The sequence below is a fragment of the Panicum virgatum genome, chromosome 9N (genome assembly GCF_016808335.1).
Source record: "Panicum virgatum strain AP13 chromosome 9N, P.virgatum_v5, whole genome shotgun sequence".
NCBI lineage: Eukaryota > Viridiplantae > Streptophyta > Magnoliopsida > Poales > Poaceae > Panicum > Panicum virgatum.
Genome location: NC_053153.1, coordinates 30,522,884 through 30,664,536, shown reverse-complemented (window position 1 = coordinate 30,664,536; position 141,653 = coordinate 30,522,884). Strand labels below are relative to the sequence as shown.

At 45.1% G+C, this 141,653-nt stretch overlaps 8 protein-coding genes and 2 long non-coding RNA genes across 43 annotated transcripts in view; 3 read left to right on the top strand and 7 right to left on the bottom strand.

Moving 5' to 3' along the window:
* Positions 1 to 271, bottom strand: part of LOC120691612 — a 6,216-nt gene extending 5,945 nt beyond the window's left edge. The window contains exon 1 of one of the 4 annotated variants that reach the window (XM_039974750.1): positions 1 to 271. This exon is cut by the window's left edge and continues 193 nt beyond it. The gene's annotated coding sequence lies outside the window, so the exon portion shown is untranslated. The other 3 variants (XM_039974747.1, XM_039974749.1, XM_039974748.1) reach the window with 3 other exon arrangements.
* Positions 272 to 37,251: 36,980 nt separating this feature from the next.
* Positions 37,252 to 39,749, bottom strand: LOC120690901 (cyclic dof factor 3-like). Its single transcript, XM_039973788.1, has 2 exons — positions 39,450 to 39,749; positions 37,252 to 38,731 (listed from the first exon to the last, which is right to left on the bottom strand). Exons 1-2 carry the CDS (start codon positions 39,714 to 39,716, stop codon positions 37,520 to 37,522), a joined length of 1,479 nt encoding a protein of 492 aa, XP_039829722.1. The 5' UTR covers positions 39,717 to 39,749; the 3' UTR covers positions 37,252 to 37,519.
* A 30,716-nt stretch (positions 39,750 to 70,465) lies between these two features.
* LOC120687212 lies at positions 70,466 to 81,846 on the bottom strand. The gene is made up of 3 exons (XR_005680656.1): positions 81,306 to 81,846; positions 81,140 to 81,227; positions 70,466 to 70,596 (listed from the first exon to the last, which is right to left on the bottom strand). It is a non-coding gene; the product is annotated as an uncharacterized LOC120687212 (long non-coding RNA).
* A 19,722-nt stretch (positions 81,847 to 101,568) lies between these two features.
* Positions 101,569 to 105,908, bottom strand: LOC120688223 (probable glucomannan 4-beta-mannosyltransferase 2). Of its 2 annotated transcripts, XM_039970418.1 has the most exons (8): positions 105,843 to 105,908; positions 104,796 to 104,894; positions 103,368 to 104,176; positions 103,103 to 103,239; positions 102,891 to 103,004; positions 102,613 to 102,812; positions 102,335 to 102,532; positions 101,592 to 102,229 (listed from the first exon to the last, which is right to left on the bottom strand). In XM_039970418.1, the coding sequence occupies exons 3-8, from the start codon at positions 103,513 to 103,515 to the stop codon at positions 102,067 to 102,069; spliced, it is 960 nt and encodes a 319-aa protein (XP_039826352.1). In that variant the 5' UTR covers positions 103,516 to 104,176; positions 104,796 to 104,894; positions 105,843 to 105,908; the 3' UTR covers positions 101,592 to 102,066. The 2 variants fall into 2 exon arrangements, with proteins under 2 accessions (XP_039826353.1, XP_039826352.1); XM_039970419.1 differs by lacking the exons at positions 104,796 to 104,894; positions 105,843 to 105,908 and having other exon boundaries at positions 101,569 to 102,229; positions 103,368 to 103,516; positions 103,924 to 104,133.
* LOC120688967 (probable glucomannan 4-beta-mannosyltransferase 2) lies at positions 103,898 to 106,112 on the bottom strand. Its single transcript, XM_039971307.1, has 3 exons — positions 105,970 to 106,112; positions 104,796 to 104,946; positions 103,898 to 104,176 (listed from the first exon to the last, which is right to left on the bottom strand). Exons 1-3 carry the CDS (start codon positions 106,110 to 106,112, stop codon positions 103,898 to 103,900), a joined length of 573 nt encoding a protein of 190 aa, XP_039827241.1.
* Positions 106,113 to 108,449: 2,337 nt separating this feature from the next.
* On the top strand, positions 108,450 to 114,327 carry LOC120688222 (protein HGH1 homolog). The gene is made up of 7 exons (XM_039970417.1): positions 108,450 to 108,934; positions 109,636 to 109,714; positions 110,222 to 110,370; positions 111,195 to 111,308; positions 111,815 to 111,946; positions 113,529 to 113,642; positions 114,100 to 114,327. The coding sequence occupies exons 1-7, from the start codon at positions 108,545 to 108,547 to the stop codon at positions 114,151 to 114,153; spliced, it is 1,032 nt and encodes a 343-aa protein (XP_039826351.1). The 5' UTR covers positions 108,450 to 108,544; the 3' UTR covers positions 114,154 to 114,327.
* A 3,013-nt stretch (positions 114,328 to 117,340) lies between these two features.
* LOC120689500 lies at positions 117,341 to 118,960 on the top strand. Its single transcript, XM_039971780.1, has one exon. It carries the CDS (start codon positions 117,404 to 117,406, stop codon positions 118,619 to 118,621), a length of 1,218 nt encoding a protein of 405 aa, XP_039827714.1. The 5' UTR covers positions 117,341 to 117,403; the 3' UTR covers positions 118,622 to 118,960.
* Positions 118,961 to 122,675: 3,715 nt separating this feature from the next.
* Positions 122,676 to 123,401, top strand: LOC120689503. The gene is made up of 2 exons (XR_005681282.1): positions 122,676 to 123,008; positions 123,091 to 123,401. It is a non-coding gene; the product is annotated as an uncharacterized LOC120689503 (long non-coding RNA).
* LOC120689502 (pectinesterase 31-like) lies at positions 123,267 to 125,685 on the bottom strand. Its single transcript, XM_039971781.1, has 6 exons — positions 125,275 to 125,685; positions 124,811 to 124,915; positions 124,640 to 124,717; positions 124,344 to 124,531; positions 124,006 to 124,179; positions 123,267 to 123,726 (listed from the first exon to the last, which is right to left on the bottom strand). The coding sequence occupies exons 1-6, from the start codon at positions 125,536 to 125,538 to the stop codon at positions 123,564 to 123,566; spliced, it is 972 nt and encodes a 323-aa protein (XP_039827715.1). The 5' UTR covers positions 125,539 to 125,685; the 3' UTR covers positions 123,267 to 123,563.
* A 1,073-nt stretch (positions 125,686 to 126,758) lies between these two features.
* On the bottom strand, positions 126,759 to 139,095 carry LOC120689499. 30 transcript variants are annotated; one of them, XR_005681256.1, is made up of 20 exons: positions 138,825 to 138,891; positions 138,094 to 138,167; positions 137,570 to 137,724; positions 134,116 to 134,149; positions 133,928 to 134,031; positions 133,427 to 133,517; positions 132,832 to 132,984; positions 132,636 to 132,708; positions 132,374 to 132,436; positions 131,632 to 131,825; positions 131,234 to 131,502; positions 131,097 to 131,153; positions 130,816 to 130,964; positions 130,458 to 130,721; positions 130,126 to 130,173; positions 129,502 to 129,603; positions 128,993 to 129,398; positions 128,040 to 128,372; positions 127,716 to 127,835; positions 126,759 to 126,901 (listed from the first exon to the last, which is right to left on the bottom strand). XR_005681256.1 is itself a non-coding variant. In XM_039971778.1 (18 exons), exons 1-3 carry the CDS (start codon positions 138,969 to 138,971, stop codon positions 137,636 to 137,638), a joined length of 303 nt encoding a protein of 100 aa, XP_039827712.1. In that variant the 5' UTR covers positions 138,972 to 139,095; the 3' UTR covers positions 127,938 to 128,372; positions 128,993 to 129,398; positions 129,502 to 129,603; positions 130,126 to 130,173; positions 130,458 to 130,721; positions 130,816 to 130,964; positions 131,097 to 131,153; positions 131,234 to 131,502; positions 131,632 to 131,825; positions 132,374 to 132,436; positions 132,636 to 132,708; positions 132,832 to 132,984; positions 133,427 to 133,517; positions 133,928 to 134,031; positions 134,116 to 134,149; positions 137,567 to 137,635. The 30 variants fall into 30 exon arrangements, 3 of the variants coding, with proteins under 3 accessions (XP_039827712.1, XP_039827711.1, XP_039827710.1); XR_005681279.1 differs by lacking the exons at positions 126,759 to 126,901; positions 127,716 to 127,835 and having other exon boundaries at positions 127,929 to 128,372; positions 131,234 to 131,385; positions 131,462 to 131,502; positions 131,624 to 131,825; XR_005681276.1 differs by lacking the exons at positions 126,759 to 126,901; positions 127,716 to 127,835 and having other exon boundaries at positions 127,929 to 128,372; positions 131,234 to 131,385; positions 131,462 to 131,502.
* Positions 139,096 to 141,653: the final 2,558 nt, after the last annotated feature.

Sequence of the window (141,653 nt, the reverse complement as noted above, 5' to 3'; positions counted from 1 at the left end):
CTTGTCCTCAGGAAGGGAGCAGGAGGCGGGCGGCCTACGGCGCGCACGGACGCAGGCGGGAGTCCGCAGCGCGCAGGGAGGTGGCCGGTGCCCGCGGCGCGCGTGGAGGCCACCTGGAGCCGGGTGGCTGGCGGCGCACGCGGAGGCGGGCAGGTGCTGGGCGGCCGGTGGACGCGGAGGCGAGCGGGGGCCGGCGGCGGGCGGGAGCCAAGCAACTGGCGGCGTGCGCGGATAAGAGGAAAGAGAAGGGAAGGAAAGGAGCATAAAAACATAAAATGCACCGTGGGTACATGAATTTGCAGTGCTGCGTCAAATAGGTCCACAAATTTAGAAATCAGACATCTAGCCCCTTGAATTTGCGAACCCGTTCACCCCAGGTCCAGTCCGGTTTTGCATGGCTTGCATAGCACTGTGCGCCCGCGATTTGCTACCGTAAACCCGGATTTGCTACAGTTACCGCGGCTTTGTTTTTCTTTTTCTAATTTATTTCGGCTGAATCTTTGAAAAATCATAACTCTTCGATACAACATCGGATGAAGATGATTTTTATATGAAAATTGTAGCCCTCGACGAGATCTACAACTTTCAAGTTTTGAGTTTTTTCATTTGATGAAGTTAAGTTGCCCAAAAAAATTATACAAAAGTACAGCACCATAAAAATCACGTATTTCTGCTTGTCGCACTAGAAAATTAATATATTTTTCTATTTGTTGTCAAATGAAGACACTTATATACTAAAATTTTAGTACTCTAAAAGATCTAGATTCTTAGAGTTTTAAATTTTTATATTTGAAGTTGTTAGAATGTCGATAAAACAGTATAAAGCAGCATATTAAGTACGCAAAAGACGTTGAGGCTTTATACTATTTTATCAACATCTTAACAACTTTAAATGTAAAAACTCAAAACTCTAAGAATCTAGATCGTTAAAAGTGTTAAAATTTTGGTATACAAAGTGTCTTCATTTGACAACAAACAGAAAAATATATTAATTTTCTAGTGCGACAAGCAGAAGTACGTGATTATTATTGTGCTGTATTTTTGTATAATTTTTTTGGACAACTTAACTTCATCAAATGAAAAAACTCAAAACTAGATAGTTGTAGATCTCGACAATTTTCATATAAAAATCATATTCATCCGATGTTGTATCGAAGAGTTATGATTTTTCTAAGATTCAGCCAAAATAAATTAGAAAAGGAAAAACAAAACCGCGGTAACTGTAGCAAATTCGGGTTTACTGTAGCAAATCGCGGGCGCACAGTGCCATGCAAGCCATGCAAAACCGGACTGGACCTGGGGTGAACGGGTTCGCAAGTTTGAGGGGCTAGATGTCCGGTTTCTAAGTTTACGGACCTATTTGACACAGCACTACAAGTTCATGTACCCACAGTGCATTTTACTCTAAAAAGAAAGGGCGGGTTAATTGGATCCATGCAATTATAATTTTGCAAGTTTTGTGATCCGCCATTACAATTCACCTATTTCGAACGATGCCATTACAATTCTTATATTCTCTGAGACATGCCATTTTATACGTATTTGATGCCCTCGGACCCACCTGCAGGTGCCCATATTACCGTATAGACCAAAATGCCCCTGCTGCTATAATTCTCTCTCCACTCACACAGCCGGCCCCACATGCCATCCTCTTCCTCCGAACGCGTCGCCGCCCTTGCTCCGCACGCGCGATGCCGTGCCGCACCTCGGCCCCTGCTCCACACCGCCACCGGGCCGCGCTCCGCGCAGCACCGGCACCGCCGTTCCATGCCTCTGCCCCTGCTCCGCGCACGCAGCGCCTGCGAGGCCCGCGCCGCCGCCGCCGTGCCGCGCCTCCGCCCCTGATCCCAGTCCCCCTCCTCCCCGTCGGGGCTGAGCGCGCGGGACTCCGCAAGAAACAGTACGCAACGGCGACGACGGCCCCGGCGGCCAAATCCCTCACCAAATCCAGCACAGCACAGAGCTCGCCGGCGGAGAACGGCTCGAGCGGCCGGGCGGAGCCTCTCCCGAGGGACGAGGTCGTCCGGCGCCTGCGCGTGCTGCGGCAGCACACCAGCCTCGCCACCGTCGACATCAACAAATGCAGCATCGGCGCGCACCGCTCGGCCATCCCAGAGCTGGTGGGGCTCCTCTTTCCGCCGCGGTGGCCCGCGGGAGCGCCGCGAGGCGGCCACGACCCTCTACGAGCTCTGCAAGCTGCCGAAGAACCGCCGCCGTGCCGTGCGCGAGAGCGCCGCACCCGCGCTCGCCGACTTCGCCGCCGTCGGCTCCGCCCGCGCCGTCGAGGTGCTTGGCCTCCTCGCCAAGTGCCGCGAGGGGCGCCAGCAGCTGTGCATCGAGCAGGCCGTGCTCGTCCTCAGTTCCTTCCCTCTCTGCTCTACTCCGTCTGGCCACTCTGCTCCGGCCTCCGGCCACATATGAAGGGGACTTCCAATTCAGATGCTTGGGAGATCGATCCAGTAGGGAAACTAGAAATTCGATTGCTAGGGAGCTCGATTCGCTGGCCAATTTTGTCTCTCTGTCCTAGTTTGATTGATTTGTGAGGAAGATTTTGATTAATTTGGCAGAGAAGGTGAGGAAGCACTCCTCCCACGCCATTGCTGTCCGCGCTTCTGCCTGTCGCCGCGTCGGGGCTGCCTCCTCGTCCGCCGCTGCAAGCAACGGCGGATCCCGGGCCCCGCCGCCGGTGCCGGCGCTGGAACGGCGGTGCCGGCGCTGCGCGGAGCGCGGCCCGGTGGCGGTGTGGAGCAGGGGCTGAGGTGCGGCACGGCATCGCGCGTGCGGAGCAAGGGCGGCGACGCGTTCGGAGGAAGGGGATGACATGTGGGGCCGGCTGTGTGTGAGTGGAGAGAGAATCATAGCAGCAGGGCATTTTGGTCTATACGGTAATATGGGCACTTGCAGGTGGGTCCGAGGGCATCAAATACGTATAAAATGGCATGTCTCAGAGAATATAAGAATTGTAATGGCATCGTTCGAAATAGGTGAATTGTAATGGCGGATCACAAAACTTGCAAAATTATAATGGCATGGATCCAATTAACCCAAAAAGAAAAGGAATTTAAGGAAAAATGGGCATTATGAATATTATAATTGTCCAAATTAACTGATCCACCATTACAATTTGTTATATTCAAACCATACCTTTATAATTTTACAATTCTTCGAAACATACCAATACTTACACATTCCATGCATTTCTTAAAATTCATATATCAAAACGGAATACCCCATCTTCTTCTTTCTCTCATCCCCTGTCCCTGTGCCCTCCGCCCCCACTCCCAGATCTAATCAATCTCTCTCTCCTCGCCCCCCTCTCTCACCACCCCTCCCCCTCCACTCCCACTCAAATCCCTATCTGCCACCTCCTCGGGCCTCAACTAGATCCAGCCATTGCCTCCCCCACATCGGCCACCAAGGGTCCACTGTGTCGCCTCCGCCGCGGTCGCTGCCATGGAGAAGCCATGCTCCCTCCTAGTCCCATGTTGACAGTCGTTAAGTACTAAATTTGACTGTCAACTAGACTCAATAATAAAGGAAAATCACACATCTTACTCGCATATTTTGTATCACTAACCTAGTTCCACAGTTATTTTGGACTTTAGCTATTTCAGATGAGCAAGAGCGGAATAAGATGAAAACAAGATGAAGACGCCATGCAACTACGCAGAAAATCGCGTCCAGGGTCACAAACTTACAAAGACGGCCCACATGGCAGAGCAAACAGGGTGCCACGAAAGATGCACGTCATGGTTAACACCTGGGCCCACGTGTCAGCCTGCCAGAAGAGGATAAGGACGAGCTGTTGCCAGGTGGGGTCGGCCGAACCTGGCCGGCATCCCGTCCAGGTGCATCTCGAGGAGGAGTCACGGCCAAGCAACCTGATTACCTTCCTTGTATGCATTTGGTGGGAACCGACCCTGAGCACTATAAATAGGGCCCTCTCTCCCCCTTCTCAACACATACACACACACACACACAAATTTTCTCATACTCTCGCTCAAGGCTCTCTTGCTCTTAGTGTAGGGTAGTGGAGCTAGGCTAGTTTTCCCTTTAGCGAATCAAGTCGTCCTCAGAGTCGTTGAGCGATCCTCGGCTTTCGGTATGGCTTTGTATTTTTTCTGTCAGTACTCTATTCATAATATAGAGCTTGATCATGGTTGTTATGCTATCTCGATAGTTTATCAATCCATACTTCTGTTTATCATGAGCTATGTGACGAATATGGTTAGGCTAGATGATTCGGGTACGGATATCAGTTCGTTGTGCCTTTGGGCTTGCTCTGGCGTTATGCTTGTCCATCTGGAGGGTGGGAGTCCTAGGGACGCTGGAGTAGTGACCTCATACACGAGTGTGGTGCTCGGGTATGCAGGATCCTTCGGATATGACCATGCTGCAAAGTTTGACTGGGGTAGACGACAGGTGGTGACAGCCCTGTCCGTCTGCCGTAACGTCTTTGTTGCGGTTAGCGTAGTCCCCCGACGTTCGGGTTCAGTATAGGAGTTCATGCAAAGAGGTAACATCTCTAACAACACCTGGGATGGGACCTTCTCCCCGTTATCCCATTTTCCTGGCACCTGCAGCCCTAACCATGGTTCTAACATAATCTTTGCTTTGAATAGATGCACTAGGACCTCTAATCTAGCCTAACCTCCAGCTAACTTAACATAGGATAGTTTAGTTCTTTCTTTCTTTTATTCATTTCTTTGAGTGTAGCATTGTGCTTTGTCGCATTACCCTGTTTATCTTTCTATCTGTGACGGCTCAGGTTTTTAAATATCCACTTCAGGGTAATTAGCATCAAATCATGCACCATTAAATAGGAAACCTTGAATTAATGCATGTGTATGCATGAATGTCTATGTGTATGTGTGTCTGTGTGCATTTGAAAACAGGAGAGAAAACTTAAATAATTTCTAAAATGATGCAAGTTTGCATATGAAATTGCATTAGCATGTCACTAATGTCACGATAAACCAAAGTCTAGTTGAGGTCAAAGTGAGGAAGTAAAATTTTGTACATGAAATGACGAGTTCTTCAAATTACAGGTTCGAAACGTTTAAATTATCTTTCAAATTGTAACAAAAAGGTTTTAAAAATAAATTTTAAACCATTGTTCAAATGGAATTTTTCCTAAAACCAAAGTTATGGGTTTTCAAAAGACGAACAACTTTTGTGTTCAAAGTTTTTCGAGCTGCCACACAAAAATGGGAGAAAAATTTGAATTTCGAAGCATATAGTACCTTTTCAAATGCACTCAAGTTTCAAATTTTATCTTTCAAACCATTGTTCAAATGAAAAAGATCCTAAAACGTAAGTTGTAGATCTTGAAATTTTAAGCAAGTTTGGTATTCACAAATTTTTCATTTGATGTCAAGAAAATGGAGAAAAATTGAGTTTACAAAATGAAGTTTTGGAACTTCGTTTTAATTACAAAACTGCCCTCAACTCTATCACTCTCTCTTCCTCACGGCGTTCGCACGCCGGCGAACATCGGGAACGGCGCCCGTCTCTGGCCGTGGCCACGCGCCGCACCCTCGACCCAAACCACTCTGCGCCCCTGGTTTCCGCAAGACCGGCTCCCCTCTGGCAGCTCCCGCGCTCGCCACGCGCCCCCACCGTCCTCCGCTCGCGCCGTCGCCGTCTCGACGTCGGTGCCGTCCTGCGTCGTCGCGCCGTTGCCTTCCCCGCCGCTCAAGCCGTCCCAATCCATTCGTGAGCCAAGTTCGATTTCTCCTCTCTGCTTCACCTTGTCCAGAGCCGAACCCTCTTCCCCATCGCCTGAGCTAGCCTCGTCGCCGCCGTCGCCATGGCCGCCGAGCTCAGCTCGCCGCGGAACTCCACCCTCCGCTCCCACTATGCCAAAATCGAGCGCACCACGACCTTCCTCACGTCCTCCCGAAGCTCCTCGGCACGGCCACCGTCGCCCAGCCACGCCGGAACGCCGCCGCCGGTGAGCAGGGCCGCCGCCGCCCCTACCTCTCCATGGAGACCCCTCCTCTGCCCTCCCTCGGCTCCAACCGACCTCGGGAACGGCTTCACCTCGCCCCAACGGAGCTCCCAAGCCCAGCCACCTCCGCACATGGCTGCCGGAGCGCCGTCGCCGCTGGCCAGACCCGCCGCTGCCCCTTGCTTCACGCCGGCGAGCCCCGTCCGGCCATCCCCGCGAGCCCCGAGACCACCCACAGGTGCGCCTCGACGCCCTCTCCCTCCCCCCCACATCTCCCTTGCCGCCGGCGAGCAAGCACGCCGGAAACCCGGCCGCCGCCGGTCCTCTGCTCTGCAAGTCCGGCCAGGGACCCCCCTGCAAAGAAAACAAAACTTCTAGGGTTTAAACTGCAAAATAGACATGAACATTAAGTTGCAAACTTTGAAATTCAATAACAATTCGTAGAATAATATGAAAAATGCAAACTCAAGTGTTTTGGAATCCTTGAAACTAGATCTACAACTTTTGTTACATCCACTTTTGCTTTTGACCAATAGTTTTATCTGTAGATTAAATATTAGTTTAATCCACATTTGTATGTATCTCAAGTTCTACTCATGATCTTTAGCTTATTTTCAGAAAGTGTACTGCAACCTAGATGAGTAGATTACTATAAAAATTTGAGGACTTTTTGACAACTCTAGCTATAGGTTTTATTAGATCTTGTTTTATGCCTATGTTAAATAAAATTAAATCCACAGGGTGCTATACTAGTTTTATTAAGCTAAATTTTTTTTAAAGTAGCCTTACCTTAGTTTCTAGATGCTATAGAAAATTTTTGGGAATTTTTAGTAATGTATAACTAGTCCTTTTGATTTATTCATGAATAAACTTTGTAAATCGAAAGCCCTAGTTTCCTTCATTAGAAAAATCTCATATTTTTACTAGAGCTTGGTTTTCAGTACATGAACATGCCTGTAAAATTTTAGCCACTGAAACTAAGTAGTTTACTCTGTAGATTTTTAGTTAGATATATGCCTAGTAAAGGAATCTAAATTCCTATGCTTGCTGTATAGCTCAATAAATTATGAAAACTTTACCACAAGCTCATCCTAAGGAATCCAATCTTTAGTTAAAATATCATTACCAACACTTATATTCCCTAGCCTGGAGAATTATTTTTGGGTAGAAAAGTTTTTCTGTATTTATATAAAAGAAAAGCAACACACCCAGCTCTTTTATGAGTTAGTATAGATAAAATTCCTACTCTATATATGACTGCCCAACTGGATGAAAAAGAAAGTAGTAGCACCCTCCAACTTGAGTTTGGTTGACCTCCATCTATGTCAAGAAATAAATGCATTATATTCGTCTCATACATATGTATTGTTGCATTTCATTTAGGTACGATAGATGTACCACGTGAAGGATGTGATGTTGAAGCCGAGCCAAAAGACGGTGAATGGTGGACACGTCTAGAAGATGGACGGATGGATCCCGATGTGCACGACCGAAGGAAGATGCTCGCTGAGCAGTTATTCTCTAACTAACACTGACCTAGTGTTATTCCCAGGCAAGCCTCGGAGCATGTCCTATATATTTTAAATTTATGCAACTTATTATTATTCCTATCTACTTGCACATTTAAGTTGACAGGAGTTGCTTGGAACTTTAGCTGCATGATCCTAGGTACCTATGCTTGAACACTAGTATGTGTAGGTCGCTAGTTGGCTAGGCTAATGGTTCGGTAGAAGTCGAGTGATTTCCTGTCACTCGCGAGAATTATAGGAGTTGAATGTTTACTACATGCTGCAACTATAAGGCCTACGGGCGGGGTCAGGGCACTATATTTTTGGATGAGACCCCGTCTGTTTAGTGAAAAGTTGATAAGGTCGCAGTGTGTGGTAGTGGTGGTTAAGCGTTTGAACGTACTAACCACATGCCGAGAAATATGGTAATTGGTAAGCTTAAGTACTGGATTGCATCGAGGCTGGAACACACTCCCCACCGTCTTTGAACGTTGTTCTCATGCGGCCACATGCGGGTGCAAGAAGGCTCACGACCCGGCGTCGTACCGTGGCGTGGATTCTTGTAGTCGAGGGCGGTGGGCCTGTTCCGTGCAGCGGGAATTGAAGGGAAAAGTCATGTGGGCGAAGCGAGACGTCGATCCTCATGTGTGTGTGTTAGGTCTGCCTGGCCAGGTTAACAAATTCGATTCGAATCGTCCGCTTCTCACGGTTTGGGACTGCTTAACCCTTTTGCCACATAGAGTAAGAAGTGAAAGATGATGATGATGAATATAGTTGGTTGGATGATGAAAGATAATTGTTTCCCACCATGTATGCTATTGGATATATGCTCACCTAGAATGGTTAATTGAACTAGAATTTGGAAGCTAAAACCTGAAATTAAGGATCTACTCTTTACTGCTTTTGGACAAAACAAACCCCTCAAGCCAAAAGCCTTGCACGTCTAGATTAAGGGCTAAGTATACCCTTAATCAGGTAAGCCTTACTGAGTATTAGTATACTCAGCCTTGCTTGTGGCTTTGTTTTTCAGGTGGTACATCGGAGGTTACGGTTGATGTCATGTACGGGCTTCATCATGACGTCTGGTTTCGACGCTAGACTATCGTTTGTTTTTCTTCAAACTTGAACTCTGTTGTACTTTTATAAATTCAAACTCGGTTTGTAATAATAACAATCAGTTTTCATACTCTGTACTGTAAAATTTGTGGAATGTTGAATTCTCTGCACTGCTTTGTCGATCCTGTTTCAAGTGGTTTAATCGGGATTTTACCCGACAGCACTGCCGGATTACTCCGTTTTAAGTGCGTGTTAACCCTAGTTACCGTTTCGGTGATGGTTAGCACACTTAAGCCGGATTAATTTAGGCGGGACTGCCACACTATCATGACTTACCCCTATCAGAGTTATGTCTATTACTTAAAGAACATTGTCATGATTATTACTAAGTACAGTACCTTTGCCACTGTCATCCTTTGCGAAAAATATAAATAACGATAGCCGAATACTCATGAGTGAAATGCTACAATGGTATGTCCGTGCGCTTGCGGATCCTTTCTGTAATCGTTAAGTTATACCCGAATGTCATTTCTGGCGCCGTTGCTGAGAACTACCAACTCCTGGTAGCTACGCTAAGAAATGTCAACATCCCCGTCAACAAGGGCTCAGTCGCGATGGCCAACGTCATCAAGGTGGATCTAGAGGGTGGCGAACGGCCCCGCCAAGATTAACGCCATGTGTCGCGCCATCTCCCTCAACGGTGAGACGCTCCCATAGCTCTTCATCACCACTGTCCGCTACGTGCTCCCCTCCGAGGACCACATTGTGTAGAAGTTGCTAAAGATGATCCTCATCTGCCAAAACCTTTGCAACAACCTCTAGAGCCCCAACGAGTACATCCGCGGTGTCACCCTGTGGTTTCTCTGTAGGCTCTCCGAGCCCAAGGTGCTCGAGCCGCCCGTGCCATCCGAGCACATGCACCACTTCATCCGGAGGCACACCTTCTCCGTGGTATCTGTGGTCTACCAGTTCCCGCTCGGGGACCAGCTCATCCCCGACGCACCAAAGCCCGTCGAGCGGTTGCTCGCCTCTGAGTAGGACGCCTCTGCATGGAGGAACACATTCCTCATGCTCTGTGCCTGCGGGCAAGAGCGTGTCGTTGCTTACTGCACAATAATGTGAAGCTCTTTCTCCTGGATCATCTCAATGATCTTGGCACCACGCACCAGGATAGCCGGAGTGCCGGACGCTATGGAGAGAGAGGAAGGAGGGAGGGGATGAGAGGAAGAAGAAGATGGCGGGTACTTTAGTCCTTAAATATTAAGAAACATATTGAAGAGGTAAGTAGTGGTATGTTTCGAAGACTTCTAAAATTGTAATGGCATGGTTTCAATATGACAAATTGTAATGGCAGGGCAAATTTGCCTAATGTTCTACAATGGGACAAATCAAAGAAAAACGCTCCATAGGAGGAGCCGCAACCAGAGTTGTTTCAGCTACAACCGGAGATTCACCAAACTAGGCCTTACGTAGTTGTAAAGTTGGAAAAAGCATTTGCGCTAGGTGAATGACTCGATAAAGTTTTTGATGTTTACTACCAACAAGGCAACATGTAATTAGCTATGTTAAGCTATCAAAAGCGTCAAATGATACCAAACGGAGCAAGTATTTGACATAGCTATTTTCTGGTGGAACATGCTGGAAAATAAGTATGGTATGAATCACAATATCTCTTTCTTAAAAAATTCTTAAATTGTGATCAGCACAATCAAAATATCAATTGTCCAAACAAATCCAACCCAAAAAAACAACTACTTATATTCTATTTCGAGTAAATTGCACCCACCATATATTCTAGAATGTGTAAACAAATGCATGAATGTATGCATGCTGTAGCTTAGATCACAAATATTAATTAACGAGCAGGAGTGCTAAAAATGCAAAATTGGCATCTCTAAACCCCTTCCTCACACTTCAAATCCTTACATCATTGCATAGAGGGAGCCTCTAGAGTAAGTTGTGGCTGTCGCAGCAACTTGCAGTATAGCAGCAAGTTCTAATCCTTACATCATGTGGTTGTATATGTACATATTTGATAAGCTCATGCATCACTTTGCACGTTTTATAACTTGTTGGATCAAGGTGAACCATATAAGCTGTTGTGTGGTGGGTGTTATTTATTTACTCTTCCTTTTATAGTTCATGCATGCATTATAAGATTCAAATGTTGAAAGAAACAACCTATAGCTTTAGCTTCGTTGGGTTCATAGGTTAAAGTGGTAAGTTCATGTTTTCAGTATAAGAGAAATTAACAACCTATAGCTTTAGCTTCGTTGGGTTCATAGGTTAAAGTGGTAAGTTCATGTTTTCAGTATAAGAGAAATTAACAAACAGAGTGTGATCTTTAAAACTGTATTGCAATGAACTACGATCAACATTTTGAAATAGAGACCAACATATACTTGCCTAATGTTAAAATCCAAGAGCACATATCTATCAACTATAAAATTTTTAGAATAATGTAATAGAAAGAACAGAATGAGTGGTGTGAGGAACTCATGCACAGACAGTCTGCCCGTAGGAACTCAATAGCAACGCAACCATGGCCGGAAGTGGATAGGCAGCAAAGTTAATTGAGTTAGTGGTAGCATCAAGGAAGGAGAAATCTTAGCTTTCACTTATTAGTACCCTAATGTTTTATATTTTCATTCTATAGCAAGATTGGTAAAGGTAAACAGGGTAACTCATCTTTTTTATCCTCATAACGGTTGGCATAAATAATGGATATTAATGTTATTTTTAAATCCTTCATGAGTAGTTTTTTAATCTTACTTTCTTCTACTCACGTAGATCACTTAGAAAATAGGTGTAGAAGTTTTGAAGAAGAAAATTAACAGAAAATCATATGTGGATGAGGTCATACTTGCTACAGAACCATACAAAACTTTAATTGAACCTTGATTATGTTGTGAAATAAATTGACAAGCTACAAGAAAAAAAAAAGATTTAACCTTAGCGTAGACATTACTCATCCTTACTTATTCATGTCGACTCGTATATCCACTAAATGTCTTGTAATGAATTTTAGTTTGATATCAAATTTGGTTGCAGCGGTGATGATACTAAAACATTGGTTGCAGTGTGGCATGTTTTAGGTTCAAAAGTTAGTAGATTAGAGGCAGCATAATACCTATGAACATATTTCATGATATTCAGTTACAATTTCATAACCTAAAGGATAAATGGACTTAGATGGGGACTTATGCCAAACGTAACAAAAAGGTCCTAAAACTATTTTAGGATGGAGATGCCTTATCTACTCCATTTATAAAAAAAATCACTTCTTTTATTTACCGTGTCATGTCATGTATCACAAACTATCATTTTGTTATATTTTTTGTACTTCTGGAGATCAGGATAAATTATAGACATGGAGGATGCATCAAAATGTGATTGAAGTATGTTGATATCACCACAATTTTGTGAAAGATCTGATGAAACATCATACAAAATTTTAGGAAAATTAGTGGATCATGTACAAAAGTAATATTTTTGCAAGTACAACTAGCTAGGATCTGGCAAGGAGCAGCCTTGATCCAAGAGGCGAGGAGCTCCTGCAGACGACCCTAACCCAGCCGCTGGTGCCGCAGAGTAGCAGTGCCTGAAGATGAGCGGAGGTGTTCTTCCTCACCACCATCGGCAGTGACATCGCCGTCTTAAGCTCCATGTTTGCTTGTTGTGGGCCTGTCTGTGAAGAGGGGTGGAGGTGTTCCTGAATTGTTGCTCTATTTCATGGTGATGCAGTCTGCCTTTCTATCTGATCAAAAACTCATTGCACAATTCCGCTGGTTGCTGACACACCTTGCTAGCAGCTATTCCTTAGTTTGATCATCCTTTTCACATGTTGAATATAAATGCAAAAGATCTAGAATTCAGGGGGTGATACATGGAGAAGGTAGCATATTTCCCCATTTTTAGTGTTCCGACGGAATCAGGCTTATTTCCTTCAGCAATAGTCAATAGTTCTAGTGTTGCAATGCTGAAAAAGTAGTCTGAGAAAGCAGGTTTCATGTTGCAGCCTTTTTAAACCACTATTGATAGGGTCTCCTCTTTGTAGAATCAACCGTCAAATAGAAATTCATTTCTTCTATTTAGGGGCTTTAGTCCATGTACTTAATATATACATTGAGTAGCATTCTGTTTCTCGGTTTAGGTATTGTGTTGGAAGAAACTTTAAAGTATCAAAGCCGCTCACACACACCTGACAAGGAAAATTACTATCTGTAAATTCTGTTAAAAAAGGTATATACTATAAAAAGGAAAAGTCCAGTTTACACCCTCGAATTATTACAAAGTCTTATTTTCAACATACAACTACAAAACCAAATAGTGAGACCCATTCAACTATTAAAAACAGACAAATTTGGCCCTTTGAGTGGTTCAAATGTGATTGTTCATTTTATGGAAAATAAAAATATTCAAATTTAAACTAAAAAAATATAATTAATTCATTTTAAATCAGAAATATATGAAACAAATGCCAATAGTTTTCTAAAATTAATGTTTAAAATAGTGGTTTCATGGAGCTGCCGCTATCCCACGCTATAGCTGGCTATAGCAGCACTAATAGCGTTTTTTTGGATGCTGGCGCTAAATCCCATAGTCCACAATTTAAAAATTGCTAAAAATATAAGCTATCTGTTTGTACTTTAATTTTAGTTATTTCGATCTATTTTTCTCGTGTTACTAGTATTTATTAGCTTGTAGTTATACCCATTACTTTTGAATAAAGAAGATGGAAATAGAAAATTAATAAATAGTTTACAATTTTAGAACTATTTTGGTATCACTTTCATATTGTTCTGATTTAAAATAAATCATTTTTGATTATTTAAGGTATACAAAACCACCTTTAAAACCAATCAAAGGACCAAATTTGATGGGTTTTGCCAATTGGGTGGTCCCTGTTGTCTAATTTTGTAGTTGGAGGTTGAAAATTAGACCATTGTGCTAGTTTGAGGTTGCAAATTGGAGTTTTCCCTAAACTAGATCCATGCCCATGCATTGCTATGGGTGATAAAAAATATCACAATAATAAATATAGCATCAGAATCACATGATATTTTAAGCTTTATTAATATCCATATGAAATCGTGATCCTAATCCACATAACCTAGTTTCAAATGGTTTTTTCTACAATGCGGCTAAGATATTTCTTAACACATTGTGGAAGTATTTTCCAATATGCATTCACATCAAATGTCAAAACGTCGATCACGGAGTTCTTCCTCAGTGCTGGGCCATCCTCTAGTTAAGATTGGTACATACATAAATATCTTTCACTAAATGAAAATAATAAGTGACTGATCACGTAAATTAGAAATTTGAAGCGTCCAAATCGGTACAAATTAGCCAGCTGTTGTTGTTTGATATACAGACTGAAACTTGAAAAATAGATAAGAAATTTACTGGTGAGCCCAAAAGCCTGATAAATTGGAAATTAACAAATATACTTGATGGGGATGGAGCCGATCTGATTAGAGCCGGTGCAGGTGCAAGATCCTGGAGCCAATCTGGTTGGAGCTAGTCCAGATGTGTGTGAGTGCAGGTGCAGGTTTAGGTGCTGGTGAAGGTTCAAGATTCGATTGGAGGCAGTGCAGCTGCAAGGTATGAATGCAGGTGTAGGGGCAGGGGGCGAGAGCGCGAAAGCAATCTGCAGGGTGTGGAGGCGAGGGCGTGATCGGTGGTGGAGGTGGTGGCTGTTAGATTTATGGGCTTGGCCCATATAAATAATCCTAATATATCTCAAAGGCCCATTAGCGCTAAGAGTAGGTACACCATCTATTAGTCCCGTATTGCTAATGGACGAGGGTGTAAGGGGTTTTTCTCCCTTTAAATACGGACCACTTCCCTCATGGAAAAAGTGCACCATAGATCGTTATACGTGGAGTCCCCAAGGTTTGGGAATTCATAAGAAGATCTAATCTGAGTTAGGGTTTTGCCTCCTCTCGTTGCTGCGCCGTCACCGTAGTCTTCTCCATCCCGAGCGCCGGCGTGTACCGGCGAACGGGAGAGCAGGTCTCCGGAACCGCTCGCTCTTGTGATCCTGCACCGGGAGAGGGCAAATAAGGTTTTTGGGAAGCACATCTGGTTTAAGTCCAAGGTTCGCCTCTGGTTTACTGCTATGCACATCTGGGACATGAGACTTGGCAAACCTGAGGGCGTACTTACTGCTGAAGAGCAGAAGAAGTACGATGAGGCCAATAATCTCTTTGTCGGATGTATCATTAGCAATCTGTCAGACGGATTAGTCCGTGTGTACATTGATGAGACAGAGGCGAAGATGATGTGGGATGCTCTGGTTGCTAAGTATGATGCAACAGATGCGGGCAATGAACTGTACCTCATGGAGAGTTTCCATGACTACAGGATGGTGAATAACCGTTCTGTGGTGGAACAGGCGCATGAGGTGCAGTGCATTGTCAAGGATCTTAATCTCCTTAAGTGTCATATTCCCGACAAGTTTGTGGCTGGATGCATTATTGCAAAGTTGCCTTCCCAGTGGAGGAACTTCGCCACAACTCTGAAACACAAGAGACATGAGATATCAGTTGAAAATCTGATAGCGACTCTTGATGTTGAGGAGAAGGCTCGGAAGAAGGACGTACCTGAGAAAGGAGATCAAGGCCAGTCCAGCGCCAACCTGGTCCAAAAGTTCCCACATGGCAAGAACAAAGGGAACAACAAGCCTAACAAGACCACTACCTTCAAGAAGAAGAAGAACAAGGCTTTGGAAAAGTGCTATGCATGTGGTAAGCATGGACACTTCTCCAAGGAGTGCCCAGATCGGGCAGACCGCAGGGCCAAGAAAGCAAATGAGTCCAAGGATGTCAACATGGTGACCATAAGCAACACTGGAGATGGGTACGGTAATTTACCTACAATTCTTTCAGTTTTTCAATCCACGAGTTGGTGGCTTGATACGAGTGCTAATGTTCATGTGTGTGCTGACATCTCTATGTTTTCTTCTTACCAGACCGTCCAGGACTTCTCCGTGCAGATGTGGAACGATTCACATACTTCTGTTCATGGTGTTGGCACGGTAGATCTGAAGTTTACTTCGAGGAAGATCGTGTAGCTGAGGAACGTTCAGCATGTGCCCACTATCAACAAGAATCTGGTCAGTGGGTCAGTCCTATGCAAGGACGGGTTTAAGGTAGTGTTAGAGTCCAATAAATTTGTCGTGTCGAAACATGGACAATTCGTTGGTAAAGGCTATGATTGCGGAGGCTTGTTCCGCTTTTCTCTTGCTGAATTTTGTAATAAGTTGGTGAACCATATTTGTGGCAATGTTAGCGATGATGCAAGTGTTTGGCATTCACGTTTATGTCATGTTAATTTTGGTTTGATGTCTCGGCTTTCCAGCATGTGTTTAATTCCGAAATTCACCATTGCTAATGGTTCTAAGTGCCATAGTTGTGTGCAATCAAAGCAACCTCGAAAGCCTCACAAGGCTGCTGAGGAGAGACACTTGGCACCTCTAGAACTCATACATTCTGATCTATGTGAGATGAATGGTGTGTTGACAAAAGGTGGGAAAAGATACTTCATGACGTTAATTGACGATGCGACTAGATTTTGCTATGTTTATTTGTTGCGAACTAAGGACGAAGCGTTAGACTACTTTAAAATCTATAAAGCTGAAGTTGAGAATCAACTAGAGAGAAAGATCAAGCGTCTAAGGTCAGATCGTGGTGGCGAGTATTTTTCCAAAATATTTGATGAATTCTGTGAGGAGCATGGAATTATTCATGAGAGGACGCCTCCCTATTCTCCCGAATCAAACGGGATTGCCGAGAGGAAAAACCGCACGGTGACTGACTTGGTTAACTCCATATTAGACACAGCTGGTCTTTCTAAGGCATGATGGGGGGAGGCTGTATTGACTTCGTGTCATGTCTTGAATAAAGTTCCAAACAAGAATCAAGATCAAACTCCATATGAGATGTGGAATGGGAGAAAACCATCACTTTCTTATCTGCGCACGTGGGGGTGCTTAGCGAAAGTTAATGTGCCTATTCCAAAAAAGCGCAAGTTGGGACCTAAGACAGTGGATTGTGTCTTTCTAGGATATGCTCAGAGGAGCATTGCTTATAGATTCTTAGTGGTTAAATCTGAGATACCGGATGTGCATGTTGATACTATTATAAAATCTCGTGATGCAATATTTTTTGAGAATATTTTTCCTATGAAAGATATGCATAGCAATTCTAGATTTTCGACAGAGATAACTCCTCAACCTGTAGTACCTATCGAGTCTTCTGAACAATCCGATGAACATGAGCATGTCCTAGAGAAGGATGACAGTGAAGCTCCTAGAAGGAGCAAGAGACAAAGGATTGTAAAATCCTTTGGTGACGATTTCACTGTGTACCTTGTGGACAATACTCCCACGTCCATTGCAGAGGCATATGCATCTTCAGATGCAGATGATTGGAAAGAAGCAGTCCAAAGTGAGATGGACTCAATTCTTTCTAATGGAACATGGGAGCTCACTGAACGACCCTATGGTTGCAAGCCAGTAGGATGTAAGTGGATATTCAAGAAGAAGCTTAAGCCTGACGGTACTATTGACAAGTACAAGGCTCGGCTTGTTGCTAAAGGGTACACACAAAAGGAAGACGGAGACTTCTTTGATACTTATTCACCTGTCGCTAGATTGACCACTATTCGAGCATTAATTTTCTTGGCTGCCTCATATGGTCTTATCATTCATCAGATGGATGTTAAGACAGCTTTCCTAAATGGAGAGTTGGATGAGGAGATCTACATGGATCAGCCTGATGGATTTGTAATGAAAGGTCAAGAAAACAATGTGTGTAAACTTTTGAAGTCTTTGTATGGGTTGAAACAAGCACCTAAGCAATGGCATGAGAAGTTCGACAGAACTTTAACTTCTGTGGGCTTTGTCATTAATGAGGCTGATAGATGTGTGTACTATCGCTATGGTGGGGGTGGAGGAGTGATATTATGCTTGTATGTGGACAACATACTGATCTTTGGCACAAACATTGATGTGATCAATGAGGTCAAGTCCTTTCTTTCAAAGAGCTTTGATATGAAGGATCTAGGAGAAGCTGATGTTATCCTTAACATCAAGCTTATTAAGGTTGAGAATGGGATTACTCTTTCACAATCCCATTATGTGGAAAAGGTCTTGAGCCGTTTTGACTATATCGACAGCAAGCCTTCTCCAACACCTTATGACCCTAGTGTGATGTTGAGAAAGAACAGGAAAATTGCCAAAGATCAACTGAGATATTCGCAGATTATTGGTTCACTCATGTACTTAGCTAGCGCAACGAGACCCGACATATCTTTTGCTGTGAGCAAATTGAGCGGGTTCATGTCAAACCCGGGTACTGATAATTGGCATGCACTTGAAAGGGTTATGCACTATCTAGCAGGTACTATGAGTTATGTGATTCACTATTCTGGACACCCTGCTGTGCTTGAGGGATATAGTGATTCAAACTGGATATCTGATGCTGATGAGCTATGTGCCACGAGTGGGTATGTGTTTACCCTTGGAGGTGGTGCGATATCATGGAGGTCTTGCAAACAGACCATTTTGACGCGGTCAACCATGGAAGCAGAACTTACTTCTTTGGACACAGCCACTGTTGAGGCAGAGTGGCTGTGTGAGCTCTTAATGGACTTGCCTGTGGTTGAGAAACCAGTGCCGGCCATCCTTATGAACTGTGACAATCAAACGGTGATAGTCAAAGTGAACAGTGCTAAGGATAATGCAAAGTCATCAAGACATATTAAAAGACGACTAAAGTCTGTCAGGAAGTTGAGAAACTCCAGAGTGATAAGTGTGACTTATATTCAAACAGACAAAAACCTGGCAGATCCCTTTATAAAAAGATTATCATGAAATGTGATAGATAGTGCATCAAGGGAGATGGGTATGAGACCCGTATAAATTGCCACAATGGTAACCCAACCTATGTGATCGGAGATCCCGTGAATTAGAACTTGGGGAGAACAAGCTGATGGTGAACTGAGGAGAGTAATGGTTAAACCCTCTCTAAGAAAAGATACAATATTCTCAGTTGCTGTAAGGCAGGTTGGCTATTTCCCTTAATGTGTTTCTATTGGCTCTAATGAGCAAAGGTGCTGTCCTACAGAGCATTCTTGAAAGAACACACATATATGAGTCTGACTGTCTAACGTCGCAGTCTGTGAGATTTGGGTGATCTCTAGTAAACTCATGAAGAGACCAGGGAGTACGACGTATATGCTCCACCCGCGGAGAAGGCTACTGGCAGCCATGTACTGGTTATGACTTTGAGTGAAACTTGTTCGCACCAAACATGCAATTCAAGGCGTAGTCTATTGTTCAAGTTGTGGATAAGTGTAGCTTGGAGCTCTAGGTGAGAGTTCAACTTAACAGTCCTCACTAAAACACTGGTATATCAAACAGTAGTGAGAAATAGGCAAAATCTATAAATGGGTATTTGAGATCTGGTAGGTGATTGTTAGATTTATGGGCTTGGCCCATATAAATAATCCTAATAAATATCAAAGGCCCATTAGCGCTAAGAGGAGGTACACCATCTATTAGTCCCGTATTGCTAATGGAGGAGGGTGTAAGGAGTTTTTCTCCTTTTAAATATGGACCACCTCCCTCATGGAAAAAGTGCACCATAGATCGTTATACGTGGAGTCCCCAAGGTTTGGGAATTCATAAGAAGATCTAATCAGAGTTAGGGTTTTGCCTCCTCTCGTTGATGCGCCGCTACCGTAGTCTTCTCCATCCCGAGCGCCGGCGTGCACCGGCGAATGGGAGAGCAGGTCTCCAGAACCGCTCGCTCTTGTGATCCTGCACCGGGAGAGGGCGAATAAGGTTTTTGGGAAGCGCTAAGCACGACTGCTCATCTTCTTCGCCACGGCTCGTCCTCCGTCCAAGTCAGAAGCTGCGGCGTACCGTCGTCTGCAACGCCGGTTGCTGCGCTCCGTTCGAAGGACCGTCTTGGTCTCGTCTGCACCTTTCATCTTCCCGGCAGCTCCCGCACAGTACGTATTTTGTGATCAGATCTGTTTCATAATCATGTTTTCTGAGATCATGTTTATGATATACGTACTGTCTAGTATGTTAGAGTCATGCATGCTAGGTTTAATTCTTGTCATGATAAATCTAGTTCGGAATTTAAACTTAAAGTTGTCTATTTTTCCAACAGTGGCGAGGGCGATAGGTCGTGCGAACGTGATCTGCAGGGCATGGGGGTGATGGCACATGGGCACTATCGGTGGCACGGGTGAGGGCGATGCAAGGGGCTGGGCGTGGGTGTTGTGTGCCTGTGTTGTGCCGTGCAAGGGAGACTTGTGGCCCGCCTTGGAGGCTGGAAGCGGCCGCGTCCTCAGTGGAGCAGCGGACCGTGGCCCCGCACAATGCCGGCGTGGAGGCAGGGGCGGCGCCCGCTGCCTGGGAGGCTGGAGGCTGCCGCGTCCTCGGTAGCAACGTATGGGGCAGAGATGATGCCAGAGAGGGAGGGCTGGAGGTAGCCCCGTGGGTTGGTAGAAAGATGGCGGAGAGCATGGGCATGGGGGGGGGGGTCGATGTGACAGTGGCATGGTGGGAGCGGTGTCGACAAGCTTGGGGGAAGGCAGCCGCAGTGGCGATCTTGGGTGTGACAGACAGCGCAAGTGGGGCTGGGAGAGAGGCAGAGTGACGGTGGCCTCGGTGAGCGTGGGGTAGGAGTGAGACGGTAGAGTGGAACTGCTCACAAGTGGGGGAGGGGGAGGAGGAGGCAAGGCTGGGCGCGGGGACGACGGTGTGGGTAGGGAGGGACGGGGTCGGAGGTGCAGATCGCTCGCGAGCGAGATTGATTCGATGGCTGAGATACAAAGTTGTCAGACCCACGGGAGGCAGACCTAGTAGATGGATAAACTCTACTACGTTATTTTTAGTTGTAGACTATAGAGATAGAATGACACTCATATACAATATTCTCCAAATTAATTGCTGGCATCATATATTTTTGAAAGCATCAAGATTGAAAGAAATGCTGAAAACAAGAGATCAGAGGACGGTACCTGCCACTGCTTCTCTGATAGCAGCATTATACAGCTAAGGCCTGGATTTTGTATCATACTCATACCAGGAGTTAATATGATTGTACGCCTCCATGGCTTATCCAGTATCATACACAAGTGCACATAGATTCTATCTCAATAAAGTTGCATGGGAACATTGCTTTGTATACACAAGTTGCAATTCTTTATGAACAACTGTAGCATTATAAGAGGATAAAGGAATCAGTAGATTAGGAAATGGCATATCACATTTGAAGCGACCCATATTGCTATATGTCTCTGTTTATATCATTCCGCTAGCAACCTAGCAAAAATGTTAAGAGAAAATTACCTATTTGACACCACTAAAATTGGCAATTCCTTATTTAACACTAAAATATTTTAACTTCCCTATTTGGCACTAAGTTGAACTTTCATCCCTTATTTGACACTTCCGTTCATTCCATCAGTTAACTCAGAGTCTTGGACGAACAGTGACGTGTGTTTTCTGTTAGAATACTTTGGATCGAGTAGTGGTAGATCGAGGGGGTGACGTACTTTGCCAAGAGGAATACCTTTCTGTTTCCATGGTGTGACCGCATTCGTCGATGAAGGCAGCACACAGGCAGCGACGGGCGGTGTGGATGTGTCGTGGTGAGATGCCGGAGTAGCCATGGGCCCGCCTGTTCAAGTCGAGGACGACATGGTCGCAGAGGCATGGCGGGGTGACAAAGAGGCGGCGATGTCGCAATGCAGTGGCCGGCGCTGGTGGAAGCTTCTCGTCGCGGTCAGCTCTTCCCTCTCGATCGGACTAGGGTTAGGACGGTGGGGAACAGTGGCAGCGACAAACCTCGTGTCAAGTGCCGCAGTCCCCACCTCCTCTATATATGGCACTGCGCGACGGGGGCCCACCAGCCGTCTATTGGGCTGGGCGTCCCCGATCAGGACGCGAGTCAAGGTTGGCCCAGTCGTTGGACTGGTCCGGTGGAGATCAATACTAACATTCTCCCCCTTGATCTCACTTTTGTACTTTAAAATTTCTCAATTTGAACTTAACTCTTTACTTTCTCTTTAGTCGCTTTGCTATTGGTCTCATCTCATTGCAGATCAGTATGTAGGGCGTGCCTCATCACGGCGGTTATGAGTTACTGTCAGACTTAACAGCCACAATGCACCTTTCTGTATTGAAACAAGACATTAACCTTTCTTTGGGCCCTTTAGTAATCCAGAAATCATAGGCCTCCCGTAAAACCCATGTCGACTTGGGCGGTAGGCCTTTTGGTAAGCGGATCCGCAAATATTTGTTTGATACTTTGGTGCTCCATGATTTCATATGATTCTGGATTTTCTCCTTTGCAACATATAAGCCATTGTCAATGTGTTTGGCAGCACACTTAACATGTTGCCATAGGAGTGAAAACATTCGAATGGTATATTGCTGTTGTCTACCATTATCAATTCCGGGTAATGGTTTTCTTAACCATTTTGCCTGTCCAGTAGCCTCATATAATGCCAAACTTTGGGTACACAACCCATGAATCACAACTATTTTGCTTTGGAGCTTTTCCATAATAAAACTCCAAGCGCGAGTGTTAGCTACTACTGTGGGCTTCACTAAACATCTCGCCAAAACTTAATTCTTTTTACTCACATCCTTTTGAGAGTACATGTTCCTTTCTTACTTAGCATGAGGCTGACAACATTTTGCAAAATTGCAAAACATTCTTTAACTCCATTCCAGTGATCTATTGCTGGACTGGACTTCTGCCAAAATGTCCCGGATACTTGCACTATGTCAGGGTAAAATCTTTTAAGCACTAATTTTGCTTCCAACAGCTGAAGCACATGGAACCTTTTTCTTTTGATCGATCATATAACGGTTCCTGGAATTTTGAAAATTCCAAAACTATTACCCTTGACAATAGAACAGGCGTAGGCTTACTCGCATGCATACTATATATCTTTAGAACTCTTTTCTTAATATGCTTCTTGCGATAGTCCTGATACCCCGTTTTCTTTTATTCCGGTGAATTTCCTTTCCTAGAGCGAATGACTCTTTACCGAGATTATTCTTATCAAAACTAGAGGTCAAAATAACCTTCTTTGAATCTTTTCAGGAAAAGGATTTCCCATCTTTTGAATTTTTGCATATTTGCAAATTGTCATTTTGCATTGACCTTTACTTAAAACCCAACTTTTCTTTATTCTCATAAAACTTTAGATACTACTATTCTATGATCTGATATCATCAAGTGATATCGCAATATTCTTTTCTTTTCACAACAAAACCATTTGGTTATGTCATGTATATCCTTTCTTGTGCAAATCTCCGTCGGGAGATATTGCTCTAACATCCATCTGATGCAATTTAAAAGCAGTATGTCATTAATTGCATTATGATTCTAAAAGAATCCTTTTATGAGACTGAATAAAATATCTCATTATAACTTATTCTTTTCTTTGCACAAAACTTTTTGCCATAAGTCGTGCTTAGCAACTTTTCATGTTCCCTCTGGAGTCACGTTTCAATCTTGTAGACCCATTATAGCCTACTGTCTTGACTCCATTAGAAACTTATTCCATGTTCCAAATTAAATTTAGAACTTTTAGGTCTCATTATATCTTCCATGGCTTCTCACCACGTCGATGAATAAGACAACTCAATTTATGATATTCATACAACGTCAAAACATATGTTGAGACAATTTCAGTGCTTGAATCATAGGAGTGAATATACAGTCCCACTTCTCTTCAAGCCTTAGTTCTTGGTATACTTTACTCCCCCAGATTATCCCATCTATTGCAAAGATGGAATATCTTCAAACTTTTGTTTGGGTTTGTTCTTTACAAGCCTCAAAGGGTGCTTTAAGCACCACCTTTTTCTTTCGGATGTTACTGAGGCTCAACTTTCTTTTCTTCCTATTTAGAGCTAAAAAACTCCAAAAATCTTGCTTATTTTTATGGTTAGGGTATCAACATTATGACCGTTGTACTCCCTTTGCGGTCATATTCACTTTAATAGATCATCCTTACTTTTAAAAATGCAACACATTTATCTTTACGGGGAAATTCTCTCTAAATTTTAATCTTTCTTGTCTTTCTAATCTTTCTCCCCCTCGAAATATGGCACAAACTTTGCTGCCATAATTTTGAAACTATTTTTAACACTTGTGAATGTGAAGGAGGAGCCTTTCATTACTAGAACTTTATTCATATGACCAAGTCATACAAAATAATGGGAGTACCATCTCCTCGTTCCTTTTCAAGAGCTCCTCAGAGTTCTTGATTTGTTGCACTTTCAAGAACTCATCAAGTTCTTCGTTTTGCTATACTTTTGCAAGTCATGTTTGCAATCTTGGTTCGCATACAACTTTCCTTTTGTCTTTCGACTCTTTTCAAGTCACTATTCAACATGTCACTATAAGAGTGCATGATAATTGATGGGATAGCTTTAAAAGCTCCCCCAGACTTCTTCACTTTTATGTGATACTCAAGCAGCATATGAGTCATCACAATTTTTTTTTCTGTCATGCAGGATATAAGTGACACAAGTGCCAAAAACTTTTCAGACATGCGGTATAAAACTTCAAAGGCATTTGCAATGCATGTTTAATTCAACGTTGGTCAAATTGAACGTGCATCAAACTCATTTCAACTATTATTATTACTATTGAAGGACAAGGTAAAAACATAATATAGTGATAAAACTTTGGTCAGGATGACTAAAACATGCACATATACTTTCTTTTCTGATTAAATCTTCCCGTTGGTTCCAATTTAATCAAAAAATTTAATGAATTACAATATTCGCAAAACTTTAGTGAGAGAAACCAAAAAAACTTTTCGAAAGCAGTTGCATCTCTTTTCCATATCAATTAAAAGTCAGAATGGAAACAAGCATTTTTCTTTCTTAACCTCAACTATACAGCTGAGTGACCTCAAAACTTTATCTGTGGCGTTGATCGGAATCAACTTTTGTCTGTTAATTTCTCTCTACTTGGGAAGAATTGTATGTCTTAATTTAACGTTGGTCAAAATTAAAACATACAACTTTCCTTTACTTTCAATTCTATATCACCGTTGGGCAGAAATAGAACACATGACTGGAATAAAATTTATAATATTGTCATCATCAACTTTGGTCAGAAAATGACAACATCATAATAAACTTTAAATTTATTTTCTTTTAAGAGCAAACTAATGCTCAACTTGACACTTACAATGGCAAAATATGCCAAAACAATCTTTCTTTGACTTACAACAGCGGAAGCTTTTCTTAACCTTAAACTTACAGGCTGTCTTTTCCCACAGGGAAAATCTCATATGAGTTTATCTTTCTTTATTGCAGCGGAGAACTTTTCTTTCTTTCATAAGCTTTTCTTTGTCTTTCTCTACTCTCTGAAAAATTGATCACTTTGATGCAAAAAAGTCAGATATTTAACCTTAAACTTAAACTCATAAAAAAAATTATAATATTGCTATCATCAACGTTGGTCAGAAAATAACAATATCATAATTTAACTTTAAACCAATAGCTTTCTTCTCCTCTATTTAAATTATCCCGTTGGTTCTAATTTAAATAGAGGATGAGACTTTTACTTTGCAGCGGAAATATGAAAAATTCTATATTCAGAAGCATTGTTGTACTCTTTATTCTCTAAACAATATACACGTTGGTGCAAAATTGAATAGAGAACAAATTACAATCAAAATCATCAAATAGAAAATCGTAAAACTTCTTTGCTGTGCTTTGCAGCCCATACTGCAAATTTGGCTCGCGGCCCTTTCTTCGCGCGGCCCAGCTCGTGTTCGCTCGCGGCCCGGCTCGCTTGCCTCCGCGCAGCACCCGCCTGGGGCTCTGGCCCAGCAGCAGCGCATCGCGCGCGCGCGGGCCAGCTGCCCTTGCTAACTCCTCGCGGAGAGGCCAGACCAACTCACCTGGCGCGCTTGCTTCCGCGCGGCAGCTACCGGCGGCCCAACTCGTGGTGGCCCCCCCCGGCCCGCCTCGATCTGAGCTGTCGATCTCGATCAGACGGCTCTCCGTTGATTTTGCGGCGGTAAAAACGGCGACGGCCGGCTTCCCCGCAACCCTAGCTCGCCCTTCTCTCCTCCCTTTCTCTGAGCTTGAGTCCGGCGGCGCCGCCGGCGTCCTCTGGCCGCCCCGCCGCCCGTTCCGCCCACCGCACCATGGCCTTGCCGTGGTTGAGGTCGCGCAGCCCCGAGCTTTGCTTTCTTTCTCTCCTCCCCTTCTTTCTCTTGCTTTTGCCCCAAACCGCGGCGGCCATGGATGGCTGGGGAAGGAGATGGCAGCGCCGCCGTGGCGCCCCTCGCCGGTGCACGCGTGCGGCCGGAGCCGCGCGCGGCGCCGTCGAGCGGCACCTCGGTGGTGCCCTTTGGGGGGCCCGTGCGCGCGCACTCAGAGGCGGTGGCTCGGCTGCGGTGGTGCGTTGGAGATCCGGCGCCTCTGTTCTTTCTCTCACGGCGTCGAGCGACTACCGTCGGTGGTGACCAACACGGCCGACGGCCGGCGGTGGTGGCGCAGCAGGTATGTCCCACGGACCTTTCTTGGCTAGGGTTTGTGATCCTTTCTGTCGATCCGATTCGAATTGAAATCTTTCTTTCTTCTTCTTTTCATTCTGATTTCTTTACCCAAAAACTCGATCTACTCGCTAGATCGGCTAACTGATACCATTGTTAGAATACTTTGGATCGGGTAGTGGTAGATCGAGGGGGTGACGTACTTTGCCAAGAGGAATACCTTCCTGTTTCCATGGTGTGACCGCATTCGTCGATGAAGGCAGCGCACAGGCAGCGACGGGCGGTGTGGATGTGTCGTGGTGAGATGCCGGAGTAGCCATGGGCCCGCCTGTTCAAGTCGAGGACGACATGGTCGCAGAGGCATGGCGGGGTGACGAAGAGGCAGCGATGCCGCAATGCAGTGGCCGGCGCTGGTGGAAGCTTCCCGTCGCGGTCGGCTCTTCCCTCTCGATCGGACTAGGGTTAGGACGGTGGGGAACAGTGGCGGCGACAAACCTCGTGTCAAGTGCCACAGTCCCCACCTCCTCTATATATGGCACTGCGCGACAGGGGCCCACTAGCTGTCTATTGGGCTGGGCGTCCCCGATCAGGACGCGAGTCAAGGTTGGCCCAGTCGTTGGACTGGTCCGGTGGAGATCAATACTAACATTTTCCTCTCTCTTTTCTAGACTAAAACAACTATCAAATCATCTCCGAGATCCATGAACATTTTTGTAAGAATACAAAGGAAGGAGATGAACCCATTTTGTATAAAAACACATATTTAGGATTTAAGGTCTTAAAACTAAAATTCACAAAAGTGGGCTACTTTCGAAACTTATCTGAATTTTTTTGGTACAAAAATATTAACCAACAATTATCAAAAATCTAACATACCTACAGTGGGACGATCTAATATTGTAAAAGTACATTACATCATAAGTTACAGAGAAAATTTCAACTCTTAAACAAAAACAAATTTAAAGTTATTTCACAAAATTAAAATTTGAAATAACTTCAAGATTCTCTAAGTAATGTGTCATTAAAAATAATTTTATAAAATATTTAATGCCATCATAGGACTATTATGTATATTTCCATCACATTTGAAAGTAATGTTGTCACTTAAAAATTTAGATGTCTTAAAAAGTAGCCTATTTTTGGTGAATTTTAATTTTAAGATTTTAAACTTTACATATTTATTTTGTGCAAAATGGGTTCATCTCTATTTTTATATCCCTAAAAAATGTTTATAAACTTTGGAGGCAATTTGATAGTTCTTTTAGCTAAGAAAAGAGAGGAGAAAGTCCACAAGTTAATGTTCATGTGAGATAACTGGTGGAATTGATAGAAGTGTCAAATTGGAATGAAATTTCAACCTAGTGTCAAATAGGGAATTTAAAAATTTCCAGTGTTAAATAAGGAAGCATCAGCTTTATCTGTGTCAAATAAAGAATTTTCTCAAATGTTGATCGTCAGCTTTGAACTAACCCGATGATGATTACTTGGTTGCAAACTGAACTGATAAGAGCACACAAGGTCAGAACTTCCGAGTTCAGATGTTATATTTGAACAACCTGTGTATGCATGTATACGCATAGACTTACGGAGTTACAGTGGTAGACTTTCCGGTGTGCAAAGATGCATAGGTTCTCACAATAACAACATATTTCATTCTTGATAAATCACTAAAGTACCACATCACAATTTTATAGTGCGAACAGTCCACTTTACACCCGTGAACTATCACAAAAATCTAATTCTCAACCTTCAACTACAAAACCATATAACGAGGGCCATCCAACTGTCGAAGCCGAACAAATTTGGCCCTTAGGCGGTTTCAACGGAGGTTTTGTATTTTTTTTGAAAAAAACAAATTTTAATTAGATATATAAAAATCAAAACTAATTTATTTTAAATTAGAAATACTAAACTTGTACTAAATTTTTTTCATAAAAAATTAACCTATTTATTATGGATCTATTTGAATCTTATTTATAAAAAATAATAGCTATAACTACAGGCAAATAAATACTATAGATATAGAAAATAGATTCAAATAAGTAAGAAGTAGAGTGCCAATAGATAGGATACACTTTTAGAAAAATTTTGGTACCAGCTTCATATTTTTAATTTGAAATGAATTACTTGTAAATTTTTTTAGTTTTCAATATTTTAATTTTTGAAAAATGAAAGACCATCTTAGAAACCAGCCAAACTTTTTTTTTGATAGAAATACTTTAAGGGAAACCCCTAAATGTTAATTAGGTGCGGCACCCAGGGTTTGAACCCTGGGCGGGAGCACCCCGACCAGTGGCCTTTGCCACTGCACCGTGAGCCCCTTCGTAGAAACCAGCCAAACTTGCTCGGTTTCATAGTTGGATGGCCTCCGTTATCTAGTTTTGCAGTTGAAGGTTGAAAATTGATTTTTTTTTTTGAGGTAGTTCGAGAGTGTAAACTATACTTCTCCCTATATTTTCTGCATCTGAATTCATCATCCAAATTGACTTGCAGGCATGTTTCTAAGTACAAGATGGACCTCTGACTTTTCCTGAAAACCATATGAACCATGAGCATGGGCCCTAGTTTCCTTTGAACGCTCCATTCCTCCATGTATATATCAGTTAGACCTTGACCAATTCTACAATTAGATATTGCCTGTTATCAGCTTGTATGATTAGAAACAAGTTACTGGTACATATCAATTGAGTCAATTGAAAGGCATGTTCACCTTTGCGGTCGGTAGTGCAGTGGCGAGCGCGCGTGCCGCGTTGGGGGGCACTGCGTCCACGTTTGGGTGCCGCTTGTGCGGTAGGTGGCTGGCCTATCCATGTGTGGTGTTGCCACGGGCCCTCGGCGGCTCGTGGAGGTGAGGCGGTGGTCGGCAATGGCCTCGCGGCAGTGTTACGTCAGTGCCGAATCCCCGACCAATGTGGCCGGATCTGGCACAATGATGGGGTAACTTGGTTCACCGGTGGAGGCTCGGTCCCTCGGCTCCCATAGAGGATCGCTCTTGGGGTTGTGGTACCACCCGACAGACATTATGGGCGAAAGCCCTTCCAGATATTATGTCTGTATCGACAACAACGGTGGCGCTTTAGGCGCCATTTCCTGGTGAGGCGTTGTCGGGGGTGGCGTCTGCAAATATTGGTGGATTTTCGAGTGAAAACCGAATTCTGGCTTGCTAGATGAGGCGGCGACATCTTTGATGTCATTTTCTTCTTGGAGCATCGTCTTGGAGGTCCTTCGATCTAACTTCATTACCTCAACGGCATCAGACAGAGCAGATATCGGGCATCGGATCGGACATCGAGTTTCTAAGTAAACGTGAGATGTGATGATTTGGTGCTTCCTAAAGGTTTTGCAAGGACGAAACGCGGACAAAGAGAAGGATTGAAGTTTAGTCTTCTTGATTTCTTTTTTTGTTTTAGAGTTTTCTTTCTTGTGTTTATAGATCCTCGTTTGAGGTTCAGACTCTAAGAACTCTTGTAACGATTGGTTGTAGACATTCATTTGTATATGTTCAAGGCCGCAATTTTTCCTTTATCTAAAAAAATGTTCACCTTTGCAGCTTTGCTTTCATATGCTCTTTCCTTTTGGAGAGCGACATGTGTAAAAATCTGTGCGTGTCCATGGTGGGTTGGTTGGTGCCTCACTATCTCCCCTCTTTTCTTATGCCCTTTCCGTATTTAAACTTGACCACACGTAAAAATACCATTCAAAACAATCATGATAAGATTGTTAGCTAGTGACTCGTGAGTCCTCTCAAGCCGCTGTATGGGTATGGCTACTTTTTTTTTTCTTCTTGCCTTTGATGGGAAAGTGCACTCAAAGCTTGTTCAAAGTTTGTTTTTTTAGTAAAGTCTTTTTCGGTGCATCACTTTGAAAAGGTGCTCGGAGGCTTCACACATGTCGACTGCCTATAGGGTTTGACCTCCAGGTCTCCAAAAATGATGATTTCACTCATTTTGTAGCATAGCCGAAAGTTACTGAAGATATACGTACGTTACATGAGCAAGGTTGGCTGTTCTCTTAAGTTGCTGCGTTTAAAATTTTGCTGTGCTTCTCAGCAAACATAAGTTCAATATTTTTTATCACCACGTGGACAGGAAAAGGATCCATCTTTCCTCAAGGTATGTGTTGATTGCCCAAATAATGTTCAATTTTCGAGCGTAGTTATCTTTTGAAAAGCTTAAATGTTACCATATGTTTGTCTCAGTTATGGATGCAATTCGTTGCCCTTTTTATCTACTAGTGGATGTGCACATACCTGTGGCACGTGTTTAAAGAACAATTATATTTAAAATATCACATGTTTAAGAAATAATTATATTTAAAAATATTATTATGCAATAGCTATTATATTATAGAGTACAAAATAAAAGTAGTAATAACAATACAGAGTAAATGTAAACTGAGGCACAAATATTATTATGCAGTAGCTATTATATTATAGAGTATAAAATAAAAAGTAGTAATAACAATACAGAGTAATTGTAAACTGAGGCACAAAATGATGCTTCAAGAAATGTGCAAACTTTTGTTGGCTGCAACACTGGCTATAATATCAGAATAATTGATAGTCCTAGTTGATTGCTTGTTGGCATTTTTTCTTAGCCTTCTGATCATCTGTCATATTAAGGTACCTTTTGCTCCACCTTTCTCTATCTTTCGCCCTCCGCCGCTCGACCAGAGACAATTCCGGAAGAACTATCACATGGTTAAAAAAATGTAAGAACGTTAGTGAATTGATACTATGCATATGATCCAGCTATAATACGAATAATTAACAATACCATATGCTCTGTATAGAGTGCTGGTACGTTCCATTGGAATTGTTTGGAAAGTATCATTGTGATGCAACTATGAATCATCAAAATCATCTGTAGTTCTCTCGTTTAACCCAGAAGTTAGATGATCAACAACACCATTGGACGTATTTGTTTCATTAATCACATGGGCAACAGCTACATAAGGTAAATATATTTGAGTTAGCAGACTCACACACTGATGGGTACAATTTTTTTTTAAATATACCTGTTGTGGTTCTCCCGTCTAACTCAGAATTCGGTTGCTCAACAACGTCATGGGACGTATTTGCTTCATTAATCAAAGGAGCAACACCTACATATGGTCAATACATTTTGAGTTAGCAGACTCACATACTGATGTGTCGGGTTGTAAAAATTATACCGAGATTCTGTGTATCATTCTGAGCAGCTTCTGTTTCGGCCTTTTTCCGATGATAACTTTCTCGCCTCTTAGCATTCAACTCGGCTTTTTTTTATTAGCTTGCATGCTTGCATATTTCTCCATAGCCTTTTGCCACTTAACTTCCCTTTGCTCGGTGCAATCAACTGGAATTTCAAATGTTATGGTTTATGAATTATGTGCAAAACTAAATGAAATAGTTATAACAAGATCATACAAACATACTATTTTGCACAGCTTGGTTATCATGTAGATCATGTGAATGTCGTTTACGACGATTCAAGGTATTTGTGATATCTCCAAATGGTCGACGACCATCCATTTGCTTCAACCCATCAAAATATGTCACAACAAAAAATAAATAACGAGTCATCTCGGTGCTGGTTAATCAAACGAAGAATCACCTCTGTGAGCAAACATGCAGGAGGGGGGAGACATTTAGAGAACAATTATGAATCAAACCTCGAACCTCTATGCTCCGAGCAGGCGGACAGTCAGGAACGCGGCAATGTGGATCGGATGGAGCACTCCGAGCAGGCGAGGCCACGGCTGCAACGAAGCAGCTGAACGATCAGGCGTGCAATCAAGAATACGGCAGCATGCAGTAACGTGGGGCGAAGGGAGAGCGCCGAGGAGGCAAGGCCGCGGCCAGGCAGGTAGCACGCGGTGACGTGTGAGCACGCCAAGCAGATGGGCAGGTAGCGCGCGGTGACGTGCGACAAGAGCAACGGAGGAACGGGAGGGCACCCAGCGCGTGGTGCTGTGCGATGAAAGCGGTGGCCAGAACAAGACGAACGTGACAATCAGCAGAGGAACGTGACCGTGATCTCCCTTGCTTCCATAAATTCAGTGATCCTCTCTTTTTTACTACCAAAAAATCAGTGATCCTCTCTTTACTTCCAAAAAAAAGCATCCCCAAAAATCAACGATCCTCTCTTTTTTACTTCCAAAAAATCAGCGGTCCTCTCTCTTTTTACTTAAAAAAAACAGCATCCTCCAAAAATCAGTGATCATCTCTCTTTTTACTTCCAAAAAAACAGTGGTGGGTACGGTAATCAGCGATCCTCTCGCTTTTCTTTCCAAAAAAGCAGCATCCCCCAAAATCAGGGATCCTCTCTCTTTTTACTTCCAAAAAACAACATCCTCTCTCTTTTTACTTCCAAAAAAATAACGGTGGGTATGGTAAAACTTTTGGTGAAAAAAACAAGACTTTTGGGTGGAAACATTTTCTATCTATCAAAAAATGAGACTCCACCCCTTTTCGTCAAAACTTTTGGCATGACAAGTGGGACCTCCATGAGGGGTACAGTGGGCCTAACTTTGGTGAGAAAAGATTTCAAATGTTTCAACTTTTATAGTATAGATTTGATTGGGTTGTGGGTGCACTATGTATGGACTCACACTACTGAATGCCCCGAAAGCTATCTGAGTGGCACTTAGTTGTAAGCACACCATTCTGTCTAACTTTTTGATAAGCATGCTCTAACACCCCCTGGTGTTAATCTTGTACATTAGCCGCTAAGCATCGCTTAATCATGATCATTAGTTTAAGCTTTGTCATTAGTGGTAATTGTGCATGCATAATTATATTTTGAATTCATGTCATCACATGCATTCAAGTTTAATTATGTTTGCGCAATTTCTGCTAATTACAAACCAGCAGTCAAAATCCAGTCCAATCTCTGTCTGAACCCCTCTTTGCGCTGAGTCTAAAATTAGCTTTGATCTTCTTTTGACCCAATTTTATCTCTCAAATCGTTGATCAAAACAACTTTTATCCAGTACCAATGTTGTAGATCTTTTCTTCCTCTACAACTTTTATTTTGGCCAAATTTCAAGTTGCAGTGCAAAAAGTTTAGTTTTGGGCGCTCCAAAATTGAATCTATTTTGCCCCAAAACCCGGAGGTTTCAGGTTTGGAAACCGAAAGTTCCGGTTTTGCTCTGTTTCACCTACTCCGGCGCCCATACCGGCGACTGTGCCGCCGGCGACGCCACACGTCGGCCGTCGCGGCGAACTTCGCCCTCCGTGCGTGTCGCCTTTATCCTTCGCGAGCATGGGAAGGTTCTCCTCCCTTCTATCCCTTTCTCCTTCCTCGCGCTCACGCCGAGCCCGACACGAGCAGAGCTCATCGCCGGCGCCCCTCCGGCCAAACCCCGCCGCCCCCGCTTCGTTTCTTCGCGCCCAAGCCGCGCAGCCTCACCCCACACCTCCTCCGCCCCATCCTAAGCTCGGCCAAGCCCTATCCCGGCCGAATTGGCCCCTCCTCCGTCGACCCGCCATTGCCGTCCCCGTCGAAGCTCCGCCCCTCACGCCGAAGACCCCCTCTCCGATCGTCCTCCGCCCGATTAGAGCCCGTGGTGAGCTTTTCCGCGAGCCCCTCATCCTCCCCGACCCTTTTCTCCTTCGATCCGGGCGCCGTCGGCGTCGGAACGCCGCCGCGCCGCCGTTGCCGCCGAGCTGTGCCGCCGGCGCACGCCGCGGGCTGCTCCTGCGTAGGCCCGGCCGCCACCACCGCAAGCCCTGGGGCCGCAGGGCTCCCCTGGCCGCGGGCCAGCCCCGCCCACCGCTGGCCGGCCTCACCGCCAGCGAGCGGCGCTCCACGCGCCGGCCATGACCTTGGCCTGGCTGTCCCTGTTTTTGCCCCAAAACTGGAACTTCTGGTTTTGGAATCCGGAGGTTCCGGTTTCCAGTTAAATTCCAGTTTCAGTTTTGTGTACTGATCTTGTAAAATGCATAGTAAATAGCAAAAAAATGTGAAAAATACAAACTAAATTTTATTAGGTTTCTAAAATCAAGATCTTCAGAGGAAAAATAGTCATGCATGTGAAATGGCAATTTTGCCCCTGCTAAAGTTTTGGTTTGTGCTTAAGCTAGTTTATTTTGTATCTGTTTTTCTGTTGGTCTAAAAATCATGAAATTTTTGTGGTAGACTACTCCTTGCATGTGTAGTTCACTGAAAAATTTCATGAGCATAGCCTATGTGCATGTTTGTAGATTTAATATTGCTTGATTTTCATTCTAAGGCAAAATAAATGTTTTCAGTCATCAATAAATGTTGGTAAATTTTTGTTGCATGTTCTTTCAATATCTTGGCTTACTGGTAACTTTTGGGTGGCTCAATTAAGTTTGTAAGCTTGGTTTTTCTTTTATTTCGTTCCTAGCTGCAGCTTTTCTTTTTGTTGTTAAGTGATGCGTTGGGGCTTTCAGTATTTTGTGATCAGTAATAATTGATGCTAGTCATGTCTTCCTTTTTAGTTACCTCGCATTGCATCGTGAGTACCTTGTAGCATTTTCTTGCATTGTTTTAATTGTTGCATGGCATCTTTCTTTACGTATAGACGTCACGAGCGAAGCCGTCTACGAGTTGGTCGCTGAACCGATCCAGGAGCCGCAAGCCGGGGAACCACAAGCCGATGAAGCAGCTGAGCAAGTTACGGAGGAAATTGCTAACCCCGCTGACCTGCAAGGGAAGCCCCGGAGCATAACCCCTACTTTAAAACTTATGCAATGTATTATTTAAGTACTTGTGCATTAAGTTCTAGGAGTTACTTGGAACATTAAATGCATTATCTTTAGGAGACCCCGGTCTTGTACTAGCATGATAGGTCGATAGCACTACCATGCTTAAGTAAGATACGGTAGAAGACGGGTGATTTCCTGTCACCCGCGAGATATAGGTTTGGTACTTCAGTATGAAAGTAAGAAATAATGCTATGAGAATGGAAATGGAGACCGGGCGGAGGGAAAGTTGGACATAACCATGGAATAAAAGAAGTTGAGTCTCCGCCTGTGTCGATTGAGGACCGTACCATTGCTGGCCGTGCTGACCAAGATTGAACAGTACTAACCGCATGCCGGATGTAGGAGGTAGTCGAAACCGGTAATCTGATTCTCGACCCGTGGTGCTGGGCAAGGGTTGGCGGATGGTGAAGTCATCCACGGGTTCACCGGGTGTTCGCACGTGCGGGGCTCATCATCCGGGTGTTTCCGGGCTTGACTCAGGCTTCGGGGTAATCATGGGAACAGTTGCTCGGTGTGACTCGCCGGGGTCGCACTTGGCGTGTGAGTTAGGTCCACCTTGCAAGGTTAAATCGGATCGATTCGCCGTGACTCGCGGTTATGAGAACCTTGGTCACTTCGTCGCATCATAGTAAAGAAGTGGAATGAGACTGGAGTGGAAATATTGAGTTGTATGTTACTAAAGGTTAATATGATCAACCATGTATGCTCTAGAGAAATAGGCGAACCTAGTTTGTAGCTATCAAATCAATTGGTGCTAAAATATTGAAAGTAAGGATTCAGTATTAGTAGCTTTTCAACAAAACAACTCCAGAGCCAAAGAGCTTTGCATGTCTAGGTAATGGGCTAAGTATATCCATAGACGGGTAAGTCTTGCTGAGTATTAGAATACTCAGGGTTTTGGTTATACCCCTTCTGAGCAGGCTGTGTTCCGAAAGACTTCGAGGAGATCTGCGCGTCTTGGATTGGTCAGCCTCTTCCTCCGGGTTGGACTATCGAGTGGGTCCCGTCTTCTCCGTAAAGTACGGGCAGATTGGCCTCACATCAGTGGGCAAGATGTGAAGCTCGTCTTTTGTCGTCGATGACAGTTATCGTATTGTATTTTGGGTCTCTGTTTTAAACTCCGTTTTATTTCTGCTGTGTTTGAACTCTGATGTTTGAAATGTAACCGTGGATTGTAAAACTTTGTTGTAAATTATTTATGAAGCTTGTGTTAAACTCTGTTGTAAATTAATTTGAACTCTGCTTTTACTTGTAATCACCTGTGCTCGTCTTTTGTCGAGAGTTCTCATGTAATCGATCCTGGTTACAACAGGTAGTCTGGGTGTACTGGTTGAGTGCAGAAGCTGTGGTTTAAGCTTAAGTTGTTAATTATTGCACTTGATCAGTATTATTTGGACTGTTATGTGACACATGCTTACTACTAGGCATTGATTGTCCAGCACTTGGGCAGTAGTGTGACCAGCCTAGTTACCACTAATCACCTTTTTAGAACTTTGTTTCTGAATCTTCTGATCACTAAGTTGACAATTTGACATGTGGGTGGACTTTGGGTCTCACAGATCAGATAAAAAAATAATACCCTGTTAAATTGGTTGACCAATGTGCAAGTGGAGATAGCACCACCCAAATGTCAACTCCCAAAAGAGCAGTAATGGCGGTAATTATTCATGTTTTGAAGCATTGAAAAGATGGTTTTCTGCTTGACAAACAGCAAGTTCGTTGACCATTTTATCTTGAACAGTCAGTTTTTGAATTATTTTAAAGTGACTCCACCGGTCCATGGCACATGTGCATGTTCTTTTCAGTCAACAACACACGTGTATGTTTCTTCTCGTTAATATTAGTAAAATTGGGAAAGCAACATTCTTGATTCCATATAACAATTTTGTATTTTTTATTTTCAATCATATTATCTGTATATTCATGAGATTAGCAGTACCTAATACTGAATTAGTAAACGTGTATGTTCATGTGTCCCTCTCCCCCATCTCACTCACAAATCCACTGCTAGATCTTGCATTCCGCTCTTTTGCTTCAATTCTTTATCTATCCTTTTTCATATTGATTGGACTGTGTTTGTAGGAGTGGGCTGGCACCTGGCAGTATGCAAAGGAGCTAACAATATTCAGCTTTGGCCTTTAAGGTGAGTGGGGGAAATTGCACAGGCAGTTGCATGTCACTTTCCCTCCTTTTGGCCATGCCTGCCTCCACTTTTTCGCATCACTTTCTTGGCCCAATTATCCCAACTAAAAGAGCAAAAAGGAACAAGAAAAAGGAAATTGCAAAAGGACTGATGCACAGAACACAGCAAACAAAAATCTGATACTGTTTTTCATGCTCCCTGCCTATCCTGATTTCAAGAATAAAATTCATAAGTATGAGGTATACTTTTAGAATATATCCTGAATCTAGTGGACTAGTGAATGCACATGTACCTATTTTCTTTTTGCTGTAGCAAGTCCTTGTGAACAAGCTGCTGAAGAATAATGAAATACTTCAAGCAATATATTCCTCCTTCATATTATTTATTATCTACAACCAGGGGCCATATTGATCTCCTGGTCTTTCTCCAACCCAAATAGCTAATTCTATGTACATGCGGCTATACCTATTACAAGTCCACAAGTAGCTATGTTACACATACACTCACTCTGTTTCCTTCTTCCCCCCAATACCTATATTACAATCCTCTCTCTGATTTACAAAAATTTCAGTAGTGCCGATCGATGGGCTTCAAGATCCCTCCTGGAAGGTCACCGAGCGTGTCAGCGCGACGGGGTTGGTGTGCAGGAGCGGCGAGCTTGCGATCATCGCCGGTTGCTTCTTGGCCTCCCGCTTCTGCTCGAACACCGTCCCGTGCTTGTGCCCGGCAGCGCCGTGATGATCCGCGGCGTCCTGCTTCCTGTCGCCTTTGATCCCGATGAGGGACCAGATCGAGCTCCTGGCCACCTCGTCGGCGTCGTCGATCCGGATCGTCTTGGGCGCCCACACCTTGCCACCACCATGGGCGCTTCTCCCCTCGTCCCCCTCCCTGGGGTGCTTGCCCAGCGTGAGGTCGGGGTCAGGCCCCGATGACGGGAGTGAAGGAGCACTGGTGGGCAACGAGAGGCCCTGCACCGACCATGGCAGGCTCCAAGGTCCGGGGGCGGGAACCATGCAGCCCCAGTAACCCGGTGCGGCCGGGTATATCGGAATCGCGATGCCCGACGAGAAATACGCCGCCGGAGATGGCGCGCAGCCGCCGTACGGCCACACGGTTGCTCCGTTCATGCTTGCCGGAAGCTGCGGCGCTCCGTTTGCAGGCCTGTCTACGGCGGGCTTCTCCTTGATGCCGCCGCCATGGGCCTTGTCGTCCGTGCTGCTTGGTCCTTCGCTGCACGGACCCACCGGCGATGGGTCGCCGGCGTTCCTTGCCGGGACGAGCAGCTTCTCCTTCAGGTGGGTCACCTGCTCGGCGAGGTCCTGCAGCGCCGCGGGAGGCGCGCCGTGGCCGTGGCCGCCGAAGCTGAGCACCGTGGCGTTGGCCCTGAGCGGGTCGCCGGCGGCGGCGGGCAGCGCGGCCCGGACCCTGTGCAGGAAGTGGGAGGCGGCGACGGCGTGCTTGTTCTTGCGGCGGCCGGCGCCGACGGGCACGTTGCGCATGGCACCGCCGGCGGTCCAGTAGCGCTGGCAGTTCTTGCAGAAGTGGCGCGGCTGGTTGACGTTGTAGTTGTTGAAGTAGCAGAACTTGGTGTCCATGCTGTTGCAGCGCGGGCACGGCAGCACCTTGTCGGGCCTCTTGAGCTTCTCCCTCTGCCCGGCCAAGTCGCCGGCGCCGGGCGGCGGCTGCGTCTCCGGCGAGCTCTTGGGGTCCTCGGCGTCCACGACCTCCGGCTGCGGGGACGGCTCCGAGGCGTTCTCCGGGGTGTCGGATTCGGTGCAGGAGCTGATGCTGCTGCCGCTCTCCTGGAATGGAACAGAGGAATTGCTGTCTGATCAGCTGCTAGAATTGACTGCAAATTTGAGGAATTTCCTTTGCCTGAATTAGAAGCCTACAGATCTAGTAGTCGGTGCTATATGTGTATATACATACATGTGTGTGTATGTATGTATGTATTTGTAAAAAGGTAAAGAAAGAGAGGAAGACACATCTGCTTGTTTTATTTATGTTTTCGTTTTGCGTAAGAATTACACATCTAATCCCCCACTGTTGTTATTACAGCACTGGTTTAAATTAGTAGATTAGATGTTGTTGCTGTATTTGGTACTACTGGTTTCTACTATTTGTGAACCCTACCGGAAGGTCAGAAGTTGTTTTCTTAATGAGGAAATGTCCTGAGATCCAGGGAGTTGAGTGGATAAGCCTCTTATCTGGAGGGACCAGAAAGAGCTTCAGAAACCTCCAAATCCGCACGGAATTCAGCCATGCCACCATGTTTCAGAAGAAGGGGATCATGCATGCAATTAACTTTGAAAAGGAATTAGTGGAGAAGAAGAAACGTATCCTAGCTTTCATTCGGGCGCTCACTGGTACTGAAAACTAAGCATGACGACGACATGCTCTGTTTCAGAGAACGCCCACCCGCAAGCGAAACCCCCCAAATCAAGAAACGATCCGGCCAAGAAACGCTGCGCGCCGATCGAGAAGATGGAAATGGAGTCAGGAGAGCAGCAAGCAACGAACCTTGTCGGCGGCGGCCTCCGGCACGGGGATGGTCTTCCCGAACAGCTTGATGAGGCAGTCCCCTCCGCCGCCCCCCGCGGACTCCACCACCATCTTCGTCGTCCTCCTCCCCGATCCTCCGCCGCCGCCGTTAATTGCAGCTCGCTGCTGCCCTGCCAGTGAAGGATCGGCCGACGACGACGAGGTCCCGCAGGTCCGCTGGCGCCGGGGAAGAAGAAGAAGAAGGAGAGACCGGCCGTGCCGTGCTGTGCTGTGGCTACCAGCCATGGGCCGCCGGGGGGGCGGTATAAGAAGGGCGGGGGTGGGGGTGGGGGCCACGGCGAGGGGTGCAGAGCCACAAGCGGAAGCTTGTGGCCTCCGGGGTGCGTTTTTTGATTCGCCTCCTCGCGCGCGTCGCCGTCGCGCCACAGTCCCCCTCTCCTCCCTCCACGGTCGCCACGCACCTGGCGCCCTCCCATTGGCCCCTCAGCCAAGTCGCAGCTTGCCCTTTTTGCCGCTACGCTAGCCCCAATCCTGATTTTCCAAATGACTGGACGCATTCCAACTCGCGGTCAATTAGAGGGCCCCACAACGTGAATATATCCGTTCTCTTCTGGCGTCTCTATCTCTTCCTGTTCCCTTTCCCCTTTCCTTCTGTCTTCTCTCCCTCTTTCCTCTAGATCTCGACAGCTGGAGCTACAGGGCGACAGGCCGGAGGTGCTGCGCAGCAGCCCGGCGGTGCAGCAGGCCGCAGATGCGGCGCGGCAAGTGGTGCGGCAGGCTGGAGGTGCGGCGCGGCAGCCCGACGGCGGAGAGGTCCACGAGCTTCCTGAGGCGAGCGGCGAGCTGGACCGAAGCTCTGCGCGGGCCGTCGTCCACGAGCTTCCCGAGGCGAGCGGCGAGCTGGAGCGAAACTCCGCGCGCGTCATGATGGCCCGGCGGCATTTGCCTACGCTGGAGGCGGCGAGCCCCCTGCTGGGTAGGAGCGTTTGTTTTTTTTTCTTTTTTTTAATATTTTTTGATGCAAAATTTTTCCTCAATTTTTTTAATTCTGGATGCAAAATTTTTTTCCTCCATTTTTGTTCAATTTTTCTCTTCTATTTTTTCTCCTTGAAATATTTTTTGTTTCTCTCCATTTTTTTTAAAAGTTCCCTGAAAATCTTTTATCCTCAATTTTTTTAATTCTAGATGCAAAATTTTTTCCTCCATGTTTTTTTTCAACTATTTATCTTCTGAATTTTTTCTCCTTGAAATAGTTTTCATCGTCTCTCCAATTTTTTCTTTTTGGAAAGTTTCTCTAAAAGCTTTTTATCACAAAACGACAACAGAATGTCAAAAGAGAAAAAAAATGGCGATCGACCGTACGGTGCCGTCCTTACGGTCGCCCGTAAATTATAATTTCGCTACGCTAGCTCAGCTGAGAGCTCCATTTCTGCGTGTGGCGCCCGAGGTTGAAATAAAAATTTATTGAAAGTCATGGATAAATAGGATATATGGACAAAATCGGATCAAATTTTAAAAAATTCAAATTGTTTCAAAAAAAATAGTAAAATTTGACTTGAAACTATTTCTAAGCTATTAAACATCACTTGTTCACGGATAAAAATAAGAATAAAATATTATGAGTGCAGGATCGTCGTGCGGGTGAATTTCAGCCATCTATGTAGAAGCATGAAAAACTTGAAAAATTTGGCCGATATCTAATTTTATCGGACCATATGGATAGAAGGGAAATTTCAAAAATATTGGTGAATTTCGGCCAATAAAGGAAACCCGTGCTGGATTCTCACAATGCTCAAACATGGGCTGAAACTAACTTTCCTAAAAAAACTTACTTGGATAATAAAAACTAGGGTCGGAGGGTGTGATCGAGGCCAGTGCCAAACTCTTGTTTGCTGCGGTGGGCAGAGAACGGGAAGAGCACCGCACCTTGATTGGCTCTAGCATTAGGATTTAGGGAGACGTCCGCGCCTTCAAGGTAAAAAGGTGTGTTGTTCCCGTTCAATTCCTTGCTTGACAACCGGGAGCCAGTTTGGAGAAATTTCAGAATTTGCATCTCAATTCGTGAGTCTTTCACGAATTGAGATGTAAATTCTGAAATCTCTCGCCAGTTTGTGGCTACGGTTGGAACTAGCTTTTCCTCGATCTGTTCCAAGGAATATTGTTTGGTAAATAAACTCTTAGCTATATATACAAATACAAAAGGTGAATGGAAGGTAGAGAAAGGTCTAATTAACACATATGTACCTTGACTGTTGGTGGTCACGAGGCGGAGCTAGGAATAAAGTATGAGGAGGGCTATACAATCCAAGTACATAGTATAGTGCAAATTTTAGAGTTAAATACACCAGCGGCCCTCGAACTTGTCCTGATGTGCCACTTAGGTCCACGAACTCGCAAAATCGAAATCTAGCACCCTGAACTTGTTAAGTTGTGCCACTTTGGTCCATACCCCTCCACATGGCACCACGTGGCATGCACATATGCAAAAAAAAATCCTCCAAAGTTACTATCTTCTACCTTCACCCCCTCACTCCCCTCCTCCATTCTTCTCCCTCCCAAACCCCGGCCCCTGCTCGACGCGCCGCCCTCCCTGCCCCGGCAGCGAGCCGCCGCACCCCCCCTCCCTGCTCCCTCGCCGGCGGCGGCGCCTGGGAGCGACAGCGCCGTCCACGCTATGCCCCATCTCTGCCCTTCTCCGCCGCGGGAGGGAGGACCGGGCGAAGCACGCGGCAGCTCCACGCCAGCGCCCCTGCCTCCCGCCCTATCTCCTCCGCCTTGGCTTGGCCCCAGCGACGGTGAGTTACTGCAGCGGCAGGTGGCCGGCCCCTCCTCGCGAGCTCCGGTGACCGTGGCCACATCCGGTGGTGCAGGGGCTCGCAGCCGCAAGTGCAGGGCTCGTGGCGGCGGCAGAGGAGCAGGGGACGGAGGTGCGGGTCCGTGGCTGCGCGAGCTTGGGGCCACGGCGGCGGGCGTGGATCTACGGTGGCACACAACGCCGGGCTCGGGTCCATGGCGGTGCGAGGAGCTTGAGGCCGTGGGGGTGGGGCGAGTCTGCTGCAGCGCACGGCGACGGGCTCTTGTCCACGGCGGCGTGAGGATCTTGGGGCTGCGGCGGGCTCGGGTCGGTGGTGGCGGGCGCAGGTCAGTAGCGGCGCGAGGATCTAGAGGCCGCAACAGCGGCGTGCCAAGGGCGGCGTGCCGTGGCGCTGGCCCTGCTCGCCACCGGTCCTCCCCCGCCGCTCGGATCTGCTCGGCGTGCAAAGTGACGAGAAGGACGTAGATATAGAAGATGAAACAACTCAAGGGTTTTTTTGCATATATTCATGCCCCTTGAAGGGGTACGGACCAAAGTGGCACAACTTAACAAGTTCAGGGTGCTAGATTTCGATTTTGCAAGTTCGTGGACCTAAGTGGCACATCAGGACAAGTTCGAGGGCCGCTGGTGTATTTAACTCCAAATTTTAAGTATCATTAGGGCAAGTACATTGGTGTCGTCTTAAAGACGGTCTCATGCAGTGACACATAATCTTGAGATGACCTATCAAACAACTTCTATAATAGCTTATCTTTTTAGTTGTCTTATACCACACCCCATGATTTGTGGATAAAATAAAAAAATATTTTGAGTTGCATGGCAACAACAACTTGTACAATAGTGGGAAGTAGTCTTATACTCCTAAATTTTAATCTATGAGATGGTTGTTTCGCGAGGCAACCACATTTTTCTCTAACCTCGCTCTCTCTCCTCCACATCACCAAAAGTTCTACGTGGCATTGTATGAGATGATCTATGAGACCGCTGACGTGTAGCAATGTACTTGCCCTTAGTATAAACCATATTGATGTACCGTAAGAAAATTTTCACTAAATATGCTATCATATAATTTCAAATCCAACAATTTTACCAAATACAGAATCTAATTGTAAGCATGTGATTTTAGGAAGTGATTCATCTTAATGATAGCTTCATTGCTCATTGCCTAATGGAGCGATAGAGGCTCCAGGCATCTCAAGAAAGTTGGGGGGGGGGCGCTCTCTTGCGGTCTGGTAGCCTCGATATGGCACAGCTAGAAAAACACATATTAGTACCGGTCTTATGGCTTTATTAGTACCGGCTGCTCCAATTGATACCACTTGGTCGGTACTAAATGCACCACCCAGAAAAATAAAAAAAATGTTGCGACCTTCCGAGAGGCCCGCGCACGCGCATCATCACAATCCATAAGTCACGCGTAAATGCGCGTGCATGGTCGAAGGATTCAAACCCATGACCTCTAGCCTCGCGTGTAGTTTTCTTACCATCCCACCTATGCATCACATGTGTCTGGGTGGGAGATGTTTTCATTTTGAAGTAACCCATGGAGGACCAATTAGTACCGGACCAAAACACCAACCGGTACTAAATGTCACATTTTAGTATCGGGTGATGTTATTGACCGGTACTAAATGTCACCTTTTAGTACCGAGTAATGTTATTGATCGGTACTAAATGGCCGCGCCATTTTAGTATCGGATCAAAACACCGACCGGTGCCATGGCTTGGTACTAAAATGGCTCCGGGGGCTTTTAAATTTGGATTTGTACTAAAATCGTTCGGTGCCACATTTAGTACCGGACAGCGTGGGTGACAGGCTATTCACTACATGCAATTGAAGTAGGTTCGGCTTAGAGGGCGCCTAGGAGGCGCGGCGAATTTGGGGAAGATGAGGAAGTACGGGCGCACGGCGAAGGGTGAACCAAATGTGCAGCACGTTGGATCGACGCAACTATGGGATAAAACGTTAGATTGATCGAATTAGTGGAAGACAAAAATCAAAGATGTTGATCAGTAATTAATTAGCCCCATCGTCTGAACCACTTGGGCTTAACAGACCAATAGCTCATCAGCAACTTAATTTGATCTAGGATTAAATATACTAACAAAGGGGTACAATATTTGTTGTCCCAGCCCCTCCCTAGCTCCGGCACTCATATGGTCCTAGTACTTTTATCTATCTATATATCTCGTTGCATTGCATTCATGTGTTATGTGTGCCAAGCATTTCAACACTATGTAGCAAACCTATTTACTATATATATAACTCCTAGCTATATATATATATATATATATATATTATGAATTACTTATTTCAACACCAGGGCTTATATATGCTAGCTGTTATATATATTGGTACTCCCTCCGTCCACAAAAGAATGCAATTCTCACTTTTTGATTAGTCAAATAGCACCATTAGATTAGTTATAGAATATGTTCTTATGATAAATTTATTCGGAGATATAAGCGCTAGTACTATTTACTATAAATTTGGTCAAACTTGAACTAGTTTGAATGGTACGGATCCTATATTTCATTCCTCTGTGGACGGAGGAAGTATGACAAAAAGGTGTGGCTGTCAGGGCTTCCCTACAGGATTATACATAGCACTGCCAGAAAAAGTGGCATTAGTACCGGGCGGAAACCCCCGATTAGTACGGTTCCCCGCCCGGTACCGCTCCTCCGGTACTAAGTGTGCGTGCACTTAGTACCGGTCACCACGCCAGGTACTAAATGGCTAGTTTAGTACCGGTTGGTAACACCATCCGGTACTAAACTGCTGGCCACGCAGGCAGCCAGGCCAGGCATTTTAGTACCGGTTGGTGATATCAGTCAGTACTAATATAAGTTTTATTTATTTTTTTGCCCTTTATGTTTCTTCTCTTTTCTTCTCAATTTCAATTAATTAGTATTAGTACTCCTAGCGGTTTGTGTATTCGTACTCATATCAAGCATTCGTATTTGTATCGAGCAAATAAAAGAAATTATATACATATTATATTTATATACACTTGAAATATTACAATTACTTCTAATAATAGAGAACTTGGGTTTACTAAAATATTTACAAGTATGAATGCTCATAAGTTTTTCCTGACAAATTTTTAAATATTTCTAGTCATCGTCTTCGTCGTCGCCGTTGCCGCGCTTCTTTGGATCAGCTCGAGCCACGCTTATGCTTTGATCTGAATAAAATTCACCTTTTGGATTTGTCACCTCATCCAACAGGAATCCACAGAGTGATTCTTGAATTGCCCTGATTCTTGCCGGTTTGATGAGGTCCTCTTTCATACACCAAATCTGTCAAGTACAAATAAAAAGCAATGTTTTCAGTTAGTACCTACATGGAATTAAATGCAAGAAATTGTTATTAATGTTATACGTACATCGAATGCATGTTGTGTCATCCTTGTTGTGTCTCTGTAAAAATAATGCATGTGCTCGCATACGTAGTATCCATAGAGGTTGGTTATGAAATATTCATGTTGTTTGAATAAATGAAAGTAGATGTGCGATATGTATTATATTCGTACCGGCTTGTCAAGTTTGAATTCAAGTTCACTCAGCGTTGATGTGACTCCTAATTGTTTTGTGAGGAACCGAGACCATGCCCTTTGCATGATGTTTATGAGATCTTGATATTTTTCTTTTGGCTTCCTCAATGAGTCGAACACCGTGACTCGGGACCGATCGATTTCGATCACAAGTAGGATTCAGTGGAAACTATTGGTACACATGGTTAGAAGAAATGTTGGATATATATATACTTATATTATTGGAAAATTGAAGTGATTAAAAAAAGTCAAAGGACTCACTCGAAGTTGTACGGCAACAGAATGAATGTGCGATCGTGCTGCCCATTCAAGGCCATGAATATATTATTCTCGGTCCGATTTGGCCAGGTGTGTACACTCTCCTCATGTATAACATTTGGGTCCATGAAGCCTATGTTGTAGGTCCCGTTCTTCCGGCATTCTTGCGCTTTCATCCTGCACGATTACAAATAAAAGGAGGGGATGAGAAAGCAAAGAGACTTAGTGGAGCTAGAGTATAGAAATGAGAGGAAACACTTACATAGCCCATACACTGACGAGCTACTTGTCTAGGGCGTCTTGATGGTATAGAAACCAAAGATGGTTAAAATCAATCCATACGTCATCCATCCCTTGATGGAAATGGATATCTTTAATTCGAGTAGGAAGCATTACATACCCCTCTGCCGATGCTTTCATGTACCATTGATGCAACTCATGCATTCTCATTGGTAGCATGTCAATCAACTCTGGCCACATAAGAGGTTGCCCCATTACAAATAGTTTTCTGCCTGCCCCTGGGTGAATCGCAATTTCATCACCTTGGAGCTGACCTTTTGTGAGGCGGGTTTCCTCAACAAACTGAGCAGTAACTTCATCCTCTTTTGAAAGCACCTTTAGAGGGGGTACCATTTGGTTGGGTTGTTCTCCGAGCTGGGGAACTGTCTGGTTCTTTCGACGGTTACTCTTCTTCTTGCATGACTTTGTGATCGAGCGATCGTTGTTCGATAGGAGTTCTTTCTGCTTTGGTTAGCACATCATGGAGAGAGAATTTCTTCCCTGCTGGATCCACTGGTTCCTTCGGCTCAGGCTTCTTTGGCTTGAAGTGATCGTGCACATTTTTCGCACATGCGCTGTCAATTTCTCATCAGTTGTAACACACCTGTGTTAATTGTGCTCACTAATCACGTGTTTAATCACTAATCGTGGCTTAAACGCATCATTAGCGTTAATCGTGTTTGCATAGTAAACATCGTTTTAGCCATGTTTGACCCCGTTTTTCTCGATGATCCGAACCTCAAATCAATTTTCGCCCAAAACCAAAGTTGTAGAACTACTCTTCCTCTACAACTTCTATTTTGGCCAAATTTCAAGTTCCAATAGGAAAATTTGAGTTTGGGAAGTTCAAACTTCGAATCTGAAATTTCGAGCTGGGACCGGTCAGACCGGTTTGGGGCACCGGTCAGACCGGCGAACCCCTATTTTCCCAGTTCACCGCCGATCTCGGCGTTGGCACCTCCACGCGTCGCCGTGTGCCGGTGAAGCCTCTCACCGCTTAAGCGGTGCAGCCACATCGTAAGCGAACTCCCTTTTCGCTTCCTCTTCATCCTTCTCGCGCCCGCGTGAAGCAAGCAGGCGGAGCAGAGCCGCCGCTCGCCGCCGCTCATCGCGCCGGCCGCTTCGCCGCTGTTCTTCGGGCCCGAGCCATCCCGAAGCCCATCCACCTCACCCCGCACCTCCACAGCTCCACCACGGGCCCGATTTCGCGCTCTATTGGACGGAATCGAGGCCGCCGCCGTCGACCACCCAAACCCTACCACCGGAGCTCCGCCCCTCTCACCGCCGATCCTTCTCCGCCCTTCCCCGACTCGAATCAAGGTCGCAGTGAGCTTCATCGTGCCTTCTCCTCCCCAGCCACTTCTCTTTTCGATTTGGGTGCTGCCGCCACCGGGAACACGGCTCGCCGCCGAGGGCGCCCTGTTTGCGCCGCCGTGCCGCCGCAGGGCCGCCCTGCGCAGGGCTGCGCGCCACCGCCGCGCGCCCCGGGGTCGCCTGGGCCCCTGGCCGCGGTCGCGTCCCGCCTCCGCCGCCGGCCGGCCACGGCCGGGCCGGAACGCCGCGCCTCCGCGTGCGCCCCTGCATTGCCGCCGCGCGCGCGTGCGCGGGCTGAAAGCAAGGGAGGGCTGGGAGCTGGGCTCCCACTGACATGTGGGGCCCGGCTGTCGGCCCTATTTAGGTTTTGATTTTCAAAAATTATTATTTCGGCTGAAACTTTGAAAATGCATATCAATTCGCAGAAAAATGCTATAAATGCAAACTCAATTTTGTTAGTTTCGTGAGGTTCAGATCTTCAGAGGAAAATTATCCATGCTTGTGAGCAGTCAGTTTTGCTTGTCCTATGTTTTGCTTTGTGTTTAATCTTAATTAATTTATTCCTGCTAGTTCGTTGTTCTAAAAATCATGAAATTTATGCAGTAGCCTAATCTTTGTATGTGTAATCCACTGTAAAAATTTCATGTGCTGGTACAGTGCACTTTTATGTAAATCTATTTATGTTTAGTTTAACTTGCTAGAGTTAAAATAAATGGTTTCGGTCAGCAATAAATGTTGGAAAAATTGTGTGGCATGCTTAATCAAAATCATGTTATTCTGATAAATTCTTGTGGCTTGATCATATCTACAAGTTAGGTGCTTGCTTTTAATTTATTCCTAGCTAGGCTCTTTTCTTTTTAATTGTTGCAATTAATTCTTTCATGCATGTGTTATTACAACAAAACAAGCCCCTGGTTAATTTGATCCATGTTGTTCTAGGGTTGTATTTAATCCTTCGAAGCGAGTTAGTAACTTTTGCTTGATAGGAAACACTTCAGGCTAAAAGGCATTTGAACCAAAGCCTGTACATCAGTTCTAAACCATTTCCGTCGTAACCCTAGTTGTGAGGTTGCTCCGTAGACGCTTTTGGAGTTTGGTCCATGCCTTTCATTGTGTGTAGTGCATTGCATCATTTCATGAGTCTCATGCATGGCATATTTTATTCGTATAGACGCTGAAACCGAAGTCGCCTACGAGCTGGTTGCCGAGCCGGTCCAGGAGCCTTCCGCAGGAGAACCGCAGCCAGGAGAAGTCATTGATCAAGCTCCCGAAGAAGCCACTAACCCTGCTGACCTGCAAGGCAAGCCCCGGAGCATATCCCTTATTTTAATTACTCCATGTTATATTTAAAGTACTGTTTAAAGGACCTTGGTCAATGCGTCGCATCGTAGTAAGGATTGAAAGGACAGAAAAATGAAAGGTGGATGTATGGTTATGTTCTTTAAAAGATAATATGATCATCCATGTGTGTATTAGCTATTCAGGCAAATCTAGTGTTATTTATCAAACTTATTGGAGCTAAAATATTGAAAGTAAGGATCCAGTACTAGTGGCTTTTCAGCAAAAGAACTCCAGAGCCAAAAGCCTTGCATATTTAGGAGTCGGCTAAGTATATACCAATAGTCGGGTAAGCCTTGCTGAGTATTAGAGTACTCAGTGTTTGGTTGTAACCCTTCTGAGCAGGTTGTTTTCCGGAAGACTTCGAGGAAATCTGTGCGTCCCGGATCGGTCAGCCTCTTCCTCCAGGTTGGACGGTCGAGTGGGTTCCGTCTTCTCCGTGAAGTGCAGGCAGTTGAGCCTCACATCAGTGGGCAAGATGTGAAGCTCTTCTTTTGTCATCGACGTTACCTACCGTACTGTATTTGAAGCTTGTTTCAAACTGGTTTATAAAACTTTATTGTAAATTTATTTGGAGACTTTTGTCTAACTCTGGTTGTAAGTTAAGTTTGAAAACTTTTGTTGCTTGTAATCACCTGTGCTCGTATTTTGGCCAGAGTTCCCGTGTAATCGATCCTGGTTATAGCAGGCATTCTAGGTGTACTGGTGGGTGCAGTATCAGAGGATTAAGTTAAATGGTTAATTAGTGCACTTGATTGGTATTATTTGGACTGTTCTGTGACAACTGGTATCAGAGCTAATTGCACTGGGGGTGATTACTTGAGTGCTTAACTGCAAATTTTTTGGGTTTTTTCGAAAAGTTGACGCTTGATGCGCTAAGGAATAGGATAGATAGTTCGTATGCCCTAATTATGTGTTATAAGTTAGGAGGCATCTAAGTATCTATTCATTCCAGCACTTCCAGCATTTACTTCTCGTTAAACCTTACTTTTGTGCACAACTACTATTCTGTAACGACGCACCTACACTGAGGTAAGTAAGGTAAGCATTCTGGTAGTCCTTAGAATAGCCCACGTGTTTCATACGTGCGCGGGTCCCATATGATGAGCATACGAGGAGGTGATAAGGCTCAATTCAAACGAGCCTGTCGCTTTCTGCCGCCTGATATGGAGTGCGGATTTCTTACCGTGTGATTGTGATCACGGCCATCTCGTAAGTCAATGTTACGAGATGTAAACCTGTCATGCGGTTGGCCATGACCGTGACCCTTGGTACACGTCTACCCTTGGATGTCCCGTAAGGCGAGTGTACGGGAAGTGAATACGTTGTTATGACGTATGCAGCGCTGCCCATTCAGCGTCGAACGTTTGGGTGCCATCTCTATAGTTGACGGTAATGTATGGGTGAATATGTGGGAAACTGCATATGCGTTACCCGTGTGGCGTAGGACACATGGGGACCGTTCGTGTGTGCTGGCACGAAGGGTCCAGAAATGGATAATTATATCTCTCTTGTTGTTTTGGTTTGTCTGCAGGAACACTAACTTCGTTAAGCGCGTTATGAAATCCTTGATCGTAGGAACGACTAATATATATAGGGAGAGTACGTAATTGTGCCACTAGTCGTCTTCGTATACCATATTTGGTACTTGCTTGGGTGAGAAACGATAGAACGTGCATGCATCTGGCATATTTGGGTTGGTTGATCGCTTTGTTGTTTGCGGTTGCGCCTCATCAAAAATTTATTTTGATCGCTTCGTAGTTAATAGTTGTGCAACCCCGAGTTACCAGTGTGCGGTTCAAGTTGAGTAGATGAGGTTTCAACCGAAGCAAGTCGGTTTATTTTTTTCCCTTGGTGAACCATATCGTGAGGGAAATGATTCATGCCGTGTGTTCATATTAGATATGCACATTCTTTATTTGCATGAATTAGTCCTGATAGCGGAATGGCTAACCAAGGGGTGGTTATTTTGCAGATGGGTGATAACCACGCTGCCAACCATGAAAATGAGAATCACGGAGCACAGCCACAACCACCTCCCTCCTTGGCTCAAGCTATTGCAGCTCTTATCGCTGACCGCAATGAGCAGACCGAGTTGATGAGGCAATTGGTGCAAAACAATGCCGGCAAGGGTCGACAAGCACCACCAGCAGAAACTGACTATGTCGGTTTTCTGGCCTCCCAACCACCTCTGTTCCACAAGGCAGATGATCCCCTTGAAGCCGATGCATGGATTCGCACCATTGAGGACAAGTTCAGTATCCTCAATTGCACAGAAGTAGACAAGGCCGCTTTTGCAGCGCAACAGTTGAGAGGCCCAGCTAAGATATGGTGGGTTAATCACAAGTCTCTACTCCCCGCTGGTGTACGTCTCACTTGGGATGAGTTCGTGGCAGCTTTCAAAGCCCACCACATCCCTACTAGCTTAATGAGGAGAAAGATGGCGGAATTTCTAGCACTGAAGCAGGGAACTCACACCGTTCTTCAATATGCTCAAGCCTTCAACCAGTTAGCTCAGTATGGCGGTTTTCATGTGGATAGTGATGAAAAGAGGCAAGATTGCTTCAGGAGGGGACTGAACACCAAACTGCAAGACAAACTGGCCCTAACTACTTGTGCCAACATTACAGAACTGGTTAATAAGGCTATTACGCAAGAAGATGCTACATTAGCTCACAAGGCGAACAAAAAGAGGAAGACACCTGTTGGATCTTCTAGCAGTGCGCCCCCGAGGTACAAGCTAGTATAGTCAGGAAGTCAGCGGGCTCCAAGTCGTCCACCGCAGCAGGGCTGTTGGGTCGCTAGGCTGCCACAGCAGCAGCCATGGGTACCACGTCTCCCAGCACCACAGCAAGGGCAGAGGCCTCCCGCTTCGCAGTTTGTACGCCCCAGCAACTATCCTTGTTATAACTGCGGGCTTCCTGGGCATTTTGCACGTGATTGTCCCATGCCACGCAGACAAGTCAATTACCAGCCTCCTACACCAATTTCAACTTCTAGTACCCAAGATAATAAGAAGAAGACTGTACCTGCAAAGACCGGTCGTGTGAACTACACTGCACTGGAGGATGTTACTGAGGGCACTCAAGTAACGACGGGTATGTTTTCCGTTAACCAGTGCCCTGTTGTTGTGTTATTTGATTCCGGAGCATCTCATACATTTATCAGTGAAGCGTGCGTTGCACGGCTCAACTTACAAGTAACACACATGAAAAGACCATATATTATTCATGCACCGGGTGCACCGTTAAAAGCCGGTCAATGTGTTCCGGGTGTATCCCTTGACCTAGGTGGGAAAGTTTTCCACACCGATTTCATTGTTCTTCCAAACCAAGGAATAGATATCATTCTTGGAATGAATTGGATGGAAGAACATTGTGTTATCCTTGATACTTCATCTCGCATTGTCCGAATCAACTCTTCCACACAAGGTATTTTGGATATGCATCTTTCTAAGCATGAACTACCCATCAATGCAATCTATCACCTTAAAGGAAAAAGTATAGCAGAAATTCCGGTGGTCAGTGAGTATCCTGATGTGTTTCCAGAAGAATTACCAGGTATGCCTCCAGATCGAGATGTGGAGTTCGTGATTGAACTATAGCCTGGTACAGCACCTATATCTCGGCGACCATATAGAATGACTCCTAGTGAGTTGGCTGAATTGAAAATCCAATTGCAAGAATTATTAGATAAGGGTTTTATCCGACCCAGTACTTCACCATGGGGTTGTCCAGCCTTGTTCGTGAAAAAGAAAGATCATGGGTTAAGATTGTGTGTGGACTACCGACCTTTGAATGCGGTCACCATCAAAAACAAATATCCTCTTCCTCGCATTGATATTCTCTTTGATCAATTAGCCGGTGCCAAGTTCTTCTCGAAAATAGATCTTCAATCTGATTATCATCAAATCAAAATCCGGCCATCAGATATACCAAAAACAGTATTCTCCACTCGTTATGGTCTTTATGAGTATTTGGTCATGTCCTTTGGATTAACCAATGCTCCAGCCTACTTCATGTATCTCATGAATTCGGTGTTCATGCCAGAGCTGGATAAATTCGTCGTGGTATTCATTGATGATATCCTAATCTATTCCAAGACTGAGGAAGAACATGCTCAGCATCTTCATATAGTACTCCAGCATCTCAGGGAACATCAGCTATATGCTAAACTCAGCAAGTGCGAATTTTGGCTAAAGAAAGTTCCATTTCTAGGTCATGTTATCATGGCTGAGGGTATCTCTGTTGATCCCAGTAAAGTACAGGATGTACTGAACTGGAAGGCTCCAACCTCAGTGGCTGAAATCCGAAGTTTCTTAGGTTTAGCGGGTTATTATCATCGGTTCATACCGGAATTTTATAGAATTGCTAAACCTATGACCGAACTTCTCAAGAAAGGTACCAAATTCTATTGGAGTGACCAATGTGAGGCAGCTTTCCGGAAGCTAAGAACTCTACTTACTTCAGCACCAATCTTAGCTCAACCAGATACTACAAAGCCATTCAATGTTTATTGTGATGCTTCGGGCACCGGAATTGGCTGTGTTCTGATGCAAGAGAATCGGGTGATTGCTTATGCTTATCGATCACTCAAGCGTCACGAAGAGAACTATCCCACACATGGTCTTGAATTAGCAGCTGTAGTCCATGCTTTGAAGATCTGGCGACATTATCTTTTGGGCACAAAGTGTAACATTTATACAGATCACAAGAGCCTCAAATATCTTTTCACCCAAGCTGATCTAAACATGCGTCAAAGACGATGGCTCGAGTTGATTAAAGATTATGAGCTCGAAATACACTACCATCCAGGAAAAGCAAATGTGGTTGCTGATGCGTTAAGTCGCAAGGCTAACTGTCATTGTCTCTCTGCTATACCCCTGAGTGAGTCTCTCTGTTTTGAGATGGAAAAGCTGAACTTGAGCATTGTACCCCATGGCACATTGGTTCATCTAGAACTTACTCCTCTTCGTGATCTGATCATCGAAGCACAAAAGAAAGATAAAGGTGTAAAGAAAATTCAAAGAAGATTATCAGAAGGAGATCCGAAAGTAAACTATTTCCACCAAGATAGTGAGAATGTGTTATGGTTTAAGAACCGAATAGTGGTACCTAAGGATTTTGAACTCTGAAAGCAAATTCTTGATGAAGCTCATACTTCCCGCTTATCTATCCATCCTGGTAGCAACAAGATGTACCAGGACCTGAAACAACGATTTTGGTGGACTCGGATGAAAAGAGAGGTCGCTAAATATGTGTCCGAATGTGACATCTGTCGCAGAGTTAAAGCTAGTCATCTCAAGCCAGCAGGAACTCTGCAGCCTTTGAGTATTCCTGAATGGAAATGGGAAGATATTAGTATGGATTTTAAAGTTGGGTTACCTCGGACCCAAAAAGGTTACAACTCGATTTGGGTTGTGGTTGATAGACTAACCAAGTCAGCACATTTTATTCTAGTCAGTACTCGTTATTCCACAAAAAGATATGATGAGTTATACGTTGAGCGTATCTTATGCCTGCATGGTATACCCAAGACTATCATCTCTGATCGTGGAAGACAATTCACTGCTCACTTTTGGGAACAATTGCATATTTGTTTAGGAACTCGTGTGATTCGCAGCTCTGCTTACCACCCTCAAACAGATGGCCAAACGAAGAGAATCAATCAAATTTTAGAAGATATGCTCCGTGCTTGTGTTTTAGCCTATCCACATAAATGAGATCAATGTCTGCCATTAGCGGAATTTTCTTATAACAATAGTTATCAAGAGAGCATCAAAATGGCACCATTCGAAGCACTGTATGGTCGTCGATGCCGTACACCTCTCAATTGGTCTAAAACCGGAGAAAGAACTATCTTTGGGCCCGACATGGTTCAAGAGGCCGAAGAACAAGTCCGTCTTATCAAAGCAAGCTTAAAGATCGCACAGTCTCGGCAGAAGAGCTATGCTGATAAAAGGAGTAGTCCACTCATGTTTGAAGTCGGTGATCACGTCTATATGAAGGTCTCACCTTGGAAAGGCATGCAAAGGTTTGGAATAAAAGGAAAGCTAGCTCCCCGCTACATCGGTACATATCCAATTGTGGGAAGATGCGGTCCTGTGGCTTACCGATTAAATCTTCCAGCGAATCTTTCTGCAGTTCATAACATTTTCCATGTATCACAACTCAGAAAGTGCCTTAGAGTTCCGACTAAAGTTGTAGAAAGTGACTCTATTCAATTAGAGTCTGATCTCACCTATCCTGAGCATCCTATCAAGATTATTGATCGCAAGGATCGAGTTACTCGTCGCACCACCAACCGATTCTACAAAGTTCAATGGAGCAATCATTCTGAAGAAGAAGCTACTTGGGAGAATAATGAATTTCTGAAATCCAAGTATCCGGACTTTTTAAACGCTCATCCAGGTACTTCATCTTCGAACCTTCTCACCTTTTTATATTCTCTCGTACCTGAATCTCGGGACGAGATTCTTTTAAGGGGGAAGGGCTGTAACACACCTGTGTTAATTGTGCTCGCTAATCACGTGTTTAATCGCTAATCGTGGCTTAAACGCATCATTAGCGTTAATCGTGTCCGCATAGTAAACATCGTTTTAGCCATGTTTGACCCCGTTTTTCTTGATGATCCGAACCTCAAATCAATTTTCGCCCAAAACCAAAGTTGTAGAACTACTCTTCCTCTACAACTTCTATTTTGGCCAAATTTCAAGTTCTAATAGGAAAATTTGAGTTTGGGCAGTTCAAACTTCGAATCTGAAATTTCGAGCCGGGACCGGTCAGACCGGTTTGGGGCACCGGACAGACCGGCGAACCCCTATTTCGACCAGTTCACCACCGATCTCGGCGTTGGCGCCTCCACACATCGCCGTGTGCCGGTGAAGCCTCTCACCGCTTAAGCGGTGCGGCCACGTCGTAAGTGAACTCTCTTTTCGCTTCCTCTTCATCCTTCTTGCGCCCGCGTGAAGCAAGCAGGCGGAGCAGAGCCGCCGCTCACCGCCGCTCATCGCGCCGGCCGCCTCGCCGCCGTTTTTCGGGCTCGAGCCATCCCGAAGCCCATCCACCTCACCCCGCACCTCCACAGCTCCACCACAGGCCCGATTTCGCGCTCTATTGGACGGAATCGAGGCCGCCGCCGTCGACCACCCAAACCATACCGCCGGAGCTCTGCCCCTCTAGCCGCCGACCCTTCTCCGCCCTTCCTCCACTCGAATCAAGGTCGCAGTGAGCTTCGTCGTGCCTTACTTCACCTCCCCTGCCACTTCCCTTTTCGATTTGGGTGCTGCCGCCGCCGGGAACACGGCTCGCCACCGAGGGCGCCCTGTTTGTGCCGCCGTGCTGCCGCAGGGCCTCCCTGCGTAGGGCTGCGCGCCACCGCCGTGCGCCCCGGGGTCGCCTGGGCCCCTGGCCGCGGGTGCGCCCCGCCTCCGCCGCCGGCCGGCCACGGCCGGGGAGGAACGCCGCGCCGCCGCGTGCGCCCCTGCGTTGCCGCCACGCGCGCGTGCGCGGGCTGAAAGCAGGGGAGGGCTGGGAGCTGGGCTCCCACTGACATGTGGGGCCCGGCTGTCAGCCCTATTTAGGTTTTGATTTTCAAAAATTATTATTGCGGCTAAAACTTTGAAAATGCATATCAATTCACAGAAAACTGCTATAAATGCAAACTCAATTTTGTTAGTTTCATGAGGTTCAGAACTTCAGAGGAAAATTATCCATGCTTGTGAGTTGTCAGTTTTGCTTGTGCTATATTTTGCTTTGTGTTTAATCTTAATTAATTTATTCCTGCTAGTTCGTTGTTCTAAAAATCATGAAATTTATGCAGTTGCCTAATCTTTGTATGTGTAATCCACTGTAAAAATTTCATGTGCTGGTACAGTGCACTTTTGTGTAAATCTATTTATGTTTAGTTTAACTTGCTAGAGTTAAAATAAATGGTTTCGGTCAGCAATAAATGTTGGAAAAATTGTGTGGCATGCTTAATCAAAATCATGTTATTCTGATAAATTCTTGTGGCTTGATCATATCTGCAAGTTAGGTGCTTGCTTTTAATTTAATCCTAGCTAGGCTCTTTTCTTTTTAATTGTTGCAATTAATTCTTTCATGCATGTGTTATTACAACAAAACAAGCCCCTGATTAATTTGATCCATGTTGTTCTAGGGTTGTATTTAATCCTTCGAAGCGAGTTAGTAACTTTTGCTTGATAGGAAACACTTCAGGCTAAAAGGCATTAGAACCAAAGCCTGTACATCAGTTCTAAACCATTTCCGTCGTAACCCTAGTTGTGAGGTTGCTCCGTAGACGCTTTTGGAGTTTGGTCCATGCCTTTCATTGTGTGTAGTGCATTGCATCATTTCATGAGTCTCATGCATGGCATATTTTATTCGTATAGACGCTGCAACCAAAGTCGCCTACGAGCTGGTTGCCTAGCCGGTCCAGGAGCCTTCCGCAGGAGAACCGTAGCCAGGAGAAGTCGTTGATCAAGCTCCCGAAGAAGCCACTAACCCTGCTGACCTGCTAGGCAAGCCCCGGAGCATATCCCTTATTTTAATTACTCCATGTTTTATTTACAGTATTGTGCATTTACATTCAAGGAGTTGATTGGAACCATAGATGCATAATCTGGAATACCCAGTGTCTTTACTAGTGCAGTTATCGCTAGCACCGCTATGCTTAAGTAAACTCGGTAGAAGACGGGTGATTTTCTGTCACCCGCGAGATATAGGGTTGTTACTTCAGGCAGTGTTATGAGAAAAAATGCAATGAGAAGGGAATTGGAGACTGGGCGGAGGGAAAGTTGGACATGATTATGGATTAAAAGAAAGCTGAGTCTCCGCCTGTGTCGATTGCTGACTGTTCCGTTGTTGGCCCTTTGACTGAGGATTGAACAGTACTAACCACTTGCCGGAAGTAGGAGGTAGTCGAAACCGGTAAGCTAATTACCTAAATTGCGTCGGAGTCTGAGTCTCGACCTGCGGTGCTGGGTAGGGATGACGGATGGTGAAGTGGCCCACGAGTTCATCGGGTGTTCGCACGTGCGGGGCTTATCATCCGGGTGTTTGCGGGCTTGATTCAGACTTCGGGGTAATTATGGGAACAGTTGCATGGTGTGACTCAACGGGGTCGCACTGGGCGTGTGAGTTAGGTCCACCTTGCAAGGTTAAATCGGATCGATTCGCCGTGACTCTCGGATATGAGAGCCTTGGTCAATGTGTCGCATTGTAGTAAGGATTGAAAGGACAGAAAAATGAAAGGTGAATGTATGGTTATGTTCTTTAAAAGATAATATGATCATCCATGTGTGTATTAGCTGTTCAGTCATATCTAGTGTTATTTATCAAACTTATTGGAGCTAAAATATTGAAAGTAAGGATCCAGTACTAGTGGCTTTTCAGCAAAAGAACTCCAGAGCCAAAAGCCTAGCATATTTAGGAGACGGCTAAGTATATACCAATAGTCGGGTAAGCCTTGCTGAGTATTAGAGTACTCAGGGTTTGGTTGTAACCCTTCTGAGCAGGCTGTTTTCTGGAAGACTTTGAGGAAAACTGTGCGTCCCGGATTGGTTAGCCTCTTCCTCCAGGTTGGACGGTCGAATGGGTTCCGTCTTCTCCGTGAAGTGCAGGCAGTTGAGCCTCACATCAGTGGGCAAGATGTGAACTCTTCTTTTATCATCGACGTTACCTACCGTACTGTATTTGAAGCTTGTTTCAAACTGGTTGTATTTTTCCGCTGCGCTTGAACTCTATATACGATATGTAACCCTGGCTTATAAAACTTTGTTGTAAATTAATTTGGAGACTTTTGTTTAACTCTGATTGAAAGTTAAGTTTCAAAACTTTTGTTGCTTGTAATCACCTGTGCTCGTCTTTTGGCGAGAGTTCCCGTGTAATCGATCCTGGTTATAGCAGACAGTTTGGGTGTACTGGTGGGTGCAGTACCAGAGGATTAAGTTAAATGGTTAATTAGTGCACTTGATCGGTATTATTTGGACTGTTCTGTGACATCAGTCATTTCGTACCCTGACTTCTCTGACGGGGGCTTCTCTTTCTTCTTGCGTTGTTGGGTCTTCTTCGGCCTTCGAGGTGGCGGTGGCGGGACCCAATCAGATTTTTTCTTCTTCGCGGGGGCCGGAGGTGGAGGTGGCGGAGGCGGACTAACGCTGGGGTCCCGGAAAGCGGCCGGTGACGGCGATGGACTAACGCTGGGTCCCGGGAAGCATCCGGTGACGGCGGTTCCACGCTGGGGTACCCTTAAGCGGTCGGTGACCTCGGAACCGGGCTAGGATCCCTTTCTGCGAACTCTGTGGTTCCTTGCGGAAATCTTATGTAATATTTGTTCCAAAATATCCAAGTGTAGAGGGCATGTCCTAGTTCCTCTTCTCCATCGCCTCCAGGAATCTCGAGGTCGAGGTCTTCCCAACCATGACTCTAGCATATCCTTCTGGAATCATCATGCCATGGTTTGTCCCGCCTTGAACAGGGACTTCTGTGGAAAATGGTAGAATTTTTAACAAAATGTTCACCAATTTATAGAAATTTGAACAAAATGCTCACCAATTTATAGAATTACTAACTATTTTCTATAGAATTAACAAAATTTCTGCATTTTTTCCAAGTTTTTCTACCATTTTCTACAATTTTTCTAACAAATTGTTCACCATAAATTTTTCTACCATTTACTACAATTTTTATAGCATTTTCTTCAATTTTCCCACAACTATCTACAAATATCTAAAAAAATGACGTCAGCACCGGTAGGTGCTGTCAGGTGAGGGCTTACATTGGCGGGGCGCCCAGCGCCGGCGGGCAGCGGCATGGCGGCGGCCGACGGCGCGGAGGCGGAGGCGGAGGCGCGGAGGAGGAGAGGCGCCGACGGGGCGAGGGCGGCCGGCCGGCAGCCGGGGCAGCGCGCGCGGGGTGCCGCACGGCCGGCGGATCCGAGCTTGGAGGTGACGCCTGCACGGGAGGAGGAGGTCGGGAGCGGGGGCCGGCGTCGAGGAGGCCGGGGAGCGGGGTCGCCAGCGGGGAGGAATGCGTGCGAGGGAGGAGCGGCGCCAAGGTGGAGGCAGACCCACGGAGCCGAGGAGGAGCGGCGCGGAGGTGGACCGACGGCCCGGAGGCGGACCAACGGCGTGGAGGAGGGACAGGCGCGGCGGCGACGGCGAGGATGAAGTAGGGGGATCGAAACGGCTAAGTCCCTGATCCCCCCTATATGCTAACCACTTTAGTACCGGGTCGTGGCCTTGCGCGGTACTAAACTGGATTTAGTACCGATCAGCCATATCACCCGGTACTACCGGGTAGTTCTAAGGCCCGGTACTAAACTGCCTTGTGAAATTAGATCTGCCCGGTACTAAAACTGCTTTTATTGTTTTTTATATTCTGTTTTCTAATTGTTTTTAAATCTGTTTTGTCTCCAATAAATTGAATAAAGTGATTAAAAATAGATATATTTACTATTTTGACCCTGCAAAATTATTGTACTACGCTTCATGTACCTTAATCTTAAGAAGTATTGATTTTTGTACTAAACTCGAAGTATTGAGACTAAATTATAGTTTTCAATTGATTTAAATGTGTTTTATGTGCATTAAACTGACTAAAGGGATAAAAATAGATATATTTACTATTTTGACCATGCAAAATTATTGTATTACGCTTTATGTATCTTAATCTTAAGAAGTATTGGTTTTTGTACTAAACTCGAAGTATTGAGACTAAATTATAGTTTTCAATTGATTTAAATGTGTTTTATGTGCAATAAATTCAATAAAGTGATAAAAAATAGATATATCTACTATTTTCATGATGCAAAATTATGGTATTATGATTTACCTACTGTTTTCACCATGCAAAATTTGAATGTAAGTTTATGCACTTAATTTATCATATTGAGTCTGAAATTTCTTTTATATGTGTTTCAATTGTGTTTTGTGTGCAAATTATTTTGGCCATGCTAATAATTTCATCAAATTTGTTTCAAAAATATTACATAAATCACTTGGTCACATGAACATTAAAGTACAACATACTGATTATACATCATTATTCAATGGAACATTGATAACCTTTCTTTTTACGAATGTCCCATGACCGTGATCGCGGCGTAAGTGAGGAGCGTCCTCTTTGGATACCAAGATGCTAGGGTCAACATCGACAGAGAATGGAGGACGGTCATGAAACTGATCAAAGTCTTCTGACTTTTCCGAAATGTCTTCAACTCCAATGATTTTTCTTTTTCCTGGAAGAACTATGTGGCGGTTTGGCTCGTCGTCGGACTTGCCTTGATTTTTTTTAGGTTTACTAGCCATGTCCTTCACATAGAACACCTGCGTGACATCCTTGGCGAGGACGAATGGTTCATCTTTATATCCAATCTTTTTGAAGTCCACTATTGTCATCCCATACTGGTCTATCGTTATGCCGCCTCCTGCTCGGTTCACCCATTGGCACCGAAACAAAGAAATCTTCAAAGGCCCATAGTCTAGCTCCCATATTAATCTCCGCGATAGAGAATACAATCATTAGGACATACGTGAATTTTCTGTGCCTCCAATCCAAGAGAGCAAACAACATTTTTTTTGCTTCGTATGTTGTAGAGGGCACTTCGTTCCCCTATGAAACCATGTTCTTTACAATACCTAGTAGCTCCCCAAATCCCTTATCGGTAACACCATTGACTGCCTTCCATTGCAGCATTTCTAGTGTGGTACCCAACTTTTTAAGCCCCTGCTTGCAATTTGGGTACAATAATTTTTTGTGATCCTCCAACATCATCTCAGACTTCTTTGACTCCTTCAAAGTTTCGATGTCTCTCTGTGCATCGACTAAAACCTGACCTAGTTCGTCAGGTGGTTAATCTTCTGCAGAATTTGCTTCAGCCTCGTCTATTGCTTCATCTTCAAAGGCACCTGCTTCATATAAGTGAGCCCAGTCTGCAATGTTGTTGTCATCATCATCATCTACTTCACCTTCTTGCATCAGAACTCCAGGTTCACGGTGCTTGGTCCAAAGCATATAGTTATCCATGAAACCCTTTTCATAAATGTGAACGTGCAGAGTGTGTCTGTTAGAGTATTCCTTCTTATTTTGGCAAAGGCGGCATGGACAGCACATGAAACCTTTCAATGACTTATGGGCCTCCGCCGCATCAAGAAAAGACTTTAGACATTAATCCACACCATGGTGAACCAGTCGCCATACATCCATTGTCGGTCCATCGTTCTACAATAAATTGGCAAATTTCACACTATAAAATTTACATAATGAAGCATGCATAATGTTGCAAAGCCATTTCTGCGAATTAAACATTAAAATTACACAAAGGTCCGAAAATCCGTCACATAACATGCTTAAATTACACAACATAATAAATTAGAAAGTCAAAATTAAAATATAGATTAAACTACATGCTAGCTACCTAATACAAACTACTCATCATGGGATCTTTTGATCAATGCCTCGTGAACTGCCTCACAAAGTCTTGACACGGAACGGTCTTATACTACAAGCCCCGACGCTTCGCGTCTTGCATTATATCGGGCCATCAACTCACGATCATCATCAGTACCATGCAACTCGACCTTAAATTCACGATGAAATTTACGACTTTCTTTGCCAAGTGAGAATATATGAAAAGCTTTCTTAATCCAACGACGAATACGACCGCTAACAAGACCAACAAGCTCTGCAGGGTGGAACTCAAGCGAATGATCGGTGCGCTACAATTGATTGCGTACCGCCGCCCAAGTCGCAGCTCGACGCTCGAAGGCATCATGTTGCAAAGGCATTTCTAAAAAGTAATATTAATAACAGGTCAATTATATGTCTCATTAAGAAACAAAACTAATTTCAATACACTTACCAAATAAATCATAAACCCTAATTATTTTGACACTTCAGTTCAAGGCAAAAACGTCATTCCACGCCATAAGGGATGCGCAATCAATGTTCGCGGCTTTGTTTCAGGCTCATTTTCTCTAAAACCATCGAGAAGAAAAAATATTTATTTCGAAACATGTCTATGTCATTAACCTTGACCCGACGGTGATGACACTGACATTCGGGGCTACCATTGATATCCACAATACAGAGCAGTACAATAGGACCTGATGAAGGAGTACAGCCTTGGTCCGAATAATACCATTCTTAACTCGCTCAAAGGTGAGGATTTCAGTATTGGGACCAAGCCCGTACTCCTTCATCACGTCCTCGTATATACCTTACCGCATCGTGGATATCGATGCTAGCCCCGAATAGCAGTGTTATCATCGCAGAATCTAGGTTAACGACATATCCATGATCCGAAACAAAGATGTTTTAAACTTCTCGATAGTTTCCATATGAGCCCGAATAAATACATCATTAGAGTGTCAAAATAATCTAACTAAAAGCATAACAACTACCAAACTAACCATGCCACTTGAAAATAATTGAAAAAAATCACTATAAATTACCTAGAAATCATGCTTTTCAACCTATCCAATAGACCTCCAAATTCAAGTCATCGGTTCTATATATCTCAAATCAATGCATAAATCAAAGAAATCATGCTCATTCTCACTATTTCTAAAAATCATAAATTTCTCTAACTATGAGCATAAAACAAAGCATGAAGACAATCAATGAAGAGAGGATGAAGTTGCAAACCTTTGGCGCACTAGGATGAGTGAAACCCCACAAAAACTTGAAAAAATGGCGGCACCTACTCTAATGTGAAAGAAGAACCGAGCTCGAGCAAGCTCTCTGAGTGAAATGGCTGGCTCGGGCTCGGGGAGGAAGAAGGCCCCCAATATATAGTGGGCGCATTAGTACCGGCTGGTGGCTCCAGCCGGTACTAAAGCTCCCCATTTAGTATCGGCTGGAGCCACCAGCCGGTACTAAATGGCCCGGATCCAGCCGGTACTAAATGGTCGCTAGCCATTGCAGTTGGGTGTCGGTGACGCACTTTAATGCCGGCTGGTTCCTCCAGCCGGTACTAAACGACTCCCAGGGGCACTGTAGGTTAGGCCCGGTACTAAAGGGCACATTAATACCGGCTGAAACCGAGCCCGGTACTAACGGCCACGGACGAATGTACAGTTTTCTAGCAGTGTAGCATAGTAACGGATTTGCTTTCAGTTGGCATGTCTTGCTCTCATTGCTTAACATGGCAGTGCGTTTGTGCCCATCTGCATAGCTTCCTTTTTGCCGCCATTTCTATCTTAGTAGCATGGCTTCAGATCCCTTCGGAGGCCAGGTCGCTATCATGTCCAACTGAACCTAGTACTCCAGATGGACAATTTTGTTTGTGGCCTCCCCAGCTGTACCTGTACAGAAAACAGGTAGGTAGAGAGAATTGCGCCATGGATCTACACGTACTACCCTGATGTATGAGCGAGTGAGCGTGACTCCATTGCACGCACTGCACATTGGTCCTCCCTCCCCTTGCATAATGTAGAGAAAAAACATGTATTCGACCTTCTTCCATGTTGTCATAAGCATAGAAATGATGAAAGATAACCACAACCTATGACAATAATCAACCCCCAGATATAGAGAAATGCATGCATGGAAAAATAATCTTGTTAGAACAAAAACCGTAATATACTTACTTATTTTTAAAAATTATATTAAGATGTTTCCTAGCAACCACAAAATGTGAACATAAGCTTAATCCGTTCAGGAGAAGCAAAAAAAAAAAAGACATTCCATTAGGGATAATTAAGTTGATCTGGTTTAAATAGTTTAGCCAAAGTAAAATGAATCAAATTATTTTGGCTTCTTTTCACCCTTTTTAGCTCCATTTCCTTTTGCATGTACAGCCTTTGGTTTTGGCTAAATTCTTCTCCATGAAATGTGAATAGATTTTCCAAAGAAAAGGTAAAATTTAACTGGGATGGTACATCAATACCGCTGCACAATTACCTGGCAGTGGCAGTACAATCGAGTGAGTGATGGCCCATACGAGTTTTTTTAGCTGGTACTATCTAGATCCTGTTGGCTTCTTTTTCTATTTCTTTTTTTTACATCTTAATGCAAAAGTTTCCATATGGCATTGTACGTAGGGGCGGATCCAGAAATAAGCTTGGAACCGTGATGAACCACATTGAACCATCTATTATCTTTCTCATCTACGCAAAGAATGTGACGAACGAAGGGCAGCCCATAGTAGCATTGAATTATTATTTTTTTGCCTGTAGGCCTATTGCGGATTGGGTTGATGCTTGCAGCTAGGCTGTTTCTTTCTTGAACTAACCATTACTACTGGGTACTGGAGCCCCCCCGGTGGCGAATCTAGGATTTTAGGTTAGTGTCAGACCCAGGGCAGCGGAACTGGTTACAGGCATAGAATGTTCTAGAGTATGGGATAGCACATGGGATATACCTTACCATATTGTAACTACTCATACAGAAGTAGAATTAGTCGAATAGAAGAAAACTACCCGATAGGCATTGGGAAGAACTCCTTTGGTAGTACTCAACTAGGACTTTCCATATAACTCTGTCCTCCCAGACTATATAAGGGCAGACAAAAACCCCTCCAAAACATCATCAATCCTCAAGGCAATACAAACAACCACACAGGACGTAGGGTATTACACTCCCGGCGGCCCAAACCTGTATAAATCTTTATGTTCCTTGCACCATCGCATTCCACATCTTGGCGAGTCCCTGCCTACAATCAACCACCTCAGGGTATTCCTCGGTGGGCTTGACGGTTAAACACCAACAGCTGGCGCGCCAGGTAGGGGACTTCGCTGAAGATCACCTGGCGAACTCGATGGCCAATTTCGGCGACTCCAGCTTCGTGCCAAAGGGCACAACTCTCATTTTTGATTCCTGGGTCTGCACTGCCAATGGCTCAGGTGGTTTCGACAGCCACCTAACCAACCTCAGGAACCAGAGGTATCTCCAACAACTCGGTGCAACAACGTCGACGATTTCATCGATCAACTACTCGCAGCCACAAAACAGGAAGCCACTGCTAGCCGCGAGGCTCCCGTTTTTGGCGGCCACTCAGATCTAATTGAAAACTACCTCAAGGAACTCAAGAGGATCCCACAGCAGAAGATAGATAACTCCGATCTCCTTGACGGAGTGGATCGTGTCTCCCGCAACATTGAAGATTGCATTGATCTTGCAGAATCTTCCCTCTGCAAGAAGAAGATCCGACTAGAACCCGAGAAGTCGAGCCCACGACTTGATCGTTCGGGCGACATCTTCTCAGGGCTCGATCGAATTGACTCCAAGCTCGCCAATTGCATCAAGCTCGCAGAAGATACTCTTCAAGTAGGAAGTTTCAACAAGCAGAAGGAGGCCATATGGGGCACCGTTTTCGACTCCAGCTGCGAATAAATTGTTCCTGAATTCTTGGACCCAGAACTTGATCAAGAGTTTATCAGCTACCTCAACAAGCTAGACGGACTAGACTCATTTGACGACCTTGACGAGTGGTCAGATGACATTGCTCTATTCATGGAAGGTCTGTACAATCCTGACAAGATAGAAGAACTTTGGCGACAATCAAAGGCCAAAAAATTATGGGAGAATTTTTTATCAAGTTCTGAAGCCCATCCAGCACCCGAGAAATTCAGCCCGCGGCCTGCTCCGCAGGGCAATACTTTCTCAGGGAGAGATCAGGCTGATAATGCTACCTCACCCAAGCAGACTCATCAAAGTAAAGCTCCTTCAGCCTCAGACGAGGAGGACCCTCCTTACTCGCCTGAAGAATTCGAAAACCTACAGAAGTATAGAGAGTACTTGAATGACATCGCCTTCCGAGCAAAAGGAGGATGGCCGTTCCCCGACACCCTTCCATACGACGAAGATCTCCTCCGATACACCCTCGGATTGGCCTCCAATTCGGGTTCCGATTCCGATCCGGAAGAAAATTTGGAGGACGACCGGTTGGACGACTCCATATCCATGGACAATTACATGAAACGGTGGAACAATATTGCTAGTCGAGTGGAGGCAGCAATGCCGACTCCTGACTCACCCACACCCGCTACGGATACTTCAGAACCTTCCTTCAGATCCGAGAAGAAATCGAAAGAACAATTCCTTCCGGATTCAAGTCAAGTCAACCCCAACTCAGACAAGGAAAGATACTTCTCCCAGGACTCTAATTCTACCTTGGTTATAAGAGCAACACCTCAGGGCAGAATGGTGCGTTGGGAAGAGCCGGGGCTTCATCGATCTGTAGAGGTATTCAACCCTCAGATCGACAAGCTCCCATTCCAAAAAGGTGCACCGATCGCCCCTTTCGACGATCAAGATCCACAAGACATCGAAGACCTCTGCCGAGAGATAGTCATGGTGCGTATCTTAGAAATCCCTGACTTAGAGGATGATTCCTTGGAGCGAGTCAGCCTCGGCGACTACAACTCCGACGACTTCGACGAGTACCTCTCCAACCACATGGATTCAAGCCCAGTAGCGACGACGGAAATCAAGACCAGCATCAACCACGATCCTCCCTTTGCTCCACCAAGTGTGACGGTTACCGTCAAGCTGGAAGATGAGCAGGAGGAGATGGATATCTACGAGCGCCGCAGGATCCTTAATTAGAAAAGGGCTCTACGACGCAAACGCACAACCAAGTATCACCAAGAAGGCCCCGGCGACTCGTTCGACTACTCCAACAGCGACCTCCGTAACGTGATCAACATCGGCCGTGACACCCGTAATGTTATCATATCCAGAAGACAGGAGCGTGAGGAGAGGGAGGCTTATTGCCCCACATCCAACTACCGCATCCCAGATGACTACCCGAGGTCGTGCAAACGACCACACCTCCACGATGACCATGAAGCAATCTCGCAGGAACAGCAGTGAGAAAAGGCCGCTCTGGCTCAGGACTCAGGAGCGATTTAACCTGGCCCTTCATGAACAATGCAAATGGCATCCAAAGAGCAACCACTCGACGTATGAATGTCGAGCCCTACGCAAGGCCCTAGGGGCACCACTCCTCTAAAAGGCACCTCAACATGAGAGCAGTCTCATCTAGCTTTACTGTCTACTATGTTTTATTGCTTACAGCAACCATTGTTCAGCGCAAATCACTTTGAACAAGGGGTAGGTTTTAGTAAAGGGTCTTTTTGTTCAAAATATAAGAACAGTGCTCATCACTATCTTGTACTCGAACAAATCATTATAAATAAAGAGTTGATTTCCTTCACAAATCGACCACCTTACATACTGAAGACTCTTAATTGCAACCTACGCTTGCGTTTACACATTTTACTTGTTCCTTACCTTTCTTCGCCCTGCAATGTAAATGAATAGTAACAATCGAGTAGTTGTAGGCTACCATGCCTACCTAATCCCGAGGGATCCATCTTTGTTCTTGCAAAGGACATTTTACTCGTTCCTTACCTTTCTTTGCCTCGCAAAGTAAAGGAATAGGAGCAATCGAGTAGTTGTAGGTTACCACGCTTGCCTAATCCTGAGGGATCCATCTTTGTCCTTGTAAAGGACATTTTACTCATTCCTTACCTTTCTTTGCCTTGCAAAGTAAAGGAATAGGAACAATCGAGTAGTTGTAGGCTACCACGCCTACCTGATCCTGAGGGATCCATCTTTGTCCTTGGAAAGGACATTTTACTCATTTCTTACCTTTCTTTGCCTCGCAAAGTAAAGGAATAGGAACAATCGAGTAGTTGTAGGCTACCACGCCTACCTGATCCTGAGGGATCCATCTTTGTCCTTGCAAAGGACATTTTACTCGTTCTTTACCTTTCTTTGCCCCGCAAAGAAAAGGAATAGGAACAATCGAGTAGTTGTAGGCTACCACGCCTACCTGATCCCGAGGGATCCATCTTTGTCCTCGCAAAGGACATTTTACTCATTCCTTACCTTTCTTTGCCTCGCAAAGTAAAGGAATAGGAACAATCGAGTAGTTGTAGGCTACCACGCCTACCTGATCCTGAGCGATCCATCTTTGTCCTTGCAAAGGACACTTTACTCATTCCTTACCTTTCTTTGCACCGCAAAGTAAAGGAATAGGAACAATTGAGTAGCTGTAGGCTACCACGCCTACCCGATCATGAGGGATCCACCTATTATCTTTAAGGAAAACCATCTACCCAATTTCCCAATCCCTCAAATGAAAGGAATATCAATCGAGTAGTCACAGGCTACCACGCTCAACCGATCCTGAGGGATCCATCCAAAGGACATTTTTGCCTACTCCTTCCCCGCTGTTTGCGTCATAAGGCAAAAGACCAGGAATAACCGAACGGCATCCTCGCTCAAATACACAAAACACTCTACTCTGACTTCTTCCTTGCCTCATAAAGAGCAGGATCATGGACTAAGTCGAGCAGTTCAAGGTTCTCACACCTACTCGGCCCCGAGGGACCCACACGTATCCATGTATACGACGCTTCCCCTCAACTCTCCAGCCATTTTTTACTTAACCAAGTAAAACGCATGAGATCATTCGTACCTAGTCGGTCAGTTTCTGTGTATTGCATCCTCATGCACATTCACAAAAGAATGTAAATGCGTACTCGAAAATAAACGCTTAGTCACAAGGGATACTTACATCCTACGATAAACATAATTGTATATCTTACAATTCCCAAATGACATGTTCTTACCAACAAGAACATCACAACAGAATTGTATCAAGGTATACACAAATTTCACAATACAGTGCCCGTGATGGCGGCGGCCTTTACTCTGCACTAGGTTCTTGCTCCAAGATATCCACGATCATATCGGCCACAGGTTTCACCTCCTTCACAAAGTTGGCAAACCTTTCCTCTGTGCATTCCACAGACATACCTTCTTCGAGAGGGGTCAGGTTTGCCTTTGACCAATAAGATTTCACCAGCCCGAGTACATGAGACACGTACTGCTGGCTGGTGTCCAAGAGGTACTTGATGATCTTCTGTGGAGCTCCTTGCAGACGCTCCAACAGAGTCTTGCCCTGCACATCACCTTCCACGGGTGGATCCACCATGTCAATTACAGCCAGTGCAGCAGCCTTTAGGTCGTCGAGTTCCTTTTTCCGGAGATCTTTCTCCTCGGCCATATCCTTGATCTATGTCATGGCCTCAACGAGCTGCTTGTCAGCGTCCTTTAGCATCTTGTCAAATCTCTCTAAATCATCTGTGTAACGATACACAAGGTTCTTTAAGTCAGTCATCAGCTCTTCCTTACTTACTAATGATTTTTTGAGCTCTGCGTGAATGTGACAGCAGTAAGCAACCAAGGATTTGGATGACACTACTCGACAACTACAAAAGGGAAAAGCACGCCAAGGAACTTACTTTTGTGACTTTTTGTGATTGACTTGTTTCTCTCTTGTAGCGACTTATTTCTCTCTTCGAGAGCCTTCTTGTCCACTGCAAGTTTTGCAATTTTTCTCTTCAGGAGCTGGTTCTCTTGGCTCTGCTTAGCTTTGAACCTTTCCAGATCCTGGAACTTTGCAGCCTCATACTCAGCAAGTTCCTACAACCAATGGGACACATAAGTTGACTAGCTAGTCACAAAGATAAGTACTCGACAAGAAAGATACTTACAAATAAAAATTTCTGGCATTCTGCCATATTTTGCTGCACTAACTTTATTATGTCCCCAGTCAACGGGAGACCTTGTGTAGGAACACCTGAGGATGAATCCTCTTTGAGGAACGAGAGTACTCTATCCTGCCTGTGATGAGTGAATTATCAACCGTGCGGTGTGATCATGCGCTTGGTCTTTGGATTGCAGGTACACGGGCGTCGAGTGTCGACGGTGAGCTGCCGTGGAGGAGCTCGGACCGGGCGGCAGCTGTGGCGTCCACTCCTGGATCGAGGGCACAAGCGGCGACGGAAGGCGGGTTTCTTGGTTTGCGCCACAAAACCAAGGAGGAGGACGGCGGTTGAAGACGCCGAGTCGTGGTGGCACGGGCGTCGGTCTAGGGACTGACGGAGGCGACGGGCATCGACAGCGTCTAGGGCCTCGCTGCGGGCGAGGAGGTGACCGGCGTCAGGCGGCGTCTAGGGCCGTCAGAAAGCCGAGGTGGGAATGGCGCCTAGGGCCACGGCGTGGAGGCGGAAATCTTCCCGCGCGTTAGGTTTTGGTGGTTTTCTCAAAACCGGCCACCTACCCGGGTTTCGCGGACCCTCCAAAACCGCGGACTGGATCTTCATCAAGACGGCGGCATTGCGGAGAAGACTTCGTTTCGAAGAAAGAACCTCGGCCGTCGGATGACATCGTGTACAGGGGGTGCTGCAGGCCAACCGGTCTGACCGGTCCCTGGCACCGGTCTGACCGGTCTAACCAATCGGTCTGACCGGTCCAGCGTACCGGTCTGACCGGTCCCGCGGGTATAAATACTCCTTCACTTGTGTTAGGTTAATTGCGGCTTTTAGAACTTGTCCGTGAATTCTCTGTTCCTCCAGGCCGCCGCCCCTGTGTCTCTCTCCCCCCGTCATTCCCTTTAGGGTAGATTTAGTTGATGGATTGTTGAGACCTTGTGTGGGATTTGATTGGGAAAGTAGGCCCTATCATCCTCGTGCCCTCTGGGCTTTTGAATCGATTCAATCTCATCGTTTTTGTGCCCGTTTGTGATGAATCTTAGTTTCGTTTTTGGTGCACACGATTGCGATGGTTCCACGAGTTCTTTGCTGTGATTCCCGTGTTTCTAGCCCTGTCCTAAACCCTCGTTTGAATTCGATTTCTTGAGTTCTAGAGAAAACCCCATCCCTTTTGATCTCATCCCGAAATTCTCGTGCTATGGATATCTTTAGGGTGAGATCTCTTGGGGATACGTTCTTGGGGTAGGAACGAAGCTTTCCTCCAAGTTTCATTGAATTTGAACACAATTTGCTCGAGATTCGCGGTTTGAAGGTTGGATTTCGGGAGTTTTCTGGGTGCCACCGGTCAAAGCGGTAGGCAAGCCCGGTCAGACCGGTCTGCTAGTTCTTGAACAGCCGAGACCGGTCAGACCGGTCCAGTGCACCAGTCAGACCGGTCCTGGCAGATCAGTTCTGCGATTTCTCTCGATTCGCTTCTGATTTGCTTCGTGGTTTCGCTCACTCGTTCGTGGCCTTTTGTGTTGGTTTAGCTTTTCAATAGCTACTCCAAACTTTGATCAGAATGCTTGAGGGCTTGGGTGATTTTTGGGACATAGGCCGACGATTCGAATTTCGAAGAAATTTTGATCGGCTCCCATTCACCCACCCCCCCTCTGGTCGCCGGCTTCGGTCCCTCAATTGGTATCAGAACACGGTTGAGGTTTTCAGTACCTTAACCGGTTCGAAATCCACTCGGTGACCATGGCGAGTCTTGGTAAGATCCCGGTGTTTTCCGGCAAGGATTATGCCTACTGGAAGGTTCGCATGAGAGCCTTCCTGCAGAGCATGGGAGCCGATGTCTGGGAAATTACCACGAACCAGCTTTATGAGGTGCTTGCTGTTCGGACCACACCTCTCCAGGTGACCCAGCACGAGGCTAACGCCAAGGCCGTCAATGCCTTGTTCGCTGGCGTTTCTCGTGCGGAGTTCTCACGCGTCCAGGGTTTTCAGGAAGCCCACAAGATTTGGACGTGCCTTGAGAACTACCATGAGGGTACACCTCAGGTGAATGCCAGACTGTTCGAGACTCACCGGCGTGAATACGAGAACTTCACACAGGAGCCGGGTGAGAGCATTGACCTGATGTTCAGTCGCTTTCAGTCGATTGTGAACAAAGTCAATGCGAACATATCTGATGGTGCCCTTGAGTACACAGAGCACGAGAAGGCTCTCAAGTAGCTCTACGCACTTGACAGCACTGTGTGGGATCTCAAGGTGAACACGATCATTGAGTCTGCAGGCTATGAGACTCTGCCCGTGAACGAGCTTTTCACCAAGCTCAAGGCCACGGAGGTGGACAACCAGACACGAGCCAAGCTCAATGGTGCCCCTCCTTCCAAGAGTGTCGCTCTTGTGATTGGCACAGGTGGATCGAGCTCTAACGCTAACTCTGCTCTTGGCTTTTCTCTTACCTCTTTGCCTTCTGTTTCAGATGAGCAGCTGGAGACGCAGGGCGACGATGACTTGTGCCTCCTCATCAGCAAGTTCCAGTGCGTCTACCACAACAGGCAGAGGAAGAGGAACCCCGGGTGCTACAATTGCGGCGATCTGAACCACTTCATCGCCGATTGCCCCAAGAAGTCCGGTGGTGGCCAGAACAACTCCTTCGACTACTACCGCCACCGCGACCGCGATGAGGGAGGCTCCAACAAGGAGCGTCGGTGCCACAAGCACCACAGTCGTGACCGGGGAGGATGCTTCGACAAGGAGTCGCTCAAGAAGCGCTTCCAGTACAAGGCCAAGAAGCGGGAGAAGGCCTTCCTGGCACAGCTCAGCGACCTCGACAAGAGCTCCGATACCGACCGCTCTTCTTCACCGACCTCCGATGACAACGACAAGAAGAAGAAGCGGGACAAGGAAGCCACCGGCTTCATCGGCCTTTGCTTGGCGGCCGGTCGGCTCAAGAGCTTCTGCACCATGGCGGCTGAAGCCGATGGTGCTCGTGCATCTTCGGGTGGACATGCTACACCGACGCACTCCGACTCTTCTCCTGGATCCGAGAGCGATTCAGAGGTAAACTCCACGATCGACCTGCTTGATACAGAGGTTAGGGAGTTGTACGCCGCTCTCGACAACCAGAAGAGGCTGCTTAAGGAAGCAGCTAGAGAGCGTAGAAAGCTTAGGGCTGAGCTGGCTTGTGCTAGGGAGAAATCTAGTGAGGATGAATGCGCTGGCTGCATATCTCACATGAATGATCTTGTTGCTCTCCATGCCAAGCATGATGAGAATGTTCCGAACTTAGATGCTGCTAAGACTTCGCTTTCTGGCGTGTCTCACGAGCTAGCCAAGGCCAAGCATGAGCTTGAACTTATCAAGGACGCTCCCATTATTAGTGATGTGCTTGAATGCGATGAGTGTCCTATCTTCAAGTCTAATCTAGCTTCTTTGCAGTCCAAGTTTGCTACTGTTGTTTGTGAACTAGAGGAGCTTAGATCTAGGCCTGCTTTGCTTGGCGCTTGTAAGCTTTGTCCCACGCTTAGGTCGGAGCTAGAGGAGAAGAACGCTTTGATCAAGTCTTTTGGAAAGACTAAGGTCATAGAGTCTAGCCCACCTATTGACTGCTCTGTTTGCCCTGGTTTGATCTCTAATTTGGATAATCTCGCGGTAGAGAAAGCCAACTTGGAGAATGAGAACACATACCTTAGGGCGATTCTGAGTTGGGTTTCTAGCAGTGAGCCGCAGTTGGGCATGATGATCAAGCAGTTTAAGCGTGGTGATGGGTTTGGGGTCGGTTACACATACACGAAGTCAGACTTTGACAAGTTGTATGGTAAGACTTTGACAAGTTGTATGGTAAGATCGGCAAGGCTGCTGGAAACACTGCTAGTACGAGCATGCAGCCTTTGCTTGTTGACCCCGCGGATGGTGTACTTAAAGAACCACCGGAAGCACCTCCGCCGAAGCAGGTTTGGGTTCCAAAGCCCAATGAGCTGAGGAATCCCCTCGACACGCTCCCTGCTGCCGCAGCCCAGGTTGCCCAGAAGAAGGGGGCTACTCCTCCCCATCCGCAGGCTAGGCCTCCACCTCCCAAGCGTGAGGTGAGGTACCACTGCGAGTTCTGTGACAGGGAAGGTCACCTGGAGGAGTTTTGCTTCAGGAGGAAGCGGGCTGTGAGGCATGAGCAGGAGAGACGGAACGCGGACATGTACTCTGCTCGGATGCATGGTCCTCCTCTGCGTGGTGGTAGGCAAGATGCTAGGGCGCGCCGTGTAGGTGGAGGTCAGGGAGACGATGGTGGTTACCGTGCTCCAGCGGGTGGTTGTTTTGCCGGTCGTGCTCCTGATCGTTTTCAATACGGCTATGGACCATGGGACCGAGGCTTTGGAGGAGGTTTCGATGCTCCACGCTTTCCTCGCGGTGGTGTTCGTCAGTCACGCGGTAGACGGGATGAGGGATACGCTTTGCCTGGTTTTCCTAACCCCTCTGTAGAGCAAATTGCTCGACACTAGTTTGCTTCTCACATTGCTAACCCTAGTGTTGAGACATTTGCTCACCCTTTGTCTCACTACTGATGTGCAGGTCGGAGGCTTGGAGAATAGGTGGATCATGGACTCCGGTTGTTCGCGCCACATGACCAGAAATGACAAATGGTTCTCCAGCCTCACCCGATGTGCTCAAAGGAGTATATTGTGTTCGGGGATAATGGAAGAGGAAAGGTACGTGGACTTGGCACTGTTCGAGTTTCTGATCGCTTTACCCTGAGAGAGATTGCTTTGGTATCGAACCTTGGGTTCAATTTGCTTTCTGTTTCGCAACTTCTTGATGAGGGGTTTGAGGTTCGCTTCAAGGAGGGCTGTTCGTGTGTTTTGGATTCCAGAGGAGATTTGGTTTGCCGGATTACACCTCGCGATCGGGTTTTCTTGGTTGACTTCTCTGGAACTCCTTTTGGCCCTTCTCATTGCTTGTTGGCTGATCCTTCTTCTGATTTGTGGAAGTGGCATAGGAGACTTGGACATTTGAGCTTTGATTTGTTGTCGAGACTGAGCTCACTTGGCCTGATCCGAGGATTGCCCAAATTGAAGTTTGAAAAGGACCTTGTTTGCCATCCGTGTCGCCACGGGAAGATGATTGCCACTTCACATCCGCCTGTTAATCAGGTGATGACCTCTCACCCTGGAGAGTTGCTACACATGGACACAGTTGGTCCTTCTAGGGTGATGTCTGTTGGTGGGAAGTGGTACGTTCTTGTGATTGTGGACGACTTTTCTCGCTATTCTTGGGTCTTTTTCATGAGAACCAAGGATGAGGCTTTCGAGTTTGTTCGAGACTTGATCTTGAGGTTGAAAAACGAGCTACCGCAGACCATGCAAGCGATTCGCAGTGATAATGGCACAGAATTCAAAAACGCTCGTTTTGACGCCTTTTGCAGTGATCAAGGGCTTGAACACCAGTATTCTTCTCCCTACATTCCGCAGCAGAATGGAGTTGTACAGCGGAAGAATCGGACGCTGGTTGAGATGGCGAGGACGATGTTCGATGAGCATAGGACTCCTCGCAAATACTGGGCTGAGGCGGTTAACACCGCTTGTTACGTGTCCAACCGCATTTTCTTGCGTGCTTTCATGCACACGACTTCTTATGAGTTGTGGTTTGGACGTCAGCCCCGTGTTGACCATCTCAGAGTTTTCGGTTGCCGGTGCTTTGTGCTGAAAGATGGAAATCTTGATAAGTTTGAGTCTCGCTCGTCTGACGGTATTTTTCTCGGTTATGCTTCTCACTCTAGAGCGTACCGTGTACTGATTATTGATACTAACATCGTCAGAGAGACTTGTGAAGTCACTTTCGACGAGACTGCACCTTACAATTCTTCTGTCTTTGAAGTTGCAGGAGATGATGAGCTCGGCACCTCCATCTTTGAAGATGAGGAGGAAGAAGCTACAGAGGGCGACGCTGAGGCTACCACGCGTGCTGTGGACCTAGCTATCTCTGCCACAAGCTCGGACGATGACGACGGCCCCGACCCGACTACGTCTACTTCCCGGGGGCTGATCGAGGAGGTGACTCAGGCTTCACCAACTGCACCTGAGGAGGCACCAGCTTTGGTTGAGGAGGAGGCGACTTCGACACGGGAAGCACCGCGACACATTCAGCGCCGCCATCCTCCTCAATAGATGCTAGGTGATCTCAACGAGCGAGTCACCAGGTCCAAGGTAACAAGTATCACTGGCTTTGCTCATTCAACGTTTGTTGCCCCTTTTGAGCCCAAGGATATTGGACACGCTCTTTCTGATTCTAATTGGGTCAATGCCATGCATGAGGAACTTGAAAATTTTGAAAGAAACCAAGTTTGGGTTTTGGTCGAGCCTCCACCTGCTTGTAATCCCATCGGAACGAAGTGGGTTTTCAAAAACAAGTAGGGTGAGGATGGTTTGGTTGTTCGAAACAAGGCTCGTCTTGTTGCCCAGGGGTTTTGCCAAAAAGAGGGTATTGATTTTGAGGAGACTTTCGCCCCTGTTGCTCATTTGGAAGCTATTCGAATCTTTCTTGCATTTGCTGCTTCCAAGGGTTTTAAAGTTTTCCAAATGGATGTTAAATCTGCCTTCTTGAATGGTTTTATCGAAGAAGAGGTTTATGTGAAGCAACCCCCTGGTTTCGAAAATCCCAAGTTTCCAAACCGTGTTTATAAACTTCAAAAAGCTCTTTACGGTTTGAAACAGGCACCTAGAGCTTGGTATGATAGATTGAAAACCTTTTTACTGGCTCAGGGTTTTAAAATGGGATGTGTGGATAAAACTTTATTCCTCATGCGGTCTGGCAATGACTTTCTATTAGTTCAGATATACGTCTCATGCGGTCTGGCAATGACTTTCTATTAGTTCAGATATACGTGGATGATATTATCTTTGGTGGCTCTTCTCACGCTCTTGTCTTCAAGTTTTCTGAACAGATGTCCAGGGAGTTTGAGATGAGCATGATGGGTGAGCTGCAGTTCTTCCTCGGGCTGCAGATCAAGCAAACTCCTAAGGGCACTTTTGTCCATCAAGCCAAGTACACTAGAGACCTGCTGCGGAAGTTCGACATGAACGACTTGTCTCCTCAGCCGACTCCGATCAGCACTTCGACGGTGCTTGATGAGGACTTGGACGGCGAGGCGGTGGACCAGAAGGAGTACAGGAGCATGATTGGCTCGCTCCTGTACCTGACGGCGATGCGACCGGACATCCAGTTCGGCGTCTGCCTTTGTGCGCGCTACCAGGCTTCTCCGCGCACCTCCCACAGGCAGGTGGTGAAACGCATCTTCAGGTTTCTGAAATTCACCCCTGAATTTGGTCTTTGGTACTCTGCGGATTCTTCTCTAGTTTTGGTGGGTTTTTCTGATGCCGATTTCGGTGGGTGTCAGTTGGATCGCAAGTCGACATCCGGCACTTGTTAGTTTCTCGGTACATCTTTGGTGTCTTGGTCCTCTCGCAAGCAGGCTAGCGTAGCGCTTTATTCCACAGAAGCTGAGTATGTTGCCGCTGCTAGCTGCTGCTCCCAGATCCTATGGATGAGACAAACCTTGCAGGATTATGGACTGAGTTATGATAGGGTTCCCATTTTCATAGACAACATGTCAGCCATTAGCATTGCAAATAACCCCGTCCTACACTCCAAAACCAAACACATAGATATCAGATTCCATTTCCTGCGAGATAACCATGAGAGAGGACACATAGACTTGATCCATGTCCCATCTGAGAGGCAAACCGCAGATATTCTCACCAAACCGCTTGAGCAGGACACCTTTGCTCGCTTGCGAGGGGAGCTTGGGGTTTGTTACCCCTTTTGATCGCTGACTTTTCTTTGGTTAGCTTTGTAGGTTTTATTTGCTTCTCTTTGTTTTCTAAGTTTGGTAGTTGCATTGTGCATATGCATTGTACATATTTGCATTTTGCATTGCCTCACTTGCACTAGCATTCTTGTATACATTGCTATGATCTTCTAGTACCTACTAGTGTGAGTTGATAAATTTGATCATGTATAGCTTGCTCCATTGTGTATATGACATCATCTGAGTTTTGCTATTTTGATTTGAAAATCTGAAAACATGATCACCCTGTCTTGGCTACTAGCATGTTAGGGCGTGTTGATATGCTTTGCTATCTTATTCATGCTAGTATAGCCTTTTGTTCAGCAATTCACACTTGAAATGATCTAAATCTGATAAAATTGCTTGAACTGCTCTTGAAATGGATTGAAAAGATCCATGTGGGATTGCTTGTCGCACTGATCGAGCTTTCGGGACGGCTCACTTTGCACTTGTGAGAACCCGAGCAAGGCTGTGCATGACTGAAACGAGTGCCTTAAGCTTCTGATTATCTTTTGGCATAGGCTTGGCCTTGTTGCTAAGTAAAGCATGACAAGCTTTCAACCCCTGGCATTAAGAATTGATTGTTATAAATTTGATTGAAAAATGAATGTTGGCAACTTGTTTTGGCTGGTTTGGCTCACCTGTATGAGTTTGATTAGCACTGCTTTCCATTCCCTACTTGTTAATGCTAGATCATGGGTGATGCTTTTATTTCTCCTAAACTGAACTTGCCTAGCTCTAGACTGATTTGATATACCATGTTGAGCTAGATGCAGGTCTTGTTTATGGATGCACACGTGCTTGAGACTATATGTTGCTTATATCTTTGTATCCCTGAATGCTTTCACTTACACCTCCTGCATTGCATTCATTGCATAGCATCTATTCAGGGAGAGTCTCAGCTTCAGGGGGAGCTTTAGGTCTTTTTAGCCTTGATGTGTGCATGTGCCAACAAGGGGAGAATTTTGGGAGAAGTGATCGAACAAGGGGGAGACTTGTGCTTCTTACATGACTGCGTCGAGCGTTACCTCTGTCTTTGAGGAGTCATGTTTTGGCTTTTGATCGATTGCGTCGAGCTGTTGCCCTTGTCTTAGGGGATCGATCTCTGCTTGAGTAAGTGACTGTTTCTGCTTTTCTGAGCTTTGTGTCACTTGCTTGAGTTCTTCACTTTCTTGCTTCTCTTTTTATCACTTCTCTGGTTTCAGGTGGTGTGTTGACAATGCACTCATCAAGGGGGAGATTGAGGAACGAGAGTACTCTATCCTGCCTGTGATGAGTGAATTGTCAACCGTGCGGTGTGATCGTGCGCTTGGTCTTTGGATTGCAGGTACACGGGCGTCGAGTGTCGACGGTGAGCTGCCGTGGAGGAGCTCAGACCGGGCGGCAGCTGTGGCATCCAATCCTGGATCGAGGGCACAAGCGGCGACGAAAGGCGGGTTTCGTGGTTTGCGCCACAAAACCAAGGAGGCGGACGGCGGTTGAAGACGCCGAGTCGTGGAGGCACGGGCGTAGGTCTCGGGACTGACGGAGGCGACGGGCGTCGACGGCGTCTAGGGCCTCGCTACGGGCGAGGAGGTGACGGGCGTCAGGCGGTGTCTAGGGCCGTCAGAAGGCCGAGGCGGGAACGGCGACTAGGGCCACGGCGTGGAGACGGGAATCTTCCCACGCGTGAGGTTTTGGCGGTTTTCTCAAAACCGGCCACCTACCCGGGTTTCTCGGACCCTCCAAAACCGCGGACTGGATCTTCATCAAGACGGCGGCATCGCGGAGAAGACTTCGTTTCGAACAAAGAACCTCGGCCGTCGGATGAGATCATGTACAGGGGGTGCTGCAGGCCAACCGGTCTGACCGGTCCCTGGCACCGGTCTGCCGGTCTAACCAACCGGTCTGACCGGTCCAGCGTACCGGTCTGACCGGTCCAGCGGGTATAAATACCCCTTCACTTGTGTTAGGTTAATTGCGGCTTTTAGAACTTGTCCGTGAACTCTCTGTTCCTCCAGGCCGCCGCCCCTGTGTCTCTCTCCCCCCGTCATTCCCTTTAGGGTAGATTTAGTTGATGGATTGTTGAGACCTTGTGTGGGATTTGATTGGGAAAGGAGGCCCTATCCTCCTCGTGCCCTCTGGGCTTTTGAATCAATTCAATCTCGTCGTTTTTGTGCTCGTTTGTGATGAATCTTGGTTTCGTTTTTGGTGCACACAATTGCGATGGTTCCACAAGTTCTTTGCTATGATTCCCGTGTTTCTAGCCCTGTCCTAAACCCTCTGGAATCACTAGCTCGTTAGAATTCGATTTCTTGAGTTCTAGAGAAAACCCCATCCCTTTTGATCTCATCCCGAAATTCTCGTGCTATGGATATCTTTAGGGTGAGATCTCTTGGGGATACGTTCTTGGGGTAGGAACGAAGCTTTCCTCCAAGTTTCATTGAATTTGAACGCAATTTGCTCGAGATTCGCGGTTTGAAGGTTGGATTTCGGGGGTTTTCTGGGTGCCACCGGTCAGACCGGTAGGCAAGACCGGTCAGACCGGTCTGCTAGTTCTTGAACAGCCGAGACCGGTCCAGTACACCGGTCAGACCGGTCCTGGCAGATCAGTTCAGCGGTTTCTCTCGATTCGCTTCTGATTTGCTTCATGGTTTCGCTCGCTCGTTCGTGGCCTTTTGTGTTGGTTTAGCATTTCAATAGCTACTCCAAACTTTGATCAGAACGCTTGAGGGCTTGGGTGATTTTGGGACATAGGCCGACGATTCGAATTTCGAAGAAATTTTGATTGGCTCCCATTCACCCCCCCTCTGGTCACCGGCTTCGGTCCCTCACTCTCCCATCGACAGAGGGGCCACCTCCCTCTCAGCCCCAGTCTCCACGACCTCCCGTTCCTCGGCTAACGTATGCTGAGGGGATGGCCCTGTTGTCTCGTCTAGATGAAGAAATCGAGCAATAGGAAATTGACAGCAATCTACTGGAGGCGGAATGATCGGCTCACCGGTGAGAATCTCGGGGGCTTCTAGCTGCAGAAGGGTGTCGCTCCCTCCATGCGCTATCTGACCCTCAGTAACTGGGACATCCTCCCCTTCCTTTGTGATCGCCTCGTCTGCAGCAGTTCCAGCATCCACTGGCGGCAGGACCGGCAATGGCGACGCCGCTATAGGTGTGGGGTCGGAGGTGGGCGTCGAGACACCATGACCAGCGTCCCCGATACCCAAATCGGCTGCTTTGCTGCATGAACAAGCGGAGAAGCACTTGTAAAATGAAAGAAGAAGAATCTAGACTTCAAAAAAACAGAAGAACCAGTCAGAAGACTCATGAGGTCGACTTCCTGATCAGAAGCTTCCTCGCCCTGAGCAACTTTGGGACCGGTATGGTCACCAAAGCACTTGATGCATAGGGCAGCAGCCCTTGCTGGGAGCCCGTGCTCCTCTCTTCACCCGTAGAAGATGAGGAAGCAGAAGAGAGCTCGGAGATGCGGATCTAGAAGACTTGTGGATGAGAAGGGATTCAAGAACAGATCTGTTACTAGCGGCGGAGTGAGCAACACTGCTGGAGAAAGGCACATCAGTGCGGTCACAGGACGGCTTAGTGCCGGTCCCTGTGGCCGGCACTAAATAGCCGGCACTAACTTGACAGATGTTAGTGCCGGCTACTCTGACCGGCACTAACATGCGTATGTTAGTGCCGGCCCGAAATACCAGCCGGCACTAACGTGCCCGACACCGCCCGGCGCCTGGCAGCAAGGTTAGTGCCGGCTGGTATAACTGGTCGGCACTAAACATTTTTTTTTCTTCTTTATGTTTTCTTTTCTTTTTTGTTTTTATACATATGGCTATGCGTATTTCTACCGTATGTGACTACGTAGTCGTACTCTTTGCATTGCACAGTAATATTAGGACCGCATATCACACTAATATTACATATATATATATATATATATATATATATATATATATATTCGTCATGTATGGAACACTTCAGAGTTCAAAAGTACTTGAGATATTACAAATTATTAAGCATCAACTATAATAACGTATCAGCTTCCTCGTCGTTGGATCTTCTTTGGCGACGCTTGTACGGAGATCGCCATGAAATTCGCCTTTAGGATTTATGACTTCATCAAGCAGGAATCCGCATATAGCTTTTTGAATTGCCCTGACCCGAGTCATTTCAATGAGTTCTTGTTTCATCCACCAACGCTGTCACATTTTTCGATAAAACATGAGAATAAAAAATAATAAATTAAAATAATAAGCAGATGTGATTGTGCTCACGTACATTGAATGCCTCCACTGTCATTTGCCCTTTTTGACTTGCAAAAGAGTTGATCCACTCGCATACGTAGTATCCACATAAGTTGTTTCCTTGGTCCTATCTCCAACACTATGGACAAATGTGGGTTACGATATAGAATTTTTCTGATGTTTATTGCGAATGACATTAGTAGCGAGAGTATATTCATACCGGAAAATCAGTCACCCAACGAAGAGGCTCGATTTCACCTATGGGCAAGCCTATGTGTTTGCGTCTTTATCACCTCGATGAGATCTTGGTACTTTGATTTATCTTGCCTTAACGAGTCGTACACCAAGACCTTGTGCTCCTCAATCCGAATACAAAGCAATATCCAATGAAAGCTGTGCATATACATACGCATAACCAATTAATATTGATTATAATAGTTATTAAATAGTATTATTAATATGAAGGGATTCAAAAAAAAGGGTAACGATGAACGACTCACTGATGATTGTATGGCAATAGAATGAAGGGACACATGCTATTCTTACGCAACCCCCTGTATATAACATTCACTATGTCTTCAGGCTTTTGCGCTACCGATTGCTCGTGTATAATATCGGGGTCGAAGAACCCGACGTTATGGAAGTTCTTCTTTCGGTAAATTTGAATTTTTGACCTACGGGACACAAGAAAAACGGGGATCAGTCAACACACAAGGCTAAAATAATGAAACGAGAGACAATACTTACATGCACCATACACTGATGAGGGACTTGTGAAGGGCATCTTGATGGTATAAATCGTAAAGTGCTGTAAACTCGATATATACATCATCTGCCTCCCGCCAAAAATGCTCATCTATAATCCGAGCTGGGAACATCTCTAATTCATTAGCTTTAGATTACACGGCATACCATTTGTGTAACTCGGCCATTCTCGTTGGTAGGAATGGTAGCAACTCTGGCCATATCAAAGGTTCACCAAGTACAAATTTTTTCTTGCCGCGGGCATTCTGTAGGGCCTCCCCAAACAATTGAGCCCTTGTTAGATCAGTTTGCAATATCATCCCAGCCATGGTCAACGGATCTCTTGATTCATCGGGACATTCTTCACGCGGCACTATCAACAGAGGGATCGATTGTTTGGACTGCTCTCCGAGCTGGGGAACGGTCTTTGCATTAATCCGCCGATTCTTGGGTTTGATGTAGCACTTTCTGATCTGCCGATCATAATCCGACTCCCTTTCTTTCTCCTTGGTGGGATCTTTAATGAAGTGTTTAATGAAGTGTGCCTTTGCAACCGAATCTATTTCTGGCTTCTTGTTCGCAGCCTCCCTCAGTAGCTTGCGCTTCAGCAAGAAGGTTTGAAACGATTCTTCTGCCTCTTCCTCTTCTGGAGACTTCTCTTTCTTCTTTCTTTGCTGCTTATGAGATGGCTAGACCGAAGGTACCGTGTATGCCTTCTGTCGCTGACTCTGATTATGTTGTGTGGCTAGTGATGATGCCGGAATTGGCTCGCTTTGTGCGGCTGGTGATGGCGGATCCATGCTGGGGTCCCGTGCAGGCGGTGGAGAAGGTGGGCCAACACTAGGATTCCTGTCAGCTGGCGTTGGTGATCTTTGCCTTGAGCACCGAGCGGAATCTGTGGCTGCTTGCACCAATCTTATGTCACACTTTGGCCACGCGATCCATGTGCGTACGGCATGTTGTAGTTCTGTTTCTTCAGGACCTATAGGGATCGGGAGGTCCATGTCTTCCCAGCGTTCTTTAGTAATTCAGTCAACAAAGACTCTGGCGAATCCTTCAGGAATCGGCTGGCAATGTATTGTCCCGCCTTCTTCTTGGACTTCCGCATAACCCTCAGCACAAACTTTGAGCTTTTTCCCATAAAGAACCAGAAGCTCACATTGGGTCCTAACGGTGATGTCGTCAATGGGGTCCCTCGGCCTGTCGGCACCCAAATTAGGGTGCTCCGTGGAAGCAACACTGCTACGACGCTGAGAGGGGGGGCTGATCTCCACATTGGCAGCTGGTTGGTCCGAGTGTTGCCCAACTGTTGCCTCAAGTGACATTATCCGGTTTTCTAGGCTACGGATCTTCTCTGCCACTACTGCCTTGCTTCTGCATCGGCTTCGGTAGGTTTCGAGATCTCCGAAAAAGCCATATTTCCATGGAACTACGCCCACGCCTCGGGTCCGTCCAGTGTGTTCTGCATTCCCAATAGCGTAAGTCAGCTCGTCATTCTCTCTGTTGGGCTGGAAGGTTCCTTCTTCCGTACGCCTCATTGCATCGTCGAGTCTTTGGGCAGCCTTTCTTAGTACGTCGCTAGTCACAAACATTCCAGTGTCGGGGTCTAGTGTGCCTCCATGAGCATAGAAGTAATACCTTGCTCGTTTGGGCCAACTCAAGGTCTGCGGTACGATTCCTTTTGCAATTAAATTATTTTTCATCTTTTCCCATTTCGGAACAGCAACCTTATAACCTCCAGGCCCAAATCTATGGAAGTTTGTCTTTTTGCTAGAATTCATTTTGACTTGAATCGAGGCTGCCATGCTATCAGCATTGTGCTTGTAATTCATGAATTCATTCCACCACTCTCGTTGCTTCTTCCAGACTTTATCAAAATCTGGTGTGAGGCCCTTGTTGACAAAGTTTGCCACCATTTTTTTCTTGAACGAGCCGAACTGAATTGCCATCTTCTTAAATGTCCATCCCTTTACTTTGTCAGCTTTGCCTAGGGGAAAGTTGAAGTGCAACAACACCTCTTTCCATAACAAATCTTTCTCTAAATCTGGCACGATATCTTCAAGTCGATCAGAGACTTTATTTCTCTTCCAAAGCTTGTACTTTATGGGGACGCTTTCCCTAACAAGATATCCCAATTGATTTACAAATGTCGTCTTAATTTGATCTGGGGCTAGTGACTCGCCGGTTGCTTCGTCAATATCCGTGATGGTCGTATATCCTACCATCTTCCTCTTGGAGCTACGTTTCCGTTTAGACTTCGTCGATCCTGATGCCTGAAAGAATATCTAAAAATTAATACAGGTTGTCCACGCGTATATATATAAATTCTAATCACATATATATTGACAAAACTTTTATACCTCGGCTTCGTCGAGATTTTCTTCTTCCTCCCCATTAGTATCTTCACCCTCATCACCATGATAATGCAAGTTTAAAAATTAGGTGCCATCATTCTCGGCCCCATCAAACTCTGGAGCAATGTACTCGGTATCTTCACGAATGAGCTCGTGCATTAAGTCGTCATGGATGTCCATTAAGTCGTCATGGATGTCCGTACGATCCATTTCCACTACCTGAAACAATAAAATAAATATTTACTTTTCTCGACGACAGAGAGCTGATGGGACAAAATTAAAGGGACAAATGGGCACAGTCTTTTGTTGATGATGTGGCCTAGAAGGCCTACACTGAATAAAGGGAGCCAAGAATTGATGGGATTTGGCAGTAAAAGGTTTGGCCTCTCCTTAGAAAACAAAGTATATTTTAGGTGCATCATAGGAAATTAGTGTTGCATATTTCCACTGGACGGGGCAGCTAAGGCATGAACGGTGAAAACCGATGGTATATGTAGGTGCGAGAAAAACTTCTTAGCGGCACACAGGTACAGACCACCTTTAAGACTCCAATTCATGTGCGAATGCTAGGATACATGTGAAATTGGAGAAAATAATTTTTTTTGTGACTTGAATTGGAGAAAATAGTTAGGAATCTCTGTTTTTAGCAGTTAGGTACTTGTTTGCTATCAGGTACAGAGTCCAGAATGTGTGATTCTCTTCATACAACGAAACCACAGACCTGGCAAAACATATTAAAGAAAGCATTTGCATATTCTGAATAAAGAGCGTGGTAAAGAAAGTAGAATGAAAATGCGCAACAGCCTAATTTCAGTTAGTAAATCCTAATTTGCAGTCTAACCAAATGGACTGGACCTGCACAATAGCCCACTCGAGCAACCTATTTATGTGGTGAAAGCAAAATTTGATTGGTTCACACTTCACAATACTCAAGCCAGATAATGGCTGCACTTCGTATTACCAAATGGAAAAACGATGAACTGCAACAGTACACCCACATTAATACATTCTGCACATACTTTAAGCTCAAGCCAACTAGTGTTCACCTCATAGGAAAATCACTGAATTTACCAAGTGAGTCCTTACACTGCTGCACTAGTAACTGATACTGGTGTCTTACAAAAAAGAAGGCAAACACTATCAAGATTCAAGAAGAAGAAAACTAATAAACCTGCATTGAAGGCTATGCAGGTAGCATCAATTCAGGTGTAAGTAAAGAAAAAACAATATACTTTGTTTTCTATCTCAACATCTTCTCAGTTCTGAAGGATTCAGGTTCTCTGTGAGTTACTGCTGGGCTGCTAGCTATCGAGAGGAAACAAGATTATTTCATAACACGAAATTATTTCATATGGCAGTTGGATTAATTTCAAAACCTCGAAACACGAGTTCCCAATTTACATACCATCTACTGGCATCACTCACAGTTGACTTTAGATTTAGGTCCATTGGTGCTATGTGAATGTGAGTACATTCCATTGCTGCAGGTAATATAACAATGGAACTGAATGGGCATAATCATTTCATTTTCATATATGCATGAAAAGTGCTTGCAAATTTAGTGATTAATATATGGAACTGAATTGTCTTAGCATTATGGACTAAATTCATGTTTAGCAAAGGGAATGGCAACAAACATATAAATACATGTGATTGTGCTTCTTAGTAGCACCGTTTCTTCTTAGTTGCATTGCTGTGCTACTGACCTAAAGATCATATGATAAGCTGATGAAGACAATCCTGAGTTTCTTGTTTGAACCTTGGTGGGAATATAGGAAAATTCAGATGAACCTTGGCCGGGACGTCGACGGGGACGAGGAGGGGCGGCAGCGTGGACCGGGCGCGGCGAGGATGATGATGAGGCACGGCGGCGCGGACTGGACGAGGTCGAGGAGGCGCGCGGCCGCATGGCCTGGACGACGATGAGGTGCGCGGCGGCGCGGGCCCAAGGATGGCGAGGTCGAGGCGGCACGGGGGCAGCTGGCCGGCCGGGCACGGTGGCGATGAGGTCGGGGCTCCGGCCGGGGCAGAGCGTCGGGGCGGCCGCCGGGGACGAGGCGCCGGCGTGGCAGGGGACGCGAGGACGACCTCGAGGAGCCGGGACGGCGGGGGCAGGCGTCGCATCGCGAAGGCCGCCGGGGATGAGGCGCCGGGACGGCAGACGACAGGGACGGCGCGGGCGCACGAGGACGAGGACGAGGGCACGCGAGGTCTGGGAAGCGGCCGGGACGGCGGACGACCGGGGCGGCGCGGGCTCGCGAGGATGAGGAGACGGCTCGGCGCGCGAGATCAGGCCGGCTGCCACGGCTGGCGACGACCGGGACGGCGGGGGACGACCTAGGCGGCGCCGGTGCGTGAGGACGAGGATGAGGGGGACGTCCGGCAGTGGCGGCGAGGACGAGCCGAGGGCGGCGGCGGCGCTAGGCACGTCGATCTGAAGAATTAACCAAGTGTGGGTGCCGGATCTCTGTTTTGGGGGCAGAGCAGCACGTTAGTGCCAGCTTAACCTGCCCTCGTGACGTCAGATGGTGCAGGTTAGTGCCGGCTGACCTTTCCAGCCGGCACTAACGTGCTGCAGTTAGTGCCGGCTAGATTTACCAGCCGGCACTAACATGTTCCCATCTGGCGTGAAACCAAAATTGACCGCACCAATTTCATTTTACCAATAATATAACAAAAATTTATTCATAATAGGCTTAATAATTAGAATACTATAACAAAAATTGATATCTTAAATTTTTTTAGCATATTGTTAATTATATCTACACACTAATAATAGTAATCGAAGTAATTTAATGAATATGCAACCGTTATCAATTATGTGTAGCTTACAGGGTTTATATGTGTATATGTTTCTGTTATTCGTAATAAATCGAAAACATTTCATTTTAATCCATGCAAAAATATTCAAAAAACTTTTCAATAGTAGCCTATACAATGATGTAATCAATTCACATATTACTTGATTATTTGTTTGTAATTCAATATTTCAATTTTTCTAGTAATGCAAAATTAGTGAGCGTAAAAAATATTTATACCATGCAAAAATATAATATTATCTGAACATGATATTGTGTCATAATTGAACAAATAGTATCGAGAATTGAGATAAATACGATGCGGTGCGTTACATTACATCACTGATTCAGAGAATTCAATTAATATATAACTTATATAAAACTACTACTCATTATCATTATCTACTGGAACATTGATAATCTTCCTTTTGAGGAAAGTGCCTTGAGCGTGATCACGGCGTAAGTAATGTGTGTCCTCTTTGGATAAGAGGATGCTAGTGTCAATGTCAACTGAGAATGGAGGAAGGTCATCAATCTGGTCATAATCTTCCGAATTGTCCGAAATATCCTCAACTGCAACAACTTATCTTTTTCCTGGAAGAACTATGTGTTGTTTCGGCTTATTTCCAGCCTTGTCTGCTTTAGGCGTCTTATCCGACTTCTTCTTCGGTTTGCTCGACATATCCTTCACATAGAACACTTGTGTCACATCCTTGGCTAGAACGAATGGTTCATCTTTATATCCAATCTTTTTAAAATCGACTATGGTCATCCCATACCGGTCCTTCGTTACGCCTCCTCCAACCACCCATTCGCAATGAAACAGATGGACAACAATGGGTCCATATTCAAGTTCTCATATCTCCTCTATGACACCATAGTAGTTGTTTTTTTCTCTATTACTGTTTACTATACACATACGTACACCACTGTTTTGGTTGGTGCTTTTTTTGTCTTGAGCTCTCGTGTAAAATGTATACCCGTTGATTTCGTACCCTTGGTATTGCTGGACGGTGATTGATGGTCCCCTAGCCAGTCATTGAAGTTCCTGATCAACTGTGTTGTTGCCCAATAATTTTCGTCCGAACCAACCGTCAAAATTTTTTATATGTTAGCGTGTAATCCAAGCAAGATTCTTCTGTGGATTTTCGGACCGTATAATATTCATGTGCTCGTCAATATATGGAGCCACCTTGGATGAATTCTGAAGAACCGTGAAGTTCGCTTGGCTGAATTCACTACAAGGAATGTTCACATTACATTTCTTTTCTAGTGTGCATTTTCCCTTTAGTTGCCCCTCATGGTGTGATACGGGGAGCCCAGTCGGAATGAGATCAGGAAGATAGTCAACGCAAAACTCAATGACCTCCTCTGTTCCATAGCCCTTAGCAATGCATCCTTCTGGGCGAGAACGTTTACGCACGTACTTCTTCAATACTTCCATGAACCTCTCGAAAGGGAACATATTGTGTAGAAAAACAGGACCCAGGATAGTTATTTCTGTCACAATATGAACTAGAAGGTGTGTCATAATGTTGAAGAAGGACTGTGGAAAGACCATCTCGAAGCTGACAAGACATTCGACAATATCTTTCTGCAGCTTTATTAGATTATTTGGATTAATTGTTTTCTGCGAAATTTCATTCATGAACGCACAAAGTTTTACAACTGTCAATCTCACATTTTCCGGTAGAACACCCCTCAGTATAACCGGAAGTAATTGTGTCATCAGGACGTGGCAGTCATGGGACTTCAAGTTTTGGATTTTCTTCTCTTTCACATTTATTATGCCCTGTATATTTGAGGAGTACCCAGACGGGACCTTGATATTGTTCAAGCAATCGAACATACTTTCCTTCTCCTCTTTGCTCAGATTATAGCTGGTAGGTTTTAAATAGTGGCGTCCTTTTCTCTCTTCTTGGGTTGCAAGCCGTGTCGTCCATCTAGCTGCTGCATGTCGCGCCTTGCTTCCAATGTGTCTTTTGACTTACCATACAGTCCCAAGAAGCCTAGTAGGTTCACGCAAAGATTCTTCGACAGATGCATCACATCAATTACATTGCGAACCTGTAAGACTTGCCAATAAGGTAGGTTCCACAATATAGACTTCTTCTTCCACATTGGAACATGTCCCTGGTCATCCTTGGGAACAGGTTGGCTACCGGGACCCTTTCCAAATACTACCTTCACATCCTTGATCATCGAGAACACACGCTTTTCGTTACGAAACAGAGGCTTAGGACTAGTTTCTGGCTCTCCTTTGAAATGCTTCCCTTTGGTTCTTAAGGGGTGATTGGTAGGAAGGAATCGGCGATGGCCCATGTACACGCACTTCTTACAGTGTTTCAAATAAATGCTATCGGTTTCATCATAACAGTGGGTGCAGGCCATGTATCCCATGTTCGACTGTCCCGAAAGTTTTGCAAGCACAGGCCAATCATTGATGCATACAAAAAGCAAAGCTCGGAGGTTGAAGGACTCCTGTTTATACTCATCCCACACACGTACACCTTCTTCTTTCCAGAGCAGTAAGAGATCATCCATCAAGGGTTGCAGGAACACATCAATATCGTTGCCAGGTTCTTTTGGCCCTTCTATAAGCACCGGCATCATTATGAACTTACGCTTCAGGCACAACCAAGGAGGAAGGTTGAACATACATAGGGTCACAGGCCATGTACTATTAGCGCTGCCAAACTCACCGTACGGATTCATTCCATCCGCACTTAGAGCAAATCTTATATTCCTTGGGTCGTTGTCAAATTGAGGATACTCTCGGTTCAGATTTCTCCACTGGGACCCATCTGCTGGGTGTCTGATCATGTGATCCTCCTTACGGTCTTCTTTGTGCCACCACATCAACTTAGCATTATTCTTGTTTTTGAAAAAGCGCTTCAGACGTGGTATTATAGGGAAGTACCACAACAACTTTGCGGGAACTATCTTCTTTATCGGCTTCCCATCAACATCATCTGGATCATCTCACCTGATCTTATACTGCAATGCGCTACAAACAGGACAAGCTTCCAAGTTCTCGTATTCGCCGCGATACAGACTGCAGTCGTTAGGACATGCGTGAATCTTCTGCACGTCCAATCCAAGAGAGCAAACCATCTTTTTAGCTTCATATGTTGTTGACGGCAGTTCATTACCCTCAGGAAGCATGTTCTTTACAATCTTTAATAGCTCACCAAATCCCTTATCGGTGACACCATTAGTTACCTTCCATTTCAGCATCTCCAGCGTGGTACCCAACTTCTTCTGCTCCGGTTTGCAACTAGGGAATAACGACCTTTTGTGATCCTCAAACATCTTCTCGAACTTTAATGCCTCCTTCACAGTCTCACTGTCTTTCTGTGCATCAAGCAAGGCCTAACCTAGCTCGTCAGGTGGCTCCTCTTGTGCAACATTTGCTTCATCCTCGTCCATTGGTTCATCTTGAAAGCCACCTGCTTCATGAACCCATGCCCAATCTGGAAGATTGTTGTCACCATCATCATCTTCTTCATTATCTTTCATCATAACTCCAACTTCGCCGTGCTTGGTCCAAAGGCTATAGTTACTCATGAAACCATTCAAAGCCAGGTGATTCCATAGAGTATCTCTTTTCCGAAATTCCTTTTTATTTTTGCAAACACTGCATGGACAACACATTAAACCCTTTGGCGACATATTTGCCATTGCCGCCTTGAGAAAAGAATCTAAACCCTGAATCCACGCCGAGGTACTCCAGCTTCCGTGCATCCATTGCCGATCCATCTGTAATTAATTATCGTATAAAAACAAAAATCAATTCTACATATCTCAAATTGGGATAGTTGTCGCTAAAAGAATGAACACAAATAAATGTCTCAACATCCAATACAAATTATCCAAAGAAACTAGAATATGCAAACTATCGGCGAAACTTATTTTTGGTGGAACTTATGTACAAATTAAATAAATCAGGAGCTAAAAGTTTATAAGACGATGAAAGTGACAACTTGATCAAAATGCTTTCTTTTACATAAACCTAACCTTAGTCAACATTATCACCACAATCAAATGTAGATGAAAAAAATAAATTAGAAGTCCACCCCTATAAAGTTAACTGCTGCAGGAGCAGAGATATGATTGACATGTATAGTCTATTTCATTTTAATTCAGCTTATTACAACAGAGTGAAATTGTAATTTTCACTGGCTTGCTTTCTAATACTAGAAAATTCCTAGTCTTCCTGATTTTCGTAAGGCACAGGCGAAGTTAAAATCATGATCTCAATGTCGTGGATATACTTAACCTAGACTTATTCATATAGCTCTAAACATTGTATTACAATATCTTAGGTGCCGTCAGTATACACTGTAGCAGAAGTTTGTACGGAAATTAGGAGAGTCAAGTTGACAAAGAAATGCCTTCTACTGTTCAACAGAAATAGTTCGTATAAGTTTTTGTCAGACAAGCAGATGAGAACCAATTGTCATTCGTCGTTTCAGAAAGAATCCCAATTAAGAATTTAAACAAAAGCCTTAACCAATATATTTTGTTATAATTTGACGTCTTGGAGTGTTTGGACCTTTATTTTTAGAAACAACTATATTTTGTTGATTCACTTTTATAATTGAGGTCTTTTACGGTGTACAATACCACCACTTAGTCGTATATTGTATAGAGAAGATCTAACCCTTTGTTAGTAAGGGTAATCTAGTAATTAATACCTAATTATAATTGAGAGACAATTCAACTATAAATGTGTCCCCGTGAAATAATTCAAAAAAAATTACTCTAAATGTGTTATAGTCAAACTATCTAGTAAACCTTCTCTAAAAAGTAACAAATCAATTCTACTTTGCTCAAATTAATGAACAAATCAAAAAATTATGCTCATTTTTCCTCAACCTTAAAATCACTATTTTCTTTATCTAGAATGCATGAAACGAAAAAATAAACACCATGAAAGAAGAGTGGAAGAAGCTACTAACCTTTGGTGCACTTGAATGGGTGAAATCCACACAAATTTTAGGGAAAATGGGCACCAACTCCCCTCTAAAACGCCATGGGAGAGAGGAGGAGCTCGGCCAAAATGGTTGGGTCGGGCTGGAGGAAGAAGACGTGGGGATATATACAGGGCAACTTAGTGCCGGCCAATAAGTCTAGCCGGCATAAAGTGGCGCCATTTAGTGCCGGCTAGACCTATTAGCCGGCACTAAGTTGCCCCGTGCCAGGTTAGTGCCGGCTAGAATATCTGGCCGGCACTAATCTGGCTTCTGAACATTGTGGCTGTTGTGACGACCGTTGGGGGATGGCACGTTAGTGCTGGCTGGTATAAAAAGCAGGCACTAACGTGCCCGCCGGGTCCTGTTCAGGCACGTTAGTGTCGGCTCCTTGTTGACCGGCACTAACGTGCTGGTACCAATGTGGCTTTCTCCAGTAGTGCAAGAATGCGAATGGTGGCTACGGCAGTGGGTGAAAAACCCTAAGTTATCGCATGGTTAAATAACCATTGGCGGTGGCAATTTGGTAAATTATCAAAAGTCCAAGCGGTATCTCGCATATTGATTTGTTTCTGAGCGGTAATTTAGGGGGCTTTTGGTATTGTTATCTGTTTAATCATTTTTTCTGGGATATATTCCGAAAAAAGGGGTTTTCAGATTACAGAAATCAATTTACCCATCTATACCATCAGAATAAATTTTTGCCATAACTTTGACCCTTAATTCTAAATTCTTGGAATTTTGATTCAAGCCTCAAGGGCTGCGGGATACATGTCATTGATGGCTCGTTTTTCAAAATTTTGAAAGATGAAAAGAAAAGATAGTTTTGACCCTCAGTTTGATTCTTCGATTCAACCTAAGGCTCGGGGGCTACTCCATATAGAACGTGAGTTTATCGCGCACCATATATAAGATGATAATTCGGGGCTTGAGCACCTCATACCCTCGATGCAGTCGAGGAAGTACTCGGGAGACTACTAGAAGTACTCGACGGGTGACTCTGCACGTTACAAGTACTTGATGGACTACTTGAAGCACTTGAAGTACTCGAAGACATCTTCAGAAGTACTCGACGCCTACAGGACTCAGCTACGAAGAGCTCGGGGGCTTGTCAGACCCGGGGCAGCGGGACTGCTTACAGGCATAGAATATTCTAGAGTAAGGGATAGCACATGGGATATACCTTACCATATTGTAAGTACTCGTACAGAAGTAGAACTAGTTGAATAGAAGGAAACTACCTGATAGGTATTAGGAAGGACTCCTTTGGTAGTACTCGACTAGGACTTTCCATATAACCCTGTCGTCCCAGACTATATAAGGGCGGGCAGGGACCTCTCCAAAACATCATCAATCCTCAGTGCAATACAAACAACCACACAGGAAGTAGGGTATTACGCTCCCGGCAGCCCAAACCTATATAAATCTTTGTGTTCCTTGCACCATTGCGTTCCAGATCTCGGCGAGTCCGTGCCTACAATCAACCACCTCGGGGTATCCCTCGGTGGGCTTGGCGGCTAAACACCGATAGTTAGGGTGGTCCAATATAATAATAATTTTAAATATTTTAGTGAACAAGTCAATCTAATATGATAAAGATGTTAGTTTCTCACTTTTTACCTTCTCAATTTAATTATCAATTGCTATATACAAGAAAATAATTAATAGCTATTTTTCTAGTAGTAATAAATAAGATCAAATATAAAAAATGGAGAGGGTGAAGTTCTTTGGGCCAAATCTTAGATTGGGCCGGGGCCCACCCCCTAGATCCGCCCATGGGAGCCCACGTGTCCCTGCCGGGTCGTAAATTCGCCCTTGGTTGTAGGTTACGTTTTTGTAAAACCCCCACCCCTTGTGTTGATATAAAGACACACATGTGTGGCTTCACGAGAAAAGCTTTCGTTGTTATCTGGTTAAATTTTGTGTGGCATATAATCATATGAAGCTACATGATGTTCAAATAACTAGGTCATGCTTCATATAGTTTTTTTTGCTCCAATTGATTTTGTCAAATTATATTGTCTGGCCAATTGGTGGCTATCTTAGAACTTGGTTCTGGATTCATGGAAAAGGTCACTCTCCCTAGCCTCATGTTCAACAAAACCTTTACAACAAAATATGTATGTACAGACACTATCTATGGCTTCTAGAGACATTTTACGTTGTCTCTACGTAATTGTAGAGTCATTTTTCACTATGCCGTAGAGGTGTCACTACAACCAGTGTCTCTTTGATAGAAAAGACACTTTATTAATTGCCTCTATGTTCTATAAGATATCTCATAATGACACACAATTATGTCTCTACCCTCTAGGTGCACTAAAAAGTATTGAAAAACATGATAATACTTGAGTGATGGATCTTTGAAGCTTCGAAATCAAGACCTCACACCATATTGCATAATCCTCAGCTTGCTAGCCATCTCAACCTTACGGCAATTATTACACATATACTTAGTATAATTCTTATGAGTATTCCATAATGTGCCTCAATGGTCTAAATAGTGTCTCAAGATATTAAAAGGAACGACTCAAACTATGCCTTTATGGGGCTAAGGTCAAAAATTAAAGTGTCTCAAACTTGCCCCTAATAATTTGTATTCACATGTTACGAAATGACTAGAAAAAATATCTCTATGATTTAAAATGCCTCAAATAGTGTCTCAATACATGTGATGCTTGCTAAAGTGTCACAAAAAGTATCTTTACAATATATTGTGACATATTTCTAAAGAGAAATTATAAAATATCTATAGAAAAGTGTCTCTACATTAGATTTGTGTTGTAGTATGGACTCGTGCATAAAGCCTCCAAAAATTTGGGTTTACCTATTATTACTACATTCCTTTCTTGGAGATTTTTCATATATCACCTCAAACTTTGGTTAAATATGTCTTGACCAAACCGTAGTTGCATAAGTTTCATATGGTTCCATGGAGTGATTGACAATATTGATCGCGTATGTGGGTTACAATGCCATTGTTGTTTTGCAGGGTTGTGTTGACTACTGCATGTGAATGTAAACCTTTGCATGCTTTGAAATTTTTGCGACACACACTCCACCACGTGGATATTACGATATGCAAGTGGCTCCATCGAATAACTTTTAACATTCAGATTGATTTTGTACGGCATACGTTTTCACTTGGCACATGCTTCTCTCATTGCTTAACATGGAAATGCGCATGTTTTTGATAAGGAAGAGCTTATGATGTTATCACGTTAAATTGGGTATGGTATAGTAGTAGTAACCTACATGGTCTAAAATTGAAACATGTTGTTCTCATTGAGATCCATATATATGTGGCCACCCACGGAGCTACATGGTAGGTTCTTTTGGTTTCTGTTGCTGTTGTTGAATTGCTTTGCTTGGCAACAAGTTAGCGGTTATCCTAGAACTCAGTTTTGTATCCATGCAAAAAGGTCACTCTCATATTCAATAAAACATTGGACTCATGCATCATGCAAGGTCTAAAGAATTGAGATGTGTAGTACTACTGCTATTCCCTTTCTTGCATCTCTATTTTTCCTATGGCATCTCAAACTTTGTTATTACATTTTTTTAAAACCTTGCTTGAATCTGGTACTGCAATTCTGTGAGTTAACTTAGTTGGACAGAAAGATTAGACGATCTTGATCAGATCTGTCTGTTTGCATTGTGCGACGACCGTCTCTACCTACTGCAAATATTTCATGGTTATTACAAGGTTGTGGCGATTTTTAAAACTTTCTTATGTTTCGAGATATATAGTGGCCCTATGAATAGTTTCTAGCATTCCTCGCTTGATTTTACATGGTACACGTGTGTTCAGATGGCACCTGTTGCTCTCGTTGCTTAACATGCAAATCCATTCGTGGACACGCTTGAAGCTGCTGGCTGCTGCAAATGTCCTTTTTGCCTCCTATGTCTCTTAGTCAAACTGCCTAGCTAACTTGTTGGCAACTAATTCGTGGCTATCTTTAAACCTCAGTTATATTATATATAACCATCATCCATATGCAGAAAAAGTCCTACTCGTGCCAACAAAACCTAGGACGACTTATCTACCACCGAAAAAAAAACCTTGTTTATTTGGCGATTTCCTGCCTATAGTACATGGGCAAAGAACAAAAAACGAACAAAACAGAGTGTGATCGATTTAGACATATAGAGGAATAATTGCCGTCGTCGTGTACACTGAGGAGTGATCACACATGTATGTGGTCCTGGTAGTTTCCTCTATTCTTTTTCCTTTCGTTGCATCCAGGCTCCAGCAGTAAAGCAAAGGGCTTAGCTTGGTACTTTTTGTTAGCGTGCCGAAGGCATTTCACTCTCTCCCATGCACGGTGTCGCCTCACTCAACCGGCAACCTCTGTGTGGCTGTGATTTTACACTGCTGCTCATGTGCATTGGTTACTTTTTTTTTGAAGCTTATTAGATGATATTGCCGTGCAAGCTTTTGCTAGCCTGCTTTGCAGTGCAATTTACCATTTTGTCATCATGATGGTTGCAAAGCGATATGTCTAGACCTAGATGAGGTGTGCCGCCATGAGTGTTCTTGAACAGAAGGGGTAGAGGGTCTATGTGCCGCTATAGTGATGTGTCATCGAACTATTGGCTTATGATTTTTTCCAGGTGTCTGTTTTTCAAAAAAAAAATACAAAATTGTAATATAAGAAAAAGAAAACATGCCATAAGAGCTTTTAGGAAGCTTTATTTTAACACTTCCATTCAAAAAGAAGGATCTATAGTGTTTTCAATTTTTAAAAAAGTTTAAATAGTGGTTAAAGATTAGCCAGGTGGAAAAGTGAGAATGGAAGAAAGGATGTCGACTGTGTTTTTTTTTCTTTCGATAAGGACATGGACATCGACCGTGGCTTTGCTTCCTTCCTACTCATCATACAATAAGGTCCTTGAGTATCTCAATGGACCTGGTCCACCAGGTTGTTATGTAGACATGTCTTGTGTCACTCAAGCACCGGTGTTGACATGCATGCCAAGTTGGATATTGTAACTGCTTTTTTCCGCTTTTGGTTTCTCATTATATTACATCATCAATAACTTTTTCCTATAAATCCAGAATACGGCATGGCAATTGTGTCACTTTCATTATAATAAAACCCTGCTAACATGTATCCCCTCACTCTTTTATAAGAGTATTTCATTTTTCTTAGGATAAAAATTTGACCAACAATTAATTCGTTAATATGTTATTTATGCGATAAAGAAAATATAATTATAAGCATTCTTTTGAATATAAAGGAAGTAACATCAGCTTTGAATCGTAACAATTATGTATTAGTACTAGGATAGCTGTTAGCCAAAGACTTTGCTAATGAGAAACAAAATAAGTTTTGTAATTTCAAAAAAAAAGGAATAGACTTCCAGACATTTAATCTAGCTCTCAGAATAAATCAATATATACACGTGTTTAGAAAGTATATCTGGCATTGGTTTATTTGAACTATAGTAGAACAATGAAACATAAAAAATGTATTTAAAAAGTAAGAATAATTATTAGTTGAATGCCGTATCATGCTATATACGTAGTATATATTATGACTCTATTTCCTGACGTTGAAACATAAAAGAAAACTACTTTTCAAAAAAAACATAAAAGAAAACAAAAAGGGAGAAAGCAGGTCAAAGCAACGAAATTCCAGCTCATGGAACTCCACCTTTCTCTTCCAGAACCTTCTACCACTCCTTTAATAATCCTTCTTTAGTCAAAGCTGATGCCTTTTTAACCACATCGTTGGTCACATCCCATTACGGACGGCGACTCGCTTTGGTTCGTTAGTGAATCCACTTTAACCTGCATACTCAGGAATAAGACACTGAAAACCTGTCCTCAACTCAAAGCTAGCTGAAAGAGACCGGCAATTCACACATTATTATTTCTTTTCTTCTTTAAAAGAAAATATATATATTAAGGGCAAGTTTGATTCATAGGGATGAGTGTGTAAGCTTCTGCACGTGAACTGTGTTTCGTAAAAAAAGAAAGTTTATATGCATGACGAAATAAAAGAGTTGCCACGTCTAACGTTGAAGTGAACCTTAACTAAAATTAGATTAAATATTATTTCGACAGCAAACAAATTTGGCGGATATATCCAGTCAAAAGGCGACTGGTGCCCTTTTTTATTGGGCCGTGCAAATTATGTGGCCGTCTCCACATGTTAGGTCCGAACAATGGCAGTTTTTCAATAAGTGATGCGTGTGCAGGTTTCCATCGTGTATTTCTATATCCCTGCAGGTTGTAATCGTCTTAGGTCGTTTTGATGGGTGATGGTGTTTGTAGTTTTCTTTTTCTTTTTTGGTGCTCTTACGTTTGTGTCACTTTTCTACATCAATGTGGTCACTTGTGACTCTAGTAACTCTGCACTTCAAGAGCTCTCTTGAAGTTATGTCACTGTATTTCTCTTCTTATTGAAATACACGCCTCGAAAAAAAAAGTGATGCTTCAAAATTATCTTTAAGTCAATAATTATAAACTTTGGTGGAAAATAAATTTTATGTGTCAAGTGACCATATTTGCCTCATATAAAGAATATTTTAAGGTGTGTTTTAGAAAACCATGTCAATACCCGAAACATTACTTATTTATTAGGGAGTACCAACTAGTCTTTAAATTGGTTATTTTGCGCTTCTTGTTCATTATATCCTTGTGCTCGTCTAGAAAGTGAACATGTCATGTCCCCTTTTATAAACAAATAGGGGAAAACATGGATTCTAAACATTTCCTTATTCGAGAGTAACAAAGATTTCGATCGATCAAACAAGGTGGCATCATACTTATTCCGTTTCACACCAGAGCATATAGCCGTAGCGAGGTTGTGATATACTTACTCTATCCAGCGTACTGCATACTGTAGCAAAAGTCACTTTAAAGCAACGAAACAGAAAGCAAGGAGTCAGAAAGAAAGAAAAAAAGAGGAAAAAAAAGGCAAAACATGAAAAGAGTGAATCTCCAGCAAAGCCGGACAAGTGTATAGGATCTACACAATCTAAAAAAAATACAGATCATCTTATAAAAGGACCATTCAGTGTCCGACAAAGAAAAAAGAACCAGCTAGATTTCCCTTTTGCTCCCCCCCAAAAAGCAAAAGATTCTTGCTTCACTTGCTTGCATTTCTATGTGGCTTAGTGATTGTCAGCACAGAAGACCCACATGTAGTGCCAATCATATATGGTTTTTGACTTTTTGTGCTTTGATTTGATACCTGTGTAGAACCCCACATTGCTCCACCATTTGCAGAATAGAGCTTTGAAAAAAAATGGTTACTGCTCTATCTCAATACAAGAATCAATACCTTCTTTGAAACCTTAGCGAGCTGAATCAAGTTCAAGCTTGATTCAGCTCCCAACAGTTGAGACAGGCGAGAGGGAAACGATTTGAGTTCTCACCGGCGAGGTCGCCGCTCCCCTCCGCCTCCGGGGGCCTTTGGGCCATTGGATGTGTGGGGGAACGGCGGCGCTCCGTCCGGCGTTGTAAATTAGGTACTAGGGTTAGGGTTTCGGTTCCTGGCGGCGTCATCGAGGCGGTGGCGCCGTGGCGGAATAAGTCCTCTCGGACTCTTCCTCGCCCCGTTGGTGCTTCGCTCCGGCACCGGCGGCGAGCCCATGGAGGTAGGTCTCCCTTTGTGGAGTCTTTGTTCAGGAGTCCGTCAGCGAGGGCTCGTTGCCTGCGTGGGGCGACGGGTCGTCGGCTTTTGTTTCCAAGGTGCGGAGTTGGCTGCTGGTTCTGCGAAAGATGGGAGGTTGGATCCGGCTCGAGGTTTCCGTCCCGGCGGTTGTCGGCGGCGGCGAGTTCCGATCCAAGATCAAGAGTGCTCGGGGCGTGGCCCCGGCTGATGGACTTCTCGGCGACGGCCTTATCTCGTTCGTAGGGAGTGCCTACTACAGCTTCCTTCAAAGCGTTCGCGCGATGGAGTACTCTTCGATCTGGATTTGGGCGGCGGTGGTCGGAAGCAGCATTCCCCGACGATGCGAATGATGCAGTCTCGGCCTCCAAGGGGTCCAGGGACCTAGATCTAATATTTTTCTTCTTAAGGCCCTTTGTGCTAGTACAGTTGTATTGCTGTACTCCGTATCCTTATACGGTCTACCTGTACCTGTACTGGTATTTGTATGTTTTTCTTAACTAGTAATACAGGTATGCTACGATAAAAAAAACAATCAATAACATCTTTCATTGTCTTTTTATAATTATGTTCATACATCCATGGTTGGCATATCTACACGACAATAAAACTACATGCTACAAAGTTCCTAATCCAGCTAGGAGCCTAGGAACCTAGGATACAATTATACAAACTCGCCTCTCCTATTACAACTATGAACCCAGAATCTGAAACCCATGCCCAATTATATCTCTGCCATGAGACTACTACAGACAAATACATCTAGCACAGGGCGATTATTGAGAAAACACATTATGTCAGCGAAAATGGGTTTACCAGTGGCAAATCGTAAAATTCTGAGTTGCCCATGGTAAATAAGGAATTTTTTGTCAGGAATCTAAAACTCCCTAGACTAACCATGGCCCAGTATCATGCAAAACAATATCATCAGATAAGGTTTACCTTGCACGAATGCACACAAAGTACAACTGTACTCCTAGGAGCAAATTGTGAAATGGGACTAGTAACATCATCAAATCTGCTATGAACATGGAGTTCTTGTTCCAACGAAACCAAAACCCATTACGATGAATGCAAAGGCCTGGAGGTAGATGTAAAGATAGTATTTATGGCTTCCAAGGACCAAGTCATATGAGGCACATATTAGGAGGTAGAGTGCAACCAAGATCTCAGGAATGTAAATCCTGCAAAGGCAAAGATTAAAATCATAAGCAAGTTCTGCAAGAAGCAAGTTATTTATTCTTTCAACACCAAAAATGTTTTTTTACGCAACAAGCTTCTTCAGATACCTCTCAACACATTCGGTTGGCTTCACTGGTTCAAGGAGTGGAACATCAAGATCATCCATCGCAAGATCTCCTACCTTCTCAGTGACTACCCAGTCATTTGCATGCGCAGTCTCGAGCAAACCATTTAGAGCAGCACGCATGCGGTGCATGGACATGACATTCTCGAACAGAATCCAGAAAGGCATCAGATGGAGAGACCTGATGTATTACATAATGTCATACGAAGATGGAAACATTAACATGCAGATGGAAGGTTGTTGCAGTTAGATTATGCATACCCAGGATTTCTTATGGCACTCATACATGTAATGGCAGTGGGAATATAGAACAGCCCCCATACAGGAATGCTGACACCAGGAACCATTGCAGACAAAGGGATCACAACACAATAAAACAAGAATGTCACCAGGGGAGCGATAACCCTTCGCACAAAGAAAAAGCTGTATAACAGATGATGTTTCTTCCATATTGACACCTCCTGCATAATGTCAGAGGGTAATTGTAGCATGACAAACTCATCGCAATGCCTTATGGAGTGGGGTTGGAGGAGACAAACCTTGTTTGTAATGATTTCCCATGCCATTTTCCTGAAGAGATTGGCAGCACCACAAGTCCACCTATGCTGTTGATGTCGGTAGGCTTGGAAGGTACTTGGAAGTTCACTCTTAACCTGTATAAGATTTGCAATTGTAATGCTGACATGGAACAACATATCATAGCTTCAGCAAAAAGCAATTATTTGAAGTTTGCAGAGATTCGGCCAAATACCCTAATATCACCAACATACAGGAACTCCCATCCCTTGAGGCTTGCCCGTACAGCCAAGTCCATGTCTTCTACAGTGGTGCGATCTTTCCATCCCCCAGATTGATTAATAGCAGATACACGCCATACACCAGCTGTACCTGCAAACAGAACACAGTTGTTATTATTTTTCAATTAATTTATCCCACTCCATCCTGTGACATGAAACAGACAGTCTCAGGAAAAAAAAAATCAAAACCTCAGTGTACAGCTATGAACCAGCTCTTACCATTGAAGCCAAAGAACGAGTGCACAAATGATCCTGATTCCTGCTCAACTTTGAAATGATAGTCTAGAGACATCTTCTGTATCCTTGTCATCAGGCAAACATCATAGTTCACTGCAAAATCGCCCGGCAAAGGCCAGGTCAGGAACATCCTGTAATCATAATGAACAAAACTCCTCACTTACTTCATCAACATGACCACTATCATGGCAAATGGTGAAGAAATTGCATCAGAACATCAGTAGTAATCAACCTTAGGTGATATTTTAATTGATTTAAAAGACAAATTACCATGTATTTTACATGGATGACTTGGATAACTCTAAGAATTAAGAAATAAGCTAAATGAAACAAACTAACTGAAAAAAGAATCAAAACTAACCAAACAAATCTACTCTCTTAACAAATAAAAAGGAATACTCATGAACAAGACAAGGGTGGCTTGTCAGAGCCACGCACACAACATATTTGCTCTAGTTTCCAATGAGGACAGGAACTCTGAAAACAGAATATTTGTAAATATATACACATGACTAGAAAATGATATCTTTATGCTTACCAAACTCCCAACGTGTTTGTACAAATGCAATCTTTGGGTTATGCACAAGAAACGGTATAGTTTTCGAAAGGAAGTCAGATTCAGGTTGGAAATCTGCATCAAAGATAGCAACAAAGTCGCACTGTTGGGCATATATATGTTCCATGCCCTTCTTCAGTGCACCTGCTTTGTATCCCTTTCTGTTATTTCTAACCTCATACTTGATGTTAATTTTTTTGCTAGCCCAACCAAGGCATTCAAGCTCCACTAGTTCCTGCATTTGAGGAAAATGATGTCAACATTACGGTGGCATAACTATCTAAATACAACCATGAAACGGATGCTCTTGATGTCATGGACATATACTGCATTTAGCATTTGGGGTTCAAGACATCAATAGTAATGCCTTTTCTATAGAAAAAACAGAAGCATAGGTACTTTATAGATGTTTAACACATCGTGTAACTTGCATTATGACTGACTGCTGGCCAACACAGTGACAGATACTATGTTTAATATCTTCCACAATTGCCGTGCAGTATACAGAAGCTTTCTCTATCCCTTTGTTCTTAACATTCCAGTTAATGCATCAAAGCATTTCTAAATTTTAAATCTTTTGAAGCATTGATTTTTGGTATCCGTTAAGTGACTAACTTATCCCACTGATAAATATAGCAGACCAAAGCAGTGTTGCTGGAGCTAACCTAGCAAATTAGTGTTTTGTATTCATATGCTCAATTGAGATGGGAAACTGATCATTTTTTTATAAAGTTAACACAATTAACTTTCAAAAATGCTTCTCATCGACCACCGCATGTTTGATTCAGAATTATATGAAAGTATTTAACTTTTCGTCAATCAAGAGAAACCATGTCCCTGTAACCAAGGTGTACCTTAATTATCGGATCAGTGGAATCATCCAATACTTGTATTATAATACGGTCTGGTGGCCACGTCAGGGCACATGCCGCACTAATGGATAGCTTGTACACCTGCAAAAAAGAGACAAATGTTCCATTGATTCCAGTGTCAAATTCTATAAAACTGCAAGGCACACAAGAGCAATGTTCAGACATCTTGGAAAAACTATTGCTTTTCAGCATTGTTGGTCAAGGCCCAGCGATGCAAACAAAGGACTAAACCTGCATTGGTGACGGTGTCGGTACAGAAAGAAAAATGGGACTGTCCGCATCCATCTTACTCAGCAACTTACATCATAAAATACACAGTAGTGCTGATTTACTTGACACCAGGTGACCAGGATGGTAAGCACAAACACTGTACTCTACCCCACCCGTCCCCATTCCTCCCAACTATTTTTTTTGCAAGGAAGACTTAAGTTCCCTTTAGTCATGCAACCAAGGTATTTCCAGTTTTTGTTTGTAAAAGCAATGCAATGCCATCATTCGTAGGTGGGCAATGGTATTTAAGTGGTAGCAGCACGGTTCCACTAATCAAAGCCAGTGTGCTCCTAAACAGTGGAGCCCATTTCTGATACTAACTCCACCTTTGAGAGTAAAGGGAGAAGACTACAAACACAATGAGACACTCTGCAGCTTCACAAATTCCCAAGTGGTCAGTTCGTCATCCCCAGTTCATTCAGAGCCAACAAAAATGGCGCCCCAAGTGTTTATCAGAAGTAGGGCGTCCTGAAGCCACCAAACCAGTAGCTTGACAAATTCCCCAGAAATTATCAGAACGACGCATGGGTCAAGCATTGGGGACCATAGGTCCACATCTGAAACCTTGGTCAGTTTGTAAGCCGCGTCTCTCTCTCTCTCTCACACACACACACACACACGATCTATCCTATTCATATGGATGTACAATCTCGCGACCGCGACGAGAGTTGCTGCAATTTGCAGTTGCAGTGCGCATTCAGCTTTATTGCACAGAAGAAAGAAGCGAGATTCTGAAAACCGGAAACGCCGACGGCTCACCTCCCTCTCGTTGTACATGGGGATCTGCACGAGCACCATGGGGAACTCCGCCGCCGCCGCCGCCGCCTCCGCGGGGCCCGCCTCGACGTCGCCGCCCGCGCCCCCGGGCATGGGCTCCCACCGGTACCTCCGCTGCGGCCGGCGCCACAGCGCGGCGAGGCTGGCGAGGCCCATGTACGCGGCCTCGGCGACGAGCATGGCCGACGCGGCGAGGCAGGCCCACACCGCCGCCCGCAGCGCCCACGCCACGGCAGCGAGCGCCGGCGGCATCGGGACGCGCGTGGGCTGGGTGCCTTTGCTTGGAGCGGACGGAACGGAGGGAGGGAGGAGTGGGCGGTGGGTGCGCCCGCGTGCAGCACCGCTGGCTCACTGGCTGCGTGCGCCCCTTTTTCGGTTGGGTTTTGAAAGGGCGTGGCGGGCTGGTGGTAGCTGCGGATGGCGGTGGCGCGGGCGGCCGCGACGCGACGAGAGGAAGAGGATGCAGAACAAGGAGGACATCTGGATGTGGGGAAAGTTGCGAGGACGACCCGACGATGGCGGTGGTTGGAGGGCGCCATTGGGAATGCGCCTATTCGCTCGCTGTGCGACTGAGCGCGTGCAAACAAAAACGTCCTATACCTTGGTGGTTTGATGCGCATACTCCGTACGTTCATTGAACACGCACCATTAAGGGCCTCTTTGGGAGGGCTCACGCGGGCTCCGTCTTCGTCACTGTAGATCACTGTTTATCACTGTAGCGCGAAGCAGGAGGAGCCAGCGAAACCCGGCTTCAGCAGCTTCACCAGTTTCTCAGTGAAAGCCAGTGCATTTCAGTTTCGTGCTACAGTGCCGCGACAGTGCCGCGGCACTGTAGCACGGAGCCAGAGCCGTCCGAGTGAAGCCCTCCCAAAGGGGCCCTAAGTTTGGGCAGGGAAAGGACGGCTCTGCTGGTTAGGAGTTTATATTTATTTTAAGTCTGAAGCTCCAATTTAGACTCTGTTTAGTTTCTTTTACATGTAAACGCAAAAAAAAATTTGTGAGAATCTTATCAATTTGAAGTACTAGATGAAGTCTATTTATAAAATTTTTTACACAAATGAGTTGTAAATCGCGAGACGAATCTAATGATGCTAATTAATCCATGATTAACCAATAATTAGCGGATGGTTACTGTAGCATCACGGTTGCAAATCATGGATTAAGTAGGCTCATTAGATTCGTCTCGCGATTTACAGCCCAACCATATAAAATTTTTTGTAAATAGACTTCATTTAGTACTTCAAATTATCAAGATTTCTTTTCACTTTTTTGTGTTTACGGTTTTTCGTGTTTACGGGGTGGAAACTAAAAAGTGCCTTAGGCTATCCACAGCGGATGGAGCAAATGGAGGAGCATTTGTACTGTAGATACACTGTTTGACATTGTAGACGCACTGTAGACGCACTGTAGACAGTAAATATGTGAGGGGGCGTGGGAATCGAAAAGGGAGAGGAGCAAATTTGCTCTTGCAGTTGTGGACAGTCTTAACATTGAACACGCACCATCTTAAATTATTGAGAAACGAGCCGGTTTTTGGAGGAACCATGGACACGCCTCCGAAAGACCCTTGTCGGGACCGCTGAAATTAATAAACTACAGAGAAAGTGCATGCCGCATGTAGAGTATTCGAGCATCTGGCAGGCAGGTATCATGGAGTGTGGCGTGATGACTGGCCGTCGGAAATTGACCGGGTCTCCATGGGATGACAGCGACACAAGTACACAACGCTCGTGGCTACAAACGTAAATGCACAGCTTTATTTTATCGGCGGAGGGAAAACCTGTGGTTTCGAAAGAAATGTAATTACAGGAAACTTTCAACTCTAAAAGGAATATTTCTGACTGGTCAGCGAGATTCTTCTTCCTACACCAACTTCACCCGCATTTCATCAACTCTACATTTTAACTTTATACCCCACTACCACATATTATATTCATCCCACCACAACCACCACCCAACCGCCCTTCCCTCTTCTCCATCCGGGGCCCGCAGCAGCACAGTGATTGGGGTGGACGCTGTACCACTCTACAGATGGAGGGGATTGGCTGCTCCCCCACGGTGGAGGTGACGGTGGAGTCATGAGCTGTAGATGATTTCCACTCTAAAAACAACTCTACCTGTATAGCGGGACGGTGGAACCATAGGGTGCGAATGGTCTTAGGCTGACCACAGCGGAGGGAGCAAGAGCAAATTTGCTCTCTCCTCGTTTCCCACGCCCTCTCTGTCTACAGTGCCAAACAGTATATTTACAGTGCCAAACAATATATTTGCTCTTTCATTTCCTCCTTCCACTGTGGACGAGGAGCGAGAAATACTCGTGATGCACGAGGAGCGGGGCCCGCCCCTGCATCTGCATGCCAACAGGCGAACCGGACCCTCTGTCCGGGGCTCCTGGCCCAAACAGAAAACGACACGTGCTACTGCGCACCTGTGATCCTCTGCGCCCAGCCGCTCCTGTCTGCGGTCCTGCGTGCTGGGTCCTTGGCGCTGTCCTTCGGAGCAATGCCGGACACGTATTCCAGAGAAATACGTGTTCGCGAGAGGTTCGCGTAACAATGCCTCACCCGTATCCATCGCGTCGCCGTCGCCGTCGCCGCCGAACACACTTCCTCAGCCTGGGCCCTGGAAAATCCCCTGAACCTCCACGAACGACGAAGAAGGGGAGCTAAACCCTCGCCGCCGCCATGGCCGACGAGCTCGACGAGCTGATCGGCTTCCTCTCGGACCGCAACCCGCAGGTGCGGAGCGCGGCCGTGGACATCGTGCGCGGGCTCACGGGCGGGGAGGACGGCCTGCGGGCGCTCGCGGCGCGCGCCGACCGCGCGCTGCCGGCGCTGCTGCGCCTGCTGGCCTCCGCGGCCGGGAGCGGCGCGGGGGAGCCCGCGGCGGACTCGCTCGTCAACCTCAGCCAGGACGCCGCGCTCGCCGCCCGCCTCGTCGCGCTCGGCGCCGTCGACGCCGCCATGGACGTCGTCGCCAGGCGCGGCGGGGAGCAGCCGGCGCTCGCGCGCAGCCTCGTCATGCTGCTCGTCAACCTCACCCGCGTCGAGTCCGGCATCGCCGCGCTACTCCAGGTCCGTTGCTGCCTTCTATGTCCTCTCGAATTACTAGATGTGAATTGCTGTCGTTTTCCTAATTAGGTGTCTCGGCTGGGATGCTCCAATATGAAATTTAGATATATACTGATGGCGTTTACTGACACCACCTTCTGCGTGAGCAGTAAGATAGTTGCCGATGAGGTTCAAACCTTGTTGTTTGGAGAAATTTTGATTGCTGTAGGCGTTACTGATCTTCTCTGGAAGGACACAAGGAGAATGATTTTAGTTCTGACAACCAATAGATCATCTTCTCTCAATGAATGAACTTGCATCACCATGGACTGTTGCAACGACTCGTGTTAGCCACTTTTGCTGTTTCAATTCTGGGTTCCGTACTTCTGTAAAAGCTCTTACAGTTGTGTTGTTTCTATGGCATATGTTGTTCCTACCGTATTTCCAGATGTCTGCCATCTATTCTATTGTGACTAAACATTTCTGACAACTGCTGAAGTTACAACCATCATTGGTTTTGAATGATTAGGTTGTTCCCTATCCCCAAACAATTCTATATAACTCTATCACTTCATTCCTGTGGTTGCTATCCACACTATATGCTTAGTTTGTGAATAGAGTATTTCTTTGCATTGGTTTCAAATCACGATCCTTTTGTTTATTTGAGTCATTCGTAGTGATGGGATCAGTCAACGAAAGACTAATGTGACCTGTCATTTTGAAAGGTTGGGGATGAAAAGGTGCAAGGATTGTATGTTGCAAAGCTTGTGCGATCATTCTGTAGGTCATCCAGTGACTCTGAAGGTTGGTTTCTTCTGTCCATAAATTACACATTTAATGTAACTTCTACATTCAAATAAGAAACTATGAAGTTCCTCTGTTTTAAACATTAAAACAAATTCGTTTTTTTTTGTTTATTTCAGATTCTTCATCTCATTTCGGTTGTGCTTGCACCTTTTAGTTAATTTTCTTGCTGTCTGATTACATTTCATATGAATTTATGCAAGAGGTTCAAACTCTACGTACTATGTCGTTCCAGCTCATGATCAGTAAACATTGCAACAGAATGATGAATTCTATCATACATTTGTACTATGACCTGATCTTGCAATGTTTTCACAGGGTTTGAAACACTATTTTGCACACATGTACCTTCTACCTAAATTTGCCTTCTTTTTACTGGTTGATCTACTTCTCATTTTTTGCAATCACTTCGTATCCTCTTGGCCACTTGGTGATTGTTTATCTTGATTCAGCACCAAAATATTCAATTGGCACGTAATCGAATTTATTTTTTAATTAATAATGCAGAGCAAGACACTTTTGAATATGTTGCCTCCATACTTGTCAATATATCTAAGGTTGAAGCTGGAAGGAGAATATTGATGGAACCTAAGAGAGGTCTTCTGAAGCAGATTATTCGACAATTTGATTCAACAAACCAACTTAGAAAGAAAGGGGTATCTGCTGCTTAATCTCCCTCCCTCACTCATTCACTCAAGTGGCTACTCCTGGTTTCCCTACCTTTGACATAGTTTGATCAGTTTTTTTTTCTGCTGGTCAAACTTTTTTTTAACTTTTGATCATCAATATATATAAAATATTACATAGATTGACAAAATAAGATAGATGCTACTACATCCATCATGAAAAGTACTTTCAAAATATTTAATTATTTCCATTTGAAATATTTTCATAGAAATTGTTGGTGAAAGTTTCATTTCGTAGACCTCGCTGATGCCCTAAACCAGGGATGGCACTATGTTGAGCTAGCCTGGTACTAGTGCACCAGGAAAAGAAATTTTTTGCCACTAGCTTGTTCACCATGTATTGCTATAAAGTTATGTCTGTTGCTTGAATGGTGCACCATGGTAAATTTAGCATTATTTTCACCCCTGTAGTAAAGGACATGTATCTTGTATCGGAGGGATTAAGATTACTAATCATTGCTACATGCCATCAGCTGTTGTGGTATTTTAATTAATTGTCGTGCAATGTTTATGTTCTACTGCAGACACACATTGGGAATGTTAGCAAATCAGTTTGCTGAGATTTCAATTTGTAATTCTGAATTATTTCATAACTCCTTGCTATCTTATTTCTATGCATGTACCAATTCTTGATTTACCATCAATTAGAACTAGTTGCTGCCTTGCACTCAATTTCAAGACTGAGTGCCATAATTTTCTTTGTGAAATGTATTGTTATTTTACGAGTCTACTATAAATTATTATTAAATTGTTGCATGCCCACTAATTTTTTTGCTTTTCTTTACTTTTTGTAGGTTGCTGGTACAATCCGCAACTGTTGCTTTGAAGCTGATACTCAGCTGCAGAATTTGCTTTCTTTAGCAGAGTATCTTTGGCCAGCTCTACTTTTGCCGGTAGCTGGAAAGAAGGTACATATCATTAACATTTCTCATTTCTGCAACAGTATCCTTTATTGGCATAATCTTTTGTGTCAGTTTCCCTTAACTTTTTTTTCTTGTAATTTTCATTTCCTTCTGACTTGTGTGCCCTGATGAGTAGTCAACTTTATTCTATGTTTTAGAAGGCATATTCTTGTAGAAGATTGTGTCTAAGGCCTAAGGGTTAAGTTGTCCTCACAACATATTTCATTCGAGACTTAGGTCAACATTTGTATTTTCGTGAAAATGCATATGTGCATCATTCCCTTGCACTTTCAATCTCCCTGATACTCCCTGATACACTTTGTAAAAGTACAGACGTAGGTATCCATAATGACAACAGTGGACCTGTTATTCTACCTGCGAAAGTATATGGCACTTGGCCTCTTTGAGTAATTTCCCAAAAAGACACTTTTTTCTGTTGTTTTGTGCTAATAAATGATGAATATTCATGTGTTAATGTACCACTCATACATCTTTTGGCTGATATACTACAGATATATAGTGAAGAAGACAGATCGAAAATGCCACTTGAACTATCAAGTGCACTCTCTCATGAACGAGAAGCTGTTGAGGATTCTGAAATTCGGCAACAGACACTAGAGGCTATTTATATGATTGTATTGCAGGTATTTTAATATTCCATGGTAGTGGCTTTGGTTTCATTGTGGGTGCTTAATTCTGATTATTCAAATAATTTCTGCAGCATCGTTTTGAGATGTCTTAACCAAATATACTTCTTTCTCTCCCCTTGTAATCATTCATCTAAATTATCTATGTACATCTGCATTGTCACATTTGTCAATTTGTCCCTAGCCATTTTAGACATGTGGGTCATGTTGCACAGTTTTTCATTTCTATTGTGAAATGTGAACCTTATATAGCAACTGTACGAAAGTAGGATGCGTATAATGCGGTCGATGTATTGCATTGAGCCCCTTGGGTGGTATATATAGGAGTACATGGCTTGGAGGGCAAGTAGCCTCTCCTAGAGATAAGGAAGGTTATCCCTGGATTACAATCAATCCTAAACTAACCATATCCGGAGTTGCCTAATATACTCTAACAGCAACATTACCTTTCTGCCAAAAAAAGCAACATTACCTTTCTGTCAAAAAAGAAATAGCAACATTAATTGTGAGACAGGAGAACATCTCCTGTGTTACAGCTCCTTTAGGTGGTTACCATGTTACCAACCACATAATGCACCTGTTTGTGACTTAAATTCCAAAAAAGTTTAGTTCATGATATCATCCTGCAAAATTTGAGCTCAGACAAAATGCTTGCAAGGAGGAACGGGAAAGAGAAATCTGCTTTATTGATAAATAGTAATGGGCTGGTACTGTTCACCTCAAGAAAAATATGGAAATTGCTCTTGACTATTTCTTATATATGCACTAATGTGACTTAATCACACTGAATATCGGCAATTGCAGACTTGTTACTAATTCTATTTTGAAATGAATTATCAGCACCACATAATGCACTTTTCTGAGATAGGTTACTTGTTGAACTAGAAGGGGTGGATCCATGCAAAGAGCTTGCCTTGCCACCTGGACCATTTTGTTTGAAGACACCCAGAAGAGTGTCTCAGATCTGATATTTATCAAGGAAAACAATACAAAAGGAACTATTTGACACAAAACGACCTTGAAAAAAATAAATTACACTGAAGATCTCTATGGTCGTATTCTTCCTTCAATTGTTCGCAGCCCACCAGAGCTTGAAAAATGCACTGGATCAATTTTAAGTGCACATATAAATAGGCTTTCCACCTCATACACCAGGTTTTAGGGGTGCTGCTCTTGTGGCCCAGGTCAGTAGATCACCAAACTCCAGCTATAATGAACCCAAAATGTCAGGTGAAGTGGTCCACGGTCACAGACACTCCTGTTTGATAGTACCCTGTAATCTGGCATTATTGTATGGCTGCTCAAGGGTGTTGAGCGTTCACAGCTTAAACCAGAAGTTTAGTGTGACAAAATAAGATTATAACCAATACAAAAGGACTCTTACCTGGGAAGTCAAGCACGAAACAATTACAGACCAGCCCTCCTGACCAACTTATCACCTGAATTTTAAATAAAGGGCCAATATAGTCTGTAACAGTTATTTTGGCAAATGACTTCAAGACTCTAGATCATTTTGGTTCCCTCTTCTCACACTATTCTGCCACTTGCTTTAATCATTGATGAAAGTTCATTTTTTCAGGATGATGGTCGAAGGTCCTTTTGGTCAGTTAATGGGCCGCGAATTCTGCAGGTTGGTTATGAAGATGAAGAGGACCCGAAAGTGATGGAAGCATATGAACTGATTGGTTCCTTGGTATACCTTCTGAACTTTCTAGTATTTCTATGGTTAATTATTGTGGTACATATACTATGTATATGGTTTTTAATTCTTAATTGAATGTTGTTTTGCATGTCGTAAATGTTTATAATGTGTTCATAGAGTTAGCTATGTGATAGAGGACTTGCTTGTCATGATTTTACCATGTGCAACTTTTAGTCGCTGTGTGATATTCTTGTTAAAATATTTATTTTCTTTGTTTTTTGTGTCCTACATCTGCTCCAGTACTGTTATGTTTGATTCATGACGTGTGCTGTTCAGCCTTTGAGATTTGGGTAGACCATTGGAAAGTGTGCTTTATGATGAGTCGATGTAAAATCCAAACATAGTACATTTTAGCATTGGATCAGTCCATGCTCGAGCTTTTGTGTTGCCATGATAGTATTGATGCTGTTTTTGAGGGGTTAACTCAAGTTTTGTTGGATGTTGGCAGCTTGTTGGGAAGGGTGAAGGTGAACAAGAGCTAGGAGGAGAGAAGCCTCAATGACCCCACCCTTGGGAGGAAAACAATGGTGTTGTATTTTTGTTTATTCCTACTTTTGTTGCAACTCCAAAAGCTACGTGATGTGGCTTCCGAATTGACGAATGTATGTGGAAAATTTTGCGCTTACTGGCAGTCTTTTACTACATGGTTTCGAGTTGCTCAGTTTTCACACCATCACTTCAGAAATCAGAACACGGACATGCATTAACTGGGCCTCCAGTAGTTTTCGCTGAAACTGATTGGGAATTGATTGATTGGCGCCATGTTAAATGTTGGGTCCGACCAGGGTAGAATGCAGCATGCAGTGGAAACTGCTGGAATCCACCTGTCGTGGCTGATGCCAGCTTGTGTTGTATCAAGTGTAACTAAGGTTGTTTTTGTTTTGATGCTAACAAATTCTTCTGTCTTGCAAATTTGCATGAGTTGGACAATGACCAAGGTGTAATAGGACGTTTCAAATATTTTTCTCTTTTCACATAGATCCAGGATTCCAAATATCAGGTTCGGACTATAAGCAAAGATAAGGCATGTTTGCTGGACAGACTTGCACATGATTGGACTTCACAATCATTGAACTGCGAATTTAAATTTTCCGGAGAATGTTGACAAACTCTTATCATGATAACATAGGACGCAGGGTCCATACGTGAACTTCCTATGGCCAAGACAAATGAGACGTGTTGTGGTCCATAAGTTCATACGTATATCCCCTAGTTGCCTCAATTATTTGCATGAAAAACATCCTCGGAGGTATCTTTGAATTTTTTTTATTTAATATATTTCTGTCTCCGTGTGCATTTCATATTGTTGATTGTTTCTATCATGTATAACAAGTTGTTTGGAAATCGCCGCTTTGCTTCTAGTTCTAGGTCCACATCTAGTACGGGTAAACCCTTCATTAATGCTGCTGCTGCTGGTATTTCCTTTTTTTCCCATTTTTTTTTGGATGAAATCTCATTTGGTACTTCGTAGACTGGTAGTTGGGAGAGGGTGTGAGAAAATTAAGGCTTACACAGGATTTGTTTTCCCGAAATGCTGCAAAGAATCAACTGATTCATGTGAAAGAATTGCAAATCAAATGATCAGAAGTTGAAGGACGGTCTCATTGGGACCAAACTACATACTCCCTCCGTATTGGTAAAGGAAGTCGTTTGGATAAGGTTTGGGTTAAACATTGGGAATATAAATCATCAATAATTTTTAAGTTGTTGAGTTTACAAATGTGAAAATTATATGAATAGATTTGTCTTGAAAAACATTTTCATAAAAATTACGTATATCACTTTTCTATAAATATTTTTTTTTAAATAAGAGGTCAAAGTTGTATTTTGAAGACCGTGTCGCTGTTCTAAACAATTTCCTTTACCAATACGGAGGGAGTCAATTAAATATAACAACCTCCAAAATAAAGGTCAAGAGAAAAAAAGGGGAACAGACTGAAAATTCAAGCTTACCTAAGAAACCAAACGGCAAGTGCCGCACATCCCGTGGTCAGGATTCTATTTGTTCACCCGTGAACCGTCCGTTTATTTCATAAGACGTTCCAAGGCTCCCTATTTGAGGTTTGGCTCAGAGCTGCAGACTCTGAAATTTGGATGCAGCGGGAACGGGCAGACAGTACCTTACCAGACACACAGGTTTTCTGTGTCTCATGCCATACCATGATCTGAACTGGAGTCCTCAGTATACAATATGTGCAGAATGAAATTTTATGCAGGATGCCGCTGCTCAAAACACTGGATATCGTCAGCGATGACAGCAGGTTTTTTGAACAGTAAGAGTGGTTCTTGTGGAGCAGAGCGATGGACTGTTCCATGGTACACGCCTACAGCTGAGCTGAACCTGTTGCATGAAACACCAGACAGTCTTGATCTCACTGTTCCAGATAGTACCCGGTGCTTCCCTGTCTCTCCTCGCCTCTCATTTGGGGAAACACAGACACGATCAGGCTCCTAGCTCGGAGATTCTGGGTCGTAAAACCGCATAATTTCCCCCGGAAAATTAGCGTCCCGAGATAAGGACCCTTGTCATCCCAAGTTCTCCCTGGAGACGAAAAGCGTCACTGTTGACCAGGAAACGGCCACAGTTTCCCTTTTGGTTTTTCCCCGGCAGTCGGCAATGGCGTCTCCCTGTCGCCCTCGCCGGTCGCTGTCGATCGGAGTCGCGCTGCAGAACAGTTTCAAGTTTTAGCTGTTAGCACCAGTGTCAGGGTTGCATCAAGCTCCTATGCCCTCTCCATTTCAGATTTGCAGAGCTCACAAGCTTTGGATTTGAACGTTGCGAGAAGAAACGCATGGCCATCAGCGCTCCAGCAGTACTGTCTTCAAAGTCGTCAGAGTTGCTTCGTGCAGACAAATTGGCAATTAAGGCCCTGTTTAGTTAACACTCCGTAAACGCAAAAACGCAAAATTTTGCAAAGGAATCTTGCTAATTTGAAGTATTAAATGAAGTCTATTTACAAAACTTTTTGCATAAATGGGACGCAAAATTTTGCGAAGGAATCTTGCTAATTTGAAGTACTAAATGAAGTTTATTTACAAAACTTTTTGCATAAATGGGCTGTAAATCGCGAGACGAATCTAATTAGCCAACTTAATCCATGATTTGCAACATCGATGCTACAGTAACCATCTGCTAATTATGGATTAATTAGCATCATTAGATTCGTCTCGCGATTTACAACACATCTGTGCAAAAAGTTTTGTAAATAAACTTCATTTAGTAATTCAAATTAGCAAGATTCCGTCGTAAAATTTTTTTGCGTTTACACGCCAGGGAAGTAAATTCGTACAAGAACTGTTGAGTTGTCATATAGGAGTAGTTTTCGTACAAGAACTGTTGGTGAAATATATGTGTCGATATATTTTTTTGGGGTGTTTAGTTGGTGAGAAAGTTTGGGTTTGGTTATTGTAGCATATTTTGTTATTATTTAACAATTAATATTCAATCATAAATTAATTAACATCATTAGATTCATCTCGTAGGAATCAGTTAGACTATACAATTAGTTTTTTTAACTACATTTAATATTCCATGCATGTGTTCAAAAATTTGATGTGACGGATACTGCACAATTTTTTTTGGAATAAACGCAGCCGCTATAGCCATTTTTTTCTATTATTTCGGTGACGTGTGGTGATGTCTGATGTCTATATAAGCGCGCCTATTCACATCGTCCCCTTCTGCAACGACGCACACCATTCCTTTTTTTTTCTGATACTTTCGTACTAGGTGCGTCGTGTTGGTTGAACACATGGAGATGGGTCAATCGGGAAATGGCGGCGGCAGGGCGGTCACCTTCGACGACGCGGTGGCCGGGAGGCCCCGGAACGGCTCCCTCTCGTCGTACCTTGATGCCGGCAACAAGGATGCCGAGGCCGGCCGTGCCGCGCGGCCGTTGCCGGCCCACGGCGGCATGGGGAGCCGGCGCCGCACGTACGCTGACGGCGAGCTCGACGTGTTCGCCGCCGAGCGCTACTTCAAGGGCGCAATGGACGGCGACGGTGGTGACTGCAAGGGGGCCGTCGCCGCCGCGGCGGCGCCACCGGTGGAGCCATCCGCTGCGAGGCCGGCGGAGGCCGTGGTGGTGGTGGCCAGGCCGTCCTCGACGCGCGCGTCGACGGTGAGAGTGACCGCGAGCTCGGCGTCCAGTGCCAACAGCCAGACGGCGCTCTTCCGCGGCGGCCACCGGTGGCGCGGCTCCCCCGACAAGAAGTGCTGCGTCCAGGTCGGCGTGTTCATGCGCACGTGCTCCGGGAAGCGGTCGGTGCGCGTCGACGACGGCGGCGCCACCAAGGAAGTCCGCGAGGCCGGCGAGCCGGCGGCGAGCAGGATCGACTGGTACAGAGAGCTGAGGATGCAGAAGGCCGCCCTTGGGCTCGCCGGGGACGACGGCAACAGCCGTGGCCTGGTGGCCGCCGGTCTCCCGCCGAGTTTGAATCTTGGCACGGCGAAAGTGGCAGCCATCGGGAGGGAGATGACACGGGAGGAGAAGGCGGCCGAGCTCTCCTGCTCAAGCTCTACGAGGAGGAGCTTCGCTCTCGTGGCTCCGGTCGTCCGAGGCAACGTGCCGGCGACCGGCCGCGTCGGCGACGGTGGCGGAGCAGCAGCAGGCAAAGGTGGCGACCACGACGACGACGACGGCGCCGGGAGCGAGTCGAGCTCGGACCTGTTCGAGATCAAGAGCTTGATGATCGACGACTGCCCCTACGAGCCGAGCGAGGCGAGCATCCAGTGGAGCGTGGTGACCGCGGACGCGTCGGAGCAGCGCGGCGACCGCGCCTCCGCCAGATGGGGTGGCGGCGGCGGCGGTGGTGGCAGGGGTCCTGTCGCCGGGAGGCAGCACCGGCCGGTCGGGCTGCTGGCGGGGTGCGCCAGCCACAGGGCCGTGGACGTGTCGACGGCGTCAAAGGCCACCGCGGCGATGCATCAGCGCGTTGATGCGTCTCAGAAGGCACGGAATGGAGCCTGACGATCCTTTGTTTTGCCTCCCGCTTCTGTGTGGATTCAATTCAAGCCACTGTAAACCATCTTGGACGGTATCTTGGGGAGAGTTTTTATTTTCTTTTTACTTAATTTGATTGATACTACCGTGTACTCAGTATCAATGTTGAATTTGTGTGAGCATCAATGTGCAGGTAGGATAAAAAGGGTTATTACCATGTAGCGTCAAATGCTTGATTAGACAGTTGCAGCGTCTCAGGTGTGCTTTGCACATGCAAGTACCACACCTATTTGATAGAACATGCAGGAGTCCAAGCATCTGGAAAATATGGTGTGAGAAAAAAAATGCCTTTATGCTCTGCATGAATGTTGTTGATAGCAAATTCTCTCCCAACAAACACCCACACATGTTAGGCATAGGCTTTTGTATTTGATCCAACGGTGCGATTTTCCTAATGAGCTGAGAAAACCTGTCGTCCATGGTATTTTCCTAATGAGCTGAGAAAACCTGTCGTCCATGGTCTGCTTCCTAATACGAGGATTAGGGTTAACTTTACCGGTAAGGAAAAAATTGGATGTTGTTGATAAATGTGTTTATCGGATTCTCGGAAATTTATCGGGAAAATTTTCTCAAAATGTACACAAAATATTCTAGATTATCTTCAAACAATCTAATATGATAGATAAGACATCACAATGCATAGAAATGAGAAAGCTATATGGACTGGGACGAAAGGGTGGGTACGGATTCAAAATTACCCAAAAATTTTATCAAACCGGTAACCATCTATAAATGCGATTACCGGTTTTCTTGATTTTTTTGTCACCTATAAACGCTAATTAATCGGACATTTCGACTTGAGACAAAACTGTCGGAGCCTAATCCGTAGCAACACAAACGTGAAACGAGTTCATCTATACTATAAAGGATGAAAGAATTGAAACCCTTTCTCACTAAGATTAAGCCCACCTTACTCCTCACAGAAGCCCCACTTGTCAGCGCTAGAGGTTTGACGGGAGATGTGGAGACTCATGGTTTTTGATGTTTCTAAAATATTTCTGCCTAAATGCTAATAATTTTTACACCAAGCACTTTTATTTACCCACCTTTGTACCCACTTATTACATATTATTTTTTTCTAAAATTTCTCTATTTACTTTCCTTATTCACTTAGAATTGATTAATTATTTTCCTTGTGTAACCTTAGCATGCATATTATTTTTTTCCTAAAATTTCTCTATTTACTTTTCTGACTCACTTAGAATTGATTAATTATTTTCCTTGTGTAACCTTAGCATGTATATTATTTTTTCTAAAATTTTTCTATTTACTTTCCTTATTCACTTAGAATTGATTAATTACTTTCCTTGTGTAACCTTAGCATGCATATTACTTTCCTTGCAGATCGATGCCCAGGGCCTACACATCGATGAGAAAGTTGAGTACGCCGAGCACATCAATATGGCCGATGATGATGCTTCTTGGATCCAAGGTAAGTCGCACCATTGGACAGTGAGACTTGTAGTTGATTTAGGAGAAGACATGGTGAGTCGGAAAAGCTAATGACTTTCTGAAGAGGGAAGAATGGCAGGGGTGTGGAATTTTCCTTGCATCTCTATAAATATACACATGACTTTGCACGGTAGGGATGTAATCACATGATGCTTTCCTATAAAAGATCATATAAATCACTGTATATCGAATCAAATTATGTAGCTTTTCATATAAATGAGTAAAAAGCACCGGAGGTCCATCAACTTATAGAGGTGTGCCATTTAGGTCCACGAACTCCAAAAGTGCATTTTCAGATCCATCAACTTGTAATATGTACACTTAGGTCCATAAACTTTGAAAATATAGGTCCATAAACTCTGAAAGTGTATTTTTTATGTCCACAAACTTGTAATTTGTGTCACTCAGGTCCATAAACTCCGAAACTGCATTTTTAGTTCCATAAACTTCAACCATGAGAAGTTGTGTTGCTACAAACACGCCCACAAAGATCGCTCCGATATCGCTTTTCATAAATATCTTTCAACCCCTCACTAAGAACCACTCTAGGTTGACCCAAATCAAAACTCATCACGAGATTTTTCGTCACAACACCTGGCACCACCATATCCGGCCACCCGCGCCATGGATGATGTAATATTCCCTACCACGGCACACATGTTGTTGAGTCCCTCTATAACCTCCCCCACCTTCCATCATCCCTTCCTCATCACCTATATTACGGGGTAAGATCTAAGCTCCAGAACTCACCAATGGCAGTTCGTAAGCCCCTCTTTGAATCCTAATACACATCAATAACCTCCAAAATAAGTCATTCTCCCCTTCTATCTCCTCTCTCTATGCAATTGATTCGAAATCAGAACTCAAATTTCACCCTTCGGACAGAACTCCAGCAACGTGCGGGCACTATGTAGATTTATGTTGGTGTGATATTAGTGCATGAAGGCTAGATGGTGGGTTATGGACCTAGGTGACATAAATTACAAATTTATGGGCCTAGAAATGGACTTTCAAAGTTTGTGGACCTAAGTGACACAAATTACAAGTTTATGGACCCAGAAATGCAATTTCAAAGTTGATGGAACTAAGTGACACCCTCTTACAGTTGATGGACCTTTGGTGCATTTTACTCCATATAAATTATGAATGTGAAATAAAAAAACATGTCTCATAGGACAAAACTATTAGCCTTGCCTTTTGCTGCACCCAAATCTAATTTATTCCTAAATTACTGCTCCTATTATTTGGTAATTAGTATCAAAACCTTCATATTAACCATGCACCAGATCCACTGTGGTCCCCTCATCCCATTTGCTTCCGTTCGAGAGTTAGTATAGAAGGAGAAAAGAAGAGCAGGAGCTAGGGAAGAGGAAGCTGAGGACGACAACACTGCCGTATCCGGAGCCAAGCACTAGAGGAGGAGAACGCTAGCGCCGCCGTTGTCGTCCATCAAGCTCACCCAGTAGGTCACGCTTGGACTCCCATCCATCTCCTTTTCGCCGCCCATCTCGTTTGCAGGAGCCCAACACTGATGCTTCGCCGTAATCTACATCCCACCTAGCCCTGCCGCAGCCAGGAGCCGTCGCAGTTCTATTCGCCAGAGCATGGCGCGAGGGCCAAGGCCCTGACGCAGCATCGACCGAAGTCGAGTACCCTAGCACGTGCGAAACCATGCCCCAGTCAATCAATCAATCAGCCCCGCACCCTCCACCGCCTCCTCCTCCACCCCGCCCGCTGCCGCGCGGCTCGCGCCTCCCACTACTGCTCATGTCCCCAACCCCGACTACTCCCCTACCCCTTCCTTCCCATTCTTTCCGCATCTCGCTAGTGCATGGGGGAAGGCGGCGGGAGCCGTCCTCGGGGTCCTCCTCGCCGTCGCCGAAGTAGACGCCTGCCGCGCCGCGCCACGCAACGTCTCCTGCTCCGCATCCTCAAACACACGGAGGGTCCCCGCTCCGGGAAAGACCACCGCGTCCTTCCTCCTCTGCTCGGTGGCGCCAGCGCAGGCGCCGCAGCTATTTCAGGACCCATCGCCGGAGTTGCGTCCGTCGTAGAGGTGGCAAGGGTAGCCGCCCTAGGCCGGCTGCTGGGCTGCGGCGGCGCGACGCCGTCTCCACCGACGCCACCATAGAAGCAGCATCAAGACCACGACTTGAAGTCCAGACTCGGTGATGGCGAGAGCAGCGGGACCACCATACTGGCCCACGAATCCAAGGGTTTTTTTTATTGAATTTCATCTTCTTTTACTGTTTCGTTTTGATTATTGTTCTGATTTGATCTCTTATTCTTTTTTTATTATCCGTAGTTTGTTCTGGTGACTCGCTAGGGTTTATCCAATTGCATAATCCATTGAGGACAGTGAACGCGGCTAGCAGCGGTGCTCAATTTCAGTCGAGGTTTGTCGGCTCCCAATCTTTTCTCCATTTGATCCATCGCTCGATTGGATCTTTATAATTATTAAATTTTTGTTAGAGTTTAATTTTTTTAAATACGTGCCTGTGGTATGTGCATCTTCACTAGTTAAAAAAAAGAACGAAAGAAAATTCAAAGCTAGCACGGCAGCGGCGTTATGTGTTGCTGGCAGGCCGTTCCCATCGACGTGTGGCCATCAGCACAGCGACCCCTCCTTGCCCGGAGTCGACCATGGCGTCCACCCCCGGCCTGCCTGCTGGATCTCTATCCACGGCGGACGGCGACGCGACGCGACCGGACGGATCGGCATGGCCGCCGCCGTCGCACGCCAAATCAGGGCCGGATGGGGATATGCCTTTCTCTTCCCAAGTCAAAAGGAACGCACTCCAGAGAGGGGTCGATCACTCGTGGCTTGCGTTAGGCTGGCTCCTGTAGTTTTCCGGCCAAGAACGCAGGTCTTGAAGGCAGGCATGGAGGAGGATGCTGGAAGGTTAGGCTCTTATCCCATTATTGTCCCTTCCCTTCTGTGTTAGTGTCAAGGGAATCAGCTCATGTCCTGTGTGTTTGTTCAGGCTTGTGCATCACTTATTCACCTCAGATGTTGCTCTCAGGCAGTGAACTTGCTTTCCATCAGGTCTTTCCGGACTGAAAGTTTCCCTGGCGTTTAGACGGCGAGTCTGAATCGGGTGGATTGAGGATTGAACCATCAGGAATCGCCATTAGACTTCGTTTGGATAAATCCATTCCATCACAATATGTATGGATTGAGGAGGGGAAAATGAATTAAATTTCCACCTCAATCCCCGGGGCTGGGTATATGAATTAATATTTGCTTATTTCAGAGTAGTGCTCGACTCTGTCACAAGCTTCTCACAACAAAACATCCTCCCCCGACCCCCACACCGACCCACCCACAATATACCATCAATGTGGATACTAATTGACCAAATGTTACAAACTTATAAATTAAATAAATACACCCTCCAGCTTTATTTATTAGATGGACTCGAAAGGAGGGATAAACCAGGATCCTGTGGGGATCAGCCTATGCAGAGGCTGGTATTCTTGTTGACATCATCTGGAGGAGCCATGGCCTATCGAGGTCTGGATCAATAAAAGTGTGCGAGAGGAAATGCTCCGCTTCTACATCGAGCAACTGTCTGCACCAAGCCACCCGGTTTGATGAACGAGAGCCTGGCCCTGAGCATCTGCAGAAAAATGAGTATACAAGTGTTAGCAGTAAGTATTACAGTCTGCACTCCACAGCATCCTGAACACATCAGGTTCATAACAATACAAACATATTGCCATCTGGCAAGTGCTAAGAATGTTATACAATCAGTTAGTCACAATGACTTGAAGAGCATATTACTTTGCATGAAGGATTCAATCTGATCTGAGTGCTAAGACAACAAAGGTTCCTCTTCAATTTGCAACATTTCCGGTTGATCTCAATAGCTGATATTTGGATGGAATTATCCAATTACCTGTACTCATAGAAGCAAGCAGTTCGCTCATTCTCGGATTTGTCCCAATTATGCCACCCAGAAGGCTTGATGCATCGATCCATAAAAGTGTGTGCAAAGACAACCCTCCCAAAGGGTCCCCATGGGCGACCTAGGAACATATATCCAGCTTCTCCATTTCCAGTAATAATGCACCTGAGCATTCGTCCAAGTGTCGAAACAAAAACGGAGCATAAATGGCACATTAAAATGCTGAAGCAACATTTCAATTTTTTAAGAACTAATCAAACAAATAAAGTTTGAAAGATATTTGAAAGCTTTTTGTGCTTTATTAAATGAACTACATACAACAGACTCACCTCAAGAATACATAGCCAGTAGTTTCGGAGGTGGATTTCCGGCTATGAGCAGTGATGTATCCTGCTGCTTTGCAATGGATGTGGCAATGTTCCATAAGTGCAACAGAGTTACCAAAGATGAAGTCACAATGGCCTTCAATGTAACAGTTTCTCAAGTACTGTTTTCCGTAGTGTAAATATAACGTGTCCTGAAAAAAATTGTTTGGAATTAGAGTTCCAAAAGTTACAGAAAGTATTGTTGAACGTTATCCTGATTGTTTAGGTGATTTGACCAGGAGGTGAAGAGGTAGACATACTTGCCAACCAAGGAACCGGCAGTTATAGAAAGCGCATCTATCTGCTGTCACCCGTACTGCAACTGCCTGTCCAGAGCCCTGTGTATCACGAGTAGCACACATCAACTTGCCATCCCACACCTATGACATGATCATTTGTTTGTGGCAGGAGAAGAAATGACAAAACAGTACCTGGGGAGCTGAGTTCTCAAACGTGATATTCTCTGCAATGAAATCCTCCCCCTCAACAATGAAAGTACCACAGCCGAATGTCCCCGTGCCGATGACCCTGGATGACTGTATAAGAGAGAACAGCAAAGTTCATCATTCTGAGATCTATCTACATTAATCATTCAAAATATTCATCACATCTCGAATTGTGCTCTGGAGCAAACTCATGGGGCTGGCTACAGTCTAGTCTCGCCTATCTAAATGTCCAATTGTGGTCATAGGAGAATCTTATTGAGCCCCCTTAGGGTTGGTACGACTTTGATAAAACTATGTGGTGGGAGAAATGTTCATGTGTTTGACTATAGGTGTGTTTGATCAAACTCATAGCTAACCGTAGTGCATGCAAACAACTAAACAAGGCTGCTCCTCCCGAGGCGAGCATTCCGTCGAGCAGGGCGCAGGCGGGGAGGGGGGGAAAATCATACTTGGGAGTGCTTGATGCGCGTGGCGGTGTTGTCCCACGAGATGACGGTGGCCTCCGGCCCCGCCGCCCCCGCGACGGTGATGAAGTTCCTGGTCTTGGCGACGTAGACGGGCTCCCTGTAGACCCCCGGCGCGAGCCTGATGACGACGCGCGCCCGGTTGCCGAGCGGCACGGCGTCGACGGCCGCCTGCACCGTCGGGAACGCCTCCCTGTCCCCCTTCCCCGGCGGCGCCACCTGCAGCACCCGCCTGCTCTGCTGCGCCATGGGGAATCGAACGCGCGCGCCCGAGCGCGGGATCGGCCCGCCTTCTTGCCTGGACTCGCCTCGCCTCGCCTTGCCCCCCGCGCGCGGTCGGTGAGTCGGGTCGGGTCGGGTCGGCCCGCGTGGACTGCTTGCCTGGGAGAAACCGGCGGGGCGGGGCGGGGCGGTCGGGCTTAAATACCCGGGCCGGTCCACGAGACGACCCAGCTGGGCTGGCTCGCTCTTCTCTCTCTCCTCGTCTCGTGCGTGTTTTCCTGTGGGCAGTGGGTGCCGTCCGTCGTCGGCGAAACTCGCTGCCGTTTCATTTCGCGTGGGGTTTGTTTGGAAGGTTGGTTGATTCTTGCAAGAAACGTATTTCTTTGTTCCAACCGGCAACCGCTAGTGGTACCAGTTGCCAGCAATTCGTTCAAACCGTTGACGGAATTGGGTGGCGGGTCAACATCACGAACGCCTGCGAGGTGGCCAGGTTGACAAAGAGGAAATGCCGCGTGGAAATTCCCAACCAACTCTGTACCGGAATCAGTTTCTATGCCCAGCGGCTGCTGCTTGTACTACGAAGAAGAAATTGCTCGCCGTTGCTGCTGCTGCTGCTGGTTACAGGGGTGTTGATGGCCACCGACCGGAACTTGGCATGGCATCTGTGACAGGATATGCCTCAACCTCTGCTACTCAGTAAAGGTTGGAATCTCTAACCTTGTGGCTGCCGCATACGGAGGGAGTACTGCGCAAATGCCTCGCGTTAGCATCACGCTGCGCCTTTTCCTTTTCTGATCGGTACCCAACGGCGGCCAAGCCGTCCTTTCCAGGACGGAATCCGAGGACGCTAGATGAGGCGGCAGGATTGCGAGGTAACGTGTCCCCAGGAAAAGGAAAGAACGGAAAGCAGAGAGCGGCTGATTCCTCACCCTGGACTGAGGTCAAGAACCTCCAGCCATGCTCCTCCCGACCTCACCCCATGGTTCATTGGTTCACTCAAACCCTACACCAAATTGCAAACGCACAGTCATATAAGAGCATGTACAATAGTACACACGACTACTGTTTTTTTTGTCACAAATAGACAACTTGTACAATCAGGGCCGTACCTATGATTTTGAGGCCCTGGTGCGAAATACCAAACGAGGCCATATACTAAGAAAATATCAACAACCAAAATTTGGAGTATTACAATATATACAACATATTTTTTATAGTAACTATAATACGCATGTCTTTTTCAACAGTACAAACTACAATTGGTATAAATGCTAAGGAAAGTAAAAGGAGAATTTATTAGTATCTTTTGACGTCTAAGTAAAATTAGAAATCTTTATTGCTAATATTAGTAGGGTGCACGTGCGGCACGCATGTGTTTTGAAGACCAATGCTGCAAAAAATAAATAAACAAAATATATTATTCCAAATATAAAAAATACCAAGCTGAACACTATGGAAATTACATCGTTTATTAATGGTGCGAATTGAGCAATCAGTTGGTTCATCTACTTATCACCATTCCCATGATTAGCCAACATCATTTCACGCATGAGCATGTAGTCTTAAAAATATGTTGTTCGAATCTCTAGGGAGTCCAATGCCAATCCATCTATATGTTTCGCCAATGCCAATCCATATATAGGTTTCCCTCCATCTATATGTTTCGCCAATGCCAATCCATCTATATGTTTAAGCTATGTTTGAGAGAGCTTTTATGAAACTCGCTTATATGCTGAGCAGGCTTATCTGATAAGCTGTGGTCTGGAGAATCTGCTGTCCAAAATAAGCAAGGTGTTTGGCAGTTTTGATTATTACTGATAGATTATCTGTCCTGTGTATAAAATGACCATTATACCCTTGAGGCTGATAATACATCTTTTTGTTTGTAACACTGATGTAAAGGCAATTTTCGGCATCTTTTTAAAGTTTGAGATAGAAATCTAGTACTATTAAAATGTAACGTACCAAAATATGAAAATGAAATATTCCATTCAGTTAATGAGACAACCAAAATCACAATTAAAACTTGATTTTCGCCAGCAGCTATGCTACTTTTTCAAGATACCATGAGTCCAACATGAACCGTTGTGAAATGGTGAAATCACAATCATAATTTTACAAATTAGCCACTTCGCCAGTAAATAAAAATTAGCACCGCATGTGAGTTCAACATACATGACCGTTAAATATGAGAGGTTCCATACCAAGGGTCATCTTCACCAAATGGCGTTGTCCATTCGGTACCGCAGCGTGGAACTGGGCCGGAAGGGCGAGCAGGTCGCCACACCTCAATTATTTTTGCCACCAAATATTCCATTCAATATCTATAAGGAATTAACATAATTGTTTAATATAAAGCAAAATGACACCAGCATCTTGTCATGAAACGGCCATCTAAAGAGCGCTGCAAGCACGTGTTTTTCGAAGAAAAAAAAAGATTCCTTCAGAGCGGATGTTTAAACTCACACATGATTAACTTGCAGACCATTGCTAATAATGTGGCACATCCAGAAAATATTAACATATACCTCACTTCTAACAGCATCCTTATGATGCCAAATCAGGATATGGTGCAAACCCGATACTGTCATAGTGATTTGCAAACAATATTGGTAGCATCATCGAATGCACCGAGATTAAATCAGATAATACCAAACTAAAACTCTGATTCCATAAATGCCTCCAAATTAAATTTTGATATTAGTTCGCTTCATTGAGGATCCCATAATATTTGCAGCGGGACCAAGATCATCAGCTCCATCAGATTCTCCTACGAATTTGCTCAGCTTTGCACAAAAGTAGCCCCCTTATTTCTCCACAAACATAATGAAATGATCAGAATGGCTACATAAACATGCTCCCTGCAATATAAATAGTTCATATCAGAAGAAATTACTAAACAAAACAAATTAACTTGGCAGCACACATATTTTCTCGATTAATTTTGCAGCAAACAGATTCCAAGAAACCTAATGGAAATAGTGAAAACCTTTTATTAACCATGAAAGTTAGTAGCCATTTGTATCGAAGGTGGGCACTCCCCATTTGTATCAAAGCAACATAATTTAATAATAGATTCCACAAGTTGCACATGATAAAAACACTCTCAAATCTCAATGGAATTTGATTTGCTCATTTCACCAGTTGGTAGTTGATAAAAAACAACTTAAACAGAATCATGGATCAGAATGCACTTGCTACAAACTAAAAGAGATGTGAGTTTTTTTTCAGTTTATGTACTTTCTTGGGCTGACTTTGATGAGAAACAGAGCACCGTTATTGGTTGGAAGTGGAAAATCGTGAGCAAAGTTAGATGCATAGAGCTGATCTCTTTTTTTAATGCTTCAAGATGTCTTATGTGCACAAGTTGTGTAGAACTGATGGTTATCTCTGGTAGATGGATATTTCACTATTAAGAGTCAAAGCGCACAAACACAACTATAAGGATAGTATTAACACAAGTGGTGCAAAATGGACATACCAGTTGGCCGCAAGCATCATGCAATGTTTTAATCTTCGTGGCAACACTCGAGTGCAAGGTCTGTAGTTCTTCAAACAAGTTCAATGTATCATCAACCTGTAGAGATGCACTTTAAAAGGTTAAAACTGAAAGGGCAAAGGTGTATACGTCTGTACAGATTTTTTTCAACATAAAGAAACAAAAAAAAATTGCAGCCTTAATTGCTTCAGGATGCTGTCACATGTGTTGACACGCTCCTTTAATGTATTCTCATAGAGGCGATACTTCTCCTCTGTCTGTCAATAAACAATGTCTCCAGAGTGAGCAAACAATGTTATCATAATCTTTCTGTCGCCAAGAGAAATAGTGACATTAAACAAAACTCAGATTTCACAGCTGACTCCAGTTTTGCAAACCACCTGTAGAACTACATGAAAGAAAATTGTAATTTGAACATTGCATTTTCAGTGATAGTTACAAGTAGCACTACAACCATGAAGCAAAAGGTTAAGGAACAGAAGAATGAAAACCTGGTGTGTATTCACCAAGACCGCATCCATTACACCAGCCTCCTCCAAAGTAGACTCTCTCTCTGGAACTGTCACACCTCCATCCTTCCCTGAACTCTTTTTCTGATATAAACACCCAGAAAACACATTTAAGAAACTATATATGAACTATATTAACCCAAACCAGAAAAAAGGAACACTAAAATAGGGCAAATATATTGTTCAGTAGGAGCCATTCAATGAAATTACCCGAGAAGACTAAACATGTGCTTAGAATCCCAAGTTCCCAACTCGACAAAAATAAATCACTTAAACCCTGCTTGCATTGCCAACTCAAACCCAATTTCACCGGGTTCCACTGCAGCCAGGCACAGAATTTACAGCACAAAATAGCCCAAATAACATCCCCACGACATTCCAACATCCACTGATTAAACTAAATATTGCATACAAAAAATGAAGATAATTCTCAAATGGCTGGGGCCTCACCAGGTTCGCTGGGAACGGCGTCTCATCCAAACTAAATTGTGCATGATAGCGTTATGATTACAATTCTACCAGTTACAATTCTACCAGTCTTCAGAATACAGTAGGGCACATGTTGTGGTATGCACCTTCAAGTGGTGCAAATAGAGGGGTACGTACCAGGTTCTATTAAAGTGATAACCGTGTCTCCTGAATCCTCGAGGCTTACTGCAAAACCGCAAACATAATAGATTGGTTTAAAGAATAACATATACATCAAAAGTATGGAGCCGTGCTCTAATTTCCCACTGCATGTGCCTAATCTTTATATTTTTTTCTTAAACCTACATCTCATAACCTTTAGGAGCTCAGGTTTACCAAATTGCTATATGCATCAAGTCATATGGTAAGCAAATGATTGTAAATATCTGACCCAAAAATGCAGTGGTACTGAATAAAGTGGCACACGAATTGAAGAAAAAAAGAAAGAAGAGTGTCGAATGGGGCATTACCTCATACACCTGCTGTGCACCTAGAACAGGAGCCCCACTCCCAGAGGCAAGACTCCAATGGCAATTCCCATGACTGCGTAAGGAGTGTGAGGGGAGCCTCCGTGGGGCCGCGCGTCGACGGTGGCGAGGCCGGCCATCGGCCCCCATATCGGGCCCCGCATAAGTTTAGTGACAAATATAAAGAAATAGTAGCACACCTTCCTTTGAAAGCATCCGTCTTTCTAAAATTGGTGCCAAAAAGATGATTCAGAAGTGTACTTTTCCCTGCAAGAAAAAGAGGAAGATGGTGAAATTAAACAAACGGAAATACCAAGTAAACAGATCGAAACAATTGAAAAAAAGGACCACATAACACTACTTTGCGGGCCCATTATTGATACAACAGCATACGAGAGCCTGCATTCACCCAATCTAGCTTCCTTCATGAAGTTCTCCAATTCGGAGACATTGAAAACCCCATCACCGTCAATGAGTTGTGTAGAGAAACATGCATCCCTCATTTCTGATCTGCAACACATGAATGCATGAAAAATTCGTAATAAGCCATCGCATTCATAATCCCCATTTCTGATCTGCAAGACATGAATGCATGAAAAATACGTAATAAGCCATCACATTCATAATCGTGAAGGAAAATACCTGAAACCCAAAGTAATAGGGATAAGATTGCAGAGCTTTGCCTATCTCCAGCATTCTCTAAAAGCAAAATTGGACACAAAGCTTATTCTAAGAGTTTAGTACACAAGAAGAATACATAGGGCTTTCAAAGACCAGACCATCAAGCTGTATGCCTGTACAGCAGGACAATCATGCACTTGTCCTACAACAAAGCCAAATAATTATTGGCCTATTCAGGAGCATGCAATTCAAAAGCTTCCTCGATCTGCCTGTGTTCCGCATCTCATGCCCCAGAATTCAGGTAGAGATCCTGAATTACCAGTTTAACACCAAGATGATCAGTGCCAAAGAATTAAATAGAACAGCATGTTGCTATAGATACACACTTGTGGTGGAACCGGAGAGGGCGGATGCAGTTGGCAACATCCTGCAAACGAGCCGTCCAACTTTAGTCAATGAAGCAATCTAAGTCACAATAAATTATTCAATCAATGGTAAACTGTTACACTATGAAGATGCATGAATAGGGAGAGCAGGGAGGACACAACCTAAGTACCTTGTCGATCTTCTCGAAGGGGTCGGCACGGCGCGAAAGTAGCCATACGATGGCTCACCGGCAATGGTGGCCGGGCGCTCCCTGCCTCCTTCCATCCACGCATGAGCCATGCCTTTCCCTACCCCCACGGGCAGCGCTCCCTGCCTACTTCCATCTGGACCCGATCTCCAACGCATGAGCCAAACATCCTTACCCTATCAACAAAAACTCACCACAATCATATGAACCCGATTTGAGCACCAAATAAACACCTTTAGCAGTTGCATAGTACCTAAGATATGGATGCATACATACACATGATCCACTACACTCATAACTAATGGAGGCAACTAAAATACTTAAATTGCAGAGCATCTAAGAGTATAATCTACCACCAGAAAGAATGTAGCGCGGCTAGTGAGATATAACCGTTACCATTTTTAAACTATGTTTTGGACAGTTCGTTGTAAATTCCACCAAAACTGAACCAAGAGCACAAGGTGTAACTGTAGGTGTTGAGGCGTCAAGAAAGCACTGAAAATGTAGGAGGTCTAGCTGTTGTCAATATTGATTGTGCTGTCTTTTGTATATACAAAGGATTGGAGATAACCATTGCACGGCCTATTGTATCTACAATCAAGATAGTGCATCTATAGAATTAAAAATTGAAAACCAATCTTGCACTTTTAATAGCCAAAAACTGCTGACAAGGCATGATTGAGCTCATCTACTGATATTACTGTTTGGTGTCAGCTCCTACTACCTTAGGTAGTTTAGTTGTTCTGATTTCCAAAATTCTGCACTACGAATCTGACTTCAAAATTTTCTGCATGAATAAAATGAAAGCATTTAAGAAAAACTGAGCATGTTGGTTTCATACATTTGGCTGCAAATAACCATGAGAGTGCACAGTTAAATTAATTTGTTTAAACTGGATCCATACAGACTGATGCTGGCATGCTCAAGTGAAGGTGTTGAAGTCAAGACATAAAAAATTTATCCAAAAGAACCAGGGTATGACTTACAGTAGTAGCTCCTCCAATATTTGCTTGTGATGTGCCTTGTCAAACCATCCCAAAGAGCTGCAAATGCCATACACTGAATAAAGGTTATGAGCACGAATAGGCAACCATTCATTAAAAAGAATGATAAGTCTAGATGTTAACCCTCCAAATGTAGTAAATTAGCCAGTACAATGTAAGGGTTATAGCTTATACTTACTGAATAGCAGCAGCTTTTCAGAAGAGCTAGAGATTCAGTTGCTCAGATTTCAGACATGCTTGTATTATCCCAATTAAATATATCCATAATAAAATATTTTGAAATTCAGTTTCTGGAGGAAAAATAGCAAATTGATGGTTCAGATTGTACACCCTGCAAGGAGCAAGAAAGGATGTAAGTAAATAAGAGTGGGGATTTATTGGTGCAAAATATGATCCAATACTAATCCTAGATAGAATAGAACTTAAAGCAAGCCCAAAATAAATGATTAGAAATTAGGATGCGATGAACAGCTCTCAATATTACTCGAAATATTCTTAAGAAAATGATAATGCATCTACATGAAAAACAATTAGAAACTCACCAATATAGAATGCAAATAGATTTGTCCGATTTTTTTCTATTGTACTGTTATTTTATAGCTGAACCTTTCAGCTAGTTCTTTTTCATAAGTGCTACTCGATTATCGCTGAACCAATATAGAATGCAAATAATTTTGTGTAACCTTTTCTTTTCTCTTGTACTGTTCTTTTTTAACTGACTTCAGCCAGGCCTTTTTCTATAGTAAAGGCTACTCATTCATGCTTCTACTCACCTGAGCCCATAGTTAGTGAAGGTGCACGTAATGAAATGTTCCATTAGTATAATTTTTACCACCAAAAACACCCACTGCAGTCTGCATGGTCCTGCAAGAATACTTCAGAGTTAAAGAGAGTGAGGCTCACTTTAAAAATTACATACCATTGAAATTTACACCCATACTACACTATGCATGAGCAACTCCTTGACTATCAGCAAGCATGGAGTTAACTGCAAGTCAATGAATCAATCTGACCACCACCATATTAGGCCGGCCTTTAGCAAGTATCACTGAATACACCGATGACACTAACAATTCATCAAACAGGAAGCATAGAACAAATGAAGCTAACTATTATGTGTCTAAATCCAAATTAATCAATGCAACAAATGAGTAAAGGCATCCATGGACGGCACAATATATGAGTCTGTAGGCAATCAAAATGGTTAGATAATTGAGCCCTTGTTAAATCATAAACCATATAAAGCATGCGAAGATAGCAGACAAAGTGATTACCCTTCAATTTGAACTGAATAGCTCCGTAGCACGATTACCTTTTAGCATTGAACCCAGACCAATGTTTAAACAAAATGGTTGCTACCCAGGACACAGTAATTGCCCTAAACAACAAGAAAGAAAATATTGCTTATTCCACTTATGTGCTATGCTTCCATGTAGAATAAGAAAATTGGTTCATCTTTCACCTCCAAAATATCTTGGGTAAATCACGATCCTTCCCTGCAAAAAACACATAATAATAACTTCGCTTAGCACCTGCACAACAAGTTAAGAACTCATGTCGTGAAGAATGCACATGTACACCAATCAGATTCTTAAAAAATACACCAAAGAAAACAAGCAATGCAATTCACACATGCAGAGTTGCCCTCGCCAACAGGCAAGCACATGTATTTCTGTAGTGGGGGCACAAGGATGGATGACAGCTATGCGGCAACGACGACATGGGAGGGGGTCAGCACTAACCGGGCATGGTGCAGTTTTTTCCTGCCGCCGTCGGCTCTGCGTGATTGGAGGGCGACGGTTCCGCGAGTGGCCAGCGGGGGCAGAGAGAGCTCGGAGATTCGTGAGCGAAGACCCGCAACGTCTCGGCCCGTCGACTCCCCCGACCTGACTGGGAGGCCGCCGCCACATGGGATTGGCTGGTGGGTCATACGACTATTCAAACAGCAAACAAACAAACAAGGATAACCGGCGGCGAGGAGCACAGGTAAGCTGAGCCGCGAAGGAGGGGATCCAGCGAACCGAGGCGGCGAGGAGGGAGGGGAGGGGTAGGATAGGGCGGCAATGCGATGCGAGCTGACCTTATCGGGCTGGAGGTAGACCCTGTCGCAGAAGAGCAGCACGACACCGGCCTCATCGAGTGCGCCCGCGAGCGCGGCGGCCTCGGCGCGCGTCCTGGCCGCGTCGGTCTCCTGGCACACGCGCAGCAGGTCCGCGTACGGGATCACTCCCCGTCCCCGAGCTGCCGCTTGAGCGCGTCGATGTTGGCTAGCCGCATCAGCCGCCGCGCCTCCGCCGGTGTCACCTCCTCCTCGTCCCACCTCGCCGCCTCCGCATCCGGGAGCGACGCGTAGCCGCGGCTAGGGCTGCAGCGCTGGAGCGCGCACGGCGGCGGCGACCACAGGCGGCGCGCGCCGTAGGCGCCGTGCCCGGCCGGAGTGTGGCCCGCGGCCACCCGCTTTTGGTGAGGCTAGAGGGGGAGGCGAGAGCGGCGGCGGCGGGGCAACGCAGCGAGGGCGGGCTCGGTGCCGGGGTCGGGCTCGGGTCATGGGGCAGGGGTCAGGGGTGCGGTGGCGGCGGCGGCGTAGCACGGGGGTGGGCGGCGGGGGCAGAGGAGTCGAGCGCGGGGGAGGGCGACGATGACAGCGATGGGGAAAGAGAGGGCGACAGAGGCGCGTGGAAGGGGCGGGGATGGGTACTGCAGAGAAGGAAGAAAACGGGGAGAGAGCATGATTCACGGCGTCGCGAGGGCGCCGCGACCCGATGTTGCGCCGCGACCCCCGCGCGATATCGGCGGTGATTGGGTACGAGAGGAGGGTAGAAAACCCATTGGTGAAAAAAAACCGGCGCAGGGGGCGCAGTATCGCGGCTCCACGGGGATGCACGACAATTTCAGTCTGCCATCCTCCCCTATCAAACATTTGGTGCTTCCAGGTGGGCCCAAAAGTGGGGGTATGTGAGGTGGGTACGGGGACTACCTTTGGTGAGGATTGTTTCAATTGTCATGGATCCTTATAGTATAGATCCCTTAACCTCTAGATAAACATTTTTTTCTTGCATTCTTTGAAATGCTGTCGACGACACACTTCCCCGCACTGCAATTGAGAAATTAACAACAAGAGATGAGTTGCAAAGCACGATCTGGTATAAGGTGTGGCCTTACCCACCTGGTGACAAGTAGGGATGATAATGAACTATGGTCCTAGTGGTCTCTTCACAATCCAAGTTAGCACTTATATATTTTTAGCTTAAAATTATATAGGATTAGAGCCCGACTCTTTTAGAGTCCGGCTTTTAGATAATCTAAGTCAAATTTTAAGACCCTTTACCACCCCTAGTGACAAGACATCACACGAGGCCGTGGAGGGCAGTGAGGCGTCCGCCCCTCCAATTTTAGAAGCTGTGCATGCTAACATATGGTCTGTCCACTTGCGTAAGCTAATTTAGTCGTTTAAACTTGGAAGGATATGAGCTTACTCACTAAAAAGCTAATTAACTAACTACTAGTAATGAACTACTGTTGGGGTCCCAAAAAATTGGGGGCCGGTGCAGTAACCCCACTTGCACCGTGCCATCGACGGGCCTGTATACAATGAGCTGTCTGTTTAGCTGTCTGTAAGATAATTAATTCATTCTTTGACACGCAAACTCATGGTAATCTAGTACATATTGATCTTTGTAGCTATTTTGTTGCATACATAAGAGAATACATAATACATTCAAATATTTTGTATGACTTTTAAAATAATCATGTATAATATACACACATTCAAATATTCATGATGGCCGAGTTTCTCTAACACCTCTAGTGTTAAGCAAATAGAATTAGGCTAATTAACTTCTGATCTTGAGAATTAGCATTTCATGATGGCAACATTTTATTTTTGATTTTATTCCCAGCAAAAACATACATTAACTATGTGAACAAATGGCATGAATGTGTAAAGATATTCTCATAGAGTCTAGAACAGTTGGATTTGTCATTTTAGCATTTTTCTATGATCTGTTTTGATTTTTCAAAGTTCACAGCAATTAATTCTAAAACAATAACGAAAAAAAAAAACACTTTCACAATTGGAACCCAAAAACTTTTCAACATTCATGAGCAGAACCTTTTCTCACGAATAGGTTCTCGAAACTATCAATGAAACCCCCAGAACTTTTCCACCTTCACACTTAAACCCAAATCTTTTATCAAACACCCCCTACACTTCTTTCTCCTTTACCAACCAACTCCCTTCTTCCTCCGGACAGCAACGACGCCATGGCCAGATCGGGCCTGGAGCAGCGCCGGCGAACCCCTCCCGGCACAGGCGGACTAGCCCAGGGGCAACCCCTCCTCCCCGCGCACCATCTCTCCCACCTCTCCCCCCTCCGAAGTTTGATTTTGGCTGTCGAGAGATGATGGGAGCTCAGTAGTGGGGCCGAAGGACGGCCATGGCGGCACCAAAACTAGCTGGGCACCTCCAGCCGCAGGTCCGAACCTTTGGCTGCAATTGAATCCTCCTCCGCGCGCGCACGAGATCCATGCCTCCACTGTCTCCTCGCAGCGCGACGTACAACGGAAGCCTCCACTGTCTCTTGGTCTGGGAGCACACGCCGCATCTCGTAGACGAACGAGACGCCGGCTCGGGCGTAGTCGAGGGCCGCGGGGGAGCTTCTTGAGAAATTACCGTGCATGTCGACAGGTCTCGACAGCCCGTTGTACGTGCCCTAAGCAGTGCACTTGAAGGCGCTACACGGGCTATTAGTACGAAGAGCACCCCAAACTGAATTATTTTAGGTCGCCAAGCAGCGGCCACAGGGTGGTTATAAAAGGAGTGAACTCAGGCACTCAGCGGCAAGAGCACAAAGGCAGAGATGGATCAACTAGAGGGATCTCGAAGTAGTGTACTGCAAAAGGTTAATGACTACTACGGCATCTGTCGTCCCATCACGTCTCCTTCTATCCGATTCCAAAGATTCCAACCAAAGCGGAGCACATTAAGAGCTTGAAGAAGAATCAGGGTTCCCTCGTTCCCCGCTGCAGCAGTAAAAGTGGGGGAGCTTCACACGGCCGCAGCACCTGCAGTCTGCAGAGCACGATGTGAAAACAAATGTGACTCTTCGTATGAAAACAAGGCACTGACATCCTTAAGGCATTTCTGGCCAACAAGCATAATAACAGGTCTGTACCAATTTTTTTTTATGTACCAATAACCCAGTTTGCAAATAGTGAAAAGGCCACATTACATATCTGAATCTTCTGTTCCCACTGCAAGGCTACAATTATTGAGGATTGTAGCCTAACAGATTGTGCGTATTGAGGATTACGAAATTCAGTGACTTCAGACCATTAGCAGACTTCAACCATTGCTGAGCAACAGATATATAAAGTAGATATGATGCACATCTAAGAAATACAGAAAGTGATGTACACTTTGTGGAATTCTCAGGCTCACCTGCAACGCACTATCACTGGAATAGGCTTCAGGGCTTTGGGTCCATTCCTCAGACCCTTCTTATACTTGGAGACCTGGAATACATTATATTCTATGAGTTAATCTTCCATGACTAACACCTACTTGCCAGAACAAAAGAAAGCACTGCTTGCAGGATATGATCACAACAAATTTCTCAGCACAACCAAAATGAAGCTGATTGAGACGAGACTAACCACGTACAGCCCCTGATCAAGAGCTAAAACTGGACGCATGGTAATATTGCAAGCATGAGCGAGACCAAATAACGAAAACCAGTCTTCCAGAGCTCCCCATATAGAGTGATGGCCAGCTTATGAAGCTCCGTATTACAAACTTAAATGGATTTCCTAAGCAGCTTGCTTGCTAACCTAAGATGCAGGTGCGCACCTGAACAGAACCAAATGCATGTTGAAGCAAAAAGATATTCTTGTTGCAAATTGTCATCCTTAATAACAGGATTTTACCGCAAACTAAGCACGGGCAACAACATAGCGACCGGAGAACATGGGAAATGACAGCTCTGCGGCCACACGGTTCAGGGGCAATCCAGCGAACACCTAGGGCGCGCACTCTGCCCTACCGCTTGATCCCCCCACCAGCGGCGGCACACAGCATGACTACAAGACCACACGCCACACTGCCACAGATCGGGTAGGACTCGGCCCACCGACGATCGCATTATTAGGAACAGAAAAGGCGGGGGTGCCGACCTTCTTCTTAGGAACGGCCATGAGGTCCATTGCGGCGGCGCGGGCGGCGAGCGCGAGGGCAGGCGCCTCCAGGACCGGGGCAGGCAGAGGAGGGGTAGGGAGAGCAGGAAGGGCGCACGGGAGGCGCAGGAAACACGGCGACCTCATTCAGCGACGGTTCGATTTGCCTCTCCCCAAATCCAATGGTTGATCAATCATCACTGACAAAATATTGAAATCACAAAACTACTCTTTGCTCTTAATATTGAAATCATAAACAAGGCACTACAAAAACTACCTAACAAGGCATTGGAAAATAGTATGCAGCTTTAGCAATTGGAGGCACCCTATCAAACGCACCACAAAACTGCCTAACATAACGCAAATATAGGGGAAGGAGAGAGGATGGGTGGGGGGAGGAAGGGAATAGAGCGCCACCATGATTTGCCGACGGGAGGGAGTGGTGCCTTGCCGGAAGTAGCAGCAGTGCTCGCTAACGCTGCCCTCATAGGGGAGGCAGCGCCTCCCCCGCGGCTCGACGCCCTCGTTTGCCGGCGACCCACAACTTCATCCTTGGCGTCGTCGTCGTCGGAACCTGCGCCCGCGGAGGTAGAGGAAGTAGTCGGCCTGGGGCCCCGCATCGCTAATGCCTTCGTCCCTCGACGCAAGCCGCCGATGCCGCCGCGGCCAGCACCAACCGGGGGCGAGGAGGGCTCCTCTCCAGCGCCGCTGGCGGATGTTCCCGCCATGGCACCTCCGCCACTGCTCCGCGTGCGGGATCCACCTGCGCCTCGCCGATGTTCCAGAAGGGCAGCCTCACCTCGCCGCCGGCCCACGCCGGCCCACCACCGAGTAGAACTGCCGTGGAAGGTTTTGGAAACGGAAACCGCCGAGATTCACTTTTGGAAAGGTGCGGGAGGGGAGGGGGAGGTGTGTCCGGATGAGGAGGGGGTGGGGGTGCGCGTAGTGGGCCGGTTTGGGCGCGGCCTGCTGGGCTGGACGGTCGCGCGCTCGCACAGTAGCGCGACCGGTCGTCATATAGCTTTTTCCAAAGAAGAAAGGGAAGGTAGTACACAGAGAGAGAAGCCTTACAAGGCGACTTGGGCTTCCTGATGAGTCCCGCAGCATGGGCCCTGGGCCTCTTTTACTCCAAAGGGGACGAGAAAGAAAGGAGGGAGGCGAAAAGCCCACCCAAACAGGCCCAGTGAAGCACTTGATGTTGCATTGTGGATCTGAAAAGGAAAAAGCTAAGGGACGACTAGTCGCGCCCCGCGACGAGCACGCGACCGCCCAGCCCAGCAGGCCGCGTCCAAACCAGCCCATCAACTCGCCCCGACATCCCCTTCCCCCATTCCAAATCCGGATCCAGGGTGGTTTCCTCATCCCGCAGCGCCCTGCTCCTACGGGCAAACCGCTGCCGCTCCGCGCACCTCATCGGCCGTCCTGCGTGTGGGGGGCGGCTGTGTGGAGGTGCTACCGACGGAGGTTGGTGGAGCGGCTGCGGACCGGCGGGAGGACCCGACGGGGGTTTGCAGAAGCCCCTGCTCGGGTGGATCTCGAGCGGGGAGCAGTGGCGGAGGCGGCTGCGAGGAGTAGCGGCAGAGGCGGCATGGCGGGAACATCCGCCAGCGGCGCTGGAGGGGAGGCCCCGCCGGGTGGTGCTGGCCGCGGCGGCACCGGCGGCTTGCGTCAAGGGAGGAAGGCGCTCGCGATGCGTGGTCCCAGGCCGACTACCTCCTCCACCTCCGCGGACCCAGGATCCGATGACGATGCAGCGAATGAAGTCGCGGGTCGCCCGCGAACAAGGGCGTCGAGTCGTGGGGGAGGCGCCAACTCCCCGATGAGGGCAGCGCCCGGCACGGCACCACTCCCCCCTACTAGGAAATCACGGTGACTACTCTCTATTCTCCAATTTTTTTCTGCCTAGTTGTGTTGACTTAAAAATCAACACATTGGAATCCGAGGGCAAGTGTTCGCCAAGTCACGGAAAGTCAACCAAGCGTGCCAGTCAATTTGACCTGAAATTGACAAGGGAGAAAACAAAGTCAAATTCGAGAGCGTATCGGCTGGGATTCCGAATATCTCTCAGATGAGCGTATCGGCAAGCTTTGCCGATACTATAAACGACAAAAAGATATTAAATTCAAGCGTGTAGTAAATGAGCGCATCGGCATGATCAGCCGATACACTAAATGACAAAATCGGCTTTTGGACAGCCGATCGTGTATGTATGACAAGATCTAAGCTACGAATGTGTAACTTAGATGATGTGAAGCTAAAAACAGATCTAAAATGGCTCTTGAGGTAACAAAAGTGTCACTCCAAAACCAAAAGCTGATCTAGTATGTTTTTAGATGTGATAAAGGCCAAAAAGCATAGGAAAATCTACAAATCTAGCCGATATCGATAATTGGTGAATAAATCTAGACGAGACGACAGCGATGCGCCCGAAAGTCAAAGCCTGGATAAACTCGATAACTTTTGAATCGATTTGAACGAAGCCACAGCGATGTGCCCGGTAGCTAAAGCTCAAATATACTCGGTAAAATGAAAACTCACCAGCAAATCAAGTCGCTCGAATGTGAGGAGTCCTTAATCAACTTGAAAGAACTCGTCGAAAAAAGAAAATAAAAGGCGAAGTCGCCGAAAAAGTGCAAAGGAATTGTAAAGTTTGTTGTATTGGATGTGTATCAAGTTGTTCCGGTCCCTTACAACTGATATATATAGCCTAGCGCTATCAAGTCCTAACCGATCACGGCAAACATTACTTGACTAAAAAGAAAAGACTTTCTAAAAGATAAACTACTTTAAATATTACAACCGAATCATCAAGATTCTTGCAGAGTCCGG

What these genes read in the sequence shown, in the direction of transcription:
- LOC120689499 (XM_039971778.1), bottom strand. Translation starts at nt 138,971, where the DNA reads ATGAGGTCGCCGTGTTTCCTGCGCCTCCCGTGCGCCCTTCCTGCTCTC. An exon ending in TGGCCGTTCCTAAGAAGAAG is followed by an intron (nt 138,168 to 138,824) that starts GTCGGCACCCCC and finishes AATGTATTCCAG; the next exon opens with GTCTCCAAGTATAAGAAGGG. An exon ending in CCAGTGATAGTGCGTTGCAG is followed by an intron (nt 137,718 to 138,093) that starts GTGAGCCTGAGA and finishes TGCAGACTGCAG; the next exon opens with GTGCTGCGGCCGTGTGAAGC.
- LOC120688967 (XM_039971307.1), bottom strand. Translation starts at nt 106,112, where the DNA reads ATGCCGCCGGCGCTCGCTGCCGTGGCGTGGGCGCTGCGGGCGGCGGTG. An exon ending in TGGCGCCGGCCGCAGCGGAG is followed by an intron (nt 104,947 to 105,969) that starts GTACCGGTGGGA and finishes TGTGCCTTGCAG; the next exon opens with TTTTATAGAATTTGACACTG. An exon ending in CCACTGATCCGATAATTAAG is followed by an intron (nt 104,177 to 104,795) that starts GTACACCTTGGT and finishes CCTCAAATGCAG; the next exon opens with GAACTAGTGGAGCTTGAATG.
- LOC120690901 (XM_039973788.1), bottom strand. Translation starts at nt 39,716, where the DNA reads ATGGCTGGTAGCCACAGCACAGCACGGCACGGCCGGTCTCTCCTTCTT. An exon ending in CGGAGGCCGCCGCCGACAAG is followed by an intron (nt 38,732 to 39,449) that starts GTTCGTTGCTTG and finishes GTTCCATTCCAG; the next exon opens with GAGAGCGGCAGCAGCATCAG.
- LOC120688222 (XM_039970417.1), top strand. Translation starts at nt 108,545, where the DNA reads ATGGCCGACGAGCTCGACGAGCTGATCGGCTTCCTCTCGGACCGCAAC. An exon ending in TGCCGGTAGCTGGAAAGAAG is followed by an intron (nt 111,309 to 111,814) that starts GTACATATCATT and finishes GATATACTACAG; the next exon opens with ATATATAGTGAAGAAGACAG. An exon ending in TTTATATGATTGTATTGCAG is followed by an intron (nt 111,947 to 113,528) that starts GTATTTTAATAT and finishes TCATTTTTTCAG; the next exon opens with GATGATGGTCGAAGGTCCTT.
- LOC120688223 (XM_039970418.1), bottom strand. Translation starts at nt 103,515, where the DNA reads ATGTTCCTGACCTGGCCTTTGCCGGGCGATTTTGCAGTGAACTATGAT. An exon ending in TGTATGTTGGTGATATTAGG is followed by an intron (nt 103,005 to 103,102) that starts GTATTTGGCCGA and finishes AATCTTATACAG; the next exon opens with GTTAAGAGTGAACTTCCAAG. An exon ending in GGGAAATCATTACAAACAAG is followed by an intron (nt 102,813 to 102,890) that starts GTTTGTCTCCTC and finishes GACATTATGCAG; the next exon opens with GAGGTGTCAATATGGAAGAA.
- LOC120689502 (XM_039971781.1), bottom strand. Translation starts at nt 125,538, where the DNA reads ATGGCGCAGCAGAGCAGGCGGGTGCTGCAGGTGGCGCCGCCGGGGAAG. An exon ending in GCCGGTTCCTTGGTTGGCAA is followed by an intron (nt 124,532 to 124,639) that starts GTATGTCTACCT and finishes AATTTTTTTCAG; the next exon opens with GACACGTTATATTTACACTA. An exon ending in GCTTGCTTCTATGAGTACAG is followed by an intron (nt 123,727 to 124,005) that starts GTAATTGGATAA and finishes ATTTTTCTGCAG; the next exon opens with ATGCTCAGGGCCAGGCTCTC.
- LOC120689500 (XM_039971780.1), top strand. Translation starts at nt 117,404, where the DNA reads ATGGAGATGGGTCAATCGGGAAATGGCGGCGGCAGGGCGGTCACCTTC.